The sequence below is a fragment of the Salvelinus sp. IW2-2015 genome, linkage group LG36 (assembly GCF_002910315.2).
Source record: "Salvelinus sp. IW2-2015 linkage group LG36, ASM291031v2, whole genome shotgun sequence".
Classification (NCBI taxonomy): domain Eukaryota; kingdom Metazoa; phylum Chordata; class Actinopteri; order Salmoniformes; family Salmonidae; genus Salvelinus; species Salvelinus sp. IW2-2015.
In genome coordinates this window covers 10764303-10908481 of record NC_036875.1, presented here as the reverse complement: position 1 = coordinate 10908481, position 144179 = coordinate 10764303, and the positions used below count along the sequence as shown (strand labels likewise).

The window sequence follows — 144179 nt, the reverse complement described above, 5'->3', positions numbered from 1 at the left end:
TGCGTGCTAGGAATATGGGACCAAATACTAAACTTTTGACTAAAAGTAATACACTATAAGTTGATTTGTCCAAATACTTATGACACCTTCAAATGGGTKRACGAGATACATAAMGTGCATTCATTTATAAACGGTAAAACAGACATGTATGAAAATATTCTCAAATTAAAAAGGTGCCATTCCGTACTTATTTCAAATCCAAAAGAAGAATCTATTAAGAAGATATTTTGTGAATTGGTATCATGCCTTTTGCTCTATGTGTGACATGACATGCAATAAGAAGTTTGCACAGAGGTTAAGAAAATATTTGGAGGATATTCTACCTGAGCAGCCAGATCATTAAAATTGAATGTCAGGTATGGCTTTCCACCCCTAATCATTATGTGGAACAGGGACAGATAAATGGCTGTTCTGACTACCCACACACACACAGCTGTCCGTCACTTACACCGTCAGGTATTCATCCATGACTTTACCCTCATCTACTAGAAGCTTCCCACTGGGAAAAAAGTCAACGTTGTTTTCAMATAATTTMAACAAAAAATGTAAGTGATGATGTTGAATCAACGTGAAAACTAACTGGWWTCKCAAAAAGTCATCAACATAAGGGAATTTTATTTAGGAAGACCTACAGTATGATGGAAAAGACACTACATACACTATATAGACAAAAGAATGTGGACACCCCTTCAAATTAGTGGATTCGGCAATTTCAGCCACACCCATTGCTGACAGGTGTATAAAATCGAGCACACTGCCATGCAATCTCCATAGACAAACTTTGGCAGTAGAATGGTCTTACAGAAGAACTCAGTGACTTTCAACGTGGAACCGTCATAGGATGCCACCTTTCCAACAAGTCAGTTCGTCAAATTTCTGCCCTGGGCTYCCAAGTGGCGCAGCGGTCTCAGGTACTGCATCTCAGTGCAAGAGGCATCACTACAGTCCCTGGTTCGAATCCAGGCTGTATCACATCTGGCTGTGRTTGGGAGTCCCATAGGGMGGGGCACAATTAGCCCAGCGTCGTCCGGGTTTGGCCGGGGCAGCTCTATTTATAATTTTTTACATTTTATTTAACTAGGCAAGTCAGTTAAGAACAAATTCTTATTTACAATGACGGCCTGCCCCGGCCAAACCCGGTCAACTGTAAGTGCTGTTATTGTGAAGTAAAGCTTGACACCATTGTACTCTGGAGCAGTGGGAACGTGTTCTCTGGAGTGATGAATCACGCTTCACCATCTGGCAGTCCGATGGATGAATCTGGGTTYGGCGGATGCCAGGAGAACACTACCTGCCTCAATGCATAGTGCCAACTGTAAAGTTTTATGGAGGAGGAATAATGGTCTGGGGCTGTTTTTCATGGTTCGGGCTAGGCCCCTTAGTTCCAGTGAAGGGAAATCTTAAAGCTACAGCATACAATGATATTCTAGACGATTCTGTCGTTCCAACTATGTGGAAACAGTTTGGGGAAGGCCCTTTCCTATTTCAGCATGATAATGCCCCCGTGCACAAAGCGACATTTGTCGAGATCGGTGTGGAAGAACTTGACTGGYCTGCAMAGAGCCCTGACCTCTACCCGATTGAACACCTTTGACATTAATTAGAACGCTGACTGCGAGCCAAGCCTAATCACCCAACATCAGTGCCCGACCTCACTAAGGCTCATGGCTGAATGGAAGCAAGTCCCTGCAGCAATGTTCCAACATCTAGTGAAAAGCCTTCCCAGAAGAGTGGAGGCTGTTATAGCAGCAAAGGGGGAACCAACTCCATATTAATGCCCATGAGTTTGGAATGAGATGTTTGACAAGCAGCTGTCCACATACTTTTGGACACGTAGTGTATCTTAAGGTGTCAAATAAACAGCAAATACAGCGTCTGTCAAACAGACACACACACAGGACATGGATGAGCACAACATTCACATTCATGGCAACAGCACATATATTTAGCCTGTGCTTGTCCTATGACACACAGTCACGCCTGTCATCCAATCTCAGACCCCCAAAGCCACTATGGACACTCAAGAAATAAGCTAAAAATAACCGTCTCAAGTGAAGAAAAAAAGAGCCTTGATGACATAACAGCATTGACCTACATTCCCATGGGTAAATTATGGTTAATGGTTTGCCAATAACCAATTACAATATCTCGACATTTCCCTCAGTATAGTTTACAGTAAAATCCAGGCTTTTGCACTTATTGGAGATCAGTTAGACATAGATCTGTAAAGTAAAGCTATGTGTCTCATTCATTTGGGGAGTGTTGCCTGAAAGGACAGCTTATGTATAGGTACAGAACATGAAACAACATGTTCTCAGGAGGCCACGATGACATGGGTGTGGTATTTACTGTGTCTGGGAGAGTATACATGTGACAAAATCAAAAGGCTTTGTGCAATGCAGCCAGAGACTCACAAGGTCTATGAAGCAAACTCAGACAGAAATAACATGAGACTGATATGCAACATAAAAATGTCTGTCAAATCCTGCTATGATAAACATATTGGCACAGTGCAACTTCACATGTTCAATTTTTACAGATATTTGATATTGGCAAAATATTGGCAAACTTATTGTACTCAACACCTAAATTGAAGAACAATCAATAATACATATGCTTGATCTAGCAACTGCAACAGAACGTGTCTGTCACATTGTGACATAGTTTGCAAGAGCTCAATGTAAGCAGTCTTTCAATGGGACCCAAACCTTACATAGCCAGTCTCCTGGTGTGTAGAGTCTTGGCTGCCACTCTGTGGCAGAGACAAGTCATTACACTTTATTGAAGACCGCCTGTAATGCAGAGATCCTATACAACATCAGAAACGTAAAACCTCAAATCTGCATTTTGGGAAACAGCGCCACTGTTTGCCCCAGCACATTTGTTATAGTTTTTGTTTTGTTTATGAAACAGAGAAGAGGAGCATGGAGCATCTTGGTAAAAAAAAAAGCAATACATACTCTGCTGTTCTATCATGCGCACAATAACATGCAAGGATTTCTGAGGGAGGGATTTTTTTTGTATTTCTTTGTTGCTATAATATCACAAACAACAGTTTCACCTTTACTGATTCCATCTTTAATTGGTTACAGAATAACTAGCCTATTTCATTATATAACATATGACAGTTCAAGCTTCAGCCATATTAGGGATCACTCTAAGATATGTTGGAAACACAAATCTTAGGAGAGGCATTATTTTACCGTGCACTGCCACACAGCTGCTAGCTTGACGGAGATCCTGTCTTGCGCAGTATCATACAACTGTCATTTACTCACCAATATCCTGCCACTCTGCTCCATCGGCCATACACAGGATTGGCTTCCATTAGCAGAAGAAGCAGCTAGTAATCATGCATGTCTTGATATTGGACTGCATTTCCCAAGAAAAGCGATTCATATTTGTGTAATATGTCCATCGTCTTGTCTCTTGCACAATAATAACTAATCATGTAAAACGGAGTTAGCTCTGCAACATTAGAGAAACATTCATTACCCAATTGAGTTGGCTTTGTTGTATTTCATGTAAAAACATTGAGGTCTATTGCGCTGCATTGTGTTAACAGCCGTAGCCTAAGTTACGTTACAAAGTCATGCTGTGACTTTGTCAGGGGGGAGGTACACAAATGACATTGATGAAGAACATACTGTCATTGTGATTGGCTTTTGAATTCCCTAATCTACAGAATGTAGTGTCATGAGTTCAGCCCCAATGCCACAATTTGCTCCAATATAACTACCATCAGTGTGTGACATCATCATTTTTCATATCAGGTCACCTTGTTGCAAACGAGACCGCAGCAATAATCTGATTCAGGATACAAGTGAATTAAACAATCCACACAGACAGAGAGGGGGACACGATAGTGGCTTTAAAGAAGATGACAAGAGGGCATGTTTCATTAACACTCATTATTTATAATACAGGGAAAGTCCAAATATATTACTCAGGCAAATTAGATAGACAGTCGTAGCAGAAATTCATCCCAGACATACTAACCAGTGTGTGAATACACTGGGCATTCTAATCACCGGTCACTGTGAGCTTTGCCATCTCACACAGTGGGAGGATTGGCTCTTTCCTACAGAGGAGGAAGAGGAACACTTGGTGCATGTTTGGGTCAGGGCAACATTAGTCTAGCAATTAGGGATGCTGTTATGTCTGTCTTAATCCAGCTATATCCTAGAATTAAACAAATCAAGACAAGTCTAATCCTCTCCTAGCCACATGCTCACAATCCACAAAGCCTGACCTAAACTTTCTATTCCCCTCAGTCGCCACACTGCTCTCACATAGTAGTAATGAAAGGGAAGGATCACCCGATTATGGGACAAAGTGGATGTCATGCTTTAAATGGTCATAAACTGTACTGTATCAAGAGGGTGATTCATACATAGATCCCCATTCTCATCCATTATGAGTCAAATGGATTTTCCTTGCAGGAAATAATGTATTATGAGTTTGAGTCTTTGGCCATTAAAACAAATCTTAGGATTTGTTATTGAAAGCTGCATATACATAGCGAGAGCACAAACATTGCTGTGCATTTCCAGTGCTGTGTTACTTGAATTCAATAATTCAGATATTTCGATATTTTAAGAGTAGCACCCAAAGATAGCAGACTGTTTGAACTACCTCTAACATGACAGAAAGCACATGACTCTCACAAGGTATTATATTAGTATGCAAAGAAGGAACATACAGTTGAAGTCGGAAGTTAACATACACCTTAGCCAAATAAATTTAAACTCAGTTTTTCACAATTCCTGACATTTAATCCTTGTAAAAAATTCCCTGTCTTTGGTCAGTTAGGATCACCASTTTATTTTAAGAATGTGAAATGTAAGAATAATAGTAGAGAATTATTTATTTCAGCTTTTATTTCTTTCATCACATTCCCAGTGGGTCAGAAGTCTACATACATTCAATTAGTATTTGGTAGCATTGCCTTTAAATAGTTTAACTTGGGTCAAACGTTTCCGGTAGCATTCCACAAGCTTCCCACAATGAGTTGGGTGAATTATGGCCCATTCCTCCTGACAGAGCTGGTGTAACTGAGTCAGGTTTGTAGGCCTCCTTGCTCGCACACGCTTTTTCAGTTCTGCCCACACATTTTCTATGGGATTGAGGTCAGGGCTTTGTGATGGCCACTCCAATACCTTGACTTTGTAGTCCTTAAGCCATTTTGCCACAACTTTGGAAGCATACTTGGGGTCATTGTCCATTTGGAAGACCCATTTGCAACCAAGCATTAACTTCTTGACTGATGTCTTGAGATGTTGCTTCAATATATCCACATAATTTTTCCTTCTTCACGATGCCATCTATTTTGTGGTTATGTTGATATAGGACTCGTTTTACTGTGGATATAGATATTTTTTGTACACGTTTCCTCCAGCATCTTCACAGGGTCCTTTGCTGTTGTTTTAATATTGATTTGCACTTTTCACACCAAAGTACGTTCATCTCTAGGAGACAGAACACGTCTCCTTCCTGAGCGGTATGATGACTGCGTGGTCCCATGGTGTTTATACTTGCGTACTATTGTTTGTACAGATGAACGTGGTACCTTCAGGCGTTTGGAAAATGCTCCCAATCATGAACCAGACTTGTGGAGGTCTACAATTTTTTTCTGAGGTCTTGGCTGTTTTCTTTTGATTTTCCCATGATGTCAAGCAAAGAGGCACTGAGTTTGAAGGTAGGCTTGAAATACATCCACAGGTACACCTCCAATTGACTCAAATTAGGTCAATTTGCCTATCAGTAGCTTCTAAAGCCGTGACATAATTTTCTGGAATTTTCCAAGCTGTTTAATAAAGGCACAGGTAACTTAGTGTATGTAAACTTCTGACCCACTGGAATTGTGATACGTTGAATTATAAGTGATATAATCTGTCTGTAAACAATTGTTGGAACAATTACTTGTGTCATGCACAAAGTAGATGTCCTAACAGTCTTGCCAAAACTATAGATTGTTAACAAGAAATTTGTGGAGTGGTTGACTGTATTTCTCACCTAAATCAATAAAACAGAGACCCAACCAGCCACAGGGTGGACTAAGTTCAAAGAGCATGTTAGCCAATCCTCACAGATAGGCTACAGTGGAATGATAATAGTTCACATTAAATAAATGAGTCAAAAAAATCTAAGCGGATAGGTCCTCAATTACCTTCAATTATCTCATAGTTGTCATGATTCATCACAAACCCCACAGAGACGCTTAGTGCTTTTGCCTGTTTATCCGTTTATCTTTTTWAAGTGCTGTAAGTAACATTATCAAATCCTACTTTTGATGCAAAGTTGAGACTGTACTTGAACATTGAACGAAGATTGTACGCAGTAATGGACTACTCGTGTACTATTCCTAGTGCTTTTATTTAAAGTACTTATGATTGTAAAAGGTGGGATGGATGTTGTCAACTCTTCCAGAGGTGAAACATGAAAGAGGATATTATGTTTTTTTATTGATGGTGTAAAGACAAAGAGCTGGTCTGTATCACTCAGTAGCATTGGGCCTGCTGCTCTCATGCATAGAAATTACACATTTGCATAAATGTTTACAACATATTCACTCAGTCCCTTACTTTGTTTCTATTTATTTTACGAGCAACATTTCAATGAGAACTGCCTTGGAGACATACAGCATATCTCAAGTTGCTTTTCTACACAATGATCCAAATACCATATCCCCATCTACATAGATTGAATTATATGAATGAGTTTAAATAAAACGATTCAATTAAATCTATACAATTTATCGACAATACAGAACAGTCTCACAATCTGATGAAAAATATATAGTAATTTGATTTGATAGCATGATATAACAACACACTCACAGTCTGCTGTGCTGAAGGATTCTTCTGTCTTACTTCTGAAATTGTGAACCTCCCTCATCTTATTGTTGACTTGTTCTCCCTTAACCGGTTCATTATAGGCTGTGGCCACTTGCGGCTTGGAGAGACGAGAGCGTTTGTGGTTTGGGCTCCACTCACTTATACAGGTAGATTGAATTTCCATTGTTGGGGAATTGTATCGGCCTGGTCCACATACACAGGATACATGTAGCGGGAGGGGAGGACACAGGTCAGTACACTCCACAGGGTTTCACTTTCTATGAAATCTGAGAGGTCTCTTTCAACAGACTGGGGTAACTGACTGGCTTTGAACAAAATACCCGATGGGCACACACACACTGAAATTCTACTGTGTTCAACACTCTTTTTACAATACATCACATACTTTCAATGTGAATATTTCAACTTGACCGTACTGTAACTGTCAGCATGACTTTAAATGTAGACATTGATTGCTGTGAGTGTAGAGGTATCATCCTAATGCACGACCATGACAATACACTACATGACCAAATGTATGTGGACACCTGCTCGTCGAACATCTCATTCCAAAATAATATGGAGTTGGTCCCACCTTTGCTGCTATAACAGCCTCCACTTTTCTGGGAAGGCTTTCCACTAGATGTTGGAACATTGCTGCGGGGACTTGCTTCCATTCAGCCACAAGAGCATTAGTGAGGTCGGGCAAAGATGTTGGGAGATTAGGCCTGGCTCGCAGTCTGCGTTCCAATTCATCCCAAAGGTGTTCGATGGAGTTGAAGTCAGGGCTCTGTGCAGGCCAGTCAAGTTCTTCCACACCGATTTCGACAAACCATTTCTGTATGGACCTCGCGTTGTGCACGGGGGTATTGTCATGCTGAAATAGGAAAGGGTCTTCCCCAAACTGTTGCCACAAAATTGGACGCACAGATTAATCTAGAATGTCACTGTATGCTGTAGCGTTAAGATTTCCCTTCACTGGAACAAAGGGGCCTAGCCCAAACAATGAAAAACAACCCCAAACCATTATTCCTCCTCCACCAAACTTTACAGTTGGCACTATGCATTGAGACAGGTAGCGTTCTCCTGGCATCCGCCAAACCCAGATTTGTCTGCTGGACTGCCAGATGGTGAAGCGTGATTCATCACTCCAGAGAACACGTTTCCACTGCTCCAGACAAAAAATGGCGGCGAGCTTTACACCACTCCAGCCGACACTTGGCATTGCGCATGGTAATCTTCGGCTTGTGCTCGGCTATGGAAACCTATTTCATGAAGCTCCCGACAAACAGTTATTGTGCTGATGTTGATTCCAGAAGCAGTTTGGAACTCGGTAGTGAGTGTTGCACCTGGGGACAGATGATTTTTACACGCTACAGCAATGTGCAGTCCCGTTCTGTGAGCTTGTGTGGCCTACCACTTCGCAGGCTGAGCCATTGTTGCTCCTAGACTTTTCCACTTCACAATAACAGCACTTACAGTTGACCGGGGCAGCTCTAGCAGGGCAGAAATTTTACGAACTGAATTGTTGGAAAGGTGTCTATGGAGGTTGCATGGCTGTGTGCTTGATTTTATACACCTGTCAGCAACGGGTGTGGCTGAAATGGCCAAATCCAGTCATTTGAAGGGGTGTCTACATACTTTTGTATATACAGTACCAGTCATACGTTTGGACACACATACTCTTTATTTTTACTATTTTCTACATTGTAGAATAATAGTGAAGACATCAAAACTATGAAATAGCATATATGGAATCATGTAGTAACCAAAAAATGTGTTAAACAAATTGAAATATATTTTATATTTGAGAATCTTCAAAGTAGCCACCCTTTGCCTTGACGACAGCTTCGCTCACATGAGTAGGTGTGTCCAAACCTTTGACAGGTACTGTATAGTGTACATACAACAGTGACTGAATGACACCAGATATCCTCTGTTCACCTGAGAGGGATGCATAATTCAGCATAGGCCAGACCAGAGCAGGATCCCCTATCTATTCAGACCTCTCATGTTACACACCCCGGAGGCAGCAAGGCCATTGACCATTTAGATACTACTACACATAAAACACATGTCTTTAACAGGCTAATACAATACTTGTAATACCACAGCTATCATTATTGTCTCAAACTTTAAAAAAAAAGTAATAACCAATAATTAGCACTTTGTTTCTCATAGAATATAAGCACATCAGTTATAATTATATGGTTATGTAATGTGTCAGGGGCTAAAGTAATAAGCACTACCAAGACAGTGTTTTACTGCTAATTGTGATGCCAAAACATAACACAGTCACTCTGAATAAAACAAGGAGGAGAAATGCAAAAGGCAAAATGTATTTAAAACATTCGGGTTCACAGTAGTTGAATAAAGATGTGTGTTTATGTTCAGGTCACATGGTCAGGAAAAATGGGGCCCTACACAGAAAACATAATATTACATAATGGTACATATGCTGGGAGTACTGGTAGAAAAACTGGTAGACTCGCACTGTAGGCACCACAATGTATATCAAAAAAGATTTTTTACAATTCCTTTAGCAATGAAAGGCAATAACACTTGCTTGAGTGCTCATGTCAATTAGGTATGTAGGCGGAATGACAATGCTATGAAAGTGAGGTTCCAATGAAATGGGCAATAACATGTTACTTGCAGTAATAACCACAACCTCCTCTGTATACAATAGTACATGAAGCAGCACTGAAAAGCTATAGCTAGATGTATTATCACTGCATCATGAAGGAGTACCATAACATCTTGAGGATTTCTAACCATCCCTGCTCTAAGTGAGCTACTAGCATCATCTACTGTTCTTTCTGAGAAGCACATCCCCACCCAGCCAATAGTGTGTGATTGTGGCGTGCAATTCGGGGCGTTCCTGCATGTGGGCGTTGGACACCGCCGTCGAGCATCTCATTGGTTCGTTCCTGCACACTATCCTAACTAGCTAACATTACCCGTGTCGCCCCCTCCTACTGTGTACTGGAGTCTTCCTACCTAGCTAAGATAGCACACAGTGGCCTTCGCTTCCACTTGCCGATCACAGAACTGCGGGATAGTAGTGCCTGACAGGCAGGAGGTGAAGTAAACTGTCTACCGGTGTGCTAGCTAGATACTGGACCTATCCCGCCGGCTGTGTACACAGTGTCCTTCGCTAACGGCTGCTGAACACCTGCCCTCGCTGTTGTTAACAGAACTGCGGGAAAACAGTGCCCAACAGGTGGGGGCAAAGTAAACTGTCTACCAGTGTCCTAGCTAGCTACCTATCCCACCTGCTGTGTACCGGAGTCCAAGCTAGTTATTTTCATAAGTAGTAGCCTGTAGTCAGTGTTTTTTTTATTTACAATTAAATGCATAGGCTATTGCACAGGTGTATCATCATGGACCTAGGATCACTCAGAACTCATTCTTCTGAGTCCCTTGTTTCATATGCCTACAGTACATGGAATTGGTCAATAGGATGTGTACAGTACTGTAAACGCCTCTCACACATTGTATCTCCAAATAGTGCCCACTAGATGACAGTGTACTTCAATAATTTGCAACAGTCAGCATCAAGGCAAGTCTTAGTGGTAATCATGAGGCTATGGTTTTGAAAGCTTCCCGAACACTCAGTCTGGTGTCATAGAGTAGACGTAACATAGTAAATGATATGTTAGTTTGGTATGGTTACATAAGACAGATGGTTACTTAACCCTTTAACTAAACGCCTAGCTTTAACACTAATCTCTAAACCCTACCCTAGCTAATGTTAGCCACCTAGCCAAAATTCAAAATTATATTGTACGTTTGGAAAATTCGTAACAAAGACAATTGTTATATGAAATGGGTGATGACCTCCTCAAATGAATACATCATAACGTATCATACTAAATGGAACCACAGATTTACGTACAGAATAATATGAAATGCTCTGAGAGTCAGTTGCAGCACTAAACACAGTGTACACACAATTGGTGTAGACTCTACACAAAACTGTGTTTCTAGGCTACGTCAAATCAAACCAAATGTATTTATTAAGCCCTTTTAAGTTATTTTACAGAAACCCATCCTAAAACCCCAAAGAGCGAGCAATGCAGATATCCCACTGCAATGTGTTGTCAATAACAGAACACATTTAGCATTAAAACAGATAAGATGACTGAATGAGTGATAACAATCTAGTTTATTTATGAACACTTTAAAGTTTCACTTGAAAATTGAATGTGGTAGGAGAACAGCATGTGAATCTTTTTAATTGTCAGTCATACACTATGTCACAACGTCTGGAGTGGTGGGTGCGGAGTCAAACGCAGAGAGCAGAGGATACTGGGGAAACCGGAATTTATTTACGGTTCCAAAGCTAACGCCCAAAACAACAGGCAAAATAAATACGAAATTGTCCAACCCAACACAGGGCACAAACGGACAGGAACACTACACGCACAACCTGACTAACAGAAAACAAGCCCGCACAAAAACAGGCGGGCCTAACCGGCTTAAATAGTACTGAATCAAAAACAAAATAAGAGATAGGTGCAACCAATAAGACCAAACAAACAGAAAAGGAAAAGGGGATCGGTGGCAGCTAGTAGACAGGCGACGACGACCGCTGAGTGCCGCCCGAACGGGCAGGGGAGCCACCTTCGGTGGGAGTCGTGACACACTAATCTCTTTCCCACACTTCAGCAACTAGCCTGGGTATGAGGTATTTATACACCAAGTTTGAAACTTGACTTTAAAAATATACAATTGTGTACAAGTTGAGAGTATTGGCCATATACACTGCTCAAAAAAATAAAAGGGAACACTAAAATAACACATCCTAGATCTGAATGAATGAAATATTCTTATTAAATACTTTTTTTTTACATAGTTGAATGTGCTGACAACAAATCACACACCAAATTATCAATGGAAATCAAATTTATCAACCCATGGAGGTCTGGATTTGGAGTCACACTCAATATTAAAGTGGAAAACCACACTACAGGCTGATCCAACTTTGATGTAATGTCTTTAAAACAAGTCAAAATTAGGCTCAGTAGTGTGGTGTGGCCTCCACGTGCCTGTATGACCTCCCTACAACGCCTGGGCAATGCTCCTGATGAGGTGGCGGATGGTCTCCTGAGGGATCTCCTCCCAGACCTGGACTAAAGCATCCGCCAACTCCTGGACAGTCTGTGGTGCAATGTGGCTTTGGTGGATGGAGCGAGACATGATGTCCAGATGTGCTCAATTGGATTCAGGTCTGGGGAACGGGCGGGCCAGTCCATAGCATCAATGCCTTCCTCTTGCAGGAACTGCTGACACACTCCAGCCACAATGAGGTCTAGCATTGTCTTGCATTAGGAGAACCCAGGGCCAACCGCACCAGCATATGGTCTCACAAGGGGTCTGAGGATCTCATCTCGGTACCTAATGGCAGTCAGGCTACCTCTGGCGAGCACATGGAGGGCTGTGCGGCCCCCCAAAGAAATGCCACCCCACACCATGACTGACCCACCGCCAACCGGTCATGCTGGAGGATGTTGCAGGCAGCAGATCGTTCTCCACGGCGTCTCCAGACTCTGTCACGTCTGTCACGTGCTCAGTGTGAACCTGCTTTCATCTGTGAAGAGCACAGGGCGCCAGTGGCGAATTTGCCAATCTTGGTGTTCTCTGGCAAATGCCAACGTCCTGCACGGTGTTGGGCTGTAAGCACAACCCCCACCTGTGGACGTCGGGCCTCATACCACCCTCATGGAGTCTGTTTCTGACCGTTTGAGCAGACACATGCACATTTGCAGGGCTCTGCAGTGCTCCTCCTGCCTCCTCCTTGCCACAAAGGCGGAGGTAGCAGTCCTGCTGCTGGGTTGTTACCCTCCTACGGCCTCCTCCACGTCTCCTGATGTACTGGCCTGTCTTCTGGTAGCACCTCCATGCTCTGCACTACGCTGACAGACACAGCAAACCTTCTTGCACAGCTCGCATTGATGTGCCATCCTGGATGAGCTGCACTACCTGAGCCACTTGTGTGGGTTTTAGACTCCGTCTCATGCTACCACTAGAGTGAAAGCACCGCCAGCATTCAAAAGTGACCAAAACATCAGCCAGGAAGCATAGGAACTGAGAAGTGGTCTGTGGTCACCACCTGCAGAACCACTCCTTTATTGGGGGTGTCTTGCTAATGGCCTATAATTTCCACCTTTTGTCTATTCCATTTGCACAACAGCATGTGAAATTTATTTTCAATCAGTGTTGCTTCCTAAGTGGACAGTTTGATTTCACAGAAGTGTGATTGACTTGGAGTTACATTGTGTTGTTTAAGTGTTCCCTTTATTTTTTTGAGCAGTGTATAATTTGGATATAGTTGCTATCACTGATGTAAATAACCTGTTAGTTCATATGCCTTGACAAAGTGATATACAGGCCTAAGGCCAAGACAATAAGAAGACACAGTGGTAGAATAAATTCAACCACACCTTTGTTTCATCACACAAAACTGGAGAGCAACCTCTGTCCGGTGAAGTCCACAAAACCTATTGCATGTAACAAACAGTTACATGACCTACAGCATGGTCAAGCAAGTTCATGTTTCTGACATTTTCAGACTACTAAACAACTACTGATTTAGAACTAAAAGATACCAAAAACAATTTAGTCCAATCAACGTACGCTAAATATGATGTGGCTGTCCATGGTACTGATTTGTTAGATTTTTCTATTGTCTTATTGACTGTACGTTTGTTTGTGTGGAACTCTGTGTTGTTTTTGTCGCACTGCTGTTCTCAACTGGCCTACCTGGTTAAATAAAGGTGAAATAAAATAAATAAATGAAAATATTAAAATTGTGTTTGCGTGCAAGTAGAAAAAACATGTTGACTCACCCTACTTGTAGAATGCCTAAACATTCTATGACTCTGTCATACAGTACACACTTTTAGTTTTTGTTGTCCTAAGCTACCAGGCTACTGTCGCATACTGCCAGTCCCACCGTATCAGGAGCCTCTAGTGCACCATGAAAACATTGAGGTGCCAGCAAACTTTAGAGCTGGTATGTAAAATAAAAATGTTTAATGTATGATTATATGATACATTCCATTTCCAAATGTACATATGCCTAGACTTTTTTCCTCTTAGAATTAGTTGTCTCCCCTATAACACGGACGCCACATTGAGGGGCCAAGAGTCCGAATACAAGTAAGTGAAGCATTATTCATGAAAAAGTCATTTGGAGGATAAATACTGATGGAATTTCAGAGGAGAAACAAGCCCCTTTATTCATATAATCTGTCTTTCAATTAGGACAAGCATCATATTCCCCAACATCATATTCATCACAGCAGCACGTGGATGACAGATGTGAATGTACTACATACTGTACCTCCATTTAGCCCAGATGAGACTATGCTAATCTGGGCATAACTTGCACATCTCTTGTTGGTGTATAATTGTTTTCAGAAGTGTGACAGTGGTTAACTGCTCCTTTTTTCCTATAGGTCCGGGTGGTATCGGATCACTGAGTGAAGAAGTGGCGCAGGTTGCTACCATGCTAAGGACCTTTGTTGCTACTGGGCAATCAGGTAAGAACATCTCCTTTTGGTGTAGCCTTAAGCATCATGGTTTGTAATTGTTTTTCGGAGTTGTCATGACGTTGCCCTCTTTGGACACCGCGAGCACCATCCCCCTACCTCGGCATCATCTCTCTCTGTCTCCTACAACCAGGCTGCTGTGGTCAGAGAGGTTGTAAATTCCTAGGGAAGATCCTGCCTCATGGCCAGACAGTATAGAGAGAGAGTGAGTGTCATAGAGAGAACAAAGGAATTTCTTCCACCTCACAGAACTGGAGAACCGAACGACATTTATGTTCTGGAGAAGGTATAAAAGATTGGTGAAGAATCCAGCTACAAACTGGTCCGTTTGGTACAATTTTGTGAAACTCATGGGAGACAATACGGCCACATTACCATAATGCTGTTTATACAATAGCCTCAGATATGAGGCTTACATCTAATTGTTGTATAAGATGAATGAGTGAGGATGATACTGTTTGTGAAATTGTGTAATGCGATTTTGGACTGTTTAATGAAGGAAACTCCAATTCCCTTTGGAGTTTAACTAAATCAGAGGACCGCCCATGAGCACAGTTATGGTCTGGCGTCCTGGGACAGGCCCTTTTCTGCTCTTCCGAATAAAACCCCCACCCGGGTTTTCTATCATCAGACCGAGCTATCCTCAATTACGAGATGGCTAACGAGATGGCTCGTTTAACCATACCACTTGGTTAAACTCTTAGACTATTGATACCGACAGAATAAGAACAAGTCTTTGATATTAATTACTAGTCTGCAGCTAGGAATTCGGTATCATTGAACGCAAAGACCGACAACCGCCGAAACATATATTCTATAACGACATGAATGAATGTCACTCTGAACTATTCATTCTAACCGCGACACAGAGAGCGGTCAGACTCTCCAACAGAAACAAACTTTTCAACAGAGATCCCGACGACACACTGAGCGTAAATATATATATATTGATTGCAATTGTTCCCGAATGAGTGAGCGTTCATGTGCAAAGGATTAGCATTTCAATTGTTATAATTATCACTCTGTCTAACAAGCCGCCATACCGGTTTAGCCCACTAGGGCACATCCCCCTATCATTTCTTTGTAAACATATCTAWTTTKTTTGTTTGTGTGATGCATTTCTGTGAATTACTTAGTTWGTAAATAAATKATTTTAAGACAATTGATGTATGGATGACTCAYAGTGAAGACTGGGTTCGTGCAGATAACCAACAATTTACGACGTTTGGAATGAGACTWACGTGAGGTAAAWAATAATWMWTTAATTCGAAGACTAATTGAGCAGATATTAAAATATCTGAAAGTTATATTAGGAAAATTATAACTTTGTAATCTGAATATTTTCCTTGGTGCCCCGACTTCCTACTTAATTACAGTTACATGATTAATCAGTTTAATCGCGTAATAATAATTACAGAGAGTTATTTGATAAATAATTCTTCAGTTTTAATGATGCCAAAGACACGACAGAGTGTTACGGGGATTAACTGCTTTTTTTTCAAAGAACAAACTTTTGCTGTGGCGTACAGTATGGGAACAGTAAATGACCGAAAGCGTGAGATGGATAATAAGATGAATACCTTGTTAGCCTATCAACAGGGTCGGTTGGAGACTTGTCCTTTCCTGATGATATCAATCTCAAGCTGGAGGACAGGCAAGACCTGGAGCTGCTGGAGAACAGGCTGAGCCAGGACACCAAGCTCCAGAACAGACTTGTAAGTGTGCTCAGAATTGTATATAGCCATTGCTTTTTCCGGGAAGAGACATTCAACTTTGACCCTGTTGTTGCAACCGTTGTAACCTGACATGACAGCAGGGTGTTCTAAATTCCTCCACTGATATCAGTTTCTATAGACTGTCACAATACATGTATATAAAATATAGGGGGTGGGGGAGGGAAATATGTTAAGTGTGTCATTTCTAATACCTTTGCATTTGTAGCTAAGGTTTCTGTCTGTAAAGGGTGCCAAGGACCTGAAGTCAACAGGGTGGCAGATGCTACCTTGCATTCTGTCAAATCGGCTTGCCATCGCCATGACCTGGACTGGTGCAAGGGATAATGCCTGTTTCAAGGACTTGTTTCTAAAGACTATTCTTCACGGTAAGTTTTAATATTATTAAATGCGTTACTTTTAAGTACATTTTGTAAAGTTTTTGTGTAAGATCTTGTGCAATTCAAATACAATTCAATGTTCTTTCTTTATTTATAGGAGCCCCTCGGAAGAACCCTGCAACCCGGGATCCCACGGATGAGGGGGTCCAGATACACGTCACCCGTTACCAGAAAGGGGCATGAAGGCGGGAGAAGGCGACGCGCAGCGGAGAGGGATCCACCGCAGTGAGGGTCAACATCAAGTCTCAGACCACCTGTCTCAAAGCCAGCCTCTACCCTTAAGTCACAAGACTGTTCCAACAGCTGAACCCTGGGCTGACTACTGCACCCTACCACCACACACTTACCATTTATTCATATTCTGTACACACTTAAATCTCCACAAAGCTTGATGATTATTTGAATGGTTATTTGAATCCGCTTTGTAGTGCTAGGGAAAAAACCAAAACGCACATCCAGGGGGGCCCCAGGACCGAGTTTGGGAAACCCTGGTCTACTGGACCAATACAATAGTTATGTAACCTTACTGCACTATGTAGATCATTTCATTATACTGTAATTCTATGCTGCTACTGCACTGTAGTTATTCCACTCTATGCACATGGGCAAAAATGTTCATAGTAGGGTGACAGGTTTTTAGACATTTTTGGTAATTTATTAAAAACAGAAATACCTTATTTACATAACTATTCAGACCCTTAGCTATGAGACTCGAAATTGAGCTCAGGTGTATAGTGTACCCAATGATCATCTTTGAGGTGTTTCTACAACTTGATTGGAGTCCACCTGTGGTAAATTCAATTGATTGGACATGATTTGGAAAGGCACACACCTGTCTATATAAGGTCCCACCGTTGACAGTGTATGTCAGAGCAAAAACCAAGCCATGAGGTTGAAGGAATTGTCCGTAGAGCTCCGGGACAGTATTGGATCGAGGCACAAATCTGGGGAAGGGTACCAAAAAAATGTCTGCAGCATTGAAGGTCCCCAAGAACACTGTGGCCTCCATCATTCTTAAATGGAAGATGTTTGGAACCCTCAAGAATCTTCCTAGAGCTGGCCGCCCGGCCAAACTGAGAAATCAGGGGAGAAGGGTCTTGGTCAGGGAAGTGACCAAGAACCCGATAGTCACTCTAACAGCGCTCTAGAGTTCCTCTGTGGAGATGGGAGAACCATCCAGAGGGACAACCATCTCTGCAGCACTCCACCAATCAGGCCTTTATGCTAGAGTGACCAGACAGAAGCCACTACTCCTCAGTAAAAGACATGACAGCCCGCTTGGTGTTTGCCAAACGGCACCTAAAGACTAAGACCATGAGAAACAATATTCTCTGGTCTGATGAAACCAAGATTGAACTCTTTGGCCTGAATGCCATGTGTCACATCTGGAGGAAACCTGGCACCATCCCTACAGTGAAGCATGGTGGTGGCAGCATCATGCTGTGGGGATGTTTTTCAGCGGCAGGGACTGGGAGACGAATCACGATCGAGACAAAGATGAACGGAGCAAAGTACAGAGAGATCCTTGATGACAACCTGCTCAATGAGGACTATAATAACTGTTTCCCAGTTTATCTAACTTGCTGTCAGTCTACCAAATGCGAACTGAAAATATGGTTTTGTCTCAGTGTACAAGAATGGGTGTCATGCCTCCTGTGAATATGATATCAGCATGGTTGTGTGTGTGATTAGGAAACATCTTGGGATTTCAGAAATGTACACTACATGACCAAATGTATGTGCACATCTGCTCATTAAACTTCTTATTCTAAAATCATGGGCATTAAAATGGAGTTGGTCCCCCCTTTGCTGCTATAACAGCCTCTACTCTTCTGAAAAGGCTTTCCACTAAATGTTGGAACATTGCTGCAGGTACTTGCTTCCATTCAACCACAAGAGCTTTAGTGAGGTCAGGCACTGATGTTGGGTGATTAGGCCTGGCTCGTAGTCACCGTTTCAATTTGACTAACTGACTTGCTGTAAAGGTGGCATCCTATGAAGGTGCCACGTTGAAAGTCACTGAGCTCTTCAGTGAGGCCTTTCTTTTGCCAATGTTTGTCTATGGTTATTGCATGGCTGTGTGCTCGATTTTATACACCTGTCAGCAACGGGTGTGGCTGAAATAGCCAAATCCACTAATTTTTTCTAATGTCCATATATTTTTTTATATAGTGTATAGTATATCATGTGTTGGGCTAATGTGTTGGATAGATGTAGAAAGACGTTATAGAAGATGGAAATGCAAAAAGTGCATTTCACCCTATATGCCTATAGGCTTATTTTATTGATCTGCATCCTTCTTTTATTCTTGATTTAGTTTAGTCTTATTTTATTACATTTTTTACTATATTTACAATGTCACTTATTTGATTCCTTTACGATGACACTTTGATTACTATGTGAGAAGCCTGTCAATAAAAAATACAATTTKATTTGTCTGTATTTATTTGTCGTTACCTGTTGATCCCGAGTGCTCATTACTAATTGGGTAGCCAACAAGCCTGCAAGCGTGTTTGAGGATTTCTATTGGAGAAGCAATTTTTGACTGTCTTCATACGGTACTGTCTTTGCCTGCACTGTTGGCTGCAATGACAAACAAGCCCAATAATTGTTACCAGAGTAGCTGAGTTGTGATGTTTCACCACTGACCTGCTACCTTTTCAACCAAAAGATTACAACAAATACGTTTTTGACAGTTACAACCTTATCAATATGGATAATAGCTAGTCTGACCATATTGTCATTGTTAAGCAAGCTAGCTAACTTTATTATTAGCAATGTAAGCAAGGTTTTCAAGCTAACTAAAATCTTATTGGTTGAAGAATTGTTCCAACTTTAAAAGCACTTGAACACAGTGAGCTCGTTTGAGTGGTAAGGTGAAAGCAACCGACTGTAGACGAAAGTTGAGGAGTGAAGTCGGGGGAGGTGCATCTGCAACAGCCGAAAGTCAGAAACTGATGTGGTTTTCCTACAGCCAGGCTCAGTGCAACATGGCAGTTGCCATTGTTTAAAAAAAATATATCTTTATAATGTCAAAAAAACATCTCCAAAATATATGTGTGTACAATCAAGTGGTGACAGAGAGAGCCTCAAATATCACACTAATTTGTACATATCCACATGAATTATGGCAATTACGGTTCCTGTTTCAATCTTGTCTTCATCATGTTCACATGGGTCAAACAAAAACACCCTAATAATTGATTGACAAGAGCCTCCCACTATGCAGGCCATGGCCGCAGGATGAAGTTGGTGAAGAGCCTACATGGGTAGGCAGATGAAGTTGGTCTGCCTACATGGGTAGGCAGACCAGTCCAAATTTCATGACCTTTGATCACATGATTTTTGTAAAGTTCTTGCAGTTGATATGTAGGCGCAAGTCATAAAATGTTTATACTCACAATGCAACACACTTTGAAAGGCGGTAACCAATGATGGTCAGCGACGTGTAACAGTTTCCCATTTCCCAGGAGCATGTGAAGCCAGCATAGAGATATTTCTGTACAAAGGTTTTAGAGGACTATCGAGCTCCATAGTGGAGGTGTCATAATACCCATAAAACCTAGCGGTCAAACAGGGAAATGGTTCTAATGGTTTTTCCGCCATTCATTTTTCCCATTGATGGTTTTAAAAACACTTAAAATAAGGGTTGTGTTTTGTATAGGCTAACCCTGGTGTAAAATTTTGATTACCATGTAAATCTCTCTCGGACAAGGGGACTTTTATACATTTATTAGTCTCTATTTGCTGTCTGATTCAAAAATGCCAATTAGCATCAAAGAAGACATCATGCAATACTCCAAATCCCTGCAAGCTCTTGCACGTCATCTCTAGCTGACAGGTATTGTGTCAATTTTAAACTTGCACATGACAGTTCACAGAATTGTCAATGTAAAGAAATTAAGCAAATGTATTAATTACTAACAATAGATAGTTAATCCAAAGATTTTTACCTTTGCCTTGATTCGTCAGTCTCGTCCAGATCATCATTGGACTCCCGAGTGGGAGAGGTGTCACTACAGGTGTCACTACAGACACCCTGGTTCGAATCAAATCAAATGTATTTATATAGCCMTTCTTACATCAGCTGATATATCAAAGTGCTGTACAGAAACCCAGCCTAAAACCCCAAACAGCAAGCAATGCAGGTGTAGAAGCACGGTGGCTAGGAAAAACTCCCTGGAAAGGCCAAAACCTAGGAAGAAACCTAGAGAGGAACCAAGCTATGAGGGGTGGAGATTATAACAGAACATGACCAAGATGTTCAAATGTTCATAAATGACCAGCATGGTCAAATAATAATAATCACAGTAGTTGTCGAGGGTGCAACAAGTCAGCACCTCAGAGTAAATGTCAGTTGGCTTTTCATAGCCAATCATTGAGAGTATCTCTACCGCTCCTGCTGTCTCTAGAGAGTTGAAACAGCAAGTCTGGGACAGGTAGCACGTCCGGTGAACAGGTCAGGGTTCCATAGCCGCAGGCAGAAAAGTTGAAACTGGAGCAGCAGCACGGCCAGATGGACTGGGGACAGCAAGGAGTCATCATGCCAGGTAGTCCTGAGGCATGGTCTAGGGCTCAGGTCCTCCGAGAGAGAGAAGAAAGAAAGGAAGAGAGAGAGAGAGAATTAGAGAGAGCATACTTAAATTCACACAGGACACTGGATAAGACAGGAGAAAAACTCCAGATATAAGACTGACCCTAGCCCCCGACACATAAACTACTGCAGCATAAATACTGGAGCTGAGACTGGAGGGGTCAGGAGACACTGTGGCCCCATTCGATGATACCCCGGACAGGGCCAAACAGGCAGGATATAATCCCACCCACTTTGCCAAAGCACAGCCCCCACACCACTAGAGGGATATCTTGAACCACCAACTTACCATCCTGAGACAAGGCCGAGTATAGCCACAAAGATCTCCGCCACGGGGGGGGGGGGGGGCAACCCAGACAGGAAGACCACGTCAGCGACTCAACCCACTCAAAAGATGCACCCCTCCTAGGGACGGCATGAAAGAGCACCAGTAAGCCAGTGACTCAGCCCCTGTAATAGGGTTAGAGGCAGAATCCCAGTGGAGAGAGGGGAACCGGCCAGCAGAGACAGCAAGGGCGGTTTGTTGCTCCAGAGCCTTTCCGTTCACCTCACACTCCTGGGCCAGACTACACTCAATCATATGACCTACTGAAGAGATGAGTCTTCAGTAAAAAACTTAAAGGTTGAGACGAGTCTGCGTCTCTCACATGGGTAGGCAGACCATTCCATAAAAATGGAGCTCTATAGGAGAAAGCCCTGCCTCCAGCTGTTGCTTAGAAATTCTAGGACAATTAGGAGGCCTGCGTCTTGTGACCGTAGCGTAACGTGTAGGTATGTAGCGGAAGACCCAAATCGGAAATGATAGGTAGGGCGAAGCCCATGTAATGCTTTGTAGGGTAGCAGTAAACTTTGAAATCAGCCCTTGCCTTAACAGGAAGCCAGTGTAGGGAGGCTAACACTGGAGTAATATGATCAGATTTTTTGGTTCTAGTCAGGATTCTAGCAGCCGTATTTAGCACTAACTGAAGTTTATTTAGTGCTTTTTCCGGGTAGCAGGAAAGTAGAGCATTGCAGTAGTCTAACCTAGAAGTAACAAAAGCATGGATAATTTTTCTGCACATTTTTTGGACAGAAAGTTTCTGATTTTGCAATATTACGTAGATGAAAAAAAGCTGTCCTTGAAACAGTCTGATATGTCGGCTCAAATGAGAGATCAGGGTCCAGAGTAACGCCGGAGGTCTCACGATGTTTATTGAGACGACTGTACAACTATCAGATTAATTGTCAGATTCAACAGAATATATATTTGTTTCTGTGGACCAAGAAAGCATCTCTGTTTTGTCCGAGTTTAAAAGTAGAAAGTTGCAGCCATCCACTTCCTTATGTCTGAAACTTGACTTCTAGGGAGGGCAATTTTGGGGCTTCACCTGTTTCATTGAAATGTACGCTGTGTGTCTCCTCATAGCAGTGAAAGTTAACATTATGTTTCGAATGACTCCCCAAGATGAAAATATATAGTGAAAACAATAGTGGTCCTAAACGGAACCTTGAACACCGAAATTAAGTTGATTTGTCAGAGGACAAACCATTCACAGAGACAATTGATATCTTTCCGATAGATAAGAATCTTAAACCAGGCCAGAACTGTTTCCGTGTAGACCAATTTTGGGTTTCCAATCTCTCCAAAGAATGTGGTGATCGATGTGTATCAAAAGCAACACTAAGGTCTAGGAGCACGAGGACAGATGCAGGCTCGGTCTGACGCCATTAAAAGGTAATTTACCCCCTCACAAGTGTGCAGTCTCAGTGCTATGATGGGGTCTAAAACCAGCATTCGTATGTACATTGTTTGTCTTCAGGAAGGCAGTGAGTTGCTGCGCGACAGCTTTTTCTAACATTTTTGAGAGGAATGGAAGATTCGATATAGGCCGATAGTTCTTTTTATTTTCTGGGTCAAAGTTTGGCTTTTTCAAGAGAGGCTTTATTACTGCCACTTTTAGTGAGTTTGGTACACATCCGGTGGATAGAGAGCCATTTATTATGTTCGACATAGGAAGGCCAAGCACAGGAAGCAGCTCTTTCAGTAGTTTAGTTGGAATAGGGTCCAGTATGCAGCTTGAAGGTTTAGAGGCCATGATTATTTTCATCTTTGTGTCAAGAGATATAGTACTAAAACACTTGCGTGTCACCCTTGATCCTAGGTCCTGGCAGAGTTGTGCAGACTCAGGACAACTGAGCTTTGGAGGAATACGCAGATTTAAAGAGGAGTCCGTAATTTGCTTTCTAATGATCATGATATTTTCCTCAAAGAAGTTCATGAATGTATTACTGCTGAAGTGAAAGCCATCCTCTCTTGGGGAATGCTGYTTTTTAGTTAGCTTTGCGACAGTATCAAAAAGAAATTTGGGATTGTTCTTATTTTCCTCAATTAAGTTGGAAAAATAGGTTGATCGAGCAGCAGTGAGGGCTCTTCGATACTGCACGGTACTGTCTTTCCAAGCTAGTCGGAAGACTTCCAGTTTGGTGTGGCGCCATTTCTGTTCCAATTTTCTGGAAGCTTGCTTCAGTGCTTGGGTATTTTCTGTATACCAGGGAGCTAGTTTCTTATGACAAATGTTTTTAGTTTTTAGGGGTGCAACTCCATCTAGGGTATTGCGCAGGGTTAAATTGAGTTCCTCAGTTAGGTGGTTAACAGATTTTTGTCCTCTGACGTCCTTGGGTAGGCAGAGGGAGTCTGGAAGGGCATCAAGGTATCTTTGGGTTGTCTGAGAATTTACAGTACGACTTTTGATGCTCCTTGGTTGGGGTCTGAGCTATTGCAAACGTAATAAAATGGTGGTCCGATAGTCCAGGGTTATGAGGAAAAACATTAAGATCCACAACATTTATTCCATGAGACAGAACTAGGTCCAGAGTATGACTGTGGCAGTGAGTAGTTCCAGAGACATGTTGGACAAAACCCACTGAGTCGATAATGGCTCCGAAAGCCTTTTGGAGTGGGTCTGTGGACTTTTCCATGTGAATATTAAAGTCACCAAAAATGTGAATATTATCTGCTATGACTACAAGGTCCGATAGGAATTCAGGGAACTCAGTGAGGAACGCTGTATATGGCCCAGGGGGGCTGTAAACAGTAGCTATAAAAAGTGATTGGGTGGGCTGCATAGATTTCATGACTAGAAGCTCAAAAGACGAAAACGTCATTTTTGGGGGGGGAATTGAAATTTGCTGTCGTAAATGTTAGCAACACCTCCGCCTTTACGGGATGCACGGGGGATATGGTCACTAGTGTAACCAGGAGGTGAGACCTCATTTAACACAGTAAATTCATCAGGCTTAAGCCATGTTTCAGTCAGGCCAATCACATCAAGATTATGATCAGTGATTAGTTCATTGACTTTAACTGCCTTTGAAGTGAGGGATCTAACATTAAGTAGCCCTATTTTGAGATGTGGTATCACGATCTCTTTCAATAATGGCAGGAATGGAAGAGGTCTTTATTCTAGTGAGATTGCTAAGGCGAACACCGCCATGTTTAGTTTTGCCCAACCTAGGTCGAGGCACAGACACGGTCTCAATTGGGATAGCTGAGCTGACTACACTGACTGTGCTAGTGGCAGACTCCACTAAGCTGGCAGGCTGGCTGACAGCCTGCTGCCTGGCCTGCACCCTATTTAATTGTGGAGCTAGGGGAGTTAGAGCCCTGTCTATGTTCGTAGATAAGATGAGAGCACCCCTCCAGCTAGGATGGAGTCCGTCACTCCTCAACAGGCCAGGCTTGGTCCCAGAAAGAGGGCCAATTATCTACAAATTCTATCTTGTGGGAGGGTTAGAAAACAGTTTTCAACCAGCGATTGAGTTGTGAGACTCTGCTGTAGAGCTCATCACTCCCCCTAACTGGGAGGGGGCCAGAGACAATTACTTGATGCCGACACATCTTTCTAGCTGATTTACACGCTGAAGCTATGTTGCGTTTGGTGACCTCTGACTGTTTCATCCTAACATCGTTGGTGCCGACGTGGATAACAATATCTCTATACTCTCTACACTCACCAGTTTTAGCTTCAGCCAGCACCATCTTCAGATTAACCTTAACGTCGGTAGCCCTGCCCCCTGGTAAACAGTGTATGATCGCTGGATGATTCGTTTTAAGTCTAATACTGCGGGTAATGGAGTCGCCAATGACTAGGGTTTTCAATTTGTCAGAGCTAAATGGTGGGAGCCTTCGGCGTCTCAGACTACGTAACGGGAGGAGTAGAGACCAGAGAAGGCTCGGCCTCTGACTCCGACTAGCTGATTAATGTTAATGGGGAGAACCGGTTGAAAGTTTCTGTCGGCTGAATGAGCGAAACCGGTTGAGCATTCCTACAGCATTTCCCTCCAGAAGCCATGAGAAAGTTGTCCGGCTGCGGGGATCGTGCAAGGGGATTTATACTAAAGTTACTATCTGTACTTACTGGTGGCACAGACGCTGTTTCATCCTTTCCTACACTGAAATTACCCTTGCCTAACGATTGCGTCTGAAGCTGGGCTTGCAGCACAGCTATCCTCGCCATAAGGCGATCGTTCTCCTGTATATTATGAGTACAGCGACTGCAATTAGAAGGCATCATGTTAATGTTACTAACGTAAACTCACTCACTTTTGTACATCGCCTTGGTCYGTACAATTGACCTTATTTTAGCGCCCCAAAAACGTAATACTTCCAGATCAACTGTAATGTCAATACCATTGTAAAGCACAATTTCTCCCCTTTCCAACAGAATCAATTACATGACCCCCACGCTGCCCGTTTCTGCATGATTCAAGAAGGCAATGAGCCCCGTAGGGTCTTTTTTTTAAATGGCGGGTGGGGAAGCGAAACTAATGCGTGATAGTGAGAAGGAGAGATGTTGTGTGGGAAAATTGCTTTTTTTCACCCGGTCTGTCCAACTTATCACCTTATCGCCTCTAAAATGTAAATAAAACACTATAAAGAGTTTATATAATGTGTCATTACATACCTATTTGAAGGTTTGTGTCGAATTTGAATCGGGTTTTTAGGGCGGTGCTAAAGTGATCTTAGAAGTAAACAGTGCCTTTGAGAATGATGATTGCATGCAATGATGTCGCAAAAAATGACTAGGTATCCCCCCTTACCCCTGTCACTGTCTATTTCTTGTTTTTAAACGATGAGAGAAGTGCTACACCTGGTRGAGAGAGATTATAAGACAGAAATAGTTGCTTTATGCGTTGCTGTACGTTACGACATGACACGTCACGATGTAACGGAGGGTCCGTTTTTTAAACTTTTCTCCAATACTATAGAGCCATTACCATGTCGATCAACGCTTGAATAGAAATGTAGTTCACACCAAAGATTTTGAAGTCAACACAGTCGCTACAGTCCCAATAGTTTTCTTTGTAGCCTCGTTTGAATGTTGCGGTTGGGCACATTTGTACGGAATGGGGTGAGTTTAGGAATGGGGTGAGTTTACGTTACTTAGCCTTGGCTGTTGGAAGTCTGACAAACCATGTCCAGATAAAACGTCCGGAGTGAAAAAGTTGAGTGAGGGAAAAACAAAAAATATAAACGTAATTAAAAAGTAAAAACCGTAAAGTTGTCAGGTAGCAAAGTAAGGTTGGCAACAAAACGCGCAGCAGCACGTAAACAAGTCTGCAAGTTGTGACCGGAAATGACTAATGGCTTCTCTCCTGTGTGTACATCATATGTAGTACCAGTTGAATCCAGGCTGTAATTCAACTGGCCGTGATTGGGAGTCCCATAGGGCGGTGCATAATTGGCCCAGCGTCGTCCGGGTTTGGCCGGTGTAGGCCGTCATTGTAAATGAGAATTTGTTCTTAACTAACTTGCCTAGTTAAATAAATAAAAATATTGCATTTGTAGTTCTTTATGATAGCCACATTAGCAGCTAAATAGCATTTCTTTTTGGGGGATAAATACAGGCGAATATATTGATAAAAGTAATCTTGTCCTAGAGAGATTTACACTGTTATCAAAATGTCACACCAGGGTAAGTCTACACAAAACACAGCCCTTATTTTAAGTGCTTCTAAAATCCTCTATGGGAAAAACGATTGGAACCATTTCCTTGTTGGACCGCTAGGATTTTATTATGACATACTGTGGTGCTCTATTCCTGATTCCTTGAACCATCTGAAATGATTGGTTGAGGGAAGTCACGTTGCTGATGTAGACTGACGCGCACCATTGCGCAGATTCGATTATGCTGATCTGCCGGGCACCAGGCAATGGCCCAACAGGCAAAAGCGTGGAGGGAGGCGCGCCATTCTCAAATTGAACAATAATCTGTGCCACTTGGTCATTTTGTCAAGGCAGCAGCATGGTGCATCGTCCAGAAACATACAACATATATTTTCCATAAAATAAATATTTCCATTTTCTAACTATTTTTCATTGGGAAGGCAGATAAACTAATCACTTTTACATGGGAAACACATAATTCTATTAATTACACACATGATTAATTACGTTACTTTGGTTTTAAGCCGTGATCACAGTGGGCTTTGAATAGAATGCAGTCAACTTTCAGCCAATGCAAAACACAGGTACAATGGCGCCCGGGCGCGATTAATCGAGCACCCTCAATGTTCCACGAGCAGCCGGAAGAACTGCCTATGAACGCACACTTTGGATGCGACACAACTATGCCGGTTAGGCAAATCTTAATTACGGTGCACATCAATTAGGTATTACTGCGATACTGGAGCTTTTTTTATGAATGGAGTGAATTACATTCTTTAAGAAAAAGCGTATAATTTGCTCGCTTAATTAGGTTACTCAGAGAGAAGGACATCATTGAACAATCAGTGATTGCTTATAAAGGCAGAAAAACGAAATTAATGGTAAGTGCCGCAACTTGAGGATCATTATCCTTAGCAATCTGGCATAGAGTTAAATCATGTGTTTGATCACAGTTTTCATTGACGTATGATTGTCTTTGTGTTGGAACTAAATAATTGCTGCCTTCAGATTGCATGCTTTTCGATCTTGTCCAGGAACCGTCAGAAATGATCTGTGTATATTTTGTGACATATTGAATATCGTGTGCGCGTGTGTGTGTGTGTGTGAAATGCAGGTCTAGCTTTTAACAGAACAATTTACAGTAGTTGTTTTGCATGTTTCTGTGACTATTATTGAAAGGATTAATGAAAACATAATTTCAAACAGGTCAATCTTTACAGACCTTTCCAGTGAAAAGTCATGTAATGCACTGTATTCTATTACCTATATCACCTCGAGTTCATTGGTGGTTACATTTTACAGTCACTTTCAGCTTGATTTTGTGGCACCCTGGTTGCTACACTGCTTCTGGAATTAATCGTTCACTCCAGGCTCATTTACGGTACATGTATTTTTTTCACAGAATAGAGACAATTCGTTACAGCATACCTACATCTTTTATTTAAGGTAAGACTAAGTCTATTGTCTCTTTTGTACTGTCTAACATGTTTTGCCGTGGAATACAGAAATGTGATGTCTCCTGCCTTCGGTTTGGGTAGACATGTTGGATTCATGGCTGTGAGATTCCATTAAAAGCTTGCTCAGCTGTTGCAGTTTTGCTACAAAAGCTCTTATTATAACATCCGATGGTAAGATTTGATCTTGATATTCAGACTGACAACTGCTCTACTCAATATAGACTGGTTATTAAATAGGAAAAACTTGAGTCAGGATGGAAGGGTTAGACCAGATACAGCTTCTGGTATAAATATGAAATTGATGCAAACACATTGTAGCATCTGTGATGTGCATTTTGGCTGTTATTTAGTCAGGATCATTATGAGATGGCAATAAGATGATATAAGGTACTCAATACATGCTTCAATGTTTCAACAGCATATGAGATACATGGAGTTTTCCAATGGCTTTTGACGCTGTGAAACACCCAATGGCTTACATTATTGGGCCTTGTAGATAATGGCTGAAAAGTCCTCTGGTGGATGTGCATTTATTTTCTTCAACAGACACAATACAGGCTTTACCGAGCAGTCGTATACTGAGTGCCATTTTAGAGAGCAAAACATAGTCTTAGTGGATTGTGAATTTAGATTTTAGGTATAATTGCAAGGCTGATTATTCAATGCCTTATCAAAATGGGTTAGATAGCAAAGGTCATGTAATTGGATGTCAGTGTTGGCAGCAGCTGGGGAGACATGCTGTGCCAGTGAAGTGGTGGGTTGGAATATGGCAGCGTGTCTCGTTATCCAGCAATACACTCTTTGTTGTGGCTCAACCATTCTCTTTTGCCAAACAGGAAGGAGCTACTGAGACAGCTCTGTGCAACACACACACACATACACATACACATACACGCACACCCAAACTCATTCCAGCAAAGTGATTGAGATCTGTGAGGCAAGAGTGGGGCTCCACCTCTTATCTTGGCAATGATTTTTTCCCTCCCTAATCCATCTGTTAGTCTATCCAATCCGTCAGCAACCTGTCCTCGCAGGAATATGACTTAATTAGTACATGTCTTGTTACATAGTTAAATATGCACTCTCAAACTTTTGTATAATTCCAGCCTGTAGTTTTGAAAGTGGTGCTCATGGGCCAAAAGGGGTCCACGTTTTTTGGGTACTACGTCGTCAAATTGTGTACARCGTCATCCGTTTTGTATGATATGTTACGTCCTGCAAATATTAGAAATAAAGTACCGCTCAACCAGCTTCATAAGGTAGTCACTTGGAATGCATTTCAGTTAACAGGTGTGCCTTGTTAAAAGTTAATTTGTGTAATTTATTTCCTTCTTAATGCGTTTCAGCCAATCAGTTGTTGGGGTGGTATACAGAAGAGAGCCCTATTTGGTAAAATACCAAGTCCATATTATGGCAAGAACAGCTCAAGTAAGCAAAGAGAAATGACAGTCCATCCTTACTTTAACACATAAAGGTCAGTCAATACGGAACATTTCAAGAACTTTGAAAGTTTTTTCAATTGCAGTCGCAAAAACCATCAAGCACTATGATGAAACTGGCTCTCATGAGGACCGCCACAGGAAAGAAAGACCCAGACTTACCTCTGCTGCAGAGGATAAGTTCATTAGAGTTACCAGATTCAGAAATTGCAGCCCAAATAAATGCTTCATAGAGTTCAAGCAACAGACATCTCAACATCAACTGTTCGGAGGAGACTGCGTGAATCAGGCCTTCATTGTCACGCCCTGACCTTAGAGATCCTTTTTATGTCTCTATTTTGGTTTGGTCAGGGCGTGAGTTGGGGTGGGCATTCTATGTTTTGTGTTCTGTGTGTTTGGCCGGGTGTGGTTCTCAATCAGAGGCAGCTGTCTATCGTTGTCTCTGATTGAGAACCATACTTAGGTAGCCTTTTCCCACCTGTGTTTTATGGGTAGTTGTTTTCTGTTTGTGTGTCTGCACCAGACAACTGTTTCTGTTTCGTTTGTTCTCTTTGTTGTTTTGTTATTTAGTGTTCAGTTTTCTTAATAAATCATGAACACTTACCACGCTGCGCTTTGGTCCACTCTTTCTTCATGCAACGATGATCGTTACATTCATGGTCAAATTGCTGCAAAGAAACCACTACTAAAAGACACCAATAATAAGAAGAGACTTGCTTGGGCCAAGAAACACGAGCAATGGACATTAGACTGGTGGAAATCTGTCCTTTGGTCTGATGACTCCAAATTTCAGATTTTTGGTTCCAACCGCCGTGTCTTTGTGAGACACAGAGTAGGTGAACGGATGATTTCCGCATGTGTAGTTCCCACCGTGAAGCATGGAGGTGTGATGTTGTGGGGATGCTTTGCTGGTGACAATGTTGTTGATTTAGTTAGAGGTCAAGGCATACTTAACCAACATGGCTACCACAGCATTCTGCAGCAATATGCCATGCCATCTGGTTTGCGCTTAGTGGTACTATCAGATGACCTGGCCTCCACAATCACCCGAGCTCAACCCAATTGAGATGGTTTGGGATGAGTTGGACTGCAGAGTGAAGGAAAACCAGCCAACAGATGCTCAGCATATGTGGGAACTCCTTCCAGTCTGTTGGAAAAGCATTCCAGGTGAAGCTGGTTGAGTGCATGCCAAGAGTGTGCAAAGCTGTCATCAAAGCAAAGGGTGGCTACTTTGAAGAATCTAAATTCTGAAATCTTTTTTTTTGGTTACTACATGATTCCTTATGTGTTATTTCATAGTTTATGTCTTCACTATTATTCTACAATGTAGAAAATAGTAAAAATAAAGAAAACCCTTGAATGAGTAGGTGTGTCCAAACTTTTGACTGGTACTATATATATATTACATATTTATATTATATATGTATATTACATGCATATACAGTTGAAGTCGGAAGTTTACATACACCTTAGCCAAATACATTTAAACTCAGTATCAGAAGCTTCTAAAGCCATGACATAATTTTCTGGAATTGTCCAAGCTGTTTAAAGGCACAATCAACTTAGTGTATGTAAACTTCTGACCCACGGGAATTGTGATACAGTGAAATAATCTGTCTGTAAACAATTTGTTGGAAAAATGACTTGTGTCATGCACAAAGTAGATGTCCTAACCGACTTGCCAAAACTATAGTTTGTTAACAAGAAATTTGTGGAGTGGTTGAAAAACTAGTTTTAATGACTCCAACCTAAGTGTATGTAAACTTCCGACTTCAACTATATATATATATATATATATATATATATACATTGTGCCTTCGGATAGTATTCAGACCCATTGAGTTTTCCACATTTTACATCCTTATCCGAAAATGGATTACATTTTTTTAAATCCTCACACAATACCCCATAATGACAAAGCGAAAACAGGTTTTTAGAAATGTTTGCACATGTATAAACCCCCCCCAGAAATACCTTATTTACATAACTATTCAGCCCATTTGCTATGAGACTCAAAATTGATCTCAGGTGCATTCTGTTTCCATTGGTCATCCTTGAGATGTTTCTAAAACTTGATTGGAGTCCACCTGTGGTAAATTCAATTGATTGGAAATGATTGGGAAAGGCATACACCTGTCTATATAAGGTCCCACAGTTGACAGTGCATGTCAGAGAAAAAACCAAGCCATGAGGTCGAAGGAATTGTCCGTAGAGCTCCGAGACAGGATTATGTTGAGGCACAGATCTGGGGAAGGGTACCAAAACATGTCTGCAGCATTGAAGGTGCTCAAGAACACAGTGGCCTCCCATCATTCTTAAATGGGAAGATGTTTGGAATCAAGATTCTTCCTATAGCTGGCAGCCCGGCCAAACTGAGCAATTGGGGGAGAAGGGCCTTGGTCAGGGTGACCAAGTACCTGATGCTCACTCTAGAGTTCCTCTGTGGTGATGGAAGAACCTTCCAGAAGGACAAACATCTCTGCAGCACTCCACCAAAAGGCACCTAAAGACTCTCAGACCATGAGAAACAAGATTCTCTGGTCTGATGAAACCAAGATTGATCTCTTTGGCCTGAATATCAAGCGTCACGTCTGGAGGAAACCTGGCACCATCCCTACGGTGAAGCATGGTGGTGGCTGCATCATGCTGTGGGGATGTTTTTCAGCGGCAGGGAGAGTTGTCAGGATCGAGGCAAAGATGAGCAATGTACAGCGAGATTCTTGACATACCTGCTCCAGAGCACTCAGGACCTCAGCCTGGGGCGAAGGTTCACCTTCCAACAGGACACTGACCCTAAGCACACAGAAAATACAACGCAGGAGTGGCTTCGGGACAAGTCTCTGAATGTCCTTGAGTGGCCCAGCCAGAGCCCGGACTTGAACCCGATCAAAAATCTCTGAAGAGACCTGAAAATAGCTGTGCAGCAACGCTCCCCATCCAACCTGACAGAGGTTGAGAGGATCTGCAGAGAACAATGGAAGAAACTACCCAAATATAGGTTTTCCAAGCTTGTAGCGTCATACCCAAAATGATTTGATGCTTTAATCGCTACCAAAGGTCCTTCAACAAAGTACAGAGTAAAGGGTCTGAACACTTATGCAAATGTGATCCTTCAGTTTAAAAATGTTTAGAAATTAGCAAACATTTCTAAAACCTGTTTTTACTTTGTCATTATGGGGTATTGTTTGTAAATTGATTAGTGTTTTTCTTTATATATATATATATATATACATTTTAGAATGAGGCTGTAACAAAATGTCAACGGGTCTGAATACTTTCTTAACCTGTTTAAAAAAATATATACTGTAAATATTTAAAAATATATATTTGTATGATATGTTACAAATCCAATTTGTACACATATGTTACTAATTTGTTGTGCTTAAGAGAACATTAAAGAACATTGAAACATTCACTAAATGATATTACCGGGGGCAAACTTCCCACCCTACTGGAAACCTACAGCACCCGATTCCATAGGAAGGCCAAAAAGATAATCAAGGACATCAACCACCCGAGCCACTGCCTGTTCACCCCGCTATCATCCAGAAGGCGAGGTCAGTACAGGTGCAACAAAGCTGGGACAGAGAGACTGAAAAACAGCTTCTATCTCAAGGCCATCGGACTGCTAAACAGCGGCTGCCTGCACACACTATTCTACGGTATCTTAGTCACTTTGAAATTGTGTTTACATATTGCATCACCCATTTCATATATATATATACTGTATTCTATACTACACCACTGACTGTTAAACAGCCATCTCCAGCACATCAGAGGCTGCTGCCTATAGACATAGATTAGGAATCACTGGCCACTTTAAGGAAATTAAACACTAGCCTCTTTAATAATGTCTCTGTATCTTGCAATACTCATCTCATATGTGTAAACTGTACTCTATACTATTCTATGTTATCTTAGTCACTTTAATTGTTTGTAAATATTGCATCATGCATCATATGTATATACTGTACTCTATACCATGCCACTGTATCTTAGTCCAATGCTGCTCTGACGTATATATATTCTTAATCCATTCCTTACTTAGATTTATGTGTATTTTGGGTATATGTTATGAAACTGTTAGATATTACTTGTTAGATATTACTGCACGGTCGGAGCTAGAAGCACAAGCATTTCCCTACACCCGGAATAACATCTGCTAAACACGTGTATGTGACCAATAAAATTTGATTTGATTTAAATGTATTTACCTTTTGAATAACTGAGCCTTTGAATGTTGGTACCTTTTGAATAACTGAATCTGCCATGCGTTGCTATTAAAAACTGTAGCATAGATGGCTGGGGCACATTGAATGTGGTTCATTAAAGATCTAGAGGGAAGGTAGTGCGACTTTTAAAGATAATAGTACAGAGTAGAATGTCCCTGCATGACTCTGGGGCGGGTGAGTAGTCTTCTCACAGTTTCACATTCAGAGCCAACAATTGTGGGGATGACAGGGATTCATGCTTTCCTTTAAACTTGGCCTGCAGTTCCATTCATACTGACTTGTAAAACAGGCCAACAGGCCAGGCTAGAAGATTGTTTTTGGGAGGGAGTAGCTGGTGCTTTAGATCAGCAGTTCATATCTTGTTGATCAGTTGGAATGTTCTGTTTAGGAAGCATGTCCTTAGGCTTAACAGGACATTGCATGTTGATTATTCAGGGGACAAGATCACAACACAACAATTCAACTGTTTTGAATCAGTCTTAGATAAATATTGATCTGATGATATTCCTATTTTCTCACCTTTAATGTCTCAACTAATGTTCACCCCTCTTGAAATTTGGACACCACGTCAATCCATTCTATAGACTTACAAAACTGTATATGCCAGTGTTAAATTAACGGCCAAATGCAACCATTTTTATCTCAATATCAAATCATTTCTGAGTAACAATTATGTACCTTAGTGTGATTGTTTCCAATTAAAATTGTCAAAAAGAAACAAAAATTGCTTCTTAGCAAAGAGCAATTTCTCAAGCAATAATTTTTCTAGGACTGTCTGGGAGTGGTCTGAGTGGGGCGGGTAAAACTGAAAACTAGCTGTAATTGGAAGAGAGGTTTGGAACACTCTTTCTTATTGGTCTATTAACTAATTTACTGACCGTTGATGTCACCAGGCAGGGCAAAACTCCATCCCAACAAAACAGGCAGGAGTTTTCAGCCGGTCTTTTCAAATAGCTGTAACATTAAAATGCATTATCATAATTTTCACAATTTCATATTTGATATGACTAGTCCTTGAGTGTCTTTGATCTGGTTATGTACAGGCTTTGCTGGGTCTTTCAGGGTTTGGGATCAGGCTCCCATGAGATGTTACCATGACATCAATGTGGAATGTGCTTTCTCTCTCCAGCTTATTATGGGTTGACTTGAAATGTGTTTTCCTTTCATCTTGATGAGCTTGAAGTGATGGTTCTATTTGGAAACAAAACAAATGATTTGGACCTGACATGAACAGTTATTGACCAGTGGTGTAAAATATTTAAGTAAAAATACTTTAAAGTACTACTTAAGTAGTTTTTTGGGAGTATCTGTACCATTTATATCTTTGACAACTTTTACTTCACTACATTCCTAAAAAAAATGATGTACTTTTTACTATACATTTTCCCTGACACACCCAAAAGTACAGTAACAGGACAGTAAAATGGTCAAATTAACATACTTGTCAAGAGAACATCCCTGGTCATCCCTACTGCCTCTGATCTGGAGGACTCACTAAACAGGGAACATCCCTGTCATCCTACTGCCTCTGATCTGGAGGACTCACTAAACAGAGAACATCCCTGGTCACCCTACTGCCTCTGATCTGGAGGACTCACTAAACAGAGAACATCCCTGGTCATCCCTACTGCTCTTGATCTGGAGGACTCACTAAACAGAGAACATCCCTGGTCATCCCTACTGCCTCTGATCTGGAGGACTCACTAAACAGAAGAACATCCCTGGTCATCCCTACTGCCTCTGATCTGGAGGACTCACTAAACAGAGAACATCCCTGGTCATCCCTACTGCCTCTGATCTGGCAGATTCACTAAACAGAGAACATCCCTGGTCATCCCTACTGCCTCTGATCTGGCAGATTCACTAAACACACAAGCGTCATTTGTAAATGATGTCTGAGTGTTGGGGTGTGCCCCTGGCTATCCGTAAACAACAAAAATAGGAAAAAAATAACATGGTGCCCTCTGGTTTGCTTAATATATGGAAATTAAAATGATTTATACTTTTACTTTTGATACTTAAGTATATTTAAAACCAAATACTTTACTGGGGGACTTTCATTTTCAACTCTATTAAGTAATCTTGACTTTTACTCAAGTATGACAATTGGGTACGTTTACCTGCACTGTTAATTACTGGAGGTCCACATAAATATATTCCCCTGGAATCCAACAATTTATTACTGTATGTTAACAACTCTGATAGTGTGTCTGAATGTCATAAACACAGTACCATAGTTACGCAACCTATCTATTTTGATGCACTCTCATTGATAATGGGCCTGCACACCTTTTTCAAGGCATTTTTTCAATTGGATGTGAATTTTGATCAACTATTTATTTTGATTCAGAGGAAAATCAAGAGCACCTCTTTTCCCATTCCTACGAGTCTGGGCATGTCATCTTTCTCTGAATAAATTCTCAACAAATGATTTCCATCATGCTGCTCTATGCCTGCCATCACTATGGCAACCAGTTTTAATGTGGGGGGGGGAACTCTTTGATGAAATGACTAGCATTGTGGTATATGTTTTTACTTTGTCAGACCATTAGTCAGAGAAGTTGCAATACTGTAAACAAAATATTCCTCAGATACAGTATGAATCAGTATGAATCGCTAAGTGTTGATTTAGTATAACCACAGAACTAGAATGAGAGCCATTTTATTTATTTGAATAACTACATGAGAAACTATCATGTTACATATTTCTTCACGTTTTTGCATTCCGCTACATTAAACAATGCACTGTATTAGATGTTCATTTACAGTAGATAATCAATTTCTAAGTTTGTCTGATGATGATCCTATTTGTAGCTTGCAGGAGTCCGTATCCATTAGGATGAAGTTAGTTAATTAGGCTAAATGTATCATTTAAAATGTGAGAGCTGCATATATAGCTTTTAGCCTACAAAGGCACCTTCAAACCATGTTTTCGTTTGGTGTACTGAGATTATTTACAGATGAATATAGTTATTATTCCACTGTCTACGTACAAGTACTGCATGACCCGCTTCATGAATTTGACCAGATAACAGAGCTAATGTTTTACATATGAAAACGCTTGAAGATCTCAACAGATACTATATATAAATAAKAAGGACGTCTGCTAACATGGACCCACACCCCCTCGGCTCCCTCCGCATGTAACAGAGATGAAAGCATCTTTGTCTCTGTGAGGTGCCTTGGCAGCTCTGTCTCTGCCAGAGCTAGGGCTTCTGTGAACTTTTAGATGGCATGGGAAAACACAGTCATAAATAAAATATGCGTTTATCAATAATTCAGCTTAGCATTGTGATTGACAACTAGTGTGAAATAACCTGATTATGCCTCCACAGTGCATGACTTGAATTACACCAAAACATGCCCAAGTTTGAATGTGTTTTTAAAAAGTTAAGCCACTATAAGCTGTATGTTGACTAATTATGGCAGACAATGGATCAATTATGTTGTCAGACTGTCAGATTCATTCCTTTGCTGCTCCTTGCGAGCGTCAAACCAAGAGCAGCATTATTTCAGCTTTTGTCTTTTCGTGAGAGTGTAATGATTTTATGAATCCATGTTATGAAAGACCATATGTAAAACATTAAATAGCTTTTTTAGATTATACACCAGCTGCCTTTGAAAAAGAATCAGACAAAAAAMCAACCCTTATTGGGTGCACCCATTATAATATGTTATTCTATTTCCCTGTCTTTGAAAAGTAATGACATCCCCCTAAGATCCCCCCTGAGAAACTCATATTATTGGCAGATGTATGTTAATGGCCGATGTTATGAAATGGAACAGAGCAGCCCAGTTTGATATAATGGTACTCCAAACAACCTAATGGTTGGTATAAGACTCTATCTCAGTCATCCCTGGACCTGCATTGATAATAGACAGCGCCGGTGTTTCCTCTATTGTTCTGTGAGGAGGAGCAGATAGATCAATGGTCCCTGTGCTAGCTGCAGCAGGCAGGCAGCTCCCATCCTCCGTGTACAGAGTGCTGAGCAGTGGGCTGGTCTGACTCCCTCCTTTCCTTTCGTGTGTGGAGCTGTCTACAGCCTCAGGCAACATCAAGTTAACAAATGTACGGAGCCCATGCGAAAGCTTGATTTGCATAAATCTGTAAATGTACTACATTTTCTTGAATGGATTCCTTTGTGTTTCATTTGTGCATTGTTCCTTATGCATGTGACTTTCCAATTGTCACTGAGCTGCCTGAACATCAATATCCTCTTGGACTGTGTTGTTCTCCTTTTGATTTAATTTGACCATGAGCTTATCATGTATAAGTAATATGTAGATAGATTATATTATTGTGTTATTGATAGTTGAGAAACATTGAGTGTTTGAATATGACTGTGCCCTCTCCACCACAGCTTATTTATTGTGATTAGACAGAGCGGTCATAGTTGTATTTTATAAATGCATAGAGTGTGGTTTTATGTGTAGATTGATATATTGGTAATGTATTGTGCTAATGTCTCATAGTATTGTTCGCTAGGTCTGAAAACATCATTCTGCTGCACATTTTGATTGTTCTCAATATAATCACTGATTTATTTTCAGATGTGGTAAAGTATTTATCCATACCACTTTGATTGAAACCATCCTGTAGCCTACATTGACTTATTTTGTGGGGGATGCAGGCTTGACCAAGTTCCCCTTGGGACACAGGGATGCAAATTACATTGAGCATTCTGTTATTCCTGAACACGTGATTAACTGACAAGCGAGAGAGAGAATTGAAGAGAGAGAGAATAGAAGAGGGGATGGAGAATTGGAGAGAGAGACGTTCACCAAACATATTCCTCCGCGGCCTTTTCATGTATAATTTAGGAGGCTCGCCACCCTCTAAACAGTGCCATCGAATGTGGAATACATCAGCGTTGTGTTTATGTTCTCTCCGCCACATGCTCTGTTGCAGGAATCCTCCGTCAACATCATCTGTAGATATATAATCATCCAGGCCTCAGCTCCTCCTCAGGGAGCCCAGCTGAGACCCGGCCTGCCTCTCAAGGTTGCTGTTTAAGGCCGCGTCTGACACCAGTGATTTATGAGGTTAAGCCTAACCTCAGACTTCTAATATGGCAGAAGATCTTTAAATCAAATCAAAAATAAATAAATAATGCTTATTTTCCTAGCTCCACAGGGCAGTGATACCTAACAACACAAACAATACATGCAAATCCCCAAAATAAAACAAAAGAAATGTAGAAATATTAGAACGAGCAATGTCAGAGTCCGGGAATATAAATATATATGTATATGATGGTGTGTACAGACATTATGGACAGTATATGTATAGAAAAGGTGTGTACAGCAGTAGTTATATAAGATGAGCCTTGACTAGAAAACAGTATAAACAGTGCCTTCAGAAAGTATTCACACCCCTTGACTTTTTCCACATTTTGTTGTGTTACAGCCTGCATTTCAAATGGATTGAAATTATGTGTCACTTGTATACAGTTGAAGTCGGAAGTTTATATACACCTTAGCCAAATACATTTAAACTCAGTTTTTCACATTTCCTAACATTTAATCCAAATAAAAATTGTCTTAGGTCAGTTAGGATCACCACTTTATTTTAAGAATGTGAAATGTCAGAAATAGAGGAGGAGAATGATTTATTTCAGCTTTTATTTCTTTCACACATTCCCAGTGGGTCAGAAGTTTACATACACTCAATTAGTATTTGGTAGCATTGCCTTTAAATTGTTTAACTTGTGTCAAACGTTTCGGGTAGCCTTCCACAAGCTTCCCACAATAAGTTAGGTGAATTTTGGCCCATTCTTCCTGACAGAGCAAGTGTAACTGAGTCAGGTTTGTAGACCTCCTTGCTTGCACACACATTTTCAGTTCTGCCCACAAATGCTCTACAGGCTTGAGGTCAGGGTTTTGTGATGGCCACTCCAATACCTTGACTTTGTTGTCCCAACTTTGGAAGTATGCTTGGGGTCATTGTCCATTTGGAAGACCCATTTGCGACCAAGCTTTAACTTCCAGACTGATGTCTTGAGATGTTTCTTCAATTATATCACATAATTTTACTTCCTCAGATGCCATATATTTTGTGAAGTGCACCAGTCCCTCCTGCACGCAAAGCACCCCCACAACATGATGCTGCCACCCCGGTGCTTCACGATTGGGATGGTGTTCTGCGGCTTGCAAGCCTCCCCCTTTTTTCCTCCAAACATATACGATGGTCATTTTGGCCAAACAGTTCCATTTTTATTTCATCAGAGCAGAGGACATTTCTCCAAAAAGTATGATCTTTGTCCCCATGTGCAGTTGCAAACCATAGTCTGGCTTTTTTTATGGCGGTTTTGGAGCAGTGGCTTCTTCCTTGCTGACTGGCCTTTTAGGTTATGTCGATTTTACTGTGGATATAGATACTTTTGTACCTGTTTCCTCCAGCATCTTCACAAGGTCCTTTGCTGTTGTTCTGGGATTGACTTGTACTTTTCCCACCAAAGTGCGTTCATCTCTAAGAGACAGAACGAGTCTGCTTCCTGAGCGGAATGACGCCTGTGTGATCCTTCAGGCATTTGGAAATTGCTCCCAAGGATGAACCAGACCTGTGGAGGTCTTGGCTGATTTCTTTTGGTATTCCCATGATGTCAAGCAAAGAGGCACTGAGTTTGAAGGTAGGCCTTCAAATACATCCACAGGTACACCTCTAATTGACTCAAATGATGTCAATTAGCCTAACAGAATCTTCTAAAGCCATGACATAATTTTCTGGAATTTTCCAAGCTGTTTAGAGGCTCAGTCAACTTAGTGTATGTAAACTTCTGACCCACTGGAATTGTGATACAGCGAATCATTAGTGAAATAATCTGTCTGTAAATTGTTGGGAAAATGACTTGTGTCATGCACAAAGTAGATGTTCTAACCGACTTGCCAAAAATATAGTTTGTTATCAAGACATTTGTGGAGTGGTTGAAAAATGTATTTGAATGACTCCAACCTAAGTGTATGGAAACTTCCGACTTCAACTGTACATACAATATCCCATAATGTCAAAGTGGAATTATGTTTTTAGAAATGTTTACAAATTAATACAAAATTTAAAGCTGACATGTCTTGAGTCAATAAGTATTCAACTCCTTCGTTATGGCAAGCCTAAATAAGTTCAGGAATAAACATTTGCTTAACAAGTCACATAATAACTTGCATGAACTTACTCTGTGTGCAATAATAGTGTTTAACATGATATTTGAATGACGACCTCATCTCTGGACCCCACAAATACAATTATCTGTAAGGTCCCTCAGTCAAGCAGTGAATTTCAAACACAAATTCAACCACAAAGATCAAGGTTTTCCAATGCCTCGCAAAGAAGGGCACCTATTGGTACATGGGTAAAGATATAAAAAAGCAGACATTGTCCCCTTGAGCATGGTGCATTTATTTATTATATCAATACACCCAGTCACTACAAAAATACAGGCGTCCTTCCTAACTCAGTTGCCGGAGAGGAAGGAAAGCGCTCAGGGATTTCACCATGAGGCCAATGGTGATTTTAAAACAGTTACAGAGTTTATTGGCTGTGATTGGAGAAAACTGAGGATGGATCAACAACATTGTAGTTACTCAACCACAAAACGAATCTAAATGACAGAGTGAAAAGAAGGAAGCCTGTACAGAATAAAAATATACCAAAACATGCATCCAATAAGGCAGTAAAGTAAAACTGCAAAAATGTGGCAAAGAAATTTACTTTATGTCCTGAATACAAAGCAATGTGTTTGGGGAAAATCTAACACAACACATCACTGAGTACCAGTCTTCATATTTTCAAGCATGGTGGTGGCTGCATCATGTTATGGGTATGCTTGTCATCGGCAAGACCGCAGATTTTTATGGGGGGGAAATGAAATAGAGCTAAGCACAGGCAAAATCCTAGAGGAAAACATGGTTAATTCTTCTTTCTAACAGACACTGGGACAACAACCTAAAATGCAAGGCMAAATATACACTGGAGTTGCTTACCAAGGCCACATCGAATGTTCCTGAGTGGCCATTTTTTTATTTTTTTTATTTAACCAGGTAGGCCAGTTGAGAACAAGTTCTCATTTACAACTGCGACCTGGCCAAGATAAAGCAAAGCAGTGCGACAAAAAACAACAACACAGAGTTACACATGGGATAAAAAAAGTACAGTCAATAACAATAGAAACATCTATGTACAGTGTGTGCAAATGGAGTAAAGAGGTAAGGCAATAAATAGGCTATAGTAGCGAAGTAATTACAATTTAGCAAATTAACGCTGGAGTGATAGATGTGCAAGTATAAATACTGGTGTGCAAAAGAGCAAAAAAAGTAAATAAAAACATTATGGGGATGAGGTAGGTAGTTGGGTGGGCTATTTACAGATGGTCTGTGTACAGCTGCAGCGATCAGTGAGCAGCTCAGATAGCTGATGCTTAAAGTTAGTGAGGGAGATATAAGTATCCAAATTCAGCGATTTTGGCAATTCGTTCCAGTCATTGGCAGCAGAGAACTGGAAGGAAAGGYGGTCAAAGGAGGTGTTGGCTTTGGGGATGACTAGTGAGATATACCTGCTGGAGTGAGTGCTACTGTTGGGTGTTGTTATGGTGAACAGTGAGCTGAGATAAGACGGAGCTTTACCTAGCAAAGACTTATAGATGACCTGGAGCCAGGGGGTCTGGCGACTAATATGTAGAGAGGGCCAGAGGGGCTTTGGTGACAAAATGGATGGCACTGTGATAGACTGCATCCAGTTTGCTGAGTAGAGTGTTGCAGGCTATTTTGTAAATGACATCGTCAAGGATCGGTAGGATAGTCAGTTTTAGGAGGGTATCTTTGGCAGTGTGAGTGAAGGAGGCTTTTGTGAAATAGGATGCCGATTCTAGATTTAATTTTGGATTAGAGATGCTTAATGAGTCTGGAAGGAGAGTTTACAGTCTAGCCAGACACCTAGGTATTTGTAGTTGTCCACATATTCAAGGTCAGAACCGTTCAGAGTAGTGATGCTAGTCGGGCGGGCGGGTGCGGGCAGCGATCGGTTGAAGAGCATGCATTTAGTTTTACTAGCGTTTAAGAGCAGTTGRAGGCCACGGAAGGAGTGTTGTATGGCATTGAAGCTCATTTGGAGGTTAGTTAACACAGTGTCCAAAGAAGGGCCAGAAGTATACAGAATGGTGTCGTCTGTGTAGGGGTGGATCAGGGAATCAGCCGCAGCAAGAGCAACATCATTGATATATACAGAGAAAAGAGTCGGCCCGAGAATTGAACCCTGTGGTACCCCCATAGAGACTGCCAGAGGTCCGGACAGCAGGCCCTCCGATTTGACACACTGAACTCTATCTGAGAAGTAGTTGGTGAACCAGTCGAGGCAGTCATTTGAGAAACCAAGGCTATTGAGTCTGCTGATAAGAATACGGTGATTGACAGAGTCGAAAGCCTTGGCCAGGTCGATGAAGACGGCTGCACAGTACTGTCTTTTATCGATGGCGGTTATGATATTGTTTATTAGTACCTTGAGCATGGCTGAGGTGCACCCGTGACCAGCTCGGGAACCGGATTGCACAGCGGAGAAGGTACAGTGGGATTCAAAATGGTCAGTGATCTGTTTGCTAACTTGGCTTTCGAAGACTTTAGAAAGGCAGGGCAGGATGGATATAAGTCTGTAACAGTTTGGGTCTAGAGTGTCACCCCCTTTGAAGAGGTGGATGACCGCGTCAGCTTTCCAATCTTTAGGAATCTCGGACGACACAAAAGAGAGGTTGAACAGACTAGTAATAGGGGTTGCATATAATGGCGGCGGATAATTTTAGAAAGAGAGGGTCCAGATTGTCTATCCCAGCTGATTTGTACGGGTACGGGTAACAGTTTTGACTTAAATCACCTTGAAAATCTATGGCAAGACTTGAACATGGCTGTCTAGCAATGATCAACAACCAACTTGATAGAGCTTGAAGCATTTTCAAAAGAATAATGTGCTAATGTTGTAACAATCTAGGTGTATTGAGTGTTGGCTAAGGCTGGCGAGGTCCTCAGCCTTCTGAGAGAGAGAGACAGGGTTATATCCCAAATGGCACCCTATTCCCTATGGGCCCTGTAAAAAGTACTGCACTATGTAGGAAATAGGGTGCCATTTGGGACGCAAGCTGTGGTGTCTTAAGTCTACCCAGCTTTCCCCCTCTCTAGCTTCACAATAATCAGGAATACCCTGCCCCAATGTCTCTTATGCACCAGCGTCACTGCTGCACTGTCAAGGGATCTACCGAGACTGTGCATATGATTTTCAATAGCTTAAGTGTCAGAGTAACATCTGAAATAAGGACTTCTGCCAACGATGCTTCTTCAGCCTTCGTTTAGTAGAAACTGTTCAGCAAGACACACAAGGTGTGTAGGTAGACTGAAAACTGTATGCAGGATAAGACACATTCATCAGATATGATGTCAGTCACAGCTCAGACTTAACAACAATAGGACTCTTGGACAGCAGAAGTAGTTCTTCACCAATGCATTAGATACAGTAAATATGTTAGCTTTGGGATATATATTTCAAAATGTTTCTTCTATTTTATTTCCTATTTTCTAGTGTCATGTCTTCACTGAACATTCTGGGTTGGACACTTCATTAGCATATGACCTCAATACAACTGCACAGTTTGGCCACACATACTGCTTTAAGATTGATTGATTCACAACATTTTGTATGTTTATTTTCATGCCTGCAGTCACAAAATTGCTTCACAGAAATCATAAAGCCACTTTGCAAGTCAGACAAAATATAGGTCAATAGCAGTGGTGCAATGGAATTGTGTGTAACAAAATGCCTTCTCTCCAGCTTATGATTTGCATTTTTATTTAATAGAGCTAAATATGTGATACACTCATAAGAGTTCAGTTCAGTGTGTCCTCTATATCCCCAATTTGTATATATATAATGTAGATGTGTACAAGCTTAGAGAAAATAGTTACAAAAGGGTTATTGTGGGTTCCAGCTCAGGTAGAACTCTTTTGGGTTCCACGTAGAACCATGGCCACTGGAAGAATTTTTCCGTTGGGGGTGCATCTATAATGGCATTTGCATACAGTTGAGTAGGATTTCCACACATGGGCCATTTTTTCTGTGTTAGGTAATGTCAAAAATGATCCTTTTATAAACGCATGTCATGCAATTCTACGTCATTTACATTTACATTATACCACACACGACTGAAATGAGTGGCTACTCTGACACTGACAAACTGAGAGCAATAAAAATGACTTGGTTTTGAATGCAAACAATAGCCCAGGCCAATGAAGAGACACATGTAAATGATGTAAATTATGTAGAATTGCATGACATGTTTATAAAAGGCCCAATAATAGAGCACCATAGTGCCCACAAAGCTCATCACTAAGCTGAGGACCATGGGACTAAACACCTCCCTCTGCAACTGGATCCTGCACTTCCTGACGGGCCGCCCCCAGGTGGTAAGGGTAGGCAACAACACATCTGTCACGCTGATCCTCAACATTGGGGACCCTCAGGAGTGCGTGCTTAGTCCCCTCCTGTACTCCCTGTTCACCCACGACTGCGTGGCCAAACACAACTCTCACACCATTAAGTTTGCTGACGACGCCACAGTAGGTAGGCCTGATTACCGACAACAATGAGACAGCCTATAGGGAGGAGGTCAGAGACTTGGCTGTGTGGTGCCAGGACAACAGCCTCTCCCTCAACGTGAGCAAGACAAAGGAGCTGATCGTTGACTACAGGAAAAGGCGGGCCGAACAGGCCTCCATTAACATTGACGGGCTGTAGTGGAGCGGGTCGAGAGTTTCAAGTTTCTTGATGTCCACATCACCGACAAACTATCATAGTCCAAACACACCAAGATGGTCGTAAAGATGGCACGACAACTAATTTTCCCCCTCTGGAGACTGAAAAGATTTGGCATGGGTCCCCAGATCCTCAAAAAGTTCTACAGCTGCACCATTGAGAACATCCTGACCGGTTGCATCACCGCCTAGTATGGCAACTGCCCGGCAGCTGACCGCAAGGCGCGACAGAGGGTAGTGCGTACGGCCTAGTCCATCACTGGGGCCAGGCTTCCTGCCGTCCAGAACCTATATACTAGGCGATGTCAGAGGAAAGCCCAAAAATTGTCAAGGTCTCCAGTCACCCAAGTCATAGACTGTTCTCTCTGCCACCGCACGGCAAGCGGTACCGGAGTGCCAAGTCCTTAACAGCTTCTACCCCCAAGCCATAAGACTGCTGAACAATTAATTAAATGGCCACCCGGACTATTTACATCGACACGTCCCCTTCCCTTTTTTTTTTACTGAGACCGCTGGGCCACTCAGGAGCCCCGGTGAGTACTCTGTGCGCATATTCACTCTTTATCATTGGGCTGTGCCACTTGAAACGTTGTTTTTGGACAATCATTTCCTCCTCCAGGTTAGATGGACATCATATTGTAAAAATTGTGTCTCCCCTTTTCATAGGCCTAGATGAGATGGTTGTAGACAAGGTCGTTGGTATTGATCTGTTGTCACTGTCAGTAGTAGCCTATAGGCCTATACTACCCTATAATTTTTGTCGTATTAAAAAATATTCTGCTAATGTCTCCAGACATATAATGTGTATTAAAATAGCATTGAATGTGTCAATAAACACAAAAAGAAAGGAGAAGAAATGTATCTGATATATCAAATCAAATGTATTTACATTTACATTTACATTTAAGTCATTTAGCAGACGCTCTTATCCAGAGCGACTTACAAATTGGTGCATTCACCTTATGATATCCAGTGGAACAACCACTTTACAATAGTGCATCTAACTCTTTTTAAGGGGGGGGGGGTTAGAAGGATTACTTTATCCTATCCTAGGTATTCCTTAAAGAGGTGGGGTTTCAGGTGTCTCCGGAAGGTGGTGATTGACTCCGCTGACCTGGCGTCGTGAGGGAGTTTGTTCCACCATTGGGGTGCCAGAGCAGCGAACAGTTTTGACTGGGCTGAGCGGGAACTGTACTTCTCAGAGGTAGGGAGGCGAGCAGGCCAGAGGTGGATGAACGCAGTGCCCTTGTTTGGGTGTAGGGCCTGATCAGAGCCTGAAGTACGGAGGTGCCGTTCCCTCACAGCTCCGTAGGCAAGCACCATGGTCTTGTAACGGAGTGCGAGCTTCAACTGAAGAACCAGTGGAGAGAGCGGGAGGAGCGGGTGACGTGAGAGAACTTGGGAGTTGAACACCAGACGGGCTGCGGCGTTCTGGATGAGTTGTAGGGTTTAATGGCACAGGCAGGGAGCCAGCAAACAGCGAGTTGCAGTAATCCAGACGGGAGATGACAAGTGCCTGGATTAGGACCTGCGCCGCTTCTGCGTGAGGCAGGGTCATACTCTGCGAATGTTGTAGAGCTGAACCTACAGGAACGGGTCACCGCTTGATGTTTAGTTGAGAACGACAGGGTGTTGTCCAGGTCACGCCAAGGTTCTTAGCACTCTGGGAGGAGGACACAATGGAGTTGTCAACCGTGATGGCGAGATCATGGAACGGGCAGTCTCCCCGGGAGGAAGAGCAGCTCCGTCTTGCCGAGGTTCAGCTTGAGGTGGTGATCCGTCATCCACACTGATATGTCTGCCAGACATGCAGAGATGCGATTCACCACCTGGTTATCAGAGGGGGAAAGGAGAAGATTAATTGTGTGTCGTCTGCATAGCAATGATAGGAGAGACCATGTGAGGATATGACAGAGCCAAGTGACTTGGTGTATAGCGAGATAGGAGAGGGCCGTATGAACAGAGCCCTGGGGGACACCAGTGGTGAGAGCACGTGGTGCGGAGACAGATTCTCGCCACGCCACCTGGTTTATTTATATAGCCATTCTTACATCAGCTGATATCTCCAAGTGCTATACAGAAACAGCAAGCAATGCAGGTGTAAAATCACGGTGGCTAGGAAAAACTCCCTAGAAAGGCCAAAACCTAGGAAGAAACCTAGAGAGGAACCAGGCTATGAGGGGTGGCCAGTCCTCTTCTGGCTGTGCCTAGCCTATAGCCTAGGCCTACTCTTCGTCACTACACGCTCAGGTGTGCATGCATTGAACACTGCAGTCTTTTTTTTTAATAGCGATTGAGTTATATTATTAGCCTAAATTAACTATCCAATCTACTCATCACATTAGGAATAGTAGGCTATCTTACATAAGTCTACAAATGCGATGATAGATAGTTCCATGGAATGCTTTATTATAAAGGTGCATTTTCATGGTGAAAATATGCTTCCCCAAACTAGAAACTCACGCGCCCACTATGGGAGAGGGAAGAAGGAGAGACTCAACTCAAACTAAACTGTCTATCGTACAGCAGAGTGTGTGTCCAACTCCAAACCTCCACAATTGAATAGATAAGAGCATATCATGAGCGCACCGTTTACAAAATGGAGCTGAGATCTCTCCATGCAGAATGGGGCCCATATATAAATATCCCATGTTTTTTTTTCTCTCCCCTAACCCAATCCCATGATCATTTATATCAATAAGGCAACGGAAAAACCTTTTACAATCGTTTTATTTTATTCTTACAGTTTTACCATCCCACCACCAGGGGGTGCTGCAGCACCTCCAGCACCCCTACTTCCCACGGCTATGCACTCTTCTTCTTCATAGTCCTCTTCGTTCCACAGCACTTGCGGAAGCAGACTTTGCAGCATTTAACGGTGACGATGACAACAACGAGAACTATAGTGAGTAGCAGAGTGAACACGTCCAGACTGTGGTACTGGATCCAGTTGAGGTCGTGAGCGGCGGGTCTCAGGTGTTCCGCTCCGCCGTGACGCATCACAAACTCTGACCAGAACACGGCCAGGTCCAGGGGCTCGATGGGACGGTCCTTATGCACCGCTGACAGCTTCATCATCTTCTCCTTGTAACTGGGGAGGAAGGACAATACAACAGGATTTACAATCTCCTCATAGACAGCTCATGACTGCTAATACAGTATATAGGAACCACTGTGTCACACTACACAGTGCAGTATTCACCTGGGGCTGAATTTTAATGAGGAACTCAGACTTTCATGTAAATCATGCATGGCTGACAAAATTATATTTGCACTGAAACTCAATATGTGCGTGTAGATCTCAAGTTAGGATTTGGTCTCTGTACTGTTTGCACTGCTACTTGAGGTCATAGTATCTCCTAGTATTATATAACATGATGTCTGACCTCTTGTCGTTGATGACCTTGTTGAGAGCCTCCACCAGTTTTTCTGAGGTGAGATCAAACAAGCTGAGCACCTCCCCGACGCCCCTCACTGCCATGCGGTGTACGTTGTCACCCTGTTCAGCGAACAACGGCAGCATCACCATGGGAACGCCATTACAGATCCCCTCGTAGGTACCGTGGGTTCCTCCGTGGGTTATAAAGGCCTTGACATTGGGGTGGCCTAGAACATGGAACATAGAACATGAAACCACGAAGAAGAAGAAGGTATTGCTTCTCTTGCACAATGGCAACAAAGTAGCATGTTGTGTTTACTGAGAAGAGATCCCATCTGTAACTTCTGTAACCCAGGTGGTTTTCATTATAACTGAGAGACTAAACTAACCCAGCAGCTCATTCTGAGGAAGCCACTTCATCAATCTGACGTTGGCTGGAGCGTTTTTAGGCATTACTCCTGTGTACCTCCACACCACCTGAAAACATAGAGAACAACCGCTTACCTTCCTAATCAAGTCATATAGAATCATCTGCCAGTTCTGGATATAGTGGTGGAGGCACACCAGTCTGTAGTGGGATATAAATGTGTCTGGATTGTTTTAAGGCATAGCTCCAGTGTATATTTCCACACAAACTGAACAACATAGAACTGAAGCTTGCCATGACATTTGACATAGTATATGAAGAATGGAGAATATGCAAATGCCATTGAAACTCCACGTTATTAAAGGACTTGTTTTTAGTTTAGACTAACATGCTGACCAGACCAGACACATTGCGTGCACGAGCGTTGCAAAATACATTTACACATACATGTTATTCAATCATTGCACAGACGCTCGCGACAGGCGCTAAAATAGAAATTGGCTCTATTTGTGATGCAAGTCCTGTGTCTTAAATCTCCTCATTGGCTTTTAGGAGCATATACCCACGTGGGTGATTGAAAGATGAACTGACGTCCACACTCCAGTCTGTTGTAGTAATGCACCGTAAAGTTAATTGCCAACTGCCATATAAAGTCCAAAGAAGAAAAAGAAGCCTGAAGGAAGGAGGAGAGATGACAAGAAACAAATTCGGTTTACCGTTTTATCAGTGGATTAATTGTCTGAGTAGAGGACCATGTGCATTTCAGGTAAAATAACAACCCACATGTTTATATTCCAGGACAAATTAGCTAGCAACAGCAAGCTAAATTGCCATAAATGTTGAATGCTTTTCAACATGTCCCCAAATCAATATAATTGGTTGAGAGTTTTGATATTTTAACCTGTGTTTCCTGATCGTGTCTGGTGTGGTGGTACAAAATCAACATGAACGCGATGGCGCAGGCGCGCGAGCGAATTGGTCAGCATGTAATAGTGGATTGGAGATTAGGCCTATATGCTTAACATGCATAGTACTGTGCTTCTACATCTCAACTGTGAGTGAGAATTTATATTTTTAAGATGTAGAAAATATATTGTCAATTGTTGATATTTACAGAAGACGGATAGACTTTAACGATTGTGTTTGTCAGAAAGGGTTACTTTTTGCCATTTGGGACATATTCGAGGTGTCCTTACCCTCTGAGGGATCTTGCTGAAGGCATCAAAAAACTGCTTGGCTTTCTCCTCTGGCATCTGAGAGACCATAGAGCCCAGGGTGAAGACCACGAAGCCATCCTCTCCCGACTCATCCACAAACTCCTGCAGATCCTGTTGAGGCACGGTGGGAAGAAATTTGTTCATTTACATTTTCGTCATCTAGCAGACGCTCTTATCTAGAGTGACTTACAGTCAGTGCATTCAACCACATATTATAGTTATTACAAGTAAATTTGATCATTTATGCTGCTGCTGTTGCTTTTCACGGGAGTGGAGAAGGATGCGTGTAGTTTGTTGTTGTTGGTCATAAGTCAAAAGAAAAATATACATTTCAGGTAAACAACCCAATGTTTATCTCCTAGGACAAATTAGTTAGCAACAACAAGCTAGCTAAATGTGACCGACCGGCTCAAAATCGGTCTTATGTAGCAAAATTTTAAATTGTGTTTTTTCTTTTTACATTGGATTAAAGTAGAGACTCAGAGCTACAAAATGGTATATCATACAATGCATTTTTGAGGAACAATGGGAAAGTAATTTTGCTTTGAAAGTTGATTAACTTGTGAACTCCCTTTTGAGAAAATGGCATTTTGAATGTTTTGGTACCTACTGGAGAGCTCTCCTTTGTCTTCACCCATTTAGCATTGTTCACACCCTCTTAAGCCAGCCCCACCCATCTCTTTAAGGATTCACATGTGAGGTCATGTGCTAAACAGTGAGTAGTGTAGTAAAGATTAAGACTAAAAGTGGTAAAAGTAGTAGCCTACAATAAGGAAAAATTCCAGATAAACAAAGTGTCCAGATAAAAATATTTTATAAATATTAGATGACACTTACCCAGACACACTTGTCTAAATTGATAGGTCATGTGAAATAAATGCTATAACCCACAGCCACATCAAATCAAATCAAATGTTATTTGTCACATACACATGGTTAGCAGATGTTAATGCAAGTGTAGCGAAATGCTTGTGGTGTAAAAAGTACTACATTGTCATACTTGAGTAAAAGTAAAGATACCTTAATAGAAAATGACTCAGGTAAAAGTACTACTACTCACCCAATAAAATACTACTTGAGTAAAAGTATTTGGTTTAAAAAAAACKTAAGTATCAAAAGTAAATAGAATTGCTAAAATGTACTTAAGTATCAAAAGTAAAAGTATAAATCATTTCAAATTCCTTATATTAAGCAAACCAGATGGCACAATTAGCTAGTTAGCTAGCTAACATTAGGTTATACTGTAACTAGCAATGCGAAATGGCATTCTGAGATAACATTACTACACACAGATCATAAACGTAATGTTAGCTAGAGAGCCGGCCATCTAACGTCAACTAGCTAGCTAACTGTACGCTTTAACTTGCAATGTATACATGGATGAATGCTTCACGGCAGACTGCAACCCCTTTCATTAAATAAGACATCCCGTGTAATTTCTGTTTTGTTTGTACAGCTTGCTTGGCACGTTATTCTGTCTAGTCACTCTGGGTTACACTGAGCGTGTGCAATGCCATAGCTTTAAGAATCATCTTAAGCTTTAACCCCCACCCAAACCCCATTTTACTCGCCGTAGCAGAGCTGGTTAGGCTGTTTTCATGTTATCCAGAGCATTGGTGACTATAAGTGTGCCCCTGACAACAATTTAATTACACTTTTTTGCCGACGTTTACTGACACCGGCCATATTCAACCAGTGTTGAGCGTTCGTAAATTCATCAGTTATTCTGCGCTCTGGCACACTCAGACGAGAGTGCTCAGAAACAGTTGTTGCAGTGACGTTCTATTGAAATGGATAGTCGAGTCTTTTGTTAAATTTTGTTAAATTCTACTACACGATACATTAAAAAAATGCCTCGTTAGACAGGATTACCTACACAAGCTGACCAGCTCAAATAAACAGAAGCGTGCTATATGGCATGGCTTTATCCAAACTCATCTCTCGGCATGTCCAGCCCACTCATTATCCCAGCCAATCATGGGTATTGGGAAGTTTGCTGTCTTTTTCTATGGCTTAACCAACTAGGCTCATTATTTAACAATTTTATTTGTATTTACAGATGGCATACAAGTTTGTTATTAAGGCACATGAAAGTTGAAGAAGTAATTTCTGCCCCCCAAAACTTTTTGATAAAAAAAAGTTTTAAGTTCAAACGGCTCTCCTGTGAGGTAGTGACCTACGACATACGTCTAGTTTCCTGGAACGGGTCACAAATGTCCATGAATGTTTCATGTGTGTTTCGACMTGTTCCAAAATTAATATAGTTGGTTCACAATTGGTGTTGGTATTGTAACCTGCGTGTCATGAACATTTCTGGTGGGGATAGATAAAATCAACATGCACACGATGGTGCATGCAGACACATGCGCGGATCAGGTTTGGTCAGCATGTTAAAGGCACTGAGTGGTCAATCTGACTTCTGCATTTGATGAGCAGCATTTATGCCTTGATCACGCCAACAGCGTCATTGCATTTTGGTACAACAGAAGTACATTAATTTCCAATGGAAAGCTGTGTTTGCCTTGCAGCATTGCATTGCAGAGGCAGTTGCAGTGCGTTCTGTGTGGTGCTTATGTTGGATTTATCGAACATGTGCCTCAAACTGTATTTGTAGAAGGCTTGACAGAAATGGTAGCAGAAGGTGAACGTTGAACTTTTGATGCACACATATCCAGATGATGYTGCGTACCATTTTGTGCAACGACGCGCTATAGGTGTGATCAAGGTGTTACGGTGATATGGTATTCATATTTCTTGCACTTTGCAGAGCAGCGCAGAGCTGTTGTCAAGGAAGTTGTCAAGGAAGTGAGTTTGTGTTTATACAGGATCTCCGGCCCTCACCTACCGTCAACCAATCATGTCAATGCGGAGCTATACGGAGCCTGCCGCATTATTACAACATTTKAGAGGTGCAAGGCAATGCAGTACGGAGCTCAATTTGCCCTCTGCGTGCTTCCGAAGGCTCCGCATTGCATCACACCATCCAAATGGAGCCTCCGACCATATTTTTGGTTCAAGCCCAAATTGTCTCTTGGTCTACTWTAGTGCGAATCGGCTTGGTTGGTGGTTGGTGCTGTCTCTTCCTCCTTTCTTCACGTGTCACTCACTCACAGAACTGCCCCTCTCCCGCCTGCTCAAGCTGTACCTCTCTCTCCATCCCTCCAGTGTTGCCAACTATTTTTCAGTGAGATCTGCTATTGGCTCCTTGATTTGTCACTAGAAGTCGCGAGATGATGTTTTGCCATTGCTGCGACGACACAGCTGCAGTCCCCGACATAGTGTTTTGGTCCCCTCTCCCGCTGCACACCAYCGCCTCTTGTACTTCTCAGCTTCTCTCACTCTCATTTACGGATGAATTGAGTGGAAAAAGTAGCTAAACGCTATCAAAACCATAGAAACCGTCGGTGTCAAAACTCCCCAAAGGCAGCCTGTAAGTAGTTGAATTTGTCGCTAGAATCTTTTACCAATAAAAGTCGCTAGAGGGGTCTAAAAACTCGCTAAATATCGACAAAATCACTAAGTTGGCAACACTGAGCCTATCACGCTTTATCAGCTCCGGTTAATAAAAAATGAAATTTCTGCTGCTTCCCTCACCGGGATTGGAATGGGTCTGGATCTGTCTATATGGAATGGGTCTAGCTGTTCTCGGGTCTGTTGGGAACGGGTCTCTATATTTTAAAAATTGTATTTATGCATATCGGGTCCGGATGGGAAAGCCTCATGTCCATTTCAGAATGTGTACAACTTTTTGGACCCTTGTCAAACTAGTTGGAACTAGAACACAATAGGGCCCCTCAGTTCTTCTGTATAGTGGCCACAGTCCAGGGGGAAAGAACTGTGCTATGTCCCAAATGGCACCCTATTACCTATGTAGTGCATTATTTTTGACCAGGGCCCAGAGGGCTCTGGTCAAAAGTAGTTCACTGTATAGGGAATAGGGTACCATTTGAGGCACATCAATGCTGTTCCTGGCTCAGGTTTCACTAACTGAACACGGTCTTTAGAGAAGAGACAGAATGGAGGGTAATACAGAGAGGGACATTCCTTCAACATTAATGTTGAGCAATACTTGAGTGTTTGAACAGTCTTCGGTCTGGTTAGCAAAATATTGACTGAAGGAGGGAAGGTGAAGTTGTGAAAGGATACCATTCTCTGATAACACACCCTGTATTCATAGAAGATAAAGGCATAATAAACCCCATAACAATCACAGCTAACCCTAACCCCACAAAACAATCCCTGCAGAGTAGTTTCCCTTCCTGAGGTTTGTAGGGTTGGAACTAGAACACAATAGGGCCCCTCAGTTCTTCTGTTAGATTATAGTGGCCACAGTCCAGGAGGAAATAACTGTGTTATGTCCTAAATGGCACCATATTACCTATGTAGTGCATTATTTTTGACCAGGGCCCAGAGGGCTCTGGTCAAAAGTAGTTCACTGTATAGGAAATAGGGTACCATTTGGGGAACATCAATGCTGTTCCTGGCTCAGGTTTCACTGACTGAACACAGTCTTTAGAGAAGCGAGAGAATGGAGGGTAGTACAGAGAGGGACATTCCCCCAATGTTAATTTTGAGCAATACTTCTCTTTCTACAAAATATGAGGAACCACACCTTAACTTTCCCTGCACATCTATCTGCCTTGTCCTTTTTCCTTCCCCAAGCTGAAGGACGTGATTAGGAAACATTTGAAAAGTAATGGGTTCGATTTGAAAGTTATGGGTGCGATTATGGAGCATTTCTATTGGTGAATTGCTTTTTATATTCTCTAAAACATTGTCAGGATTACTTGTGTTTGGCATGACTCCCATAGCACTCTGGCGTCTTTTATCAGTACCCACAATATTTACAAATGACAGGGAAGTAACTTGAACTCTAGGTTACACCAGGTTTGACAGATTGCAAGGCAAACTAGATGGTAAGTGTACATGAAGTGCAATTGATGGGACTTGCTTTAACTCTATTAAATTATTTTTGTGATAGTGGTAGAACTTTAAAAAGTGTAACGTTACTATTTAAAGCAAAGCACTTACATATAGTCAAAGTTAAATGTAGTAAAATAATTGGTCTGATTACCTTGATAGACCACTATATCAACCATATTTCTTTGGATTGTGGGGCATTTAGATCACAAAAATGTCTAAACTACAGTTGTTGCGTGTGAAAACTAAAAGAAGAAAGACAAGACAAAGTGATCTTCTGTCATAAAACGGGAATAAAAGGGAGGATCATGTGGACAACACTCTTAGGAAAGCAAAGCAACTCTCATTCAAGCTGTGGGTTTCAGATAAACAGATGCACGATTGACTKTTGTAAAATGTTCAGTGTAAAAGAAGTTTGATTTGAGTTGAATGATGTAATGATTAGAAAATTTTWGGCTACAATTTGGGAAGAGAAATAGGATTGTGGATCTAGTGATGACAGCTCTTTAAAAGTATTTTTATGGTTGTTGAAGAACTATGCAGAATAGGTTTGTATGCAGACCTACTGATAGCTAGCTGTTGTTCTAATAGATTAACTCTTTAGGCTAACAATGATCACTGAAAAGTACATTTCCTGAAGAAAATGTGGTGTGTTTGCTAGAATGTTTTAAACTATGTATGCTTTTGAAATACATTATAGTAGTGGTAGTTTCTGCAGTGGTAATGGTGGTGATTGGTTATAGTTGTATTGATTGATTGATTGATTGGTTGGTTGATAGGATAGGCTAGCCTGGACATGTGAAAGTCGGTTTGGTGTCTCTAGCTTGAACGGTTCAAGAGTTACAATTATTGCTGGTAGGTATTATATGTGAACCAGAGCTAGGTAGCGATGCCCAGGAACAGAGCTGGACCAGAGCTATGGCAGACCAGAGCAGTAGTTGTGGTCAGTAGTTGTGTGGTCAGTGGTTGTGTTGCAGATTCTTTAGACCCTACAGTATGGAAATTCTGAAGAAATTCTAATTCATCAATCAAGTACAAGGGTGGAGCGAAAACCCGCAGACACTTGGCCATCTGTGGAAATAGTTTGACACATGTACCGTAAGGTTTCTAGACCTGAATCCATATAAGATATAGGGTGCACAGCTCTGCACAGTTGAATTTTCTGAACAGTTGAAGTATTTTTATAAGAGATTTACCTCTGGAAGTGGATCTCTTTTACCACAGTTGATGCCTCCAATGTGGACCATGTTGGGCATCGTGGGTTTGGGATACTCAAAGGAGTAGTCATACCTCAGCAACCAGATTGCCCCATGACCCAGCAGTTCTCTGTACGTCATGTCTTTCTCCAGGTACCTACTGGTCAGCTCGTCAAAGCTAGCAAACATTACCGTACACAGGTAGCTCTCCAGACTGTACATGAGCATGTTCTTAACTCTCCCTAGGAAGTCCATGTGGTCAGTGTTGCCGGAGAAGAAGCGTGGTACATAGGATGGGGGATTGGGGCACTGGGCAGCCCTATCCTCCATCCCACAGGGGATCCCCTTCAAGAAGTACACCACTGGAATGTTGAAGGAGTCAGCGATGATGGATCCACAGGGTAGGAAGGGGTCGGTCAGCATCATCTTGAACCCTTCTCCTCTCAGTCGCTGCATCAGGGGCTCGTCATACAGCAGACCCTCACAGCCTTTCACCTGCATGTCGGTGAAGTCAATCAGGCCCTGCACGTTCATAAATATGTCCGTTACCTTCGGGGCCTTGCGGAACATGTCGTCCTTCAATTTGTTGATGTTCTTGTCCAGCTCTGCCTTGTTGAAGGGGACCCTAAAGATCTCAGTCCTGTGGTAGTCAGAGCTCTTGATGAGGATGGATGTCTCAGGGACCAGCACCACCATCTCATGGCCCCTGGCCGCAAGCTCCTTCACCAGCAGCTTCATACTCAGCCAGTGGCTCCCTTCTACAGGCATCACCAGGACCTTGTCCCCATGGATGGGCCCTGGACACAGGGCTAAGCAGCACWGCAGAACCAGCAGTCCCAGCCTATGCCCCGGCCTCAGCACCAGCCCTGGCCCCAGCCTCAGCCCCTGCCCCAGCTTAACCACAGGAAAACTTTTCCCCCAGCCCATGCCTCTCTGCTTCTCTGCTCAGTTACACAAGCTGTGTTGTGAGATGGACACTACCTCCCTGAGGTCTGGCACTGAGTGCTACTGAGAGGCGGCTAGACCTCAGACTAAGCTGTGGGAGTATGTGTCTCCCTGCTAGGTCTGGGTCTGCCTGTGCAAGCAGGCTGTTATATAACCCTAGTCAGTCCTTCCTGTGGACTAAAGTTTAACTGCAGGCTGAATGGTTCAGGTTAATGATTCCTTAGGGCAACTGAGAGATGGAGAGGATTAGCTCGCTAGTAATCTCAATGTGACAGCCTTAACATACAGTATAGAGTAGCTGAGTTGGTTCTGGGTGCTGAGATTAGCTGGCTACTGGCTAGTGAATTATAATGCAAAAGTATAACAGCGATACTGATGAATAGTTGGATTTACTACTAACAAGTAAGCATTGCTAATTTAAAAGGAAGGGATAAAAAGCTTATTTCCAATAGTACTCATATTGTTATAAGTTGAATTGTTGGTTTTATTAGTTCTACAAAATAAACAGTTATTTATTAACTTCCAATTGATCAGCATGACATTGGAAAATAAAAGTAACATGAAAGGTAACCCGATGTCACAGGAAGGCTAAAAAGATCATCAAGGACAACAACCACCCGAGCCACTGCCTGTTCACCCAGCTATCATCCAGAAGGCGAGGTCAGTACAGTTGCATCAAAGCTGGGCCCGAGAGACTGAAAAACAGATTCTATCTCAAGGCCATCAGACTGTTAAACAGCCAATCATAACATAGAGGCTGCTGCCAACATACAGACTCAAGTCTCTGGCCACTTTAATACATGGATTTAATAAAGTTATCACTAGTCACTTTCAATAACGCCACTTTAATAATGTTTACATATCCTACATTACTCATCTCATATGTATATACTGTATTCTATACCATCTACTGCATMTTGCCTATRCCGCACGGCCATCGCTCATCCATATATTTATATGTACATATTCTTATTCATCCCTTTACATTTGTGTGTATAMGGTAGTCGTTGTGAATTTGTTAGATTACTTGTTAGATATTACTGCACTGTCGGAACTAGAAGCATAAGCATGTCGCTACACTCGCATTAACATCTGCTAATCATGTGTATGTGACCAATAAAATTTGATTTGATTTGATACAGATCATGCAACATGCAAGTCATAGTTACACTGTTAACCCTGCTCTGGGAGGAGTCATGGTGGTTTTCTAACATTTGAGCTATACCCTGAAGCTCAAAGTATTATCTCATATTTCGTGAGGAATCTTGACCATTTACCGTCAGCTCCTCCCACCCAAAACACTGACACGCAAACTTACGCTCTCAGTCGCGCAAACCTCCACACAAGTTTTTTAGCCTATACATTCTTTGTAAGAATTAGATATTTCATTGCTTTTTACTAGTAGCTAATCAGTTACATGGTAAAAATACAGATTGAGGGCTTCAATCAAACTGAGGACAGAGAAATATGTGTATATTGTTGAATAGATGCAGTTTTCATTAATTCGTCTATTTTCTCTTAAACCAGATGGTCTCTCTACCAGAAAGTAATGGACAATATTGACACAGATATAAAACATGTATTCTATTTATAAGGGGTGTCAAACTCATTCCATGGTGTGCCCAGTGTCTGCTGGCTTTTGTTTTTTTCCTTTCAATTAAGACCTAGACAACCAGGTGAGGGGAGTTCTTTAGTAATTAGTGACCTTAATTCATCAGTCAAGTACAATGGAGTAGCGAAAACCCACAGACACTCGGCCCTCAATGTAATGATTTTGACACATGCTATATATGAATACATTTTTTWAAAGTTATTAAAGGATAAATTACCAAAGTTACGATAGATTGGCATAGATTTTCTTTTAATTACCAAATATTCCAGTAACTTTGGGAAATTACAAAGTCCCCAGTCTAGACTGAAGATCATAATTAGTTGATTAGCTTGAATCAATTGTGTTGTGGCTTGGCTGGGGAGAAATGTTGTATACTGTTGGCTCTCGAGGAACAGTTGGCCTCACATTTAAAGGTAGATTTAGTAGACCTAACTCCCAGTTTATGTTAGCTCCCAGTTTATCAATTGTTTGTTTAAATAGCATTTATACAAGGTAGAAACATTGTTTCCTTGCTGAAAAATATATAGAATGCCAGTTTCAGTGAGAAGCATAGGCAACTTCAAGGCAACTTTGTAACAGCTGGCCGTGTTTTTCTAATGCCAAACCCGCCCATTAGCCGCTGAGTACCTTTTTAACCTGTTTCTGCAGTGGGCTTAAACAGGGTCCACAGAGCGTTTCTTGTTAGTCATAAACAAATCTACTTTGAAACAAAAGTATAGAGCATACCTTATACTAGTCTGTCTGTATGTGTTTTTATCCATAACAAGGCCTAGATGTCTTTTAGGTGTCAAAAACCTCTCAAATGTCAAATTGTGTAAAATCTTTCTATCCATTCCTTAGAACTTACTGTATATGACATAATTTGTATGGCAAAAATTATGTAGACAATACTTTTTTCATGTTGTCATGAATGTTTGGGTTTAGGCCCATAAGCGGCTATAAACATCTTCAAAAGTTTTACCTATTCACGAAATATACACTGAGTGAACAAAACATTAGGAACACCTTCCTAATATTGAGTTGCACGCCCTTTTGCCCTTAGAACAGCCTCAATTAGTTGGGGCATGGACTATAAGGTGTCGAAGCATTCCACAGGGATGCTAGGCCATTTTGACTCCAATGCTTCCCACAGTTGTGTCAAGTTGGCTGGATATCCTTTGGGTAGTGGACCATTCTTGATACGCACAGGTAACTGTTGAGTGTGAAAAACCCCAGCAGCATTGCAGTTCTTGACACACTCAAACTGGTGCGCCTGGCACCAACTACCATACCCCGTTCAAAGGCACTTAAATATTTTGTCTTGCCCTTTCACCCGCTGAATGGCATACATACACAGTCCGTGTCTCAATTGTCTCAAGGCTTAAAAATCCTTCTTCAACCTCTCTCCTTCCCTTCATCTACACTGATGGATCAAGTGGCAAGATGCTGCCGACAGAAAGGGCAGCTCTGCTTCTAGCTCATAAGCAACTTTGTAGTATTTCGTTTTTGTGTGTGTTATTTCTTACATTATAAGCCCAGGAATTGTTTTGTGTTATTACATACAGCCAGAAATATATTTTAGATGTCAGAGCGGCGTTAATACGACTTGCCCGAATTGGACCCTTTGTTCGTACCCACAGGGCAATTGAACTGATTCCAGAGGCTGATCCAAAACACTGCTGGTGGAGAAGAGGTATTCGGAGTGRACTTCTAGTACGACTCAGAAGGCGCGCACACCATCCACCGCTTCCAAGTATATTACTCGCTAATGTTCAATCTCTTGATAATAAAGTAGACGAGCACAGGGCGAGAATCTCCTCCCAGAGAGACATCAGGGATTGTAACATACTCTGTTTCAGGGAAATATACTGTCTTTGTCCTTACAGCCAGCTGGGTTCTCAGTATATCGCGCAGACAAGAATAAAGAACTCTCCGGGAAGAAGAAAGGCAGGGTTGCATGTTTCATGATTAACCACTCATGGTGTGATTGTAATAACATACAGCAACTCAAGTCCTTTTGTTCACCCGACCTAAAATACCTCACAATCAAATGCCGACCGTATTACCTCCCAAGAGAATTATCTTCGGTTATAGTCACAACTGTGTATATTCTCCGTCAAGCCAATACACTACAGCCCTCAAAGAACTTCACTGGACTTTATGCAAACTGGAAACCACATATCCTGAGGTCGCATTTATTGTAGCTGGGGATTTTAACAAAGCAAATTTGAGGAAAATGCTACCGACGTTCTACCAACACATTGACTGTAGCACTCACTCTGAGAAAACATTAGACCACTGCTATTCAGCTTTTCGAAATGTCTACAAGGCCCTCCCCCGCCCTCCCTTCTGAAAATCTGATCACGACTCCATTTTGCTCCTCTCTTCCTATAGGCAGACACTCAAACAGGAAGTACCCGTGCTAAGGACTACTCAACACTGGTCTGACCAATCGGAATCCACACTTCAAGATTGTTTTGATCACGCGGACTGGGGTATGTTCTGGATAGCCTCTTAGAATAACATGGACGAATACACGGATACGGTGACTGAGTTTATCAGGAAGTGTATAGGAGATGTTGTATGTAATGAGTCTGTGACTCAAATAGCATCTTGATAGACTGAAGGTGATGCTGTTGAATGACAGCAATCTGTCTTAGTGTTTGCCAGCATTAAGCAGAAGGATTTTCATAATTTAAAAAATAATACAGTTTATAAATTATGAAAATATGAAAAATATTAATAAATGGACGCCTGGCCACTAGATCGCATCTAAAGCAGGATCAGGATTTAAGATGCCAAAATAAAATACTTTTCAGTAATTGTTTTCACTATCCTAATGTTGTTTTTGTTTTGWGTTTTCTGATTGTTTTAGTGCATGCATTCAACAAACTTTGGACAATGTACTTCCATAGGGCCGCCATCTCCAAAGTTTACTCAAAAAAGCAATAGTTCTGAACTGTGTTTGATTTAGATTTTGTTGTTTTAGTTATTTCAAATTTGTTTACTCTCTTTTAAACTTCCATTGGTTGAAAGCTATTGCTCAGTTATCACTTGGCTCATGTAAATTCTGTAGTTGCCCCTTTAAACCTCTTAATGCCAACATCCCCTTAGTTTTCAATTTTTTCTCATGTAAATGTTGTAGCTAGATAAAATAATTAAATGCACAATTTAATTGGGAAATATTCAGTCTTTGCTCTTTTTTTCATTAGCATGCTGATGATTTCAAGTTGTATTGGATTTAGTTTGATCTGTTAAGACATTGAATACATGTTGTTTAGTATATTTAGTACATTTAGCTCAATTTTCTCAGTGAGAAGCAAGTTCATTTAAWGTTATACACTACCGTTCAAAAGTTTGGGGTCACAGAAATTTAAATTTTTTGTCCATTAAAATAACATCAAATTGATCAGAAATACAGTGTAGACATTGTTAATGTTGTAAATGACTATTGTAGCTGGAAACGGCTGATTTTTATTGGAATATCTACATAGGCGTAAAGAGGCCCATTATCAGCAACCATCACTCCTGTGTTCCAATGGCACATTGTGTTAGCTAATCCAAGTTCATAATTTTAAAACGCTAATTGATCATTAGAAAACCCTTTTGTGGGTTCGATTACAGGCTCAAAATGGCCAGAAACAAAGAACTTTCTTCTGAAACTCGTCAGTCTATTCTTGTTCTGAGAAATGAAGGCTATTCCATGCGAGAAATTGCCAAGAAACTGAAGATCTCGTACAACGCTGTGTACTACTCCCTTCACAGAACAGCGTAAACTGGCTCGAACCACAATAGAAAGAGGAGTGGGAGGCCCCGGTGCACAACTGGGCAAGAGGACAAGTACATTAGAGTGTCTAGTTTGAGAAACAGACGTCTCACAAGTCCTCAACTGGCAGCTTCATTTAATAGTACCCGCAAAACACCAGTCTCAACGTCAACAGTGAAGAAGCGACTCCAGGATGCCTTTTCAATGTTGTTAATACACAAAGTAGCAAAAAGACAGATCTAATTTGCATATTCATAATGGATTTGCAGTAAATTTGCAGCAACAGTAGAATGTTCGCCACAAGTTTCCCAGAAATGCCAATTTGCCACACCAGTTTGCCACAAAACGAATTTGCATGTGAAAATATTAGCTTGCTGCGAATTTGTGGCAAAAAAAATGTAATAAAAATGTAGATGATGAGCTCATTAAAAGTACATGTACAGAGCTGAACACAACCTCATTGTTGGAATATGAGGACATCACCACTGTTGGAACTGTATTAGAAATCAGTGTGTCAGGTCATGCCTTTGTATCAAGGACACCTATAACTTGTGAATTTTAAACAAAACGCATAAGGCATCCCTGTCCTTGGGSTTGTTAGCATTAAGCTAWCATTACTTGAAGTTGAAGCATTTGCGGTTCCTCTTCAGTAAAAGCTGTTTTCAACATTTCTGGAACCCTGGGGCTGAAAACAAGTCCTGCAACTCTGAACAGCCTTTCACAGGCAGCTGAGGCAGGTAAGGGTGTGTTTCGCATCAGAGACAGTTTACAGACTGCTGGGAAGGACTTGAGCAACTCCATATGCTCAGCTGAACAGGCCAGGTATCCGTCCAGCTGTTTGAAGCTTTCTTGTGCTTGAGACGTCTTCATGGCAGAGAATAAGTTCTCCTCATCTGATGAACTGGTGCCATCACCTAGCAGCAGCCAGGGTTCTTCCATGTGGGCCTTGATGTAGTCCATTCCTGAAATGCAAGGGAGATGACAATAGAATTCATGCAGTTATGTTTTTTGTGAGCCTACATTAATCCCATCCCCCATTTATATAAACCAAGCAACAGGGCTAAGTAGGCTACTCATTGGACTGAACCACAAAGTCAGGATTGTAGTTTAAATGGGTGGTTCTCAAATCTATGAAGTGTCAACATGTACAATATACACAGTTGTTTATGAATAATAAAATATTGTTCATTAACCACATGCTGTCTTACCCATTCTGATGGTGGTGTCATCCTTTGTCCACGTTGTTGTGATTTTGGGGAGAAGGATTGCACCTGCGATCAGCTCAGGTTCTTGAAACGTGGCTAAAGCACTTCTTCAGTCCCAGTTGTAGCGCATCCACCAGAGGCTTACAGTATTTCAGGGACAACTTGATTCAGTCATGTTTTGTGATCAGTAGGTTGATAGTTGGAAGTAGCCACCCCATCTGGACATTGGTTTCAGCCTGCAGGATGTTGATGGCCTTTGCGACTGGGTTCATGGTGGCAGCATACTCTGTGAGGAAGGCGAGTTCAGATGGATTGAACCTGTGAAAAATAAATATACTGTATAATACTGTGTTTCCTAACCCTATAGAAAGGGAACCATTTCACCTGATTATAACTACAGTAATCAATGGCTGGATGAGTAGTTGACTAAATGGATCAATGATAATGTATGGCTACAATATGTGAAACAGTTATTTGTTCCCAAGCAAAGGGTCAGGAAACACTGCAACAGATTAAGACAACATTGAAGACCTTACATTATGATAAAATAATACATAATCCTTACTTACATTGGAACCTCGAAGTCTGTGCAGAGAACTCCCGACTCTCTTTTGTCTTTGACAATCCTCAGGAGTCTTTCTTCCGCTATCAACCAGGAGTTCCACCTTGTAGCATTCGGGTGCAGCAGCTGGAGGTCGCAAGCATTTTTAACCATTTTGGCTGCAAGTGTGGATCTGTAAGCCTCACTGGATGTTGCTTTCAGGGCAAGGACTGTAAATACTAAGTTGAGTTGGTGGCAAGCACAGCACTGGAGCTTCGGCAGCTGGTACTCGAAACCATCATCTTCATTCATGATCGTTACCACATCAACAAACTCCACTTCTTCACTCTCCTCTTGTTCCTCTTCACCATTTCCTGTACTGGCTGAGCTGCTTCACCACCCACTGCTTTGACTGCCTCGTCTTGTCATCTTCTCCAATAACTTGGAAAGCAAGAAGTTAGTGCCGTTTGTTGTTGTTCTCACAATCTTACCCCGGACTTCAAACTCAAAATGGATGTAATTTAGGGCGCCTGCCAACACATCAAAGGTGTACGATCCTCTCAACCGTTTACAGGCCAGGGCTGCAGAGCATCTGTTGAGACTGTCAGGGTCTATTCAATGGGCTGTAATGACAATGAAGCTCTGTCTTCTTGCAACCCAGCAGTCGGTGGTGGTGGCGATATGGCCAACTCCTCTCATGGCCTCAGTCACCTTATTCTTCATTTCCTTGGAGGCTTCATCAATAATGGAGCGCAGTGTGGGCCTTGATATGATCTTCAAGTTAGGCTGCAGATCCTGGACAAACTCTCTGAATGATTCTTGTTCTACAATATCAACTGACTGGAGCCCTTGGACCACATACTTCACCACAGCATTGTCAAGGGAGTTTTGAGACACTGTCTTTAGTAATGTGCTTTGCTTGATGGTGGAGGGAGTCTCAGGGGTATGTTTTCTCTTCAGTATGTTTTCTGTCAGTTCTCCAAACTTCTTAAGATGGTGTACATGCTTTCTTTAAAATAATAAGAACAGGAAAAGAGAAAGACATTAGTTACTTAGCTAGATAACTACCATCACCAAAGGTAAGGTAGTTAAGGTATAGGATCCACATTTTTTAAGCTATAAACAACATTAGTTAATTGAGAGTTTTTGACCACTATTTAATTAAGTCTACATTAATTAGCTAGGTAAGAAGAACAACTTTATCAACTAACACAAGGAATAAAATGGCTAGCTAACTAGCTAATCTAGTCGGTGTTAGCTCAAATTTGAACGCTAACGTTAGCTAGCTAGCTTGACCAGGGGTGTTAAGAGAAAAGGTTTTTGGCTACACTAATGTTAGTTGACTAAAATGTTCCCAGGTTCAGAAACTACTAGCTAGTTAGCTCACGTTAGTTTAGTTAGATAACAAAGCTTCCGAATCTGGGCATATTTTAGCCAGCTAAAGTAGGTAGCAACTAGCTAGTGAACTATTTASCTATAGGATTAGCTAGAATACTCTAACACTGCTTGTTGCATTAGCAAATGTGGGCTAGCTAGGTTAGCTAATGTTAGCTAGCATGCTAACATTATTCTAGCTAGCTAGCTAGCTAGCATTTATTTTAGATGCGGCCAAGGGGGTTTGTCTTCATCAGGAGGTGGTGGTGGTAGAGTGATGTCAGTCATGATTGTGCAATGTCCGACATGCTTGGTCAAAGTGCTGCTGAGTGGATGACTGTTTTGCAAGTGACAGGCTCCCGGTTGGTGGTGTTTACACTTTAGAACCATTGGATTTGCCCAAACTGATGAACTGTCTTTTTTCCCCTGTCCTTGTTCCTGCCTATTTGATAATGGTCCATTCTAAATCTAAACAAATTTTACATATTAGTAAAGACAATATTAAATTGAGAATAGTCTGATGGGTGAAAATATGATCACTTGATGAGAGAACAGCTGTGCAGCCTGAGGCAAGGAACAGAGCGCAAGTTTTTATTGCGACTCTCAAATCATCAATAGCCTATAGTCGCATCATGCAGCCCATATATGTTTTGATTTCTAAGACATTCTAAGATTTGTATCATTCACAACTAAAGTTGCCAAATTACTCAAGATCTAGCTTATAGGACCTGTTTCAAATGATCGCTCCGAAATGGGAAATGTATCCGTTCTATTTTATTCAGCTAAGTTAAAATATATTCTTCTTACTATAAAATCATATAATATTAAATAAAGGCACAGGACTATAAGCATATCTTGTCAGCATATCTTATAAGCATATCTTGTCAGCTAAATGAACAAGCCTACAGCCTATGGCATGGAGCATAGCCAGATAATATACAGTAACTCATATTCTGTTCTTCGGAAATACATTTTCTTCATATAATATTGTTCCTTTAGACCTGAATAAAGTAAATAATGGATTTATTTAGATGGTGTAGATTACATTTATTTATTACACTTGTTAAACGTAGATGTTCCAAAGGCGCGCATCAGCGGCTTGTATGTGTGGAGGCCTGGAGATGCAAAATGTGTTTATGTTAATTACGGTCAATTACCATGAGACCATCAGACTTGTGTTGGAGGCTATTTTGTAAATGACATTGCCGAAGTCAAGGATCGGTAGAATAGTCCGTTTTACGAGGGTATGTTTGGCAGCATGAGTGAAGGATGCTTTGTTGCGAAATAGGAAGCCGATTCTAGATTTAATTTTGGATTGGAGATACTTAATGTGAGTCTGGAAGGAGAGTTTACGTCTAACCATACACCTAGTCATTTGTAGTTGTCCACATATTCTAAGTCAGAACAGGCAGGTGTGGGCAGCKATCGGTTGAAGAGCATGCACTTAGTTTTACTTGCATTTAAAAGCAGTTGGAGGCCATGGAAGGAGAGTTGTATGGCATTGAAGCTCGTCTGGAGGTTAGTTAACACAGGGTCCAACGAAGGGCCAGAAGTATACAGAATGATGTCGTCTGCGTAGAGGTGGATCAGAGAATCACCAGCAGCAAGAGCTACATCATTGATGTATACAGAGAAGAGAGTCGGCCCGAGAATTGAACCCTGTGGCACCCCCATAGAGACTGCCAGAGGTCCGGACAACAGGCCCTCCGATTTGACACACTGAACTCTGTCTGAGAAGTAGTTGGTGAACCAGGCGAGGCAGTCATTTGAGAAGCCAAGGCTGTTGAGTCTGCCGATAAGAATGTGGTGATTGACAGAGTCGAAAACCTTGTCCAGGTCGATGAATACAGCTGCACAGTATTGTCTCTTATCTATGGCGGTTATGATGCACCCATGACCAGCTCGGAAACCAGATTAAATAGCAGTGAAGGTACGGTGGGATTCGAAATGGTCGGTGATCTGTTTGTTAACTTGGCTTTCGACGACCTTAGAAAAGCAGGGTAGGATAGATATAGGTCTGTCGCAGTTTGGGTCTAGAGTGTCGCCCCCTTTGAAGAGGGGAATTACCACGGCAGCTTTACAATCTTTGGGGATCTCAGACGATACGAAAGAGAGGTTGAATAGGCTAGTAATAGGGGTTGCAACAATTTCGGTGGATAATTTTAGAAAGAGAGGATCCAGATTGTCTAGCCCAGCTGATTTGTAGGGGTCCAGATTTTGCAGTTCTTTCAGAACATCAGCTATCTGGATTTGGGTGAAGGAGAAATGGGGAGGCTTGGGCAAGTTGCTGTGGGGGGTGCAGGGCTGTTGCCCGGGGTAGGGGTAGCCAGGTGGAAAGCATGGCCAGCCGTGAAAAAATGCTTATTGAAATTCTCAATTGTAGTGGATTTATCGGTGGTGACCGTGTTTCCTAGCCTCAGTGCAGTGGGCAGCTGGGAGGAGGTGCTCTTATTCTCCATGGACTTTACAGTGTCCCAGAACTTTTTGGAGTTAGTGCTACAGGATGCAAATTTCTGTTTGAAAAAGCTAGCCTTAGCTTTCCTAACTGCCTGTGTGTATTGGTTCCTAACTTCCCTGAACAGTTGCATATCGCGGGGACTATTCAATGCTAATGCAGTACGCCACAAGATGTTTTTGTGCTGGTCAAGGGCAGTCAGGTCTTGAGTGAACCAAGGGCTATATCTGTTCCTAGTTCTACATTTTTTTAACGGGGCATGCTTATTTAAGATGTTGAGGAAAGCCCTTTTAAAGAATAACCAGGCATCCTCTACTGACGGAATGAGGTCAATATCCTTCCAGGATGCCCGGGCCAGGTCGATTAGAAAGGCCTGCTCGCTGAAGTGTTTTAGGGAGCGTTTGACAGTGATGAGGTGTGGTCGTTTGACCGCAGACCCATTACGGACGCAGGCAATGAGGCAGTGATCGCTGAGATCCTGGTTGAAGACAGCAGAGGTGTATTTGGAGGGTAGGTTGGTTAGGATGACATCTATGAGGGTGCCCGTGTTTACGGATTTGGGGTTGTACCTGGTGGGTTCATTGATAATTTGTGTGAGATTGAGGGCATTTAGCTTAGATTGTAGGACGGCCGGAGTGTTAAGCATGTCCCAGTTTAGGTCACCTAACAGCACGAGCTCTGAAGATAGATGGGGGGCAATCAATTCACATATGGTGTCCAGGGCACAGCTGGGGGCAGAAGGTGGCTGGGCCAGTAACCTAAAGGTTGCTAGATCAAATCCCCAAGCTGACAAGGTAAAAATCTGTCGTTCTGCCCCTAAACAAGGCAGTTAACCCACTGTTCCTAGGCCGTCATTGTAAATAAGAATTTGTTCTTAACTGACTTGCCTAGTTAAAGAAAGGTAAAAAAATAAACAAAAATAAGCCTATGCATAATTTTGAAAATGCATATGCATATATACTACCTACCTCATCCCCATATTGTTTTTATTTACTTTTTTTCTCTTTTGCACACCAGTATTTCTACTTGTACATCATCATCTGCACATCTATCACCAGTGGTTCATTTGCTAAATTGTAATTACTTCGCTACTATTGCCTATTTATTGCCTTACCTCCTTACTCCATTTGCACACACTGTATATAGATTGTTCTATTGTGTTATTGACTGTACTTTTGTTTATCCCATGTGTAACTCTGTGTAGTTGTTTTTTGTCGCACAGCTTTGCTTTATCTTGGCCAGGTCGCAGTTGTAAGTGAGAACTTGTTCTCAACTGGCTTACCTGGTTAAATAAAGGTGAAATATTTTATTTTAAAAAAAGGTCACAGTTATTAAAATGTAGGACACTAAAGAGGCCTTTCTACTGACTTTGAAAAACACCAAAAGAAAGATGCCCAGAGTCCCTGCTCATCTGCGTGAACGTGCCTTAGGCATGCTGCAAGGAGGCCTCAGGACTGCAGATGTGGCCAGGGCAATAAATTGCAATGTCCGTACTGTGAGACGCCTAAGACAGCGCTACAGGGAGACAGGACGGACAGCTGATCGTCCTCGCAGTGGCAAACCACATGTAACAACACCTGCACAGGATCGGTACATCCAAACATCACACCTGCGGGACAGGTACAGGATGGCAACAACAACTGCCTGAGTTACACCAGGAATGCACAATCCCTCCATCAGTGCTCAGACTGTCCGCAATAGGCTGAGAGAGGCTGGACTGAGGGCTTGTAAGCCTGTTGTAAGGCCGGTCCTCACCAGACATCACTGGCAACAACGTCGCCTATGGGCACAAACCCACCGTCGCTGGACCAGACAGGACTGGCAAAAAGTGCTCTTCACTGACGAGTCGCGGTTTTGTTTCACCAGGGGTGATGGTCGGATTCGCGTTTATCGTCGAAGGAATGAGCGTTACACTGAGGCCTGTACTCTGGATCGGGATCGATTTGGAGGTGGAGGGTCCGTCATGGTCTGGGGCAGTGTGTCACAGCATCATCGGACTGAGCTTGTTGCAGGAAATCTCAATGCTGTGCGTTACTGGGAAGACATCCTCCTCCCTCATTTGGTACCCTTCCTGCAGGCTCATCCTGACATGACCCTCCAGCATGACAATGCCACCAGCCATACTGCTCATTCTGTGCCTGATTTCCTGCAAGACAGGAATGTCAGTGTTCTGCCATGGCCAGCGAAGAGCCCGGATCTAAATCCCATTGAGCACGTCTGGGACCTGTTGGATCGGAGGGTGAGGGCATCTCACAGTGGGGTAACATCTCACAGCAAGAACTGACAAATATAGTGCAGTCCATGAGGAGGAGATGCACTGCAATACTTAATGCAGCTGGTGGCCACACCAGATACTGACTGTTACTTTTGATTTTGACCCCCCTTTGTTCAGGGACACATTATTCCATTTCTGTTAGTCACATGTCTGTGGAACTGTTTCAGTTTATGTCTCAGTTGTTGAATCTCATGTTCATACAAATAAATCAAATCAAAGTTTATTTTTCATGTGCGCTGAAACAACAGGTGTAGACCTTACAGTGAAATGCTTAAATATTTACACATGTTAAGTTTGCTGAAAATAAACGCAGTTGACAGTGAGATTTTTTATGTGATTTTCGATTGCATTTGCATTGATGTCAGAGTGGTTAAAGAGACAATAGGGCCCTGAGTACCAGGCCATTAGGACCTGATGGTCGTTAGCAAGTTGGGTACTACTAAAGCATGTCCAGTGTGCATAAAAGGAGATTACCGCAACTCAACGGTCACGTGGATTTTTACTGCGGTCTTGACTCATGACTGCCCGTGTGACTGTAACACGGCCACTGCACCAGCCCTTGTCAGGAACCTTAGCCGAGTAGTTCGCTCAGGAATCCCTCTGTCTCCTACGGAAAGCAACCGGCATGCATATCAGGAGTATCTCTACTCTCCCAGTAGCACAAGTTTGAGTTCATTGTTGTTGGGTTTACATTAACCTTTGCTAGAAGCGGTCTGTTTGGTGGCTTGTATGGGTTCTTCAGTCTGAAATGCACTAAATGTTCCATCCCTTTAATCTTGCAAGCTATATCAAATTATATTGTTTTATGGACACTTACATTTTGAAAGTTATTTTATACTCAGCGATGAAGAATTGACAATGGAACACAATGTCGTCATAACAAGAACTAACATTGCTTTGTCCTCTCTTTCATGTTATGCTACCTGCATGCTGAGCATGGGCGGCACCTGGCTAACCCTTGTTCAACACCGATGCTGGCAACCAATGACAAGATCCTGGAACTCCTCACTGCTCTGGTTCCTTTGTCAGCGCTATGCGTCAGCTCTGAGCTATGGGCTGCACACTCCTGCATCGGCGCTGCTTCTCATTGGTCACGGCTTGACCCTCAAGATTATGGGCCATAATCTTCTACTGCCTACGATGTTTCACTCTGAGAGCGTGGAGCCTACATGAGTTCCGGCACTAATTACTAATATGATCATGATTGCGTCATCCATATGGTCCAGTAACTAGGTTGCTTTTGTTCTGCATCGCATCTGATACAATATATAACACTGTTAGCTCAGGTGGGTGGCTGGCACCCAGCAGTGCATCTATTTTGCAGGTGGTTGCTTGGGCTCATACGTAGAAAATTCTCATGCACAGATGACAGCTCATTGCTCAGCAAGACCACCTGGCGGTGGATCTATATTGCAGGTGGTTGGCTGTGTTCATATGTAGAATATCCTCATGATCCAAGATGACAGCTCATCTTGCCTCATCGAGGGTACCCGGTGGTGCGTCATATGTGAAATAGTCATACGGCTGCATTAGCTCATGCTACACATAGTTAGTACGTACACATAGGCCTAGTAGTCAGTCATGTATGGTAGAATGACCTTCGCTGGTCTATTGAGCGCTCTTAAACGGTGCATTCTGTCATACACATAGTTAATCAGCTGGCTGTAGTTATAATATCATCTTCATATGACACTTCGCTTGGGCTGTGAACTATCCTGAAGGAGCAGAGCCCTAACGCCAAACCATGCATCTTTTCTGATAAATGGTTAAACTTACACGTGATATTTTCTTTCTGAAATAATATACACTGAGTGTACAAAACATTAGGAACAACTTGGCTGGATGTCCTTTGGGTGGTGGACCATTCTTGATACACACAGGAAACCGTTGAGTGTCAAAAACCCAGCAGCGTTTCAGTTCTTGACACACTCAAACCGGTGCACCTGGCACCTACTACCATACCTTGTTCAAAGGCAGTTCAATCTTTTGTCTTGCCCATTCAACCTCTGAATTGTGCACATACATAACCCATGTCTCAATTGTCTGAAGGCTTTAAACCTGTCTTCTCCCCTTCATCTACAATGATTTGAAGTGGATTTAACAAGTAACATCAATAAGGGATAATAGCTTTCACCTGGATTCACCTCGTCAGTCTATGTCATGGAAAGAGCAGGTGTTCATAATGTTTTGTACACTCAGTTTCTGTTCGAATTTCATATTTAAATGGCAGAGAAGAATATGGAGTGATTTAAGTGTCGACAGAAATTGTATTTGAATTCATTGTTTTTGAAATTGTAATGCACAAATTGAATAGTTAAATTCATAAATTGAACTTATATTTAATGATTTGAAACTGAATTGAATGAATATTGCATTCCGTTTTAAAATTCTATTTAAATTCAATATACAGTACCAGTCAAAAGTTTGTACACACCTAATCATTCCAGGGTCTTTCTTTATTTGTAATATTTTCTACATTGTAGAATAATAGTGAAGACATCAAAATGATGAAATAACACATATGGATTCATGTAGTAACCAATTTTTTTTTAAACAAATCAAAATATATTTTATATTTGAGATTCTTCCAAGTAGCCACCCTTTGACCTTGATGACAGCTTTGCACACTCTTGACATTCTCTCAACCAGCTCATGAGGTAGTCACCTGGAATGCATTTCAATTAACAGGTCTGCCTTGTTAAAAGTTAATTTGTGGAATTTCTTTCCTTAATGCATTTAAGCCAGTCAGTTGTGTTGTGACAAGGTAGGGGTGGTATACAGAAGATTTCCCTATTTGGTAAAAGACCAAGTCCATATTATGGTAAGAACAACTCAAATAAGCAAAGAGAAAYGACAGTCTATCATTACTTTAAGACATGAAGGTCAGTCAATCCGGAACATTTCAAGAACTTTGAAAGTTTATTCAAGTGCATTCAAAAGAAAACATCAAGCGGTATGATGAAACTGGCTGTCATGAGGACTGCCACAGGAAAGGAAGACCTAAAGTTACTTCTGCTGATAAGTTCATTAGAGATACCAGCCTAAGAAATTCCACCCCAAATAAATGCTTCACAGAGTTCAAGTAACAGACACATCTCAACATCAACTGTTCAGAGGAGACTGCGTGAATCAGGCCATCATGGTCGAATTGTTGCAAAGAAACCACTACGAAAGGACGCCAATAATAATAAGAGACTTGCTTGGGCCAAGAAATACGAGCAATGGACATTAGACCGGTGGAAATCTGTCCTTTAGTGTGATGAGTCCAAATGTGGCAATTTTTGGTTCCAACCGCCGTGTCTTTGTGAGACACAGAGGTGAACAGATTATCTCCTCACGTGTAGTTCCTACCATGAACCATGGAGGAGGAGGTGTAAGGGTGCTTTGATGGTGACACTGTCTGTGATTTATTTAGAGTTCAGGCACACTTAACCAGCATGCATACCACAGCATTCTGCAGCGATATGCCATCCCATCTGGTTTGCAATTAGTGGGACTGTCAATTGTTTTTCAACAGGACAATGACCCAACACACCTCCAGGCTGTGTAAGGGCTATTTGACCAAGAAGGAGAGTGATGGAGTGCTGCATCAGATGACCTGGCCTCCACAATCACCCTAGGATTAGTTGGACCACAGAGTGAAGGAAAAGCAGCCAACAAGTGCTCAGAATATGTGGGAACTCCTTCAAGACTGTTGGAAAAGCATTCCAGGTGAAGCTGGTTGAGAGAATCCCAAGAGTGTGCAAAGCTGTCATCAGGGCAAAGGGTGGCTACTTTGAAGAATCTCAAATATAACATAGATTTTGATTTGTTGAAAAAAAAATTGGTTGCTACATGATTCCATATGTGTTATTTCATAGTTTTGTTATCTTCACTATTCTTTTACAATGTAGAACATAGTTAAAATGAAGAAAAAACCCTTGAATAAGTAGGTGTGTCCAAACCTTAGACTGGTACTGTATATTCAATTTCAATATTGTAGATATTGCAATCCTTGTCTGTGTATCAAGTTTACAAACCATAATTTCAAGTGCACCAAAGTTTAAAATATTCTTCTCAGTTGCATTCAGATTCTGTTTTCAAATTCAGTTCTCAAAATTGATATTTGTGCATCTAACTTTCTCACTCATCTTTATTCATGATTTATTCAGGACCTTCCGTAATCATGTTAGCATGTGTGTTTAGTGTTAAGTAACATATTTTATTCTTAATTACAATAAAAGTGACTCCAAAATGACACAATACATTATTTTCCGTAAATGTATATTTGGCACAAAATTATCTGAGACAACTTAACAAACAGTAAATACATCCAACATGTTTGTAGATTAACAAGCTTGATGTAATCATTGTGTTCTATGAATATGGGACCAAATACTAAACTTTGGAAGACTTTAAGTGAATTTGTCCAAATAATTTTTGTCCCCTATGTACAAAAAGTGCTGTAGTTTCGAAACGGTTCAAAATTAATGGATGAAAATAACCTCAAATTAAACCTGACAGTCTGCACGATAGTCATTAGTCATAGTCATAGTCATTGTCATTGTATAATTTCAAATCCAAAGTGCTGGAGTRCAGAGCTTAAACAATACTTTTGGAGCTCACTGTAGTTGAATATCCCTGTGTAGCAGAGCCTGGGGAGGGGCCACTGCCATGGACCTGAGATAGGAGGGATTTCAGGGTACAAAGGCTCAGTGAGGCACAGTAAACAGTTCAAACATAGATTTATATTACATAACTTAAAAACAGAAATGCTCAAGAAGAAGGAACTTAGACTCTAACCCCAGTAACAAAAAACGTTGTCCCTAATTGAAACGATAACAAAGCAACACCCCACCTCTGATTTGGTAAAAAACTGAGGGATGGGACTGGCGCGGTTGTATAAGTTGGTTAACCCACTTATACAACCGCACGCATGTGTCAACTGCACGCATGTGTCAACTGCACCGTGATCTTTAAGGCTGTAACATCTGTAATACATTATCATATACAATCTCAAAGTGCAGCAAACTTTGGCCCTGTTTTACGCTTTCAGGGTTATGAAGGCTGTAACATCTGTAACTAATAAACGTATACAATGTCCAGAGTTCAGCAAACTCACTCAGCCTAGTTATTACAAATTAGTACAAATAATAAAAACCTACGTTTGAACTCTGCCTCACTGAGCCTATGTACCATGAAACCCCTCCTAGCTCTGGTCTGTGGTAGTGGCCTCTCCCCAGGCTCTGCTACACAGGGATATTCAACAATATTCTTATGGGGGCCAAATTGTGTTTGTTTGTCACACTCCCTTGTAATGTGTCCTGTGCGGCTTGTGAGTATCGTAAAGGGAAACAGAAGGCATGTAAATGCTCCATAGTCTCAGCTTTCAGGCATGGGGTCATAATAGCTGGCAAAGTGCCAGGATGTTGGTTTGAATCAGAAAACCGAACCTGAACGCATTAGAGAAGTTGAATATATAAAACTTTGCTCAACTTGAAATGATGATTAAACTTCATACACAGACCAAGAATGCAATATCTACCATATTGCAACTTAATACAGAAATATTTCATTTTAATATTTAATTAAATAGAAATGACATTTTACAACTGAATTCAATATTCATTTCATTATTTAAACAGAAATTCAATTTCTGAATTCAGTTATTCAATTTGTGCATTACCAATGCAACATCTTAATAACATTTGTTTTATGGAAATACACATACAATTTATGTTGGCACTAAAATCACTCCATAGAAGTAGACCAAGATGTCATACCCTCCAAGTTTTTGTTTAAGTTGTTGGGAAAGTGGTCAAAGTGGCTGATTTGTGTCAAAAGTTAGAATGTTTACAGTGAGTAGAATGTTGGTAGTCATGGGAGTTTTCAACAATGGAAGCTTTAGAATGTGGAAGAAATCCGATTTCCTTCAGTCGATTGCCCGAAGCGTCCTCTAGTGGCCTCCTCTAGTGGCCTCATGGGTGGAATGTTATTAATATTTTTCATAATTTCATAATTAATAAACATACTTTTTTTCAAACGCAGAAAATCCAGTGTTTTAATGTCAAACTTTTTTGTTATATTTCAGTCTTCTGTGATGTTTATAAAATGTAAATATTTGGATGCAATCTCAAAATTGAATACATTTCAACTCTATATTTAACATGGTACAGATGTCTTATTTTTTAAACTCATAACCATGTGTGAGGTGTATACTTTTGTTTCAAATTTGTTTAAGACTACCAAGAAACACACTGTGTGACCCTGATTTAGCCAACTGCAGTGAAAGGTTAAACGGTTCAAGACTTACTTTTGGTGTGAGGTTTTATGCTAATTTATGCACATGTTTATAGTTATAGATGATAAAAAGTTTTAAAGAATTTGAAGTTGGAAAAGTGGTCAAAGTAACTGATTTGTGTAATAAGTTACATTGTTTACAGTGAATAGAATAGAATGTTGGGTGTGATGAATGCTGAAGAAATCCCTTTTTAATCTTGACATTTTTATTTTATTCACCTTCATTTAACCAGGTAGGCCAGTTGAGAACTTGTTCTCATTTACAATTGCGACCTGGCCAAGATAAAGCAAAGCAGTGCGACAAAAACAACAACACAGAATTACACAAAAACAAACGTACTGTCAATGGTGTGCGTACTGGTAGCGGAATCAGGTGCAGGAGAGCAGAGAGTTGTGAACAGGCGCATACTTTATTTAGGCAGGAGAAACCAACAGACGAACACCACTGTGTCAAAACCTCCAGCCAATATGCAAAAGTGCAAAACGCGCAAACAGTCACAATAATTATGTTCAAACAAATAAACATACCTCGTGACAAAACACGGAAATATACAAACACCAGTCTGGCGCACATAACACAAACCAATTTCACACAAAGACATGAGGAGGAACAGAGGAATAAATACATGTAGTGTGATTGGGGAATGAAAACCAGGTGTKCAGGGAACAAGACAAAACAAATGGATACATGAAAAATGGAGTGGCGATGGCTAGAAAGCCGGCGACGTCGACCGCCGAACGCCGCCCGAACAAGGAGAGGAGCCGACTTCGGCGGAAGTCGTGACACGTACATTCAATAACAGAAAAGAAAAATCTAGTACCGTGTGTGCAAATGTAGAAGACTAGGGAGGTAGGCAATAAATAGGCCCTAGAGGCGAAAATAATTCCAATTTAGCACTAATACTGGAGTGATAGATGTGCAGATGATGATGTTTCRAGTAGAGATACTGGGGTGAAAAAGAGCAAGAGGGTAAGTAATAATATGTGGATGAGGTAGTCGGGTGTGCTATTTACAGATTGGCTGTGTACAGGTACAGTGATCGGTAAGCTGCTAAGACAGCTGATGCTTAAAGTTAGAGAGGGAGATATAAGACTCCAGYTTCAGAGATTTTTGCAATTCGTTCCAGTCATTGGCAGGAAGGTGGCCAAAGGAAGTGTTGGCTGTGGGGATGACCAGCGCAATATACCTGCTGGAGTCCGTGCTACAGGTGGGTGTTGCTATGGTGACCAGTGAACTGAGATAAGGCGGGGCTTTACCTAGCAAAGACTTATAGATGACCTGGAGCCAGTGGGTTTGGCGACGGATATGTAGTGAGGGCCAGCCAGCGAGAGCATACAGGTTGCAGTGGTGGGTAGTATATAGGGCTTTGGTGATAAAATGGATGGCACTGTGATAGACTACATCCAGTTTGCTGAGTAGAGTGTTAGGGGCTATTTTGTAAATGACATCGCCAAAGTCAAGGAACGGTAGAATAGTCAGTTTTACAAGGGTACGTTTGGCGGCATGAGTGAAGGAGACTTTGTTGCGAAATTGGAAGCCGATTCTAGATTTAATTTTGGATTGGAGATGCTTAATGTGAGTCTGGAAGGATAGTTTACAGTCTAGCCAGACACTTAGGTATTTGTAGTTGTCCACATATTCTAGGTCAGAACCGTCCAGAGTATTGATGCTAGTCGAGCGGGAGGGTGCGGGCAGCAATCGGTTGAAGAGCATGCACTTAGTTTTACTAGCATTTAAAAGCAGTTGGAGGCCACGGAGGAGTGTTGTATGGCGTTGAAGCTCGTTTGGAGGTTTGTTAGCACAGTGTCCAAGAAGGGCCAGATGTATACAGAATGGTGTCGTCTGCATAGAGGGGGATCAGAGAATTACCAGCAGCAAGTGCGACATCATTGATATATACAGAGAAAAGAGTCGACCCGAGAATTGAACCCTGTGGCACGCCCATAGAGACCTGACCAGAGGGCCGGACAACAGGCCCTCCAATTTGACACACTGAACTCTATCTGAGAAGTAGTTGGTGACCCAGGCGAGGCAGTCATTTGAGAAGCCAAGGCTATTGAGTCTGCCGATAAGAATGCGGTGATTGACAGAGTCGAAAGCCTTGGCCAGGTCAATGAAGACAGCTGCACAGTACTGTCTTTTATCGATGGCCGTTTAGGACCTTGAGCGTGGCTGAGGTGCACCCATGACCAGCTCGGAAACCCGATTGCATAGTGGAGAAGGTACGGTGGGATTCGAAATGATCAGAGATCTGTTTATTAACTTGGCTTTCGAAGGTTTTAGGAAGGCAGGGCAGGATGGATATAGGTCTGTAACAGTTTGGTCTAGAGTGTCTCCCCCTTTGAAGAGGGGGATGACCGTGGCAGCTTTCCAATCTTTGGGGATCTCAGACGATACGAAAGAGAGGTTGAATAGGCTAGTAATAGGGGTTGCAACAATTTCGGCAGATAATTTAAAAAAGAGAGGGTCCAGATTGTCTAGCCCAGCTGATTTGTAGGGATCCAGATTTTGAAGTTCTTTCAGAACATCAGCTGTCTGGATTTGGGTGAAGGAGAAGCAGGTGGGGGTTTGGGCAAGTTTCTGCAGGGGGTGCTGAGATGTTGGCCAGGGTAGGGGTAGCCAGGTGGAAAGCATGGCCAGCCGTGGACAAATGCTTATTGAAATGATCGATTATCGTAGATTTATCAGTGGTGACAGTGTTTCCTATCCCCAGTGCARTGGGCAGCTGGGAGGCGGTGCTCTTATTCTCCATGGACTTTACAGTGTCCCAAAACTTTTTGGAATTAGTGCTACAGGAAGCAAATTTCTGTTTTGAAAAGCTAGCCTTAGCTTTCCTAACTGACTGAGTATATTGGTTCCTGACTTCCCTGAAAAGTTGCATATCGCTGGGGCTATTCGATGCTAATGCAGAACGCCACAGGAAGTTTTTGTGCTGGTCAAGGGCAGTCAAGTCTGGGGTGAACCAAGGGCTATATCTGTTCTTAGTTCATTTTTTTTTAAATCGGGCATGCTTATTTAATATGGAGAGGAAAGCACTTTTGAAGAGCAACCAGGCATCCTCTACTGAAGGGATGAGGTCAATATCCTTCCAGGATACCCGGGCCAGGTCGATTAGAAAGGCCTTCTCGCAGAAGTGTTTTAGGGAGAGCGTTTGACAGTGATGAGGGGTGATCGTTTGACCGCGGACCCAGTACGCACGCAGGCAATGAGGCAGTGATCGCTGAGATCCTGGTTGAAGACAGCAGAGGTGTATTTAGAGGGCAGGTTGGTTAGGATGATATCAAAGAGGGTATCCATGGTTACAGATTTAGGGTTGTACCTGGTAGGTTCCTTGATGATTTGTGTGAGATTGAGGGCATCTAGCTTAGATTGTAGGATGGCCGGGGTGTTAAGCATGTCCCAGTTTAGGTCACCTAACAGTACGAACTCTGAAGATAGATGGGGGCAATCAATTCACATATGGTGTCCAGGGCACAGCTGGGGGCCGAGGGGGTCTATAACAAGCGGCAACGGTGAGAGACTTGTTTCTGGAAAGGTGGATTTTAAAAGTAGAAGCTCAAATTGTTTGGGCACAGACCTGGATAGTATGACAAATCTCTGCAGGCTATCTCTGCAGTAGATTGCAACTCCGCCCCCTTTGGCAGTTCTATCTTGTTGGAAAATGTTATAGTTAGGGATGGAAATTTCAGGATTTTTGGTGGCCTTCCTAAGCCAGGATTCAGACACGGCTAGGACATCCGGGTTGGTGGAGTGTGCTAAAGCAGTGAATAAAACAAACTTTGGGAGGATGCTTCTAATGTTAACATGCATGAAACCAATGCTTTTACGGTTACAGAAGTCAACAAATGAGAGCGCCTGGGGAATGGGAGTGATGCTGGGGGCTGCAGGGCCTGGGTTAACCTCTACATCACCAGAGGAACCGATGAGTAGGATAAGAGTACGGCTAAAGGCTATAAGAACTGGTCGTCTAGTGCGTTTGGAACAGAGAGTAAAACGAGCAGGGTTCTGGGCACGGAAGAATAGATTCAAGACATAATGTACAGACAAGGGTATGGTAGGATGTGAGTACAGTGGAGGTAAGCCTAGACATTGAGTGACGATGAGAGGTTTTGTCTCTAGATGCACCATTTAAGCCAGGTGCGGTGTAATTAATAACTTCCCCATGCTCAAATGGATATTCAATGTCTGCTTTTTATATCTACCAATAGGTGCCCTTTTTGAGAGTCTTTAGAATACCTACCTGTTCTTTGTGGTTGAATCCCTATTTGAAAGTCACTGCTCGACTGAGGGCCCTTACAGATGATTGTATGTGTGGGGTACAGAGATGAGGTATTCATTCAAAAATCATGTTAAAGACTATTATTGCACACAGATTGAGTCCATGCAACTTATTATGTGACTTGTTAAGTACATTTTTACTCCTGAACTTTTTTAGGCTTGCCATAACAAAGGGKTTAAATATATGTATTGATTTATTGACTCAAGTTGACATTTCAGCTTTTCAATTGTTATTAATTTACACAAAAAAACCTGGGGGAAAAAGTCAAGGGGAGTTTGTCAGACCTCTTCACTTTTCCCATATTTTGTTGCATTACAGCCTTATTCTAAAATTGTGGATTTACATTATGCACTGTGTATTAGGCCCTCGCACAAAGTGTTACATGTCTTCATCTTGGAATACACATTTTGTGGGCAGAGGAGTAAATATAATATATTTGTGTGTGTATTGAAGTACATTTATTGACATTTGGTGTAACTCTGTCTCTGTATGTTTGCCTTTTGTCTGTAATCAGCCATAGTGCCTGTAGCTCCTAACAGCACTGCTCCAGTGTTGATTTTATTTCCTGTCTGTGACTATAAAGCAGTAGATTAAGCCAAAGCTGTAGGAGGAAGTGCAGTGCTTCTAATGTTGAATCATTCTCCCATTGCGTGTAAGAATGGTATCATCCCTCCGACTCCACAAGCCACAGCCACACTAAACAGGACTTCCTTGGATAGGAAGTGCTTCTGCTTTAATCACTTCACTGGGGACAACTATTACAAAGGTAGATGGGCTCCTCTCTGCGGGTGATATACTGTAGTATTCACTGTGATGTGAGATCCTTATATTATTACTGTGATGGTTTGGATATTTAGTTGGTTTTGGGGCCAGTAAACTTTTGGCATAATTAGCTTGTATGGGGTAGGCTAATTCCCATTTGTCTGAGGTATACTTACAATTTTCAATGATTCGAAGACCTTTAGAATAAGCACAAATAATGCTCTTTTGCTGGATTTGTCACTTTCTGGAGATTTTACTTCCAATCTCAACGTTGTGAGCCATGCAATGGTTCCTCCTGTGGTTTTAAGCATTGTGCCCATTCATCTTACTGGGTTATTGAGCCTGGAATCAACTGTTTTTCTTCCGCTCCCTGCCCCTCTCTCGCTCAYTCTCTCGCTCTACCTCTCTTCCCCTCCCCTTCACCATACCCTCCCCCTCTGCATCACTCTTACCCCCCTCCTCTCCCTCTGTCTTTCCCTCCCTCCCAGGCTCATGCTGATAAAAAATATATATCTGCAGACAGCAGGAGCACAGGCACGCCTGACTCTCTCTCAGACATCCCTCCCATGTGATCTCACAGGCTTCCTCCCTCCACTCCAGTCAGGATCCAGCCTTTCAGCCGGCAGCAGCTAATGAGTCTTTGTGTGGCTAGGGTGAGTAAGACAGAGAGKGGGAGGTAGAGAGGAAGGGATAGGGAGAGTTAAAGAGAGAGTGCCTATCTTCATTTAACAATAAACATATGGTACCGGCAGTGGCAGTCAGGGCTGGGAAATGTACAAGTCTCTCTGTGTCTCTCCCTATCTCTCCCTCTCAGCCGGCACTCGTGCCCTCAGAGCAGCAGGGTCGCAGTAAGTCAGTGGACTAAAGCAAAATGGGAGCCCTTCATTTATCATGTTTCACCTCTTTTTGAGTGCTTCATTTAGATTTTGCTCCCAAGTCTCACTGTGAGAAGGGGGTCAAAGGAGTCGGAAAACACGCCAGTGGACACAGGTCAGTCGTTTCTACCAGGGTTGGCACAAAGTGCACCCTTATGTATTCCTTTGCAGGACCTGATGTGTCATGACTTGCTACAGATGCTGTGGGCTTGTTAGTATTACTTGGGACGAGAGCTTTCACGGTGTCTCTCTCCATATAGCAGATCTGCAGTGTGAGTCTTGTGTGTCACCTCTGTGTATGGTGATTTGTGAACCTTATGAATGGGGAAAACGTTGTCCGTTTAATTCAGAATATGAGTGTGCCACCGCGGGCTGTGGATACAGTTCCTAAAGGAATACAGTTGGTTTGTACATGTGTGTGCGCTCAGTGAAGCCAGCACAGGGAGGGGCTTTGCAAGCAGGCTTTTGCTGCATTATTTCTCCCAGCATTTTCTCATGCACCGTGGTGTATTCCCAGCCTTGATTAGTTAGAACACAACATTGGAGGAGACAAAGAAAGAACTGCATGATGTAGAGGAGGAACGAGCGCTGTTCTCTGGCTTGTGCTGTTAGAAGTGGAGTCTGCTTACATTAACCACTGTGTTACAATACAGATGATGTTACCCTGTCCGAATGGATCTATTTTGGGATAGCTACAGTGTGAAATAAGACATCATGATCCTTGTTCATACAGAAAATAATATTTGTGTGCCTTTGGATTCTGGTAATAGGATATTTATCTTGTTATATTCTTAATTTGTGTGATTTCCTCAAAAATGATTATCCTCAATCTATATTGTATTCATGTGTTTTCAGATGTAGTGCTGCGGTGACATTTATGCTTCACAGACATAGGGCTGGAGGAGTATCACTGTGAAATCACTATTTGTGCTAGTATATTAGCATTTCCATGGAAACCACTTTGTCTATCAAAGAATAGTGCAGCATCCGCTGAGGGCTAAGAATACGAATGGTTTTCAACARTGGGGAACCACTTAAAATAATGACAAAATAGACTTACATTGTATGGGCCATCCCATTTGTAAAATGGAACTCAAATGTCCGTACTATTTTGTATTTTTCCTGAATTACATGGAGCATTGTCCAACTTCCCAGTTGGACACCTGTAGAAAAAGAGGTATTAACCCTCTTATGCCTTTTTACATTTCCTCCGTTGGTTATAGTCTACATCAAAAGGCTCAGTAGGTTACAGGAAACTGCTCAATGTCCTTGACATTTACGGTGTTTCATTTTCACACCGAATGACCCAAAAGGTGGATGAAAGTCTTTCAAGTTTTTCAATTATCTTAGCATTCAGGCAGTCTTTGATAGTTGCGTCATCTGTGCACCCTTTGATGCTAAATGATAAGGTCCAGTGACCATTCTAGACTGATTCAATATTTCATGAATGGAAATGCTGATAGGTTTTGGATCAAGGTATGTAGAGTTTGTTGTGATCCATTAAAGTGACAATGGAAAAGAATGATTGGCGTCAACAGCATGAGTTGCCTACTGTACATGCAGCGGGTGCCTCACATTGATGCCTCACATTGGACATTCCACAGTGCAAGTTACTGTAGTCGACGTTGAATCTCCTCCAGGGGCAAGCAGACCTATGTCATAGCAACTACCACACATGGTCAAAATAAAATGTCAAAGTTGATTTAACGTACAATTTTAAGGCAGCCATCTGCAATGGGATTGTGAGTTGGCTTAACATTTTGGCATATAGATGAACAAACATACATTCTTAAGTTAAATTGCATGTTCACTCAACTTTGAATTATAGGTTGAGTGAACAATGAACAGACAATTTAACTTGAGAATTTATTCTACCTTTAATTATTACATATATCATAAGGCCTTTCTTTGAGGGCCTAGTTGAAACTCCTGGTTAACAGGCTATATCAAGACTGCAAGTGCCATTATGCTGCCTTGCAAAGTGATGCGTAATTCCTATTGGAATCCAGCCAGAGTGAGGATATCTAACAATTTGAACTTTTAATCACCTGCATTGAGTATGACTGCCAGGGTAGGGAAGATTGATTATTGAGACAACCTAAGTCATATAAACTGGTACAGCCATCTCAGTAACGGGTGCAAAAAGTCCAACTACTAACAGATTGGATTAGTTTAGAAAAATGTATTTAATTTATGTTAGTGTAGCATAAGATATTAATCAACCAAACACAGATATTGAAACAAACAATTCTGAAAATCAACCTGCAATAGAGCATGCTGGGAAATATGATAATGATGGGTATGGCTTTTAGTGGTTTTGAGCAAACATACATTTGTAATTTGACTTGTCAAGCTTGTTCAAATTCAGCTCACTTCGAGCTGAGTTTGTTGATTCAACGTGCAATTGTAAGGCAACCAGCTGCAATATGATTGCGAATTTTGTCAAAATTTGAGCATAAAGCTGAACCAACAGCAGTGTTGCCTTCCAAAGGCAAACATGAATCTGTAATTCGACAACACGTTTTTATACATTCAGCTCAAATTGAGCAAAGTTTTTTGAGGGAACAAACGTTCACACATTACCTCAATGTCTTGTTTCTTTATTTCCGTGTCGAAAACAAAGAGGAGTCGGAGAACCTGCCAGTCATGCTTCTCTAGCTCTGCTGTCTATCTGTATGATAATGGTCTTGGATGCGTTTTAGAAGATGACTTCCTAAGTCATATAGTAAGAGAAACAAAAGCCAGACTCTTGTTGTCACATATAACGTTACGTTGTCAACATGTTGAGGGACATACATTTATTAGACAAAATGCAATTACTATTGTTTGTGTAATAACGCATAGATTTATTGATGTTTAAAATGACATTATTCATATCAAAATAATTGCTACAGATTACTGATGCAGACAATGACTGGCTGAAGACCAAGTGATGTAACATGATTTGTGGAGGGAAGGTATAGCAAGTTCCAGAAAAACAATGTTTGACAGTTACAAAGTAAGACTTCTTAAAGTCAGTAGCCTAATTTGGCACTTAGTATCTGTGTAGTTGACTGATGAGCCTGCTCTTGTTTTGATTGGTTTAATTGCATCATCTGTCAGAGTTTAATGGCTGTCATTGGTGGCTGCTCTCCACTGGCCTCTCGTGTAGTGGTCTGCTGTGTAGTGGCATTGGGGAGGATGAGGGACTCAGAAAGGGGCTGTATCCCGAATGTGTATCCCGAATGGCGCCCTATTCCTAATGGCACCATATTCCCTATTTAGTGCACTACTTTTAACAAAATCCCTACTATATAGGGAATAGGGTGCCATTTTGGACGCATACCAGGGTCTTTCCTCCGTCTCTGTGACACTGACAGCTAGCTAAACACTCAGGTTCCTTTATTCAGCCAATAGCACTTTACAGCCCTCTGGGTGCTCATCCCGGTCCACTGGAAAATGTTCACTTTCTTTTATAGAAGGTATAACCATGTCACTCATAATTTCCCCCTAAATACTACAAGTCATGCCTCAGATTGGAACCCCTCTATGGAGGAGCACTGAATGTGCAACGTTAACCATTTCACAAATCACTATTTGATTTTACATGCATGCATCTTATGCGCGCACACCCACACACATTCACGTGCGCACGCCCACGCACACGCACACACCCACACACATTCAGACAGTTTGTACAGGCATATTTAAATTCACTGCATAACCCAAAATAAGTCAAGCTGTAGTCAGGCTTTTTTAATTTCCCCTAAAATGTAATTAATACATTTTGAAGCCAGTGGATAATTTCAATCAGTAGCCGGCTGGATGCATTCATTGTGTTTCTGAGGTGCAACAACAATTAAGTACAGTCACATAATGTTTTGAATTTGTCATATGGTGCTGTGGCCGGATACTAAAAGCCTGCTTTGGGCATTAATGTCTCATTTCATTTTCACCCCATGTTGTTCTTTTGTGATAACATTTTTATTGAGTTGAACAACAGTCAGGCAGTGTTTTTATGAATACCATCACGAGGACAGGGCAGAAGAAACAGTCTCAGTCCAGTGTCCTTTTTCTGTGGTCACTCAATCAAAGACAGCAGAATGAACTTCCTGAGAGGTAGACGTAGCATGCAATTCGCAGCCTTTGCCATGCATCCAAGCTCCTTTGTGGCAAGGTGATCAATTGCCTGGGGACCATCAGGAGTCGGGGGGGGGGAGCTGGGCAGCAGCTTGGGTTGTTGTGTTCTGTGACTCACTGCTAATTGACTGTGTTGAGGAGTACTGCCCAGACCGGCGGGGCCTAAGCTGGGCATTAAATCATGTGTTACCTTCCTTCCCTGTTGATTGTTGCAGGTGCAGTGGCGGAGACGGAGAAGAGGGCCATGAGCGGAATACTTAAGAGGAGGTTTGAGGAGGTGTCCTCCTCRCCATGCTCCTCGTTGCGGGAGTCTGATTACGAGGTCTCCTGCAGCGAGAGCGGGGACAGCAGCGACAGTGTCAACCCCTCGGCCTCGGCCACCTTCACCCGTGAGTCACCTGGCTCCCACACACACAAGCACACACACACATGCACACACACACACACTGCTCTCTCCCCCTACAGTCAACGAAACACTACAAAACACTCATTGATATGCTCAACACTGACACAGTGTCGAAAGAACGAACAAATAGCTACATTCATTGTTCATATTGTACATTAGTGAAAGAGACATTCCTTTTTTAATGAAGCATGTGTCATTCTGTTACTAATCCATCATAATGTTGCTTTTGTAATGGATGTTGAGTGTGTTAGGAAACATATTGTCAATAATAACTTGTGATGTTCTGAGTTCTGAAGCCAAAAACAACCCATAGCCAGTAGGAATATAATTCCGATAACACAGTTGAAGAGGAAAGAGAAAAAAMTGGATCAATCTGTGTGCTTTAACCCTGAAAGCGGCAAAATATTTTTATCGCAAAGGGGGGGGGGTCCATTTTGACCCCAAACTGGTAATGATTGCAAAGAGACACTCTGTCAAGCAGTGACACTTTAGATTTTATTAGGTTTTTGTAATACAAGTAAATGGTTTAATTTCTCAAAGATAAGCATTCATGTAAAAACAATCTCACATGTATAGTCAAATTTGATGTTTGAAAACATATGTTTTTGTATGTTTACCATGCTATGAACAGATTTTGATCAATTTCTTTCATAGCCACTTCTTATGAACATGTGTCATTTATTAATTCAAAGTGTGTGCTTCTGTGATACTCAGAGGCTGAGAAATTGGTGACTGAGCTAATCTGACATAACGGTAGGACCTAAGATGGCCACCAATATGGGCAATATATGGGCCTATTGATTTTTTTTATAGTGGCTGCCATGCCCCCCAGGGGCCAAATCTGGGGTGTCTCCATATCTATATATTTTCATACTGTACACTATATATACAAAAGTATGTGGACACCCCTTAAAATTAGTGGATTTGGCTATTTCAGCCACACCCGTTGCTGACGTGTATAAAATCGAGCACATATCCATGCAATCTCCATAGCCAGAAATTGGCAGTAGAATGGCCTTACTAAAGAGCTTAGTGACTTTCAACGTGGGACCGTCATAGGATGCCACCTATGTCCTGACCTCGACTCCATCGAACACCATTGGGTTGTATTGGAACGCCGACTGCGAGCCAGGCCTAATCGCCCAACATCAGTGCCCAACCTCACTAATGCTCTTATGGCTGAATGGAGGCAAATCCCTGCAGCAATGTTCCAACATCTAGTGTAAAGCATTCCCAGAAGAGTGGAGGATGTTATAGCATCAAAGGGGGACCAACTCCATATTAATGCCCATGGTTTTGCAATGAGATGTTTGACTAGCAGGTGTGCACATACTTTTGGTCATGTAGTGTATATCTACCTCTGTGCCAAATTTGGTGCTTTTATCACAAAGTGTTTTACTGAGTCCACATTTTCAGCTTAGCCTCGCACCACTAGTATAGAAATACGATTATTTTTAATTCCTCCATATTAACACAGAAATCCTGGTAATTTATGTATTTTTTGTCTGAACTAGTGTCTGTGTTCTCAGCTGAGCAGCCATAGGGAGGGCTGTCTAGTCTCTAGCCATGTCTGAGCTGAACTAGTGTCTGTGTTCTCAGCAGAGGCAGCCATAGGGAGGACTGTCTAGTCTCTAGCCATGTCTGAGCTGAACTAGTGTCTGTGTTCTCAGCTGAGCAGCCATAGGGAGGCTGTCTAGTCTCTAGCCATGTCTGAGCTGAACTAGTGTCTGTGTTTCTCAGCTGAGCAGCCATAGGAGGACTGTCTAGTCTCTAGCCATGTCTGAGCTGAACTAGTGTCTGTGTTCTCGACTGAGCAGCCATAGGGAGGACTGTCTAGTCTCTAGCCATGTCTGAGCTGAACTAGTGTTGTGTTCTCAGCTGAGCAGCCATAGGGAGGACTGTCTAGTCTCTAGCCATGTCTGAGCTTGAACTAGTGTCTGTGTTCTCAGCTGAGCAGCCATAGGGAGGCTGTCTAGTCTCTAGCCATGTCTGAGCTGAACTAGTGTCCTGTGTTCTTCAGCTGAGCAGCATAGGGAGGACTGTCTAGTCTCTAGCCATGTCTGAGTTAAACTAGTGTAGTGTCTGTGTTCTCAGCTAAGTAGCCATAGTGCGGGCTGTCTCGTCTCTAGCCACGTGCAAAGCTATTGGTGTGTCTGTCAGGCTCTCTAAGAAGCTCTCAGTCGAGTGAACCTGTTCTCTGCTCCACAGCTACTTATTGGAAAGGCTACAGCCAGTTTGGCAGGCACCACTGATGGCGCCACTGATAAAAAAGAACTGTGTATTAGATTACCTGTATCTTTCTATGAGCAGATATGATGCTATTCGTAGGCAACCTACGGAAAATTTGGTGGATGGTTCCTCAGGTGACAGATCTATGTTGTGTTTGGTGACAGATGCATACAGTAACCCTGCCCTGGTTTATTATGGGTGTGAGTGACAGGGCTCCTCCCAGGGGTGTGTGTGGACCAGTGACCAGGGTACTGTTTCCCCAGGCTCCTGAGCCTTCTGTGTCAGCTGCTGCAGATAAAGGCAACCAGGAGGACGCTACTCTAAGCTGTAGTCTGCACTATGCAGCACAATACATGGCTCCCCCAGCTTCTCCCCACTAAAGAGGTGCCACAATGTATCAGGCTTGCTCCTGAGATGTACAGTAGCATTGTTTCCTGGTGAATACAGAACAAACCTGTCTCGGGTCACGTTAGTGTTGAAGAAATAATCCAGCTCCTCTCCTGGTGTGATTGCTTTTAGTGAAGAAGCCTTGGAATTGTGAGGTCTTTGAAAAGGGCTACTATGTATTCTCAAAGATACATTTTTAGACATGGTTGTAGCAACCCTAATCGAAAATGGACAAGAAATAGGAAGAAATACAGAGAAAAATCCAACTATGTTAGGTATCGCAAGAACAGAAGAAAAGGCACTCAATGAATGAATGAAAGATTCATCTTTGGTTATAAAACCTGCAGACAAGGGGGGTGCTGTGGTTGTTTTAGACTATGAAAAATATCAAGAAGAAATTCAGAGACAACTCAGCAATGAACGTTTCTATAGAAAACTGAGTGTTGATCCCACACAGGTGTTCCAAAGGGATATATGCTCTAATCTGGAGCAAGCCCTATTAAACAACCTTATCTCAAAACCTGAATATGAATATCTTTGCTGCAAATGCCATACGTCCATGCTTGTCACAATGTGTGGATGAAGCTCATAATCTGGCATTGGAAAAAACACGAGATGAACTGCTACAAAAAAGACCCGCTAAAGAACACTCCGTAATGTTCACAACTACATATATACTTTGAATTCGCGAAAAGTGGGAGGTGTGGTCAAGAAACACTAGCGTATTTTATCATCGGACCCAGTTTTGCCGCCTGAATTTAAAAATCCACCACTTATTGTGTATAGGAGAGGTCGCAATTTACGCGATAAATTGGTTCATGCCAACTGCCAGCCAATAAAGAAAATCAGCCAGGCTCTTTTACGCCCTCTACCAAATGGTAGCTATAAATGCAGAGGATGCGCACAGTGCAACAATATGATGAAGTGTGAATATTTCTGCCACCCACACACAGGAAAACGGTTCCAAAATAAATGACATTATTACGTGTTCCACCACCCATGTTATTTACATTATTAAATGTCCATGTGGGCTCTGCTATGTCGGTAAAATCTCCCGCTCTCTCAAACAGAGAATTTGTGAACATATAGGTTCAATCAGGAGAAACGACAGGGATTATCCAGTCGCTGTACATTTCAATGACCTGAAGCATGACATTTCTACCTTTTAGATTTTGTGGCATAGAGAAAGTTAAGATATCAGACAGGGGAGGTGATATTAATAATACTCTGAGTAAAAAATAATGTTTTGGGATTTTCACCCTCTAGACATTATTTCCTAAAGGACTTAATGATGAAATGCCTATGTATGTTATGTTGTGAATTTGAACATGAATTATGTGCCTATTGAAGATTACTCTGATGTTTTTCGTACGATGTACCCAATGATTAATGAAAACTTGCTATGTCTTCATTGTGGTTTTACAGACGTGTTCAATACGTCTTGTTTATACACTTTTGTAATATTTATGAAATGCATATTGTTATATTTGGTAGCACTTGTTTGTTTTTCCTTTGCCTCCAACCCCCTTCGATGTGTGGAACGGATGTGGGTGGGGCCAGGTCTACATAAGGGTGCAAATTTAAAAAAATCACAAAAGCTCTGACGAAGGCCGTGAGGCCGATACGTAAGCTTATTAAATATCAGTGATACTATCAAGAGCAGTGTGCGGTTTCCTTTTTCCTTCATCTTGTTAAATTGTTGCCATGCACCTGCAAATAAGATTGCTCAGATGTGCTAGTGCCTTTTGAATTTAGGTATTGCAAGCTTTAAAAACAAAGAGAGCCACATGTATAACCTCCCAGTAATTTATTGGGTAAGAAAAACACCAACGTTTCGGCATCACTGTGCCTTCTTCAGGGTGCAAGCTTGAAAACCACGTGGATACCCAAAATAACATTTTATAAACCTTTTTTCAAGACAATAAAGAAAAATTCCAATCATGAAGCCCAGACTGGCACTCCCATGTTGTTAATGAAGACATTGTCCTTATGGCACCGGGTGGAGTGCTGCACCAACCAGATGGTCCCCATTTGTCCTGTTTGTCTGACCTCAAGTGACCGCTGGGAAAGCGACTCTACATCCAGGCCAGGAAGGGGGATTATTTATGCTCTCAGTCTTTGCTTTCCTTTTTCCCCTCCCTCCCTCCCTCCCTCTCATAGAACTGCCCTTAAAAAGCCACAAGTAGGATCGACATGCCAAATGGCAGCGTTGGGATGATGAAACACTGCTTTACTGAACTGGGTTGGGTTACAGCATGTCCTTGTTGTCTGAGAGCTAGCAAAACGACTCCTGAGGTTCTAGGGTCATGAAAAGTCAAATAAAAATAGGTATTCAAATCATGCAAATAGTAAGTAAGCACAGAATATAACGTTTTTTTTTTATCTTGTTGTAGTATGGCTACACATCTACACCATTGAGAGCGCATCACAGACAGCAAAAACATACAACACTTTCCCATGTACATGATGCAGTTTTAAATAGGTGCATTTCCTTGAAACAGTGTTCTTGTTCTTGCATGCTGTAATGATGGTTAAATCTAGCTTTTTGTCATACTGGCGGTTCCACCACATGGAACTGTTTAATCTTTCATTCATGTATGAACAAATAACCCTGCTTCCCCCTGTTATTCATGTATGAGTAGGCCAGCTATCACTGCTTTTTAATGCTCCTTTTACCGTCCACTTCTTCTTCATTTGGTCCTCTAGCTGATTCCATACTGAAGCGAGAGAAGCGTGTGAGGACGAGGAGGGTGCACTTTGAGAACGTGACGGTGTACTACTTCAGCCGGCGCCAGGGTTTCACCAGTGTGCCCAGTCAGGGAGGCAGTACGCTGGGCATGTCCAACAGACACAGCTGTGTCAGGCAGTTCTCCCTGGGAGAGTTTGCCCTGGAGCAGGAGAGGATCCACAGAGACATGCTCCGAGATCATCTGAAGGAGGAGAAAATCAACTCCATTAAACTCAAGGTATTAAAAGAAACGGAAGCTACTGAGCTAATGAAATGTACTGTACACAGGGAGATGATATAGTGCATCATGATATACAGACGGTACTAGATGCACAGTTGTGACATAGCATATCCTCGTAGAAATCCAGAACGTGTTTTCAACGGCTAACTCTGTATCCTCTTTTGAGATGCAGTATGTCATTTGTTTCGGCTGGTTGCTTACTCTTCAAACCAGACTGAATTTGATCCCCCCTCGTTCGTTTTCAGCTGACTAAGAACGGTACAGTGGAGTCGGAGGAGGCCAACACGCTCACGGCTGAGGACATCTCTGACGATGACATTGACCTGGAAAACACGGAGGTGGATGAGTACTTCTTCCTCCAGCCCCTCACCACGAAGAAGCGCCGGGCTCTGCTGCGGACCTCGGGGGTGAAGAAAATTGACGTGGAGGAGAAGCACGAGCTGCGGGCCATCCGGTTGTCCAGGGAGGACTGTGGCTGCGACTGCAGAGTGTTCTGTGACCCAGAGACATGTGCGTGCAGTGTAGCAGGAATCAAATGCCAGGTAAATCTCTGGGTAGTCTGACCCAGACATACTGACGCTGATGTATCGTTAAGTGATCAAATATTTTAGACGCTGTAGATGAAAGCACTGCATTATTGAAAAAGCATTATATAATTACAGTTGCTTATCTGATATTGCCAAAAGGATTACACTAATTCATCTATTACATGCAAACTGGAGAATATATGGTCATATAACCCAATGTGGTCCAATCTACAGGTGGACCGCATGTCTTTTCCCTGTGGCTGTACCAAGGAGGGCTGTAGCAACGCGGCCGGCCGGGTGGAGTTTAACCCCATCCGTGTACGGACCCACTTCCTGCACACCATCATGAAGCTAGAGCTGGAGAAGAGCCGCGAGCAGCAGCAGGCCTCCCCTGCCAATGGTTACCATGGCGAAAGCAACAGCCACAGCCACGGCAACCCGCTGGTCCAGACCCAACATAGTCTGGAGTACTCTCTGACAGACCCAACACTCCAACAGTCTGCCATCATGCACCTCCAGACAGCTGACAACATGGAAGAGCCTCTAGATGATGAGGATGAGGACGATGAGGAGAATGAGGAGGATGAGGAGGACGAAGAGGACAACAGCAGTTTATGCAGCGGACTGTCTGACTCCAGCACTCGGAGCTTGGCTAACAGTGACTCTGAGGAAGAGGAGGATGAGGAGGAGGAGAAGTCGGAGGACTTTGAGGATGGTGTGAGCACGGCGCCTGTGTCCCACACAGAGGTTGTCCCCCTGTCCTCTGTGTTGTGTTACTCTGATGGCACCGTGCCACAGGACAACCACATTGAAAAGCACATGAATGGAAACTCTTATTTACTCAGCTCCCAAGCCGAGTATTATCAGCAGGAGAACCCCAGTGCTGTTGCCTCTGCCAACGGGACGGCCAGCCAACCCAGTGAAACTTACGGAGAGGCCTTATCATTCCCACACCCAGTTAGCACTAGCAGCGGGGCCATGCCACAAGGACCATTCAACATGGCCGCCGACAAGGCAGAGCAGTACACAGACTACGCCCACCAGGCTGAGGAACAGTACACCAATCAACACTTTACCCTGACCAACGGCAGAGCAGCAACCACTGCCATGGGCTGCTGCACACCTGACCTGGAAAACAACATGGTCCAATCTAAAGGAACATTCCCTGAGCAGCCTGGGGGCATTAGCCAGATGGAGTTCCACAACAACTACCTGAACAATAAGAGCTCCCAGAAAGGCTACGGTAGTAATGGGAAGTGTTTTGTAACAGAGCAGCCAAAGGAAGTGTCTAGTGCTAATGATTTGTCTGAAGGGCCTTCTCTAGCAGACAGTACAAAGACCTCTGCATTAGCAGAGAATCTCCCCCAGGTCGCACCAGTTTAGTGGGCCTAGCTCACCTGTCTGTAGACTTCATGTTGTCTTTTCTTAATGAACGACCCACTGGGCACAGTTCAATGTCAACTAACGTGAATTCAATGTGAAATCAACAACAAATGTTACCATGTCATTGGATTTAGGTTAAAAGCTGGGTGAAAGAAAAGACTAAATGCCCTTACATTGATTCTTTTTTGCAAATCCAATCAGTTTTCGACATTGATTCAATGTCATCGCATAGATTTTGGGGTTGAAATGACGTGGAAACAACGTTGATTCAACCAGTGTTTGGCCCGTGGGAAGGCTGACCAAGTGTTGAAGATCTTTATGGCCTTTAATGGGAACTAAACTTTCCAAGTAATTCGCAAGACCATACATCACATTGACATTATTTAGCTAAAGGTTCCATGATGAGAAACATTTCTAATGAACCCCCTGATTTCTAATATTCTAAAGTGCAAGATGGAATCAGTCAACAAAAACTGAAAGCTATAAGCCTGTGCAATGTATCTTGTAATTTTAAAGGTAAAGATTTAAGCATATATTGTGAGTGGGACTTTTCTATGTTTGTGTCAAATGTGTAAAAAAAATATTGTCACAGTTTATTTATTGGTTCTGAAGTATGTGTATACTTATGTTTTGATAACTATAAATGCATGTTCCTTTGGGTCTTTCAATGGCATTTATGAGAAATTGACCATGGTCAATTTGGGTTGATAAAATCTGTATCAATGTACTGTACAAACCTTATTATTGTGTTGTCACATCCATGCTTTTATATGGTCTGGAAAAGCTTGAAACAGACTACCACTTGTATTTATTTATTTTGAATTATAATGCCAAGAGCATAATTTCATTGGAAACATTCAAGTTAAAATGATTCACACAGTAGATGTTTAGACTACTAATGTAGTACTTTGACAGCTCTCAAAGACCATATACAACTATCAAATATATGGGAACAGGACAATAATATGATCAGTAAATCATATTTCATGGGGCTTAATTTCCAATAAATATGTCATAATAAACAATACGTAACTCTTCGAAACTGGGGACAACATTTGTATTGCTGAGTTGGACAGGGAAATTATTTCAAGTACATATTTGCACAAACATTCCATTCTCTTATGACAACGGACAGTAAATACCTGAAGAGATTGTTTGTCCAGATAAGAACGTTATTGTGTGACACAGAAGTGTGAACAGGAAATGCAAAACAACCCTTCGAAGGTCTTAATGAAAGCCATGTCATACTCTCGAAGAGCCACATCAGGCATTTAAGGTCGGACAATCAAGCAAGCCTATGATTCATATCAGCGCCAAGTTAGAGAATGACTGATCAGCCTGAGACATTGGGAGAAAAGTATGATTTGCAGAAAATCTGTAAATAACATTGAACCCCTCATATGAAATAACTTACAAGGCCATTGAACAGAATGCTCCAGATTTGTATTGCTACAACTGTATTAAAACGTTAGGGACAGCCTTTACAATGAAATACCAACATTCCCTCCCCATTAAAGGAGTGGGCAGCCCTGCATGTATCCCTGTCCTCTAAGTCTGCACCGTGTCTCTATTCAACCAACACTACTTGATTTGTGATTCTGCACCTGACTGAAACATAAAGTAATAATGTTACCTCACCTCATTGGCAAACAAAGTGCATCCAGCTGTCAGCCAATCAGTGCTACTGTATGGACTATACAGTAGCACTGCCAAAGTATTTAAGGGAAGGCAAGATACAGTAACATTGCATCCAATTGAGTAATTCTGCTGTGTTTATGATTTTCAGTATTTATTATGAATGATATATTGAAATGTGTATTTATTGTGCTTTACTGAACTGTCTGTATTGGATTAAAACATGTTTCTGTCTAAAATGTTGCTTGTTTCATGATGGTTGTGAGTTGTACAGCTCCATGTGCCTGATTTCATTATATCGCTTACTATAATGTGAAACAGAATACTTTTTGTACAGAATGGTATTAATGCTTCAATGTGTTTTGGTTTCTTAACGTTAGATAAAGCCAAAATGTTATGCCATTTTTTGTTGCGTTTTTGCTTTAACAATACATGACCTTTAAATAAAATGAAACCGTGTGTTGTTTTTCTTTATCCGTTTAATGCGTTTAGCTTGAACAACTTTTATTCAGAAAAAGGGTACACTAACAGCCCAGTAAGGATGGGTCAAGGATGAATTCCTTTGTGCACAGCGCCCTCTCCCGTTGAACATAAGAAATGGTGAAGAACGGTACTCATGCCATACAGCATAGGTGTGAAACTCATTCCACGGAGGGCCTGGTGTCTACGGGTTTCACGCCCTTGTACTTGATTGATGAATGAAGGTCACTAATTACTAATGATCTCACCTCACCTGGTTATCTAGGGCTTAATTGAAGAGAAAAAAAGACACTAGGCTCTCCATGGAACAAGTTCAACACCCCTGACATATTCAGTCATTGTACTCATTACACAGAGTTCCTTTTACTAAAATAGAAAACCTCAAGGATCCAAACATAAAAGGCACACGGTTCTAATTTGTTAACAGACTGCCGTAGACCCATCTGTTTAAGTCCCAGACATATTCAATATTCAACAAAATTCTAACATTCCATTGTCAGTCAGCATTCTCCCATAGATTCGTATAAACTAGCCCACACCCTCACATCGAAACACTGACGTTTGTGTGATACTGGGAACTCTGAGACTTGAATAATAAAAAATAAAAAAAATACAATCATGTTGTAAACCAAGTTAACATTTTTCCCCTTTCTACAGATCCCATTTAAGCCCACATACAATTTCCAATCCCCATGAACATGATAGAAAAACATGTACATTCATTTAAGAGAGATTTCAAAGAAAAAAAGACAATATTTCATTGCAATCAAACTTGAAATCAACCAGAGTGTACACAACAGGTCATTTCAAATACCACAGCAGTGACTGGAATTGTGTTTAAAAATGCTATGTTGATAAAGTCTCAGAAAAAGGTCAACTGTATACATGATTAAAACACCTTTGAACGCCCCAGCCAAGCAATATGGAAAAGCAAAAGAAAATGATTTATCTTGCAAATACCGGATGATTATGAATTAGAGGTGCCCAATTAAACAGTACCACACGACTCAAGCCCTTGGTTAAAATACCACTTTGGAGACTTCATATTTTATCCTCCTGCTTGTGAGGAAAACCAGCTGGATGAGAGGGGAAATCAGACCCTCTAGCAGTGGTAATGGAGGATGCATGTCTAGTGCTTTCCTGTCACATCTGACAGACTAGTTCACATAATAAAAATAAGCAGTAGTGGTAGATATTGAATAACCTATAATAAACATTTTAAAATAGATTTTCCCATATACTTCTTAGCCAGTAGTTCTGAAAGTAGAGCTTACGAGCCAAAAATTATCCCCGAAAATTGCATACATCACATATGTGCACCACATAATTTCTCTCTCCGAGGGGCTGAACCTCATTGGCTGGAACTCGAATTGTAAGGAAAATGACACTGCACCGCTTCCAGTAAATGGATTTTCGTGTCTAATTGAGGTAAGACAGTAATTCTCCTCATAGTATTTTTTTAACCTTCCGCTATGGGCTGGATGCATAATCTAACTAGTTGCCAATGTTCTGGAGCATGTCTTTAATAGAAAAAAAACTAAACTTGATTAGTCTTTGGTGTATAACATCGAAGTTATTCAGTTTGTGCAAGAGGCAAGTGCACTATTGCATTATTTGACAGTCCATTTTGTTGTTGGTTTTCACATTTATATTAATAAATTATTCAGTGTGGGCAATAAAGAACAAACCTTGGTAATTAAATAAAATGTCATGTTGATTTGCCTCCGAAGTACACACTATAAGAAAAAAAGACAAGTTGTATTCTTCAAAGAAATCTCTCTTCATTCAGTATCCATCCAAAGTCTTTCCACAGTCCCAGCTACCTCCGTCAATCTACAGAGAGCGGTTGGCGTGAATGACAAGAAAAACAATTCCTTTACCCAAATCATGATTAAAAAAAAGGAAGGAGTAAAACAAACAGTCTTCAGTATCAGTTTTAACGCTTCCTTCCCGAGGTCACGTTCTCAAAAATCGCAAACTTTCCAGCAGCAGTTCTTCTACGTATAAAAATAAATTAAAATTCAACTTCGATAATAAAACGTAAAAAAATGTACGCCAATTGCTACTTGTTCTAATGGTTCTAGGATACCAAGGCACACATCGTCCACTAGTGCCGAGGACCATGTGTGTCCTGTAGTCAGACGTAGAGCCACAGCTGGTATCTGTCTGAGGGATTACAGGCCACCAAGGAGGGGTGCTCATGACGAGCACTCAGACACAGGTTCCATCCTGGGATGTAGAATAGCTGGTTCTACAGAGAGGAGACACAGATTAGTCACCAACAACCACTTCTATGGTGAAGATGATGCAAGAGAATGAGGCAAACGTCAAAAGATTTGGTCATAATTGACAGTGAAAAAATAAATAAAAACAGGCTTTCAAGTAGAAATGTTGACTGAGCCCATTAGGATAGAAATGTGGGTATTTGGTCTCACCTCCCTTAACTCCCACTTCTGTTCTGCTCCTACAAACGTGTTGCGGCCTTTATACTGGCAGTCTTCCAACTTCACGGCTCCATCCGTCCCATGCAAACACAGCTCCTTCTGAATGTTGTGCCGGATCTCATGATGGGTCGAGTACTCAAAATACTGAGGGATCACAAAGAACACCAGAAGTAATCCTTTTGATTTTGAAAGTGACCGAGAAAGTACTTTAGCATTTCCTTCATGACTGAACCCAGTCCCTTCATTCCCTTCCCTCTGACCTGGTTTCCTCCGAGGCCGTGGCATGGATACAAGATCAGCGGTTTCCCTCCCTCGTTGTTCTCCCCTGCATCCAGACACGAGTCTTTACCTACATTTTTCACCTGGAGGCACAAGGAAAGGGATTTCAGTCAGACACACAAGCTGTTCAAACAAGCCCAGCCACCTCCCAACCTTAGGTAGTGTGGAGCTGCTCTCTCCCCTGGCCTACCCTGAAGCTCTCCTCAGAGCCCTCTGGAGATGCTAAGTGGAAACCCACTATTGCCAGAAAGCTCTCTGTGGTCTGGAAAGAGTCTTGGAGAGGGGGGACTTACCGAGCCAAAGTGGAGCGGGTTGAGATCGGGCATGAAGACCTCTGGATACACATTTTTCAAATACCAGGAGAAGCTCTTGCACTGCAGCCGCTCCCGGAGGTCCACGCGACGCCCGACATCTCCGAAGGCCCTCTGTGGAAACAATTCCAGGCAGCAGCCATTAAAGGGGGGGGGGGGGGCTTTCCTCATTACTCACACTGCCCAGGCTTTGGACTGGGGGGAAAAACTCCATTACCACTTCCCCACAGTCGGTCCAGTGCTGGAGCTCCGTGGTTGATGGGTGACTGCTTGAAGACAGCACCATGTATGGCAGCGTTTCAGTCTGCCCGATCTTGTTTCAAGTAATTGGCACGCACAAAAATTATCCGGTACACATACAGAAGACAACAGAGCTGAAATACCATAGCAAATGATGAACCCTCTAGTCCAGAAATGACTGAATTTTTCCTCTCTTTGCTTCATTTAAATTAATTCATGCCATCAACGTTTCAAAAGAATGCATGCAGACATTGCTCAGTCATTGATTCACCTATTGCCAGTATAAACACAGAGTATTTCAAGGAACAGAGAGCTTCTCCAGGCAGGTCTTCAGTAACGAGAGCATTCGAGAGAGATAATGACGCGGATGCTGTAAACAGCCGTGTGTGATGATAACTACCGTAGCTGTGCTCCTTGAAGCGGTTAGAGACACAGGGGGTGTTTGAAGGCAGCAGGAGAGGCCTCTTGGTCTGCTTCACTCTGAGGTACGTAACTACACATGGCCTGAGGGGGGACTGTTTATGGCGTGGAGATGAGAAAACCTGTTACGTGTTGAGATGCAGCAGCACTACAAATCCCCGTCATTTAACAGACTCTGCTGCCTCAAGGGCTCCCCTTCCTGCCTGTTAACAACTCTAAACACCTAATAGCCTGGAGCCCAGCAGAAGGTTTTTAGAGGGATACTATTCATTTCACGTCACATAGTTCTACAGTACATACTAGGGACCTCAAAATTCCCCTCAGGGGAATGGGTTTGTACATTCAACTGTGTTCAGACGATACCTAACCAAAAGATGATCTTTGTTTAGGGGTCAGTGCTCTAAAATGAGTCTCTGGGGAACATGACACCAAAGGTACAAGGTGAGATTAACATTTTCTTTAAGAATTTATGAAGACTTTATTTCCAAAACGCCATATCACATAAACAATATATATTTTTWAATCGCATCAGCCTGTGGCTGCACAAACTTGTCCTACAAGGGGGATAACAAGTGGTCTGCAGTCAGAATGAGAACATCCATATGTCCATGTGAGATATAGTGGAGGGCAAACATTCCAGAGCAAACTGCTAAAACATTACTTTAGGGAATAGATTAACTGTTTTAGAATTCCTGTCCCATTTCTTGGGATATCAACCTGCCTCGCTGGGTTTAAAACGTACAACAATATGACAATGTCACTCAGAAATACCACATACGTCTTTGGCCAGCTGGGCGGCTTGCTGGTTGCGTCGGTAGAAGATTTCCTTGTAGTCGTCCATCCAGACCTCGGCCAGCCGCACCTGGTTGCGTGCGATCACCTGGGTGCCCTTGGGGAAGGTGTGGGGGCTCTTGGTGCGGAACACGTGACCCACAATGGAGCAAGGGATGATTTCTAGCTGACCCCCACACTGCCACACCTACAGACAGACAGAGGCAACACACCCAACACTGTTAGTCATACTTGGTAACCGGTTGGTTGGGTTCTACTGCACAATACAAAGATACAGAGAATGAATCACAAAAAAAATTGCAGCGATGACACTAACACAAGGTGTTTTCTAACTAGAAAGCCAAGTGAATCAGCTCATACTCTGAAAGACATTTCAATATTCTCTCCGCCCCAGATTTCCATTTGTTCATCATAGCTTCCGATGAGATAGAAGTAGTCCTTGGAGATAGAGAAGAGTCCCCCAGCAAAAGTTGGTGTCCTGTGAGGTAAAAGATATCCACTGAATAGAGGGTCCAGATAAGTATGTTTACACACAGTTGAAAAATAGACAATTCACAACCACATATCAAGGTATATAGACACAGGTGTTCGTCATGTCAGTATTTCCTCCTGAAAATAGGCATTCAATCATTCACATAGTTCTTCTCACTTGATAGGATAGGTCTCATCCTTCCTCCGTTGTTTCTCGTGGTCCGGTAGACTCTCCCAGCCGAAGGACAGGCCCCAGTCGAAGTTACCACGGTTGTGATTCTGCCCGTACGGCGAGGGCTTCATAAACTCAAAAGTGTTGAGGTCAATGGTAGTGATGTCAGGACTCACTACTGCAGTGTAGTTCTCTGCTATCCTGGCCAGCAGAGGCTCCAGCCAGCCACTGAAGCATTCACCTGTTGGATACGCATTCACCACCAGCCTTAAAATAGAACCACTAAATAACATTGCATTTTAAAATGTGAAACACTACATCGGCACAGAACATAGAAGGCTGTTGTATAAACAACTCAATTTAACACTGATTTGATCTTTTCCCTGGCCAACCCAAAGCAGGCTACCCGAAAATGTTACATTCGAATACTCATAATGTTTTGTGGTTTTCCTGCCACGCCCGAAACAGCATCTGCATAGTGCTAGTATTCTGGGGTGTAGGTGGATAAATAAACAGGTGTGTCTAAAAAGGCAGAGCTGTTCTGGTTGTTCCAGCCTGATGACTCAGTTGTTTGATGTCTGTGCTGGGGTGTGGGTGTGCATGTACTAACAGTGAGCGTCGAGGAAGGTGAGGATGTCTCCGGTGGCCACCGAGGCTCCCAGTAGCCGAGCGGTGATCAGGCCCTTCCTCTCCCGCTGCCGCACCACATGCACAATGTGCAGCCGCTTCAAATATTCATCCAACTCCTCTTTCAAGGCGTCTGTGAAAGGAAATGAGCCCACAGCATTGGACCATGCAGATCTAGAACAGACAGTCAAGATACAGTAATAGACCTTGTAACACTTTCTGGGAGAGTTGGCCTCTACCTCAACTTGTCCCCCCCAGTATGGAAGCTTGCACTTCTACATAGAGACACACCATGGCTAGCTGCCAAGTTTGCCTGATCAGTTCCTAGCCTTATCCTATTGGGCCAGGGAAATAGCTTTAGTACAGATGTCTAATAGTAGGCTATTCCCAACAAACGACAGAGGGCTTTGAGCGTCACTCAGTTGGGCTGCATTCCCTGCTCCCTCGTCTTTTTACCCACAGCCTCGTTTCCCCCTCAGCCTAAGGCCTGTTTACAAGAGAAAATAGACATATTTCTCTACACCGCCACGGACTAGCTAGCCCCTCTTAAGGAAAGTATTCACTAGCAGTGCTGCTTCCTGCTATAACCCCCTTCACAAGAAGCCGGGGCTCCAGCCTGCACATTTCATGGCACACCAGCGGGCCGCCCAGCAGGCCGACTGAAATCAATTCCAAGTGAAAACAAGGTGGTCCTGCCGTCTGCCTGTCTGGCCAGTTAGTTCCTTACCGTCCACACTGGCATCGTCCACCAGGATGATCTCCTTGAGGAAGATGGCAGGGGAGGTGTGGAGGACGCTGTACACCGTCCTCAGCAGAGTAGTCCAGCCTTCATTGTGAAACACAATGATCACGCTGGTGGTCAGCAAAGGGGGACAGCGCTTGAACGTTTGCTCGATACATCTGCAAAAGAGCATTTTTTTTTTTTAAAGGTGTATTTTTGAGTCCCTGAGAGGCCTTTCAGTGTAGGACTGTGGTTGAAACATSTGAAGTCTTCCCATAAAGGGGTGTCTGTTTCAGTTGTTTCATTGGGATGTGAGACTCCCTTTGAAATGCCAACCGCATCAGACAGTCTGAATCTGTGTAAATTACCCCATTAAAAATAATAGGAACATGGACAGACTTGTTTAATTAGCCAAACAAAACTAAGCTTTTTCTTGACCCAGACACATTTACTGGGCACACATGCTGAAACAATGTTTCAGACAGAGAAACTCAGCCTGTGGTTGGAGTGAAATTTTCCTCAATAACTCAAAGAAAATATCAAAGACTTGGAGTTAAAACTGTCATTTCTGTTGGAGACACATTATGGTTATCTCCTTCTGTGGTCATTCAGTATGTGACTTTGGTTTCATATTGAGCCACTGAGACAAGACATAAAAGTATATGCAAACTGAATTCCTCTACAGAGAAACTGTTCTATTAAACACCACTAGATGGTGCTGCTACGTGATGAGGAGAAACCCTACTTCAGATGTTTGCTTCATATTAGGATGTTTTACAAGATATACCCTACAATGATAGAATTATCATAATAAACAGGGCCACCAACCCCAAGATTGACTCGACATTTTTACATGGCTACGTAGCCGAAGCATATGGCACTGAGACAATACGTTTTAGACAGTGGTGTAAAGTACTTAAGTAAAAATACTTTGAAGTACTACGGAAGTAGTTTTTGGGGGTATCTGTACTGCACCATTTATAATTATTTATATTTTTGACAGCATTCCTGACAAAACTATGTACTTTTTTACTCCCATACGTTTTTCCCTGACACCAAAAAGTACTTGTTACATTTCTAATGCTCAGGCAGGACAGAATTATGGTCCAATTCACCCACCTATAAATATAACGCTTTGTCCGCCCTACTGCCTCTGATCTGGTGGACTCACTAAGCATAAATGCTGTGTTCGTAAATCTGTCCATAATTATTATTATTATAAAAATAAAAAAAGTGTGTGTTGTCTGGTTTGCTTAATATAAGGAATTTGATGGATTCTCTCACATACATACAGTTGAGGTCGGAAGTTTACATACACTTAGGTTGGAGTCATTAAAACTTGTTTTTCAACCACTCCACAAATTTCTTGTTAAAAACTATAGTTTTGCCAAGTCGGTTAGGACATCTACTTTGTGCATGACACAATTCATTTTTCCAATAATTGTTTACAAACAATTGTAATATTTATAATTTATATACAACTTATAATTCACTGTATCACAATTCCAGTGGGTCAGAAGTTAAAATACACAAAGTTGACTGTGCCTTTAAACAGCTTGGAAAATTCCAGAAAATTATGTCATGGCTTTAGAAGCTTCGGATAGGCTAATTGACATCATTTGAGTCAATTGGAGGTGTACCTGTGGATGTATTAAGGCCGACCTTCAAACTCAGTGCTTCTTTGCTTGACATCATGGGAAAATCAAAAGAAATCAGCCAAGACCTCAGAAAAAAAATTGTAGACCTCCACAAGTCTGGTTCAAACGCCTGAAGGTACCACGTTCACCTGTACAAACAATAGTACCCCAGTATAAACACCATGGGACCACGCAGCCGTCATACCGCTCAGGAAGGAGACGCGTTCTGTCTCCTAGAGATGTACGTACGTTAGTGCAAAAAGTGCAAATCAATCCCAGAACAGCAGCAAAGGACCTTGTGAAGATGCTGGAGGAAACAGGTACAAAAGTATCTATATCCACAGTAAAAATGAGTCCTATATCGACATAACCTGAAAGGCAGCTCAGCAAGGAATAAGCCACTGCTCCAAAAAAGCCAGACTATGGTTTGCAACTGCACATGGGGACAAAGATCACACTTTTTGGAGAAATGTACTCTGGTCTGATGAAACAGAAATAGAACTGTTTGGCCATAATGACCATCGTTATGTTTGGAGGAAAAAGGGGGAGGCTTGCAAGCCGAAGAACACCATTCCAACCGTGAAGCACGGGGGTGGCAGCATCATGTTTTGGAGTGACTGTCCCTGCTGCAGGAGGGACTGGTGCGCTTCACAAAATAGATGGCATCATGAGGAGGGAAATGATGTGGATATATTGAAGCAACATCTCAAGACATCAGTCAGGAAGTTAAAGCTTTGTCGCAAATGGGTCTTCCAAATGGACAATGACCCCAAGCATACTTCCAAAGTTGTGGCAAAATGGCTTAAGGACAACAAAGTCAAGGTATTGGAGTGGCCATCTCAAAGCCCTGACCTCAATCCTATAGAACATTTGTGGGCACTACTGAAAAAGCATGTACGAGCAAGGAGGCCTACAAACCTGACTCAGTTACACCAGCTCTGCCAGGAGGAATGTGCCAAAATTCACCCAACTTATTGTGGTAAGCTTGTGGAAGGCTATCCGAAACATTTGACCCAAGTTAAACAATTTCAAGGCAATGCTACCAAATACTAATTGAGTGCATGTAAACTTCTGACCGAATGGGAATGTGATGAAAGAAATAAGTCATTCTCTCTACCATTATTCTGACATTTCACATTCTTAAAATAAAGTGGTGATACTAACTGACCTAAGACAGGGAATTTTTACTAAAATTAAAATGTCAGGAATTGTGAAAAACTGAGTTTAAATGTATTTGGCTAAGGTGTATGTAAACTTCCGACTTCAACTGTACATGCATACATACATATATCCAGATACTTTTAGTCAAGTAGTATTTTACTTGGTGACTTGAGTAATTTTCTATTAAGATATCTTTAATTTAACTCAAGTATGACAATTGGGTACTTTTTCCACCACAGAATTTAAAGCATGGATATGGAAACTGTGATGGCTACCATAAGAGCACAAAAATGGCCAGTCAATTATGGAGAGATAACATACTCCGGTGGTCTGGTGTCAGGACCCAGGTCACGGCTGAGAGAAATGCGGTCGCTGGCGTAGAGGTTAAAGCAGTGTTTCTCCTCTCCCCGGTCCTTCTCCTTCTGTTCAGCAGGGCTCAGTTTATCTGTGTGAAAGGGCTTCCCAGAGGCCCCGGGGCTGTTGGGGTCCTGAGGTGGACGCTCCAGGGATGGCCTCAGCTCAGCAGCCGTGTAGGTCCCTGGCAAACAGGAGAAGTCCCCTGCATTGTCCTGCTGACGCACTGGGGCTTTGATCTGCATCTTTGGCATAGCATCCCTAAAGTTATTGACGGCCCCCATCACCATGCCCAGCACGGCATCCCGCTTGACAGCTATCTCCTTCAGCCAGGGCTCTTCTAGGGAGGGACTTTGGCTTACTACCTCACGTTGTATTAGAAAGAGAAATGTGACAAAGATAAGGGCCACTATCACCAGTTTTAAGGGGTGTAATCGCCTTCTGAGAACTCTGCGGAGACCACTCATTCTTCTGGAGATGTGTGGGGTAGATCGCTTTGAGACAGTACTTCACCTACCAGTCAGTTGCACCACCAGAGGAGGTAACCTTAAAAAGAAAGAAAGGTGACAAATATGTCAAATTAACAGAGGTAAAAAGCAGGATCACAAAACTCAGTCTCACATGAATGGAAGACAAGTATTTCTTGTGTTACATGCTATGCCACTTTGAATTATGACCATACACAAGCAGGAATGTACAAGCAGGATTGTTTTTCTCCACAACCTACTGTCCAACAAAGTTGGAAAACGTTCTACTGTACAGCAGTCTACTAAATGACAGGATAGATCAGGCTACTATAAAAAGTATCTTGTCATAGTCCCGCATGTTCACATTCTTTTCGGGAAAATGATATGACTTACCGGGACGTTACATAAAAAGGATGGGAAATGGCCTCCAAATTATTGATTTAAAAGTCCATCAAGTTATGTCGAGCATATCGCTAAATGAAAATCATCTTCGAAATAACGTGAAATTCCAGAGTAATTGTTGCCCAAAAAGAATACAGTTGTGCAGCGTTTCTCAATCTTTGCAAACTACTTCCGTCTCGTTGGATTCAGGTGCGCTCCTTTCAGGTAGAGGGTGGGACCCTTATATTTGGCACGCGTGCGTAGAGCGGATCTCCCTTTGTCAAAGCCCTAAAGTCATGCCATTTGTTACATTAGTGAAACATTGCAAAACAGTGGCTTAAAAATTAACAATTTGTCATTTGGCGCATGAAGTATGAGTCTATTTGTGTCAGTTGCAAAAGTCACTTTGATTTACTTCAGCTACAAAGCTATAACTCGCTGTGCCCAGTTTGGTTAAATAAATGTAAAAAGTGTCATCTTGCAGAGTAACTTTGTCTCATGCAATTTTGGAAATAGTCTACACCGCGGGATATGCCTGATCTAATAATGGTATCAATTCTTACAATCATGGATTTGTTCAGCAAGTCATTCATTGAGACTGTTGCTGGGTTACAAATATCGGAGGAGCGTATCTTATACCTCCCTGCATCCAATCAGGCTAGAAGAATAATGGGTCGCTTACAGAATACGGGTTAGCCTATAGCCTACACTGCAAAAATAAGTTAGGACAATTTTTTGGTTTGTTTAACAGATCAACATCGGGCATGAGCTATGTTGGATTATGTACAAGTGTTTAATTATAGTAGGCATAATACAATTAGAACTCAAACTGTTTATCAGAATTGCCAAATATTCAAGCAAAGGCGCTCAAGCGCATCTGTTACAAAGTATCATACAGTAGGATCGCGTAAGAAAGCTATAGAACTCCTCAGATGGTAAAGAGCATTACACGACAGGCAAATACGTCTAATGTTACGGTTTACACTAGAATCAAAGTCCAACCTTGCATATTTTATCTCAAGGCTTAAGAAAAGGAATGACTAAACATCTGCCACTCACCAAACATGTTGGACCCTCTGAGACATATCCCAACATATTCCTGTTTGCCAAGTCACCCCTGGCAGATGGTATTCGTAAAGTGTTCGATGCTTGAGGTGGTAAAGATAAGACGTGGACACGGTAGACATTCGGAGGAGGAATACTCCGGTGCGCAGTAGGAGTCTTGTCAAGTAGGTTCAACGAGGGACACAGTTTACCGTGACCGTTCTCCTGTCCTTCTTGGTACTTAGCCTACAGATCACAATCTCACCGAGTTGTGGAAGTGACTTTTTCATATGCAGGAGTAGTCCGTCTCTATTATATATTATGTTTGAAATAGGCGAATAGCTTATGCGAATAATAGGCGAGTCTCAGTGCATTCGTTAAGTATTCAGACCCTTTGACTTTTTCCACATTTTGTTACGTTACAGCCATATTCTAAAATTGATAAAATATGTTAATAAAATAAAAAACGGAAAAAATAAAAAATAAAAAACGGAAATATGGCTTCCAGTTGAAGCTCGCATCCGCTACAAGACCATGGTGCTTGCCTACGGAGCTGTGAGGGGAACSGCACCTCCGTACCTTCAGGCTCTGATCAGGCCCTACACCCAAACAAGGGCACTGCGTTCATCCACCTCTGGCCTGCTCGCCTCCCTACCTCTGAGGAAGTACAGTTCCCGCTCAGCCCAGTCAAAACTGTTCGCTGCTCTGGCACCCCAATGGTGGAACAAACTCCCTCACGACGCCAGGTCAGCGGAGTCAATCACCACCTTCCGGAGACACCTGAAACCCCACCTCTTTAAGGAATACCTAGGATAGGATAAAGTAATCCTTCTAACCCCCCCCCCCCCCCCTTAAAAGAGTTAGATGCACTATTGTAAAGTGGTTGTTCCACTGGATATCATAAGGTGAATGCACCAATTTGTAAGTCGCTCTGGATAAGAGCGTCTGCTAAATGACTTAAATGTAATGTAAATGAAATATCAAATTTCAATATGTATTCAGAGGGTCTGAATACATATTGAAATTTGATATTTCCGTTTTTTATTTTTAATACATTTGCAAAAAATTCGAAACCTGTTTTTGCTTTGACATCGGGTACTGTGTGTGCATCAGTACTTTGTTGGAAGCACCTTTGGCAGCGATTACAGCCTCGAGTTGTCTTGGCTATGACACTTCTCCCATTCTTCTCTACAAATCCTCTCAAACTCTGTCAGGTTGGATGGGGAGCGTTGCTGCACAGCTATTTTCAGGTCTCTCCAGAGATATTCAATCCAGTTCAAGTCCAGGCTCTGGCTGGGCCACTCAAGGACATTCAGAGACTTGTCCCGAAGCCACTCCTGCATTGTCTTGGCTGTGTGCTTAGGGTCGTTGTCCTGTTGGAAGGTGAACCGTTGTCCCAGTCTGAGATCCTGAGCAGGTTTTCATCAAGGATCTCTCTGTACTTTGCTCTGTTCATCTTTCCCTTGATCCTGACTAGTCTCCCAGTCCCTGCTGCTGAAATACATCCACACAGCATGATGCTGCCACCACCATGCTTCACCGTAGGGATTGTGCCAGGTTTCCTCCAGATGGGACACATGGCATTCAGGCCAAAGAGTTCAATCTTGGTTTCATCAGACCAGAGAATCTGGTTTCTCATGGTCTGAGAGTGCTTTAGGTGCCTTTTGGCAAACTCCAAGCGGGCTGTCATGTGCCTTTTACTGAGGTGTGGCTTCCGTCTGGCCACTCTACCATAAAGGCCTGATTGTTGGAGTGCTGCAGAGATGGTTGTCCTTCTGGAAGGTTCTCCCATCTCCACAGAGGAACTCTGGAGCTCTGTCAGAGTGACCATCGGGTTCTTGGTCAATTCCCGACGAAGGTCCTTCTACCCCGATTGCTCAGTTTGGCCAGGCGGCCAGCTCTAGGAAGAGTCTTGGTGGTTCCAAACTTCTTCCATTTAAAAATGAGAGGCCACTGTGTTCTTGGAGACCTTCAATGCTGCAGAAATGTTTTTGTACCCTTCCCCAGATCTGTGCCTCGACACAATCCTGTCTCTGATCTCTATGGACAATTCCTTCGACCTCGTGGATTGGTTTTTGCTCTGACATGCACTGTCAACTGTGGGACCTTATATAGAAAGGTGTGACTTTCCAAATCATGTCCCATCAATTGCATTTACCACAGGTGGACTCCAATCAAGTTGTAGAAACATCTCAAGGATGATCAATGGAAACAGGATGCACCCAAGCTCAATTTCAAGTCTCAGAGCAAAGGGGCTGAATATATATATGTAAATAAGATATTTGTTTTTATTTTCAATACATTTTCAAATATTTCTAAAAACCTGTTTTTGCTTTTTCATTATGGGATGTGTAGATTGATGAGGGATTTAAAAAAAAWATATTCATTCTAGATTCTTAATATCAATGCTTTACTAAACATAGTCAATGCATACAATTTCAATTAGTGTGTGAACGTTTCAATATTATGTCCTTACACTGGTAATTGGCATAATGTAGGCTACTTGCCGTTTTTATAACCTAAACTAAATAGATAACAGTGCAAATACTTTTGGAAAGAAATACATTTGAATGTCAAATTATGGACTGCTACAAGACAATCGGGTGTGTGACTTGATGTCAACATTTAATAGTAGCCACAACCTCCTTATGGGAGGGTGCTGTCAAGTTGGCAACTCCCAGAGTGGCATTTCCCTTCATTAAAAAGTAACAACCATGTATGTATATTTATAAATAAAAACGGTGTGGACGATACCATATCTAGATCGAGTCTATGTGGCACTGAGTTGGATGTTCATATTCATTCTTAACCTCGAAATCAGTGTCCCAAATGGCACCCTATTCCCTATGTAGTGAACTACTTTAGACCAGGAACATTTGGGACATCACCATGTCTGCTCTCGTATATAATGACATGTTAATAAGGTGTACAATTAAGATTTATTTAAGATTAAGATTGAACTCTGTGACATTTATTGCAAAGCAATACGTCTTTCTTTAGAGTGTTGAAACAGAGTCACTGTTTTCATTGCATTGTAAGAAAAACACAATAACTCTACAACAATGTGTTTTGTATTGTAATCACGTTTATAAAAAGCACTGTCTCTCATCCCTCCAAAATTCCATTTATAATTACATCCAAATACTTACCTAAGTAATAATGCTTGATAACAAAACACATCAAAAAAGATTTAGCAATAATACACCCACACACTGCACTCTCTCTCGCTAAAACATTTATGTTAAGACCGCAAAGCTGCCCGAGCTTTGTCCAAGATGTCCTTCCTCATCTTTGGATAATTGGGATGAGCATCCAAAACCTAAACAAAACATGAATATTTAGTTTATGCATATGATATTATTCAATGACAACACGTAAACAAAAATCACAATTCAACAAAAATAACATGTGAAGCTACGATTTCAACTTACCTTATGACAGACATCTATGGCATCAACATGCCTCTTTGCTTTCAGGTAGTTGAATGCAAGCTTGTATCCTGGGACAAACACATACTACTATTCATGGACTGTTGTATATTTACATTTTTTTTTTTWWATCTAATGGCAGCATGTACAAGATGTCCTTAAACATACCTATCGTGGGGTTCGTTTGGTTTCCATATTTCCAAGCCATTTCATAGTTCAGCGCTGCATCCCGGAATGCCTGCTCCTTCTCCATAATGTAGCCCATGTATTCATAAGCTTTACAGCAGGACTGTGAAAATTAACAATGACTGTTACCGTGAGTGACTCAAACTCATTCGGATACATTTTTGATCAAGGGTATGCATTGACCTTATTATGGCGAAGGCATCTCTTCAAGAGGTCCCCGGCCATGTCATATTTCCCTGACTGGATGTAGATGTCGGCCAGAAGCAGCCAGCTCTTCTCAAACTCGTCAGCGTCAACAATGCTCCAGTTCATCTTAGCTACGCGTTTGAGCTGGTTCCTGGCTCGAGGGGTTTGTTTGAGAATCATGTAGGCTGTCGCCATGGCTAGCAGTGCAGGCACATGGTCCTTCTAAGTTAAAACAGAGAGCTCTGGTTAGTTCGGTGTCATTTTACAGCGAATCAGGTCTAACATTTCCCTCTATTTCTATGAAGTAGACAAGAGTATCCAAAAATGCAAACAAAGGCTTCCTTGTCAGCAAGGAGGATTCAATTTGCGCAACAGGATATTATCTTACACAAGTTATCTTACTATGTTAAAGACATAGTAAGTTACTCAATAAATAAGCTGTTAAGGAAACCTCCAAAGTCAGCATCAAGAAAGTGTAAAGCAAAGAGAAAGCCTAAGATAATTCACCCGTGTAGTGCTGTTAGATTTGCTAAGGGTGTGTGTGTGAACACTTATGTACACCATCTAGAGTTGATTTACCTCATTGTTTGCAATCTCTGTGAAAACATTCAGGGCTTTCTCGACGTTGGCTTTCTGCTTGGTGGCCAGAAAGCAGTAGTTCTCTAGGATCCGTAGTTGGACGTGTCCACCGGCTGTCTGGGGCTTTAACTCATTCAGGAGCTTCTCTGCTGTCCTCACGGCGAGCTGCTCTGACTCCTGCTTCTCAGTAGAGTTCCTGAGCATAGATGAAAATGGAAAAGGAAGTGCATTTACATCAATGACAGCCAGATAAATGAGCAAGTATAACATGGACATAAGAATTTGTGTTTTAGCTAAGATATACACTGAGTGTACAACACATTAAGAACACCTTCCTAATATTGAGTTGCACCCTTCCCCCCCTCTTTGCCCTCAGAACAGCCTCAATTCGTCGGGGTATGGACTCTATAAGGTGTCGAAACAGTTCCACAGGGATGCTGGCTCATGTTGACTCCAATGCTTCCCACAGTTGGCTGGATGTCCTTTGGGTGGTGGACCATTCTTGATACATGCAGGAAACTGTTCATCTACACTGATTGAAGTGGATTTAACAAGAGACATCAATAAGGGATCACAGCATTCCCCTGGTCAGTCTATGTCATGGAAATAGCAGGTGTTCCTAATGTTTTGTACACTCAGTGTATAGTCACTGTAAGCATTAAAAAAACATCTCCACAGCTAATATTCAGCTGTTCATTGAAATACATAGCTGAATGGAACTCCATGTTCCTCACGCAAAAAGTAAATCCACCTCCAAGAAAGGTGAAATGCGATAGACCATATGACTGGACAGGAAATAGAAAGCATCAACTGAATGTTAAATGTGTTTCCTGTCAGATATTTTGTCTGTATTGTCTACTTGTTTAATGTTTGTGAAGTCTTGATTTGTGGTTATTTATAATGTCTTCTTAATTGGTGTTGGAGCCCAGTAAGATTAGCTAGCGTTACAGCGTTAGCTAATGGGGATCCTAATAAAAATGACAAAAATAACAAATTACTGCACATGTAACACACCCCATGTCACCATCTAGGTTCTCAAAGACTTCTCCTCCCATGGTGTCATTGTCTGGGTTAAGACAGATCTCAATCATGTTGTACACAGCATTCTGCCCCCAGTCGTTGTCTTTCCGTGCCTTGTTGAAGTGTCGCAACCCATCATTGGGTTCACCTGTGTACCTGGGCAACAAATACAACTTAATTATTTTWAAAAAGACACCATAATCAATCTAGCTAAAGATACTTTTGACTAATGCACTTACCACAGATAAAGTCCTTTGCAGTAGTTAAACCCAGGGTCAAACTTTGCCCTGGAGGAATGTTTTTCAGCCATCTCCAGAAACCTGGGAACTTCCTCTAACTTCCCAGCTCTCCTCAGCAGGTCGATTAGACGTGATAGTGTTGGGTAGTTGTCTGGCAGGAACATATGGGAAAGACATTACTTCCCTTCCAGGGGAGGTCAAATCAGCAGTGCATATTTACATTGAGGTTCTTACGCTTCCTTTTCAAGCTTTACAAATCTCAATTTAAATTCTATTTCAGGGGGGAAGTTGTGTATTCAGACCTAAGAGAAACAGAGACCTGTCACACCTGGTTTGCGCTCCAGTAGCTGCTGAAAGTGGAAAACGGCTTGCTCATAGTCCTGCTTCCTGAACATCAGGTCAGCCATCATCTACGAGGAAACAGAGAAGTTCGGAAAACAATCAAGTTTTACAATAGGATTTTCCTTTGGGACTTGACAGAAATGGCATATAAATAGAACTAACCAGTGTTGCATCTTCATTGACCTGGTCACTCTTCAGAAGGACACTGCATTGCTGTTGGCAGCCATCCACATCATCTAGAGTGAGGTACAACCGCGCCAGCTCCAGCATCACCTGGTAACAATGAAAGCATTCAATTGAATTAAACTTTTTTAACCAATTACGTTCTAGCATCATAACTATAATACCATTTCCTATGAGCAATTGTTGCAGTATGCCCTGCTGGCATTAAACATACATTTACACATTCATAATAATTTATTTGAATGTAATTATAAACATTTATTGATTATTAACATGATAAACTACTGTAATATGCAAATGAKCAAATACAAAAACTGCATAGAAAGAAAGGGATGCTGGGGATTCACAAATACAGCTGCAGGGAGCACACACTGAAGGCTTGATTCAGCTGCACCGACCTTGCCATCACTCTCACAATAGACAAGAGCTTCTTTGTAGAATTTCACTGCTCTCTCATAGCCTCTAAGACTCGTGTAGTGTTTAGCGATCTCGCCACAGATCTCTGCAGCGAGCTGCTTCTGCATGGAGACAGCGTCTGGCTGCTCCAACTGCACCCGCTTCAACACCTTGGCCTGCACATCCCGGGCCTAAAAGAAAACACAAGTCTGGGCTCAGAGCATAGCTAAGAAATAGCAATGTTGTGAATTATGCATGTATTTTAGAGGAGACAGATTTTCAATCTTAGAAATGATCATAATAATATATTTCAGTTATTTCAGTTTCTCTCATTGCTTAGCATAATGGCTTTTACAATATCAGAATACTTACTCGTTGCAAGGAAAGTAAAGCATCCTCGTTTTTGTCAACCTTGCCTTGGATCTTGGCCAACAGGACCAGATAGCGACAATCATCGGTCAGCAACGGCAGCTCATTTACTAGACAAAACAACACAAGGTGACGAGTGAGAAGTCGGAAAAGCGCTATATAAGTAACTATGTATTATCATTGTAATTTATGAACAGCAACAAAACATAGAATTTAACATACAAAATGTTCAAAACTGTAGCAATGATGTCCAGCTTACCTGGTTCATGGGCGAGAGCCTCTTGCAAAACTTTCTCACACCTCTCGTACTGTCTCATCTTCATAAGCAGTTCAGCCAGGTCATATCGCAGGAAGTTCTGCTGCTCAGTCTTCAGAGCAGCTTCATAGTAATTGATTGCCTGTGAATAACAGTGGTGAATCATACAGCTATTGACTACTATAGATTGATCTTTGAATGAATWTTTTCTTACAGGCCTGCTACACTGGATACGTAACTTTTGCAGTGCGTGCGCCATCGCGCTCRTGTAGATTTTTTTCCACCCACACTAGACGTGATCAGGACACGTAGGTTGAAATATCAAAACGAACTCGGAACCAAGTATATTAATTTGGGGACAGGTCGAAAAGCATTMAACATTTATGGAAATGTAGCTAGCTAGCTTGCTGTTGCTAGCTAATTTGTCCTGGGATATAAACATTGCGTTGTTATTTTACCTGAAATGCACAAGGTCCTCTACTCTGACAATTAATCCACTGAAGAAATGGTAAACTGAGTTCGTTTCTAGTAATCTCTCCTCCTTCAGGCTTCTTCTTCTTTGGACTTTATATGGCGGTTGGCAACCAACWTTAAGATGCATTACCACCACCAACTGGACTGGAGTGTGGATCTCAGTTCATCTTTCAATCACCAACGTGGGTATATGGTCCTAAGAACAAATGAGGAGATGGGAGAGGCGGGACTTGCAGCGCATCAAGCATCACAAATAGAACCAAATTCTATTTTAGCACCTGGCTACGCAGACGCGTGCGAGCAGTGTGGGTCCAATGATTGAAGAACATGTATGTGTACATTTATTTTGCAACGCACGCGATGTGGGCGGTGTGGTCAGCATGTAAGACACTCCAATTTATTTCAAAGAAACCTGGGCATAAGGAGCACAGCTGTGAAAGGATTGCATTACTTAGCGTAAAATTACGCTCTGGTTTTATTTGTAATAATTTGACGTGCTTGCGCGGCAAAAATGTACACATCCAGTGTAGCAGCTACTGTTTTCCCGATGCCTCAGTGTAGCTCCCCAGTTAGTATACAGACCTTGACGTAATTGTGAGTCTTGACGAGAGCTTTCCCAATCTTGCTGGCCAGAGCTCCATCTTTGGGGTTTTTCTTCAGAGCCTGTTCGTAGATCTCAATGGCCTTCTCTGGCTGTGGATAAACGGACTTGACTTAGTGACATTTAGCTGTACCGAACATTAACTGTGATGATTCAACATTCCACAGTGAGGGAGTCATGAAGGAAGATATAAGCACAATGMACAGATGTTTACTCTTTATAAATATATGCATGAATTAATAAAACACTGCATAATACTACTTCCTATGAACACACTACTGTAAAAGACCCCAAAACCCTGCAAGCCTTGCATTGCCTCGTTTTGGGCAACAACGAGATTAATGGATATTCAATTTCATACCTACCTCTTGGATATTCACATAAGCATCCCCAAGTAAAAGATATGTATGAGGACTGGGCAGCTTCTCTACTAATTCTCTGAGGAAAGACAGGAAAAATATCACATAGAATATCTAGAATAAGATTCAATCACATTATACAGACATGGGTCTGCTCTGCTCTGAGGTTCACTCATCCTTAATGGCTTCCCAGCGGTGTCTCTGTGTGGAAAATTCTGTCAACACAAGTATAGTATCAGAGATGAGGTGATGGGCCTTCGGCTCACTTTTAAACACTGCAGGCAGCTTTGCACATTACAGCCTTGCTGCATGAGTGGATAAAGTTGAACATTTACACTTGATTTGCTGTGAACTTGTGGCCTGCATACTGTTATGGACTGACTGCTGCTATGGCATGGGTGGGTGGGCTGACACAGCAATGGGGGATGTGGTTAGTACACTGAATAAGAGACGTGGTTTCAAGAAATAATAAACTATTTGTTACCCTAAGCTACATGTCAAACACCATTAGTGAACAGCTTGTGTGCCTAACGGTCAGACTATAGCCTTTTTTATAATGCCGTGTTGTTCCTCACCTGTAACAACTGGCATAAAGGCGCTTCTCTTTCCTGTGATTCAGATATATGTTGGCCATCTTCTCCTTGGCCTGTATATAGTAGGGCTGCTCAGGGGTGATGTTTCTGAGCATGCTCAGCGCAAGCTCGGTGTCGCCACGCAGCAGAGCCAGGTCAGCATTGGCGATGGTGACACGCAGCTCCTCAGGAGTGCCCGAGAACTCGTTGATGGCGTCTTGCATCACTTTGGCGGCTTCGTGCTGAAACGTCAAACCCACATTCATGAATCAGACTTCACTGTTCAACACTGGGCAACGACATGACTGAGACAGAAGAGAATGGACAAACACTACCGGGAATGTAAGTACAATAAAATATGGAGGATCTGCATTTCATGAGTTCCTGGAAAGTACACGGTTCCTAGAAAGATGGGCATATCTCAAGATATATTGAATAATACTCTCTGTTGCTGAGCTTGTTCTCTCCATGTTCCCTTACCTGTTCTCCGTTGAGCCAGAGGGCCTCGGCGAGTTCCAGGAACACGGACACACAGTCAGCAGAGCTCAGCTCCACCTTCTTGTTCTTGGATTTGGCTGAGGCACCAGCCCTGCGGACCCCCGGCAGGATCATGGCCATCTGCAGAGTCTGGATGGCCTCTTGGAGCTCTCCCATCTTCTTCTGGGCCTGGGCCTTTATAAGGTGATACACAGGGTGCTCTCGGACCTGGCAGGGAGCAGCACAGTTATTAGAGGATGGATGTTCCCATAACAGTTCTGTTTGATCTAATATCACGTTCATCTGGAATGCTGTTCTTACCGCAAAGTTGTGACTGAGGCAAAGCTCCAGAGACTGGGAGGAGAGCTTGTAGTTGCCTTGTAAGAGGTGGATCTGTGCCATGAGCAGGTGGGCCTCAGCATGGGAGGGACATTGGTCCAGGCAGTGTTGGAGGCTGCTCTGTGCAGAGTCAATGTCACCTAAAGGACATCAGCATTGCCATCAAACCCATTAATTGTTGTCAGCCATGTTGAGAACAACTTGGCATGAAAACAGAGCAGAATTGTGTCACATGCAATTCCGTTGAAACTCACCAGACTGAAACCTAACTTTGGCCAATAGGAAGACACCTTGTAGGAGTCCAGGTACTATCTTGACCACAGTGTCCAACACAGAGGCACAGTGTTGGAGCTGAGGGGCAGGAGGCTGGCCCTGGGCTGGAGGCTAACACACACATCTCTACGATCAAGACCACAATGAATGACACGACGGGGGCTAAAAATCTATTTACGACCTGTGACAACATTTTTGTATTGTTTGTTAATCCCAGTAAATGTGGTGTCAGAAATGACTGACAGTAATCTCTATAAATGTATCTGTAGATATGCAAAGCCCCCCCCCCCCCCACCTGGAGACCGGGGTTCAATCCCCAAGTTGATCTTTCCACCTTTCTCTCCTCTCCTTATCTATAGTCCCCTATAATAAAACCTTAAAATATGTATTGAACAAATGTATCCATAGACATCTCTCTCCAGACTGACCTTAGCAGGACAGAGTGCTATGTACTCCTTGACGATCTCCAGCAGGAAGTCAGGGTTGAGCTTCTCAAAGTAGTCCACCCCCAGTGGCAGGCCCTGCAGTGTGGAGAAGTGGGTGTCCACGGCATCATTCAGCAGGTTGGTGACCTCATCCTGTGACCTGCGTTTCTTCACAGCCAGCATGGCACGCAGGTACAGCAGCTCCTGACAGACAGGAAAGAGCATGCCAATGGTGTCAACAGGTTCACACAACAGTATTCAGCTCAGTAGGGCAGCTCTAACACAACATGGTTTGTAGGACCAAGGTACAGCAGAGCGTGCCAAATGGCACCCTATTACCTATATAGTGCACTACTTTTGACCAGAGCCCTATGGGCCTTTATAGTGCACTATAAAGGGAATAAGGTGCCATTTGGAATGTACCCAGAGTCTCCTCTATAATACTTAAGATCCACAGGACCAGCTGTTACTCACCGGTTACTTATCCAAGCTGATGTCACTGTTAAGGGCTTAGCAAACACAGGAAAGCCCACACATTTCTAAAGAACTACCATTACCTAAACAAAAAGCTGCCAAAAAGCTACTAAGCTTCACTAGATGACCAAACACTAGATATTAATGTCAAAAGTAGAATTAGAAATATAATACTTCGGCGAGGACTTTGAACTGGATTGAACAGAGCAATATCTCTCTATCAGCCTTACCCCTGATTTCCCGATAGACTGCTGGATCTCTGTGAGAAACTCCAGCTGTTGCTCTGCATCCTCCAAGTTTCCCTCGATCAGCTGGCACCTGATAATACCTGGAAATACAGATCAGATGTTTTTACAATCTACATCTAAAGGATTTACAACTTCATTATTTGTTTATAGCTGGTTTATAATATTATAATGAAGAATAAACGTTACCAAATTCTATATAGTTGATGTCGGAAGTTTACATACATCTTAGCCAAATACATTTAATAAACTCAGTTTTTCAGAATTCTTGACATTTAATCCGAGTAAAAATTCCCTGTCTTAGGTCAGTTAGGATCACCACTTTATTGTAAGAATGTGAAATGTCAGAATAATAGGAGAGAATTATGTATTTCAGCTTTTATTTCTTTCATCACATTCCCAGTGGGTCAGAAGTTTACATACACTCAATTAGTATTGGTTAGAATTGCCTTTAAATTGTTTAACTTGGGTCAAACGTTTGGGTAGCCTTCCACAAGCTTCCCACAATAAGTTGGGTGAATTTTGGCCCATTCCTCCTGACAGAGCTGGTGTAACTGAGTCAGTTTATAGGCCTCCTTGCTCGCACATGCTTTTTCAGTTCTGTCCACAAATGTTCTATAGCATTGAGGTCAGGGCTTTGTGATGGCCACTCCAATACCTTGATTTTGTTGTCCTTAAGCCATTTTGCCACAACTTTGGAAGTATGCTTGGGTCATTGTCAACATTTGGAAGACCCATTTGCGACCAAGCTTTAACTTCCTGACTGATGTCTTGAGATGTTGCTTCAAAATATCCACAGAATTTTCCTACCTCATGACACCATCTATTTTGTGAAGTGCACCAGTCCCTCTTGCAGCAAAGCACCCCCACAACATGATGCTGCCACCCCCGTGCTTCACGGTTGGGATGGTGTTCTTCGGCTTGCAAGCCTCCCCCTTTTTCCTCCAAACATAATGATGGTCATTAAGGCCAAACAGTTCTATTTCTGTTTCATCAGATCAGAGGACATTTCTCCAAAAAGTACAATCTTTGTCCCCATGTGCAGTTGCAAACCGTAGTCTGGCATTTTATGGTGGTTTTGGAGCAGTGGCTTCTTCCTTGCTGAGCGGCCTTTCAGGTTATGTCGATATAGGACTCGTTTTACTGTGGATATAGGTACTTTTGTACCCGTTTCCTCCAGCATCGTCACAAGGTCCTTTGTGTCACGCCCTGACCTTAGAGAGCCTTTTTTATGTCTCTTTTTGGTTTGGTCAGGGTGTGATTTGGGTGGGCATTCTATGGCCTTTACTTCTATGATTTTGTGTTTCTATGTTTTGGCCGGGTATGGTTCTCAATCAGGGACAGCTGTCTATCGTTGTCTCTGATTGGGAATCATACTTAGGCAGCCCTTTTTCCCACCTGTGATTGTGGGTAGTTAACTTTGTTTGTGGCACTATAGCCCTGTAAGCTTCACGGTTGTTTCGTTCGTTTGTTGTTTTGTTGGCGACATTTTAAATAAAAAGGAAAATGTACGCTCACCACGCTGGACTTTGGTCCACTTCTTTTGACGGCCGTGACACTTTGCTGTTGTTCTAGTAACCGAAGATCGAATCCCCAAGCTGACATGGTGAAAATCTGTCGTTCTGTCCCTGAACAAGGCAGTTAACCCACTGTTCCTAGGCTGTCATTGAAAATATGATTTTCTTCTTAACTGACTTGCCTAGTTAAATAAAGATAAATAGATACCCGTATTATTAGGAACCTGGTTGCAGTTCCTGTGGCTTCCACTAGATGTCAAGTCTTAAGAAATTGGTCGATGTTTTTCTTTTGAGAAATGAAGAAGTAGTGCTATTCATTCCATGTGTCACTCTGAAGGTCCCTACTATTTTYGTGTGCGTGAACAGGAGTGCGCTCCGTGTTATTTTTCATCGGTATTGGAAACAGATTATCCCGTCTTAAATTTTATCGATTATTTACATTTTAGGATACCTGAGGTTGGATTAGGAACGTTGCTTGAAATGTTTGGACCAAGTTTACAGGTAACTTATTAGATACTTTGTAGTCATGTTGGGCGAGTTGGAACCGGTGTATTTCTGAATCAAACGCACCAAATAAATGGACATTTTGGGGATATAAAGAAGGAATTTATCGAACAAAACGACCATTCATTGTGTCACTGAGACATTTGGGATTGTAAAAAGAAGATCTTCAAAGGTAAGGAATTTATTATATCGTTATTTCTGACTTTTGTGTCGCACCTGCCTGGCTGAAAAATTATTTTCATGTGTTTGTATGCAGGGCRCTGTCCTCAGATAATTGCATGGTCTGCTTTCGCCGTAAAGCCTTTTTGAAATCTGACATGGCGGCTGGATTAACAAGAAGTTAAGCTTTATTTTGATGTATTACTWATATTTTTGTGAATGTTGAATATTGATATTTCTGTAGTTTGAATTTGGCGCTCTGAAATTTCACTGGATGTTGTCAAATCGAACCCGCTAMAGGGATTGGCGCGTGAAGGGATCACTAATAGGTTAAATAAAGGTCAAATAAAATACATTTTCACACCAAAGTAAGTTCATCTCTAGTAGACAGAACGCGTCTTCCTCCTGAGCGGTATGACGGCTGTGTGGTCCCATGCTGTTTATACTTGCATACTATTGTTTGTACAGATGAACGTGGTACCTTCAGGCGTTTGGAAATTGCTCCCAAGGATGAACCAGACTTGTGGAGGTCTCCAATTTTTTTCTGGGGTCTTGGCTGATTTCTTTTGATTTTCCCATGATGTCAAGCAAAGAGGCACTGAGTTTGAAGTTTGAAGGTAGACCTTGAAAAACATCCACAGGTACGMCTTCAACTGACTCAAATTATGTAAATTAGCCTATCAGAAGCTTCTAAAGCCATGACATAATTTTCTGGAATTTTCCATGCTGTTTAAAGGCACAGTCAACTTAGTGTACGTAAACTTCTGACCAACTGGAATTGTGATACAGTGAAATAGTCTGTCTGTAAACAATTGTTGGAAAAAATGAATTGTCATGCACAAAGTAGATGTCCTAACCGACTTGCCAAAACTATAGTTTGTTAACAAGAAACTTGTGGAGTGGTTGAAAAACGAGTTGTAATGACTCCAACATAAGTGTATGTAAACTTCAGACTTCAACTGTAGGTATAGAATTACATGCATAGCTACATTACAGCTAAAAAGTTTGAGATCTATGGCATATGTCTAAACAATCAGGGAAGCCTGTCTCACCTGTCAAAGCCGAGACACTTGTTTCGTCCAGAGTCATGGCAGTCTTGTACCACTTCATAGCCTCTTTGATTCTTCCCTGCAGAACAAACTGGTAGCCCAGCTCTGTGGCCAGATCAGAATCCCCTTGGGCCTGGGAGAAGGCTCTGTCCACCATGATGTGGGTCTGCTGAATCACTTTCTCATTTCTTCCACACTAGCAAATGACAACAGAGTTAAGTCTTTGTGTATACCTCATGTCAGACATGCAATTGTCCTGGTTCAGGGACTGTAATGTTACAAGGTGAAGTGAAAGGGTTCTCGATCTATTCAGAGGTGACACCTAGTCACAGTAGTTTCCATGTAAAAAAAATTTTTTATCAAAAAGCATTAAAACACTGAATAGAGTGTCTTATAAGCCCATGTGGGCTGGGCATCCTGAARATGCAATAYGCTCGAATAATAAATCAAATTAGTCTTACCACCCGTGTGAAAGCCAAGGACATCCTGTAGAAAAGCTCTGGGCTGTGAGGCTCTTGGGCGTCCAGGTTGCTGACGAGACTTGAGAGCAGATTTAGTGACTGCCAAAAGTAAAAAGGGTATCCCATTTGACCACGTACACATCATGGGAATCATTATGTACCATTCACACGTAGTTGTGTGGTGACAGGTTGAAGTGCATGCTAGCTGATCCCTAAGACTTCCAGTCTTTGCGGCAACGCTAGTTAGCAGTGGCTCGAAACTACCTCTAACTTTCTTCATACTGGAAGCAGAGATATAAAAAATGGTATCCACGAGTTCATCTGACTCTGGGGAAATATATAAAGGGCTTCATTGCCAAAATCCCGAACCATCCCTTTAACTCTTAATGTTTGGAAATTACCTCTGTGATGTCCCCCTCTCTGCATAAGGAGTGAAGAGCGAGCATTCTCAGGGCTTCTAGGTTGTTTTTATCCCTCTGCAAGAGCCTAGAATGGGACAGGAAACATCTCTTTAATGATCAGCACTGTTTGTTTGATGCTAATGAAAATGTGGTGTTGTCAGAGTATTGTATTCGTTTCTTCCCATGATGGCTTATATGCCCGACAAGGCTGGAGGAAAGGGAGAGAGAATACAATCTAAGGAAGAACACCCACTTAGACAATGAGAAAAGAGAGAACCGGACTGTGCACTGCATGTGTCCATTCCTGTTCAAAGAGCTATGGCTAAGCAGGGCTAAACCAGTGGCTCTGGCCTTGGGCTTAGTCCCCTTAGAAATGGGCTCCACCTGAGTGATCCTCCTTCCTGCAGTTCATAGAACCTGGAGAAGTGCATCCTGGGAAACGTGTGGCTCTAGCGCTTCAGCTCAAAAGCCTTTTCATATTCCCTGGCTCTGGCCAGGGTCCAGCGGGCGAGCAGTCAGGAACAATGGCTCAGTCATTATGCCACTGGTTCCAGGCATCACGCTCCATTTTAATTTGCACTTCAATACGGGCCACTTGCAAAGGCTGACTGGCTCGTTCTTTATATGGCTGCTATTGATTGACCAAATCCATCAATGAACGTATTTATTTGATCCAAACAAATCTTTACAAACTAAGATTAAAGCCAGCTATTATTTCCAGTGTCATTAGCTTAAGTAACAAGAAAACAGAAATTCTAGAGCAAAATCACCTCTAATATGAGATACTATACCTCTGTGCTGCATCTACAGTTTGCTCCCAGTCCTGCAGCGTCAATAGAAGCTTCATCTTCTTGATAAAGGCAGGAAGGAACCCAGGGAAACTAACAATCACTTGGTTGACTGTCTCCAAAGCTCCAGAATAATTATGCCGATACTCATAGTAATGTGCCTGAAACAGATAAAATATCACACAATTTATGGACATGTTGAGGGAAAGTAAAATGCACTGTTGTACATCTGTTTCAAAAGCAAATTACTCTCCACAAAGAGCAAAAGATAGCAAGCTAACAATTGGTCTCACTGTATTACCACAGATAAGGCAACATAGAGCATTGGCATTTCAAAACGGTCCATTCAATATTCAAGATATGGTACAAATTGAGAAACAGGTTGTGTTAGTGAATAATAGCCTCGGTCATCCTAGTGAGGTTGTGGGATACAGAGAATCCAGCACAATGGGGGATTATCATGCAGGCACAATAACTAGGTGCCACATGAAATATGAGACGTGACAAAGACCTCAACAATGTCTCCAATATCTTAACATCTCTTCTCATTGCAAGTGAAGTAATCTATTCATGGCAACACAAGGGTTGTGTGCCTTCTTACCTTTCCCATCAGAGCRAAAACATCTGCTTTCTCTTTCAGGCCTTCGTCAAAGTATTTCCCAGCCTTCTTGGCATATGCATCCTTACCAGAGGTCAGATCTATCCAGCCTTTAAGGATAATCCCCTGAACAACAGACATTAATCCAAATGTTAGAAGGGTAGACAAATATAAATCAGAGTAGACCTCTACCTGGTTTTCAAGTAATTCCACTCAAAATGCTCCTAAAACAAATTCTCAAATAGCCTAGTGCTGACAAAGGCCATCCATAGGCAACCCTATAGTGGGCATAATTTCATCCATTTAACTGTTTGAGGTATGTATACAGTGACACTTGCAGACTTCGTAAGTTTTTGCAAATGCATCTTCAAAAGAAAAAAAATATTTGATACAAGTTGAGAGAAACATAACCAAACTCACTTCTCGGGAACCATTAGAGACTTTGATCATCCTCTCTATGTATTCCCTTGCTTTGTCATTTCGTCCCAGAAGCCAGAGGAACATCCCAGCGTAGTAGAGACCCTTAGGKGTTGCACTTTTACGGTCCTCTTTCACCTTGGCATCCAGTTCCTGAATGACATCTCGATCTGAAGTCAACATAAAAAGTTAAGTGTATAGATTCAGCTACAAAAAAAATACACAGAGACATAAACATGGATCAAGACAAATATGGGTTTACCTGGGTTGGGCCTTTTCTTTTCAGCAAAAACAAGAGCCATGAATGTACAGAGGGACATATCTCTTCTATCTTTTATCGTCTCAAACTCATGGATGGCTTCCTGAATTTGATCTAAAACGAAACATATAAATCATTTGTATTTATTATGGATCCACATTAGCTGCTGCCAAAATTAAGGCAGTTATACATTTTTTTTAAACATTACAATACAGGTTTCACAACACACTGTGATTGATATTACATGAAACAGATATACAGGTCCAAAAGTATTTGAACAGTGACAGATTTTTTGTTGATTTGGCTCTGTACTCCAGCACTTCGGATTTTAAATGATACAATGACTATGAGGTTAAAGGGATACTTCGGTATTTTGGCAATGATGTCAGATTAATTTATGGATACTATTTTTATGTCTCTGTGTCCAGTATGAAGAAAGTTAGTGGTAGTTTTGTGAGACAATGCTAACTAGCGTTAGCACATTGACTGGAAGTCTATATTCTTATTTACAATAAAAGTGACTCCAAAATKAAGTGTGGGGGGGGGCTGCTATGTACAAAAAATGCTGCAATTTCTAAACGGTTAACCAGATATGGATGAAATTACCCTATAACTAAAGCTGACAGTTTGCAATTTAACCTCATAGTTGTGTCATTTCAAATCCAGAGTGCTGGAGTATAGAGCCAAAACAACAAATAATTGTGGACCTCCCTGTTGCTGCTTTATTTAATTGTTTTAAACTAAGCAATGGAGTACTCATTTACCTTGCATCAGGGTGCTGTAGGCATGGAAAAAGCTGAAGATTGGATCATTGCTGAATTTCCTCTGTGCCACAGCTGCAGCATTTAATACATGATTGAAATACTTCTCGTGGCAATAGTAGTTGATCAAGGCCTGGGAACAAAAACATGAAATGTAGAGCTGTGATAGAAAATAGCTTAATTTATGGCAGAGATCAAAACCACAAAAACATTTCAGAAAATACCTGAGTAAATCAAAGTAGGCTGTAAACCAACATTGTGCTGATAAAAATAAAAACTTATGGAATGCAAACGGTCAGCATGACAATACTTGTACGTAATATCCTCCATGTCCAAGTTGGCCTGTGTTACTGATGGGAAGTCGTGTGTTTATTCAACAATGTAACCAATATGCTGATGAAGACCATTCATAACCTGAATAACGTAGGAGCTTTATCCTSAATGTTTTGCCCCTTATTCTGTGAGAATAAATAAATACCTTACACGTTTTTATAATAAATGTCACTTGCATGTCATCATAACCTTATCTGCCAGGCAGGATGTTTAACTGTGCGTTTTTATTTTCAGAACTTTGAAAGAACCAAGTAGGCTACACTGCAGCTTGACATTCTMAACAAGCTAAACAGGCTACACGGTGATGTGTTGCTTTATTGTATACGTTGAGGTGAACATGTCTCAGTACAAATAGAAATTGGCTACAGCGCAACACTACAACACTTACCAGCATTGACTCTTCGTCCTCCATTTCTGCCATGGCAACGTTTCACCTCAAACTGCAGCAATGAAATAGATCTTAAATATTTAACTGAATACTGCGGCCACATGTACTCTTAAAAGGCAAGATAGAAACCGATTATAGGTAMATTTTTTGCCATCTTACAAGCACCAGTATGCGTCTTTCGTTTACTTGACAACCACCAACGCCATTTTTAAATTGTAGAGGAAGTTGAAAATCATTGGTTTAACAATAATGTTTCACAAGGTGGCGCACCAAACACGCTGAATGTAAAATACTGACCCCACCCGCATGCCGCGCTTGTGGTTCTTTGGCACAAAGGCTGTGAGAAGAGGACGCTTGTGGCTACTTTTTCGGGTTTTCTTGTTTGGACAAAAGTAACCTAGGTTCCCATCTTTAGGCTGTGACCCTTAAACCGATTCTAAGTGGTTGAGGTTTACACTAGTTACCACAAAGTAAAAATGTCTATATTAAATTCATGAAAACAACAATTTGAAGAAGATAMATTKTAGAAATAGGCGGGGTCTATRACTTTGTGGCTGTGGTAACTAGTGACGACCAGTGGACGAGTGGATTTCGTTCGTAGGCAAACGGAAGACGGTCCTCCCACAGAGKTTCATTAAAGACAGTACAGTATGAAGATAGACTAAAGCTGCTTGTCCAAAATAAATCCCCGATCACACTCGTAGGTGATGTCATGGCGACGTTGATTAGCTAAACTGATACGTAGGAAACACGTCATCGGGTATAACGGTCTCTCGAACCGAACTGCGCATGTGCAGGCCGTCAACTCAAAGGCACTCCTTCGATATAAAGTTGTTTTTGACGAAAATCAAAACGTGTCACTTTCATGAGGTTGGGGTAATAACATGTTCTACTACCAAAGACATTGCCTCAAATCTAGGTTGTGCCTATAGATTTCGAGAAAATGAACAACTAAGGAAGAATTGTTCCTTTCTCTCATTGACTTCTCAAACCCCAGACCCCGGTCTGGTCTTGAAAACGTTTTGAAAACCATACACACGCTTAAAAACAACATGCTACTGATATGTTTTATTTATAAAATGTCTTGCACAACTAACTTCACTTGTTTATAGCCCTTYAAACATGTATTTGGTGATCCCCTGTCTGTAAATGTAATTTGCCTGATGACACGTGAGTGGCGAATGAGTTTCCTCGATTACCTTTGACCTTTTTCAAAAGTAGGCAAGAGAAAATATAAACGCAACATGCAACAATTTCAAATATTTGACTGAGTTACAGTTCATATAGGGAAATCGGTCAATTAAATAAATTAATAAGGCCCTAATTTATGGATTTCACTGGACTGGGCAGGGGTGCAYAGGCCCACCCACTGGGGAGCCAGGCCCAGCCAATCAGAATGAGTTTTCCCCACACAAAAGGGTTTTATTACAGACAGAAATACCCCCCCCCCAGACCCGGCGCCAGAACTAATCAGTTGGACGGGCATTTGATTTTCGTAGGCGAGCCTGTTTTTTCACTGGACCTCCTATGTGTGCACACACCCGATCTGCGTGCCAATTATGGATATTTATATGCACATTTTCGTGGAACAGTTTCATTTCAATAATTACGTTTTCGTTTCTCAAATCATTGTCACATGTTTAATAAAAAAATCTGATGTAAAATGCAAACTCTAAAAGTTCAAATTCAACTATGGCGAGTGCACATGTCTCTGCCATATGGACACTGATAAACTGTGATCCATTGACGGCTAATGAAATGAGAGCATAGAACTCAGATAGTCTATAGGCCAATGCAGCAGTAGGCCTATAAGTCTATAGGCCAATGCAGCAGTAGGCCTATAAGTCTATATGCCAATGCAGCAGTAGGCCTATAACTTCCATCATCAACTAAGTAAAATACATAAGTCTAAAGCCAACAAATAAAAACATTCATCTCTCTTCTCCGCCTGTCTGCCTCCCTTTCTACATTACCAAAAGTTTGTGGACACCTGCTCATCGAACATCTCATTCTAAAATCACCATGAGCATTAGTATGGAGTTGGTCCCCCCTTTGTTGCTATAACAGCCTCCGTTCTTCCGGGAAGGCTTTCCACTAGATGCTGGAACATTTCTGTGGGGACTTGCTTCCATTCACACACAAGAGCATTAGTGAGGTCGGGTACTGATGTTGGGCAGTTAGGCCTGACTCGTAGTCGACTTTCCAATTCATCCCAAAGGTTGGGGTTGAGGTCAGGCATCTGTGCAGGCTAGTAACTTTATTATTAGCAATGTTAGCTATCTTATCAAGCTAGCTAAAATCTAATTGGTTGAAGAATTGGTCAAAACACACACAAAAAAACACTAACACAATCATGTCAGACTTTTGACAACCCACTTCTCAGTTTCCCACTTTCCACGAGCACGTGAATGCCCCAACAGCCTTTGAGAGTACAGATCCTCCTTCTTCGTCAATGATATAATGGCGGTCCGCAAACCAATGTTAAAGGTGCTGGAGTGTGTGGTCAATCACGGTTTACAACATTACTAAATCCTCCTACCTAACTCAGTACTTCTGAGAAAATAAAAAAGAGACCTATGAACTTCTAATAGACCCTCCCTCATCCCCCAAATCCCTTCCAAACCCCCCCAACCCCAATGACCCAACACTTCAATCTTTCCCTCTCTTCAACATACTTACAACAATATAACAACACATGCTCCACCGTTTCATCGACCATACACTCCTGAAACAAACCATTCACATGCTTGCCAACCAGATGTAATGACGAGTTCAATGTACAATGTTCTAAGCGCAGTCGAGCGAACACCACCTCTTCCTTCCTAATCTGACCTTTGAGTCTTGGTCCACCGACCTTTCATTGGAGGGCATATAAATTCCGTCCTTGGGCTCAGAGTCCATCTCCTCACATCTATCCAAAGGGCTCTAATCTTACATTTAGAGCATTAATATCCATTATATCTCGTTTTTCAAAGCTCTGTTGGCTAACTGATCTACAATTTCATTCCCTTCCACACCCTAATGTGCTGYGACCCAGCAGAATCTCACTACCTCACCCATTCTCTCAATTCTCCATAATAACATTATTCCTAGGATGCATAGTAAACATGACACCCCAAGAATGCATGTGCCGGGTCAAAATGACCCGATAATGTAATATCTGTGTTTTATTTATATGGGTCTAAAATATTATCAATTTGTGGAACATAATTATTTTGAGTGGTGATTTGGAACTTTCAATAATTAATTGTTTGAAATGTTTTTAGTCGCTCTTCAACAGTTTGATACGCATTTCAATGATAACATATTATGAAAATTCATAACAGCTGTYGAAAATATTAGCATATTTTTCTTACAATCAATCTTACATTCAACCTTTTAGTGTGAAGAACMAAATAAAACCACCTTAAGCATGTTTTATAATATTTCAAAACATTTATTTGAAAATCCAAAGTTCATCATCAATATAAATGACAACACTAACAATTGTGAATTTAGAAAACATGAACACTAAAAGGAACAAAGTGTGCGTGTGTGATGCTTACTTATGCTGTCTTAGTCCATGCATTTGTTACAAACCACAAGCATGTGACTGTGCTCTTTGCAGACGGGTGTGTTGCACTGAGAACACCAGCAGCTGACTTTTCTATCCTTTGTGTGTGGGCAGAGCTGGCACCTCTTCCGGCCCTGGCTACTCTGAGTGGTGGTGGCATGGCTCTCTTTCATCACCCCACATCTTTCCATTGCCTCAGTTCTTCTGTGGAGATGRAAKAACCTTCCAGAAGGACAACCATCTCTGCAGCACTCCAACAATCAGGCCTTTATGGTAGAGTGGCCAGACGGAAGCTATTCCTCGGCAAAAGGCACATGACAGCCCGCTTGGAGTTTGCCAAAAGGCACCTAAAGGACTCTCAGTCCATGAGAAACAAGAGTCTCTGGTCTGATGAAACCAAGATTGAACTCTTTGGATGGAATGACAAGCGCCACATCTGGAGGAAAGCTGCAGTAAGACCCCCTTTTGACTGGTTTTCACTCTCCTCAGAGGAGGAGTCTTTCCCGTCTGTAGAATCATCTAGGACAGCTGGACTACCAGGTGCATCCACAACTCCAACTTGACCCACAGGCACATAGTCTGTGTAATCTGAATTGGATACCTCAGATTCTGAGTCAGAGGCACCAATGGCTTTCTCATCCAGCATCTGTAAAACCATTTTGGTTGTATATCTGCCAACATTCTTATGAGCCTCCTTATGAAACTCCTTTTACTCAATGAGTTACAGTGCCTTGCAAAAGTATTCATCCCCCTTTACATTTTTCCTATTTTGTTGCATTACAACCTGTAAATTAAATAGATTTTTATTTGGATTTCATGTAATGGACATACACAAAATAGTCCAAATTGGTGAAGTAAAAAAAATTACTTGTTTCAAAAAATTCAACAAAAAAAAACCCGGAAAAGTGGTGTGTGCATAACTATTCACCCCTTTGCTATGAAGCCCCTAAATAAGATCTTGTGCAACCAATTACCTTCAGAAGTCACATAATTAGTTAAATAAAGTCCACCTGTGTGTAATCTAAGTGTCACATGATCTGTCACATGATCTCAGTATACATACACCTGTTCTGAAAGGACACAGATTCTGCAACACCACTAAGCAAGGGGCACCACCAAGCAAGCGCCACCATGAAGACCAAGAGCTCTCCAAACACGTCAGGGACAAAGTTGTGGAGAAGTACAGATCAGGGTTGGGTTATAAAAAAATATCWGAAACTTTGAACATCCCACGGAGCACAATTAAATCATTATTAAAAAATGGAAAGAATATGGCACAACAAGAAACCTTGCCAGAGAGGGCCGCCGACCAAAACTCATAGASCAGGCAAGGAGGGCATTAATCAGAGAGGCAACAAAGAGACCAAAGATAACCCTGAAGGAGCTGCAAAGCTCCACAGCGGAGATTGGAGTATCTGTCCATAGGACCACTTTAAGCCATACACTCCACAGAGCTGGGCTTTACGGAAGAGTGGACAGAAAAAAGCCAATGCTTAAAGAAAGAAATAAGCAAACACGTTTGGTGTTCGCCAAAAGGCATGTGGGAGACTCCACAAACATATGGAAGAAGGTACTCTGGTCAGATGAGACTAAAATTGAGCTTTTTGGCCATTGAAAGAAAAACGCTATTGTCTGGCGCAAACTCAACACCTTTCGAGAACACCATCCCCACAGTGAAGCAGTGTGGTGGCAGCATCATGCTGTGGGGATGTTTTTCATCGACAGGGACTGGGAAACTGGTCAGAATTGAAGAATGATGGATAAGACCTAAAATACAGGGAAATTCTTGAGGGAAACCTGTTTCAGTCTTCCAAGAATTTGAGACTGGGACAGAGGTTCACCTTCCAGCAGGACAATGACCATAAGCATACTGCTAAAGCAACACTCGAGTGTTTAAGGGGAAACGTCTAAATGTCTTGGAATGGCATAGTCAAAGCCCAGACCTCAATCCAATTGAGAATCTGTGGTATGACTTAAAGATTGCTGTACACCAGCGGCACCATCCACTTGAAGGAGCTGGAGCAGTTTTGCCTTGAAGAATGGGCAAAAATCCCAGTGGCTAGATGTAAAGCTTATAGAGACATTCCCCAAGAGACTTGCAGCTGTAATTGCTGCAAAAGGTGGCTCTACGAAGTATTGACTTTGGGGGGGTGAATAGTTATGCACTCTCAAGTTTTCTGTTATTTTTTGCCTTATTTCTTGTTTGTTTCACAATAAAACATATTTGTGATCTTCAAAGTGGTAGGCATGTTGTGTAAATCAAATGATACAACCCCCCAAAAATCTATTTTCATTCCAAGTTGTATAAAAATCGGAAAATGCCAAGGGGGTGAATACTTTCGCAAGCCACTGTAAAAAGGAGAAATTAATATATTAATAAATATTTTATTAATTACTTTGATTTTATTGTTGTAGCAAAAAGAAAGGTCAGTTTGACGAGTGCAATGCAGTGAATTCCATAGGAAATACATATGGGTCATATTTGACCACATATGAAAACTTGGGGTAGTGATGCAAAAGCTATTTTGCTGAAAAAATATTAAATTAAAAAACAAAACTAGGATGTTAGAAACATTAAAGACACATTGTTTAAGGAATTACTGGAATATTAGATGATGACATTTTGGGGGGGGGGGGGGGGGAGCTAGGTCACTCCTATTAGATTTACCAGATGATAAACTACTCAGAGAATCTGAGCATACTATAATTCTGCCAGGTTGTATGTCCTCCACCCACTGGAGGGCAACTACTATCGCCAACAGTTCAACTGAGTATACTGACAGTTCATCTGTTAGTCTTCTATCTGCACTTATCTGCACATCAAATGCAGAAACATAAACACCTGGTCCTGTGCGCCCACTATCTGGGTCCTTGGATCCATCTGTGAAAAGCGATAAAAAGGCATAAACACTTCTACCAATGTAATTGTCAACCAGTTTCCCTATATCACTGACTTCTGATCAATCTTTCATTTTCTCTGCCAAGGTTAGTTCAACAACAGGATCTGGGAGTAACCATTGAAGAGGATCCCCTATCACCACAGCAGGGCCAACCTCCAACTCCCTCAAACCCTTTTCGTCAGAAAGCTTTCCAACTGTCCAACCAAAACCACTGCCTTGTCTACTAGTGTATTCCCAACAGTCATCTAGAACAGTAGCAGTGGGATGCTCAACTTCACAGCCTTTCAACCTAACCCAATTAGCTAATGACCATTTTTTACACCGTATATCCAAAGACTATATYTCACCTGCCTCCACTAGTAAGGCACATACAGACGTTGATTTAAATACAAGGCATGTTCAGATTACAGGTTAAAAAAAGGCTATTATATGCTTCTAGAGCTCCTATTGGTCAGATTTCTGCAACCTGTTTACCAACCACATCATATTTTGTTTTGCATCCCCATCATGCTTGGTCTATGAACCCATGGGCCACATTTTGAATTATAAAAAAAACTTTGTTAATCTGTAAATCCTGATATAGGCCGAGGGACAAAACGGGTGGGGTTTTACTGTCAAGAAAAAATATTTAGCTGTTTGTAAAATATGTTTCCAAACTCAGCGTTACAGGTTAGCTTATACAAAACGCCGTCATAGATTTGTCAACTAACCTGCTCTTGGCAATATTTTTTCTTTGTTCTCGATTCGGGAAAAGTTTTATCTTATTAATGTCAGTGTCCAGTTGCAGACGGATATACAAAAACCAGACAAAACTCAAAAAGATTTTAAATCCATGTTTTGTGCTACACGAGAAGGTTCCTCGCCATCTTCCTCATCACAGTTATTATCATGCTTGTAAACAAATTAYAGTGTTCAAAATCCCTAATATTTGATAGCTTTTTATAAATAATGTTTTGTTATTGCATATAACTGCTGAAAATTCTGTTATCAAGGTMATTTCCTTAGTAGGTGACATCAGAAGTCAGCATGTGGGAGAAGTGGGAGCTCAGGATGATAGACGAGTTTCCCACTAGTAATTACCAGTTGGAGGGCCGTTCAAGTGGATTTTTTCCACTTCCCGCTTCCCACTTGGTTACGAATGCAGCATTACAGCCGGTCCACCTCTTGGGTTCTCAGCTGAAAGTATGGACCACAGCTGGCTCCATGTAAACTACAAACACTTTTTTAAGGTTTAGAAACATTAYTAATCCTCGCTTGCGATACGGTTTAGTAAACATTTGGACCTTAACTTTTATATAAGTGAGAAAAAATATTTCAAATGCAAAAATACACCCGGATTTGTTGCACCCTGATTAGTTTTTACATGTCCTCGGCTACTACACATCATCTCACCTTGCACTCGCCTTTCCATTGACCATTCCAWTCAACATTTGCGGCTGGATCATGTGTTTTTCAAACTACAGCAGATTGCAACTTTGCTAAGCTGTGTACAGTAGGTSTATATTTCGTATTTGAAAAATGATTTCTCTCTAATACGAAAATTAAGATCCAAATGTTTCCAAAACYGYATTGCGTACGTGGAGTATTTGTGTTTAGACAAAGCATTTGCCCAGCGTCGGGGCAGTGTCGGAGTGTCGGGTCATTTGCCTCGGGCAGCATATACAGTTGAAGTCGGAGGTATACCTGTGGATGTATTTCAAGTCCTACCTTCAAACTCAGTGCCTCTTTGCTTGACATCATGGGAAAATCAAAACAAATCAGCCAAGACCTCTGAAAAAAAAATGGTAGACCTCCACAAGTCTGGTTCATCCTTGGGAGCAATTTCCAAACACCTGAAGGTACCATGTTCATCTGTACAAACAATAGTACGCAAGTATAAACACCATGGGACCACGCAGCCATCATACCGCTCAGGAAGGAGACGCCCGTTCTGTCTCTAGAGATGAACACTTTAGGGCAAAAAGTGCCAAATCAACCCCAGAAAACAGCAAAGGACCTTGTGAAGATGCTGGAGAAAACAGGTACAAAATATCTATATCCACAGTAAAACGAGTCCTATATCGACAATAACCTGAGAAGGCCGTTAGCAAGGAAGAAGCCATGCTCCAAAACCGCCATAAAAAAGCCAGACTACGGTTTGCAACTGCACATGGAGAAATGTCCTCTGGTCTGATGAAACAAAAATAGAACTGTTGCCATAACGAAGCCATCGTTATGTTTGGAGGAAAAAGGGAGAAGCTTGCAGGCCGAAGAACACCATCCCAACCGTGAAGCACGGGGGTGGCAGCATCATGTTGTGGGGTGATTTGCTACAGGAGGGACTGGTGCACTTCACAAAACAGATGGCATCATGAGGAAGGACAATTCTGTGGATATTTTGAGCAACATCTCAAGACATCAGTCAGGAAGTTAAAGCTTGGTAGAAAATGGTCTTTCCAAATGGACAATGACCCAGCATACTTCAAAGTTGTGGCAAAATGCTTAAGGACAACGAAGTCAAGGTATGGAGTGGCCATCACAAAGTCTGACCTCAATCCTATAGAAAATTTGTGGGCAAGATAGGAGGCCTACAAAACTGACTCAGTTAAAATCAAATCAAATCTAATCAAATTTTATTAGTCACATACAACATGGTTAGCCAGATGTTAATGCGAGTGGTAGCGCAAATGTTGTGCTTCTAGTTCCGACAATGCAGTAATAACCAACAAGTTAATCTAACTAACAATTCCACAACTACACCTTTATAACACACAAGTGTTAAAGGGATAAGAATATGTAATAAAGATATATGAATGAGTGGTGGTACAGAACGGCATAGGCAAGATGCAGTAGATGGTATAGAGTACGGTATATACATATGAGATGGAGTACTGTAGGGTATGTAAACATAAAGGGCATAGTTTAAAGTGGCTAGTGGTACATGTATTACATAAAGATGCAAGATGCAGTAGATGATATAGAGTACAGATGATACATATGAGATGGGTAATGTATGGGTATGTAAACAATTATATTAAGTGGCATTGTTTAAAGTGGCTATGGTTACAATTTTTACATAATTTCATCAATTCCATTTTTAAAGTGGCTGGAGTTGAGTCAGTATGTTGGCAGCGGCTGCTAAATGTTATGGTGTCGCGGTTTAACAGCTCTGATGGCCTGAGAGTAGAAGCTGTTATTTCAGTCTCTCGGTGCCGTCCCTGCTGGTTTGAATGCACCATGTTTCTACTGACCTCGCCCTTCTTTCTTTTGGATGATAGCGGGAGTGAACGAGGCGTGGCTTGGGTGCGTTTGTTGGCTCCTGATGATACTTTATGCCTTCGCTGTGACAGCGGAGTGCTGTAGCTGAGGGTGTCTGGGAGGCCCGCAGGTAGTTTGCCCCCGCCGGTGATCGCTTCTGCAGATCCTCACTACCTCTGGAGAGCCTTACGTGCTTGTGGGCCGGCAAGCAGTTGCCGTACAGCCGTGATACAGCCCACAGGGATGCTTTATACTCCGATTGTGCATTCTGTAGAAGTTTGTGAGTGGCTTTTGGTGACAAGCCCGAATTTCCTTCAGCCTCCTGAAGGATTGAAGAGCCGCGCTGCTGCGCCATGTCTTACGCACGCTTGTTGTGTGGCGTGGAGCCAATTCAGTTGTTGTTCCGTCGAATTGTACACGAGAGACTTAAAACTGTTCCACCTTCTCCACTACTGACCGTCGATGTGGATAGGGGGGTGCTCCCTTGCTGCTTTCTGAAGTCCACAATCATCCCTTATGTTTTGTGTGACGTGAGCTTGTGAGTTATTTTCCTGACACACACTCCGGGGCCCTCACCTCCTCCCTGTAGGCCGTCTGTCGTTGTTGGTAATATCAGCCTACACTGTAGTGTCTAATCCCCAAACTTGATGATTGAGTTGGAGGCGTGCCATGGCCACGCAGTCGTGGGTGAACAGGAGTACAGGAGAGGGCCTCAGAACGCCCTTGTGTGCGGCGCCAGCTGTTGAGCCGATCAGCGGGCGTGGAGACTCGGTGGATTTTATCTCGTACCTCCTACTTCCTGGGGGGCCCTGTTAGACCACTTGCAGTATGGAAATGGACCAAATTTCACCAACCTTATTGTGCGGAAGCTTGTGGAAGGCTACCGCGAACGTTTGACCCAAGTATAAACAATTTAAAGACGAATGCCCCTACCAAATACTAATGAGCTTATTAAACTTCTGACCCACTGGAAATGTGATGAAAGAAATAAAAGCTGAAATAAATCATTCTCTCTTCTATTATTCTGACATTTCACATTCTTAAAATAAAGTGGTGATCCTAACTGACCTAAGACATGGAATTTTTACAAAGATTAAATGTCAGGAGTTTTGAAAAACTGAGTTTAAATGTATTTGGCTAAAGTGTATGTAAACTTCAGACTTCAGCTGTAGTTATATGGAATGACCCAATGTAATGCAATGGAATTCAAGTCATGATAAGGGCTAATTCACAGGCAGCCTGAGAGGGTAGGCTTCTAAGTGTCAAAGGGATAATAAAAAATAAACAATGGCACATTTCAATCAGAGCGCAAAGGCATGTAAAAAATAAGGTTATGTTACTTTGAATAGAGAGAAATTAGTCCAGATAGCTCAGATTTGGAAATGGCTCCTATACACAGAGGTCGAATCTGTGTGTGTGTATTGGCCATCTGTTTTTCAGACATGCACATTTCCAGCAGCAAAGCRTCACCAGGGGGTAGCCCAGTCAAATATCCAGATACAAAGAAAGAAAACCGGMAGATATTGCATAATGGCAAAGAGGAGCGCTATGCGGTTCCTGGCTTGGGAACCTTCAGGTCAGATACCAATTATAAGCATAAAGTGGGCTAGGTTAAATGAAAGTTCAGTTACTGTATTGCCTACTTATCAGTGATGCCAAACTCCCACATACCAGTCCGTCTCATGTACGATGGAAATATATTCACATCCAGTCAGCTTTAATTGGAGGTTCCATGTTACACAACAGAAAGATTGATTGTGAAATCATAACCCTTTGATGTCTGGGCACTGACTCAATAGTAGGAGCATCCAATGCCCAGTGTTCATGGGCACAGAACAGCTGTCCCAAGGGAAACCTTTCCATGCCATGTCAGATACTATCTAACACAAGCACTGGCACATAATCATTACTCTCTGCAGCACACATCAATGGAAGAGTAAATCAGGTTGCTATCGAGCTCTGAGCATGGGCAACTGTGAGAACTGGTTATGAGCTGTATAGCTGGCTCCCTTTAACGAGTGTACCACACACCTTGTTGTGATCTAACAGAACTGCTGCTAAACCATCATTGATCATAAAGGCTACGTTAATGAACCAGTGCATGTGAAGTGAGGTTTTATTTTTTCATATAGTTATAGAAACACCCATATAAACACACATCAACACAGTTTGTGTAGATGTTATTGTGGAACTGTAGTGTTGTAGGTTGAAGGAATAGCACTGTAAGGATAAGGAACAATAGTATTTAACAAGAACACATTAGAGAACCTGTTAGGAGAGACTGATTAATGTGTGCCTGTGGGATATCCTGCTACATACAGTATGTTACTGGCCACTTCCATTGTGGTTTCTCTCTTTAATAGGCTACTTAATGTCCCAGTCAATAACACACACAGCTCTTTTGGCTGATTTACACTTGAATTTTGTCCATGTTGTTCTAAGACCATTTCATAAATAATKAAATACTTCAAATGCATGTACAGTATAGTTTACTGTATGATCCTATTCATTAACATAACTTTACAGTGGGTCGATTTGGATTGTTAGTGATAGTGTTATGGGGGAGAGAAATGAATGCATCTCCGTGATGGTAATCTATAGCAGCATAAACTGGACTGGCATTTTCCTGAAAGCATAATATCAAATTACTAACCATGTTTATTGAGAGTAAATACATTAGGCATCATCCCTTCTGGCTCATTACTCTAGGTATCCCAGCTAACCTGGCTGAAATAATTGCAATGAGCTCAAGTGTCTATGCCTGTCTGTGCTGTGTCAATGTGTGTGTGTGTGTGTGTACTGGGGAAGGTGGGGCCCTTACTATCTATCGCTAATGGGAATCCCTTTCCTGTCAAGAACACTAGTCCATCTAAAAAGCAAAAATCTGTTCTTATAGAGTGGGCCCCATTTGGGACATCTGTTTCTCCTTTCCACAGTTGTATTTTCCCATCATATGGTCAGGATCAGAGCAAACTCCATAGCTGTGTTTGCCCTCCAGATAGATAGACATTTTCGCATGTGGCCATGTTACGGAAGGGAAAGAGTGGGGAAAGGGAGGACAGCCAGTGCAGGCGGACTCCTCGTTTGTATAGAGAATTCTGGGAGGCAGGCAGTAAAGGTTGAGCAATAAGGAACAGTGAGACACAGAGGAGCTGTGATGTCAAGTTGCTAGACAACAGGTGAGGAGAATCTGCAGCATCACTCCTCATTTAAATGACTCTCCAATAAGAGTTCCCCCAGACATGGCACTGTATCCATCTGCCATTTTAGTCACCGAAAAGATTTAGTAACACACTAACTCTTCCATTGATGGTGGATAATGCAGTTTTAATTAAGGATATACAGTATAGGTCACAGCAATGCATTTTAATTTCAATAATTCATAAATTGATCGTCCTGTCCACTACAGTGACGACATATACTACGTGGCCAAAAGTATGTGGACACCTGCTCGTCGAACATCTCATTCCAAAATCATGGGCATTAATATGGAGTTGGTCCCCCATTTGCTGCTATAACATCCTCCACTCTTCTGGGAAGGCTTTCCACTAGATGTTGGAACGTTGCTGCAGCCACAAGAGCATTAGTGAGGGCGGGCACTGATATGGGGCGACTAGGCTTGGCTCGCAGTCGGCATTCCAATTCATCACAAAGGTGTCCGATGGGGTTGAGGTCAGGGCTCTGTGCAGAAAAGTCAAGTTCTTCCACACCGATCTCGACAAACCATTTGTGTATGGACCTCGCTTTGTGCACAGGGGCATTGTCATGCTGAAACAGGAAAGGGCCTTCCCCAAACTGTTGTCACAAAGTTGGAAGCACAGAATCATCTAGAATGTCATTGTATGCTATAACGTTAAGATTTCCCTTAACTGGAACTAAGGGGCCTAGCCCGAACCATAAATAACAGCCTCAGACCGTTATTCCTCCTCCACCAAACTTTACATTTGGCACTATGCATTGGGGCAGGTAGTGTTCTCCTGGCATCCGCCAAACCCAGATTTGTCCGTCCGACTGGCAGATGGTGAAGTGTGATTCATCAAACCAGAGAACGCGTTTCCACTGCTCCAGAGTCCAATGGCAGTGAGCTTTACACCACTCCAGCCGACGCTTGGCATTGCGCATGGTGATCTTAGGCTTGTGTGTGGCTGCTCGGCCATGGAAACCCATTTCATGAAGCTCCCGATGTACAGTTCTTGTGCTGACGTTGCTTCCAAAGGCAGTTTGGAACTCGGTAGTGAGTGTTGCAACGGAGGACAGATGATGTTTACGAGCTAAGCGCTTCAGCACTCGGAGGTCCCGTTCTGTGAGCTTGTGTGGCCTACAGTACCACTTCGTGGCTGAGCCGTTGTTGCACCTTGAAATGTCCACTATATCAGCACTTATAGTTGATGGGGGCAGCACTAGCAGGGCAGACATTTGACGAGCTGTCTTGTTGTCCTATGACGGTGCCGCGTTGATATGTACTGAGCTCTTCAGTAATGCCATACTACTGCCAATGTTTGTCTATGGAGATTGCATGGCTGTAAGCTCGATTTTATTCACCTGTCAGCAACGGGTGTGGCAGGAAATAGCCGAATCCACTAATTTGAAGGGGTGTTCACATATACTTTGCATATATAGTGTAGCTACGGTAGATTTTGTGTTGACCCAGGGGTCAGCTGGAGGTCATCAATAACGTTAAACAACAGAATGCCACCGGATATATACAGTTCAAATATACAGTTGAAGTCTGAAGTTTACATACACTTAGGTTGGAGTCATTAAAACTCGTTTTTCAACCACTCCACAAATTTCTTGTTAACAATATAGTTTTGGCAAGTCGGTTAGTACAAACAATAGTACGCAAGTATAAACACCATGGGACCACGCAGCCGTCATACCGCTCAGGAAGGAGACGCGCTCTGTCTCCTAAAGATGAACGTACTTAAGTGCGAAAAGTGCAAATCAATCCCAGAACAACAGCAAAGCACCTTGTGAAGATGCTGGAGGAAACAGGTACAAAATTATCTATATCCACAGTAAAACGAGTCCTATATCGACATAACCTGAAAGGCAGCTCAGCAAGGAAGAAGCCACTGCTCCAAAACCGCCATAAAAATGCCAGACTACGGTTTGCAACTGCACATGGGTACAAATATCATACTTTTTGCAGGAGGGACTGGYKCACTTCAAAAAATAGATGGCATCATGAGGTAGGAAAATGATGTGGATATATTGAAGCAACATCTCAAGACATCAGTGAGGAAGATAAAGCTTGGTCGCAAATGGGTCTTCCAAATGGACAATGACCCCAAGCATACTTCCAAAGTTGTGGCAAAATGGCAACAAAGTCAAGGTATTGGAGTGGCCAAAGCCCTGACCTCAATCCTATAGAAAATTTGTGGACAGACTGAAAAAGCGTGTGCGAGCAAGGAGGCTATAAACCTGACTCGGTTACACCATCTCTATCAGGAAGAAAGGGCCAAAATTCACCCAACTTATTGTGGGAAGCTTGTGGAAGGCTACCCAAAATGTTTGACCCAAGTCAAATCAAATCAAATGTATTTATATAGCCCTTCTTACATCAGTTGATATCTCAAGTGCTGTACAGAAACCCAGCCTAAAACCCAAACAGCAAGCAATGCAGGTTTAGAAGCACGGTGGCTAGGAAAACTCCCTAGAAAGGCCAAAACCTAGGAAGAAACCTAGAGAGGAACAGGCTATGAGGGGTGGCCAAGTCCTCTTCTGGCTGTGCCGGGTGGAGATTATAACAGAACATGGCCAAGATGTTCAAATGTTCATAAATGACCAGCATGGTCAAATAATAATAATCACAGTAGTTGTCGAGGGTGCAACAGGTCAGCACCTCAGGAGTAAATGTCAGTTGGCTTTTCATAGCCGATCATTGAGAGTATCTCTACCGCTCCTGCTGTCTCTAGAGAGTTGAAAACAGCTAGTCTGGGACAGGTAGCACGTCCGGTAAACAGGTCAGGGTTCCATAGCCGCAGGCAGAACAGTTAAACAGTTAAACAATTTAAAGGCAATGCTACCAAATACTAATTGAGTGTATGTAAACTTCTGACCCACTGGGAATGTGATAAAATAAATAAAAGCTGAAATAAGTCATTCTCTCTACTTTTTTTCTGACATTTCACATAATTAAAATAAAGTGGTGATCCTAAGTGACCTAAGACAGGGAATTTTTACAAGGATTAAATGTCAGGAATTGTGAAAAACTGAGTTTAAATGTATTTGGCTAAGGTGTATGTAAACTTCCGACTTCAAATGTAAGTGTAATTTTGCTTTCATGATAAGGCCGGATAGAGAAATACAACACAGCACAATGTGTTGGGCGTGGTGTATGGTTATAATCACTTCAATGTGAAAAGGATTGGTAGTAATAATCAGCACAGTGCCATTGTCTTCCTTCTG

At 42.0% G+C, this 144179-nt stretch overlaps 4 protein-coding genes and 1 long non-coding RNA gene across 8 annotated transcripts; 2 read left to right on the top strand and 3 right to left on the bottom strand.

The window, feature by feature from the left end:
- The first annotated feature begins 27684 nt into the window (after nt 1-27684).
- Nucleotides 27685-30137, top strand: LOC111959892 (uncharacterized). The gene is made up of 3 exons (XR_002876736.2): nt 27685-27906; nt 28428-28471; nt 29829-30137. It is a non-coding gene; the product is annotated as an uncharacterized lncRNA (long non-coding RNA).
- An 18512-nt stretch (nt 30138-48649) lies between these two features.
- Nucleotides 48650-58078, bottom strand: LOC111959582 (UDP-glucuronosyltransferase). Its single transcript, XM_023981245.2, has 5 exons — nt 57017-58078; nt 50880-51011; nt 49706-49793; nt 49324-49543; nt 48650-49028 (listed from the first exon to the last, which is right to left on the bottom strand). The coding sequence occupies exons 1-5, from the start codon at nt 57941-57943 to the stop codon at nt 48743-48745; spliced, it is 1653 nt and encodes a 550-aa protein (XP_023837013.1). The 5' UTR covers nt 57944-58078; the 3' UTR covers nt 48650-48742.
- Nucleotides 58079-83015: 24937 nt separating this feature from the next.
- csrnp3 (cysteine-serine-rich nuclear protein 3) lies at nt 83016-97473 on the top strand. Of its 2 annotated transcripts, XM_023981004.1 has the most exons (6): nt 83016-83142; nt 83413-83479; nt 87699-87872; nt 93212-93471; nt 93720-94016; nt 94236-97473. In XM_023981004.1, exons 1-6 carry the CDS (start codon nt 83122-83124, stop codon nt 95382-95384), a joined length of 1968 nt encoding a protein of 655 aa, XP_023836772.1. In that variant the 5' UTR covers nt 83016-83121; the 3' UTR covers nt 95385-97473. The 2 variants fall into 2 exon arrangements, with proteins under 2 accessions (XP_023836772.1, XP_023836773.1); XM_023981005.2 differs by lacking the exon at nt 83413-83479.
- Nucleotides 97474-97480: 7 nt separating this feature from the next.
- On the bottom strand, nt 97481-109992 carry galnt3 (UDP-N-acetyl-alpha-D-galactosamine:polypeptide N-acetylgalactosaminyltransferase 3 (GalNAc-T3)). Of its 2 annotated transcripts, none has more exons than XM_023981007.2 (11): nt 109036-109992; nt 107096-107674; nt 103983-104155; nt 103239-103388; nt 102635-102869; nt 102346-102463; nt 101972-102172; nt 100516-100647; nt 100204-100305; nt 99935-100087; nt 97481-99750 (listed from the first exon to the last, which is right to left on the bottom strand). In XM_023981007.2, the coding sequence occupies exons 2-11, from the start codon at nt 107593-107595 to the stop codon at nt 99637-99639; spliced, it is 1878 nt and encodes a 625-aa protein (XP_023836775.1). In that variant the 5' UTR covers nt 107596-107674; nt 109036-109992; the 3' UTR covers nt 97481-99636. The 2 variants fall into 2 exon arrangements, with proteins under 2 accessions (XP_023836775.1, XP_023836774.1); XM_023981006.2 differs by lacking the exon at nt 109036-109992 and adding an exon at nt 107989-108258.
- A 2093-nt stretch (nt 109993-112085) lies between these two features.
- ttc21b (tetratricopeptide repeat domain 21B) lies at nt 112086-128623 on the bottom strand. 2 transcript variants are annotated; one of them, XM_023981421.2, is made up of 30 exons: nt 128376-128623; nt 128079-128130; nt 127361-127490; nt 126600-126710; nt 126341-126507; nt 125924-126046; nt 125326-125483; nt 124535-124619; nt 124134-124232; nt 123676-123868; nt 120429-120526; nt 119728-119928; nt 119281-119410; nt 119009-119166; nt 118691-118915; nt 118214-118452; nt 117645-117717; nt 117261-117371; nt 116208-116346; nt 115952-116058; nt 115582-115770; nt 115163-115273; nt 114987-115068; nt 114659-114809; nt 114414-114575; nt 113400-113595; nt 112818-113042; nt 112617-112737; nt 112452-112519; nt 112086-112339 (listed from the first exon to the last, which is right to left on the bottom strand). In XM_023981421.2, exons 2-30 carry the CDS (start codon nt 128109-128111, stop codon nt 112262-112264), a joined length of 3963 nt encoding a protein of 1320 aa, XP_023837189.1. In that variant the 5' UTR covers nt 128112-128130; nt 128376-128623; the 3' UTR covers nt 112086-112261. The 2 variants fall into 2 exon arrangements, with proteins under 2 accessions (XP_023837189.1, XP_023837188.1); XM_023981420.2 differs by lacking the exon at nt 128376-128623 and having other exon boundaries at nt 128079-128307.
- Between the last annotated feature and the right edge of the window lie 15556 nt (nt 128624-144179).

What these genes read in the sequence shown, in the direction of transcription:
- galnt3 (XM_023981007.2), bottom strand. Translation starts at nt 107,595, where the DNA reads ATGAGTGGTCTCCGCAGAGTTCTCAGAAGGCGATTACACCCCTTAAAA. An exon ending in ATATTGAAATGTCTTTCAGA is followed by an intron (nt 102,173 to 102,345) that starts GTATGAGCTGAT and finishes GTCTGTCTGTAG; the next exon opens with GTGTGGCAGTGTGGGGGTCA. An exon ending in ACGGCCTCGGAGGAAACCAG is followed by an intron (nt 100,088 to 100,203) that starts GTCAGAGGGAAG and finishes GTGATCCCTCAG; the next exon opens with TATTTTGAGTACTCGACCCA.